Source organism: Phyllostomus discolor, chromosome 12 (assembly GCF_004126475.2).
Source record: "Phyllostomus discolor isolate MPI-MPIP mPhyDis1 chromosome 12, mPhyDis1.pri.v3, whole genome shotgun sequence".
Lineage (NCBI taxonomy): Eukaryota > Metazoa > Chordata > Mammalia > Chiroptera > Phyllostomidae > Phyllostomus > Phyllostomus discolor.
The window spans coordinates 11352565-11496743 of NC_040914.2; the positions used below are offsets into that span (position 1 = coordinate 11352565).

Genomic DNA, 144179 nt, shown 5'->3' on the forward strand with positions numbered 1-144179 from the left:
TCCAAGAGTCTTTTTTCTTCTCAGCCAAGGACAATTTTATCCTTTTATATGTTCAGGTCAGAAATCTGTCCATCATCCTTGATGTCTCTATTGGTCTTGCAGTAATCTCTAAACCATCAGCACACCTGCAGTCAGTCTAAAAAGTGTAGATAGAAAAAAAAAATGCTCCAGGCCAAGCCACCTTCACTCCTTTGTGGTGTTATTGTTACATTTTCCTGACTAGTCTTTCTGCAGCCTTGTTGACCCCACTGATATCAATCTCCCAGAAAGGACCTATTGAATCTTTGGAATGAATACCTTTTAAAATAGGGGAAAAGGGGAAGGGGCAAGTCAAGGAACAGGTATAAAGGACCCATGGACAAAGACAATGGGAGACAGGATAGAATGTGAGAGATGGGAGGTGAGTTGAGCAGGGAAGAGTAATGGAGGGGAAATGTGACAACTTTAACTGAACAACATTAAAAATAAAAAAAAAATAGAAAAACCCTACTCACCTAGCATAATGCTTTCCAGATCCACCCATGCTATGACGAAGAGTAGGAGCTCCTTCTTTTTTTCTGTTGCATAGTATTCCATTGTATAAATATACCAGAGGTTTTTGATCCACTCATTTACTTCTGGGTACTTAGGTTGCTTCCGGCACTTGGCTATTGTAAATTGTGCTGCTATGGACATTGGTGTGCATAGGTTCTTTTCGACAGGTGTTTCAGGATCCTTGGGGTATAATCCCAGCAGTGGAATTGCTGGGTCAAAAGGAAGTTCCATTTTTAGTTTTCTGAGGAAATTCCATACTGTTTTCCAAAAAGCCAGGCTAGGTCATCAAAGACAAATACCATATGATTTCACCTATAAGTGGAACCTACCCAACAAAACAAACAAGCAGAACATAACAAGAGACATTGAAATAAAGAAAACGAAAGTACCCAGAAGTAAATGAGTGGATCAAAAAACTCTGGTATATTTATACAATGGAATACTATGCAACAGAAAAAAAGAAGGAGCTCCTACTCTTCGTCATAGCATGGGTGGATCTGGAAAGCATTATGCTAGGTGAGTAGGGTTTTTCTATTTTTTTTTTTATTTTTAATGTTGTTCAGTTAAAGTTGTCACATTTCCCCTCCATTACTCTTCCCTGCTCAACTCACCTCCCATCTCTCACATTCTATCCTGTCTCCCATTGTCTTTGTCCATGGGTCCTTTATACCTGTTCCTTGACTTGCCCCTTCCCCCTTTTCCCCTATTTTAAAAGTATTCATTTCCAAAGATTCAATAGGTCCTTTCTGGGAGATTGATATCAGTGGGGTCAACAAGGCTGCAGAAAGACTAGTCAGGAAAATGTAACAATAACACCACAAAGGAGTGAAGGTGGCTTGGCCTGGAGCATTTTTTTTTTCTATCTACACTTTTTAGACTGACTGCAGGTGTGCTGATGGTTTAGAGATTACTGCAAGACCAATAGAGACATCAAGGATGATGGACAGATTTCTGACCTGAACATATAAAAGGATAAAATTGTCCTTGGCTGAGAAGAAAAAAGACTCTTGGAAAATTAGGTTGAAAGGTAGGAGAATTAAAATCTTTGGTGGTGCACGTGTTTCATTATGGTGCCCTGATGGCATTTAGGTTAAATGCCCCAGATTAGCTTAACTCATACTCTTTTGAACTTGTTAGAAAACATACAATTTAGGAAGCTGACAAAGAAGTTGTTGGAAGCTTTGAAAACAGATTTAATGTAAGAGTTGTGGAAAAGGAAAGTGGTTTTTGAGATGTGAATTATGCCTCTCCTAACACTTGGGGGTACAGGTACTACAGAGGAGATGTGGCCAGAGGGTAATTCAGTGTGCATATTTCCCATGGAGTAGTGACAAGTTCTTTGTGAGGCAGGTCTGCAGTCCTGTATGGAGACTATTCCAGAAGCCTCATCTTCAGTCTGCTTTCAAATATATAAGTAAAAAATAAAAATTATAAATTTAATATAATTTTAATATAATATAATTTAATATATTATAATTGTGTGTTAATAATTATATAATTTAATATAATTATATAATATAATAATGTGTAAATAAGTGATTTTTCTGCAAATAATTAGAATTGGTTTATAAAACTTATGCTTAATTTGCTTGCATAAATTAAGACAGATTACAAAAGCTGACAATTTCTAGTGTTTTAATTATAATTTTCATTAATAAAATGACGCTGGTTTTGTCAGAAGTATTAATAACACATCTAGCCCTGGCTTGTGTAGCTCAGTGGACTGAGCATGGGCCTGTGAATCAAACAGTCACTGGTTCGATTCCCAGTCAGGGCACATGCCTGGGTTGCAGGCCAGGACCCCAGCAGGGGGTCTGTGAGAAGCAACCACACATTGATGTTTCTCCCTCTCTCCTTTTCTTCCCCTCTCTCTAAAAATAAATAAATAACATATTAAAAAATAACACATCTAAAGGAGTAGTCAATGACATACACAAAATTGATATGTTGATATATGATTGAAATATTTATGTCTTTAATGAGAATAATTGTACTTATAATAATTGTATGATCCTGATATCAACAACAAACAAACAAAAAACAAATAACACATCAGTGTCAATCATGTTCCATCCAGTCCAAGATCTGAGAAGTCTGATTTTTCTCAAACAAATTTTAATCAGTGTGTAAGGCTCATAGAGGTCATATCCTTTTTGATGTGAGCACCTACAATCTTAAGTAGATTTTGACCACCACTTAGTTTGAATCATTAAATCATTGTTTTGTGTTTAATATTCACACCGTGAGCAAAGCCAGTTCCTAACTTATTCAGTTAAATATTTTTTATTGTCTTTGTGACAACGCTGGACATTGCCATGTTAATCCCTGTATGTTGGTGTGTTCTGTTCAAAGTGAACACAGGAAGGTTCTGGGTTTTCTAGGCCATGTAGAAAGCATCTTCCTCAAACCTTGAGAGTTCCCTGGATAGAGCCAAAGTCTTCTCCACATTATGTTCTTTGAAGCTACTTACTAACTTTCTCACTATTATGCATTATGTAATACAAGGTTTTCTTTCTTGAAAGATGAATACTCAGCTGCTTTTTATTCCATCACCAACACACACAGATGAGGACACACTCGCAAATTTCCCATCCTGTCTTTCCAGTATTTTTTTAAAGAACAATATTTAGTGTAGACTTTATTATATCTATTTAATGCTATTCACATTTGAGCCACCTAACAGAGATTTCTTTAAATTTGAATCTTTGAAATACATCAGAGATAAAGAACTTAACTTCTGTGAGCTGTAGAGGTGAGAATGAAATAGTTCTGATCATTAGACAGTTGTAGTGGCAGAAATAGTGCAGATAAAGCCCAAACTCCTCCAATCTCTTCACAGCCTCTCCTGGTTACTTTGCATTAGTGCTGCTCTCTGGTGATCACATTATAAATGGAAGCTCCCAATAGGGTCAAACTATTTTTCCAACCCAGGGTCACTCCTAGGGGCCAAATCAGAAAAATAAATCAGTGTCAAGTGAATGTAAGGTTCTTCATTGAAAAGTCAATAAGCTTTTCAGGATGGTGAAGTCAAAGTATTAAATCTATTAGCAGCTCTTAGTGACTGCACAGATTGAGAACCCAATAAGCCTACCCTCCCCAGAATGGTAAAGGAATGTGTTCATCCTCCAAGACAATTTCTCATCAAACTCAAGTCATAAAAGCTCTACAGACTTGCTACTAGTGTCATCCTTAATGGTTTGAACTACAAGCTTTCCCACTAAAAATGATCAAAGGCACAGGTTTTCAAAATGTCTTAGTAGACACATGGGCTTTGAAGGGTGGAAGGTGATGCCTGCTAATGTTGGTGTTCTAAGACAATATCATTAGTGATAATCGTGACACCAGGGAAAGACCAGCTATAATTTATTGGCAATTTAAGTAAAGCATGAGCTAGCTATAGCAACATCCATGTTTGTGACCATTTGGATCTGCCACACCTATGAGGCTTTTTGGCTCCAATAGTCTGAGGTATGCTGGATGTACCCTCCAGAGTAAAGGACACATTGTTGTGCTTATACCTCTATCTAATCAATGTTAGAAGAATAAAAGGTGCTTTGTGAAGTTCTTGTGAGACCTGTTAAGAGAATTACATGCAGACTTGTAGGCTTTGGGGCAAGGCCAGGCCTTGTGCAACAATACTACAATAGCTCCTGCACCAGATCAGATTTAATCATCATAGGAGTGAAAGTGACTAAATGTGAGCTGTAATATGACAAGGTAGCCAAAACTCCTTCTTGTGATTTGTACTCACCAACATAAAGTCATGTGGGAAGAGCAGCATCCATTACAGATGGAAGTGATAGATCTGGATGAGACAAGGGTAGGTGGCCAAGACCATTGGCACCTACTGTTTTAGCACTGTCCAATGTCACGTAGCTCTCACCATGGAACCACAGAAACTCACTGTCATTAGTCAACAAAGACTACATTGGTATTATTACCAAAGTTTCCAAATATATCTTTTTAACAAAAAGAACAGAAATGTTATGAACTCATGCAAATAACTTTATTGGCATAGAAGCAAGAATACTCCAGAGAATTTAGAAATCTTTTGAAAGACATCAAAGTGGAAGACAAAGAGCAGTGATGCTGCTCACATGGGTGTCCTCATATCCATTCCCTTTGTCTACAACACTGTCCCAGTGCCTCCATGTGTTTGCATGGAGAAGAGACACTGCTCAGATTCTCTATGCACTTCACCTGATCTCATTGATTATCATATGATCACTGCTCATCCTCTGAGGGACAGTGTCAGCTACACTGTGGACATGGTACACATGAGAACAAACCGAGGTGGGGTTTGGTCTGAAATGTGACTTTAAGTCAAGAATAAAGACAATGTTAGCTCAGATTTTTGACGGTTTACTGACTTCATACAAATTTTTAAGGACTATTCATCTTCAGAACAAATCTATTATAGTAATGAAAAAAGCACTTTATTTTGAGTTTCACATGTAAGTAGAAGGAGAGTCACTCAAATTTTACATTCAGTTCAAGGGGCACACTTGCAGCAGAACCAACAGGGTTAGAGACTTCGCACTGGTAATTCCCAGCATCTTCCCTCTTGACGGGGTCTATGGTGAGTATTTGATTTTCCTTGGACAGCTTCATACGCTCTGTGAACTGCAATTGTGTTCCATTGACCAACCACTGGGTGGAATTCGCATTTGTGTAGCAGCTCATGACCACAGCATCCTTATTCTCTGTGACTGTGGTGTTGCTGGCTAGTAGGGTGGGTGCTCTCACATGCCCTGTAAAGAAACAGAGAATGAAAGTCACTGAGAATGGACTTAAGACATGGAGCCATGCTGCCTCTTCAGAGATCTCAGTCACTCACAGTCCTTAGTGACTCATGTGAAGGTCACCATAGGAAGATTTTAACATTTGCAGAAGAATAATTGTATATATTCAGGTGACAATATGTAAGGAGAGAGCTGCACCTCCTTGCTGTCCCCATATAACTTTCAGGTGATTCCTTAAGTGTTCTTGTCATAGCAGCACACAGAACCCCTTCCCAGCCCATGTGTCCTATAAACTCATCATCAGGAACAATTTTTCTCTCATGAGTTTTTCTTGATCTTTTTCTAGAACTTTTTGGACTTCAGAAAGCATCCAACTACTTATTTAAAATTTTATGTGTTTTCAGGAAGACAGGCTTGCCACCATTGCCCATCTCTAGAGCCAAGGGAAGTTTACAGTAAGGGGAAAAGCATTTAGCTTTTGTTAAATAATTCATTAGGCAATATAAAATGACCCAATCCAGTCTTCATGACTGTAGACCTGAAGGATTTCTGTCTAAAACACTTTTAAGTCTTAACAAGTTTTTATTTCCTGGCCTATTGATTCAATGTCATGTTGAAATTAATCTCTAGAAGAAAACAGTTACAGTTTTAACAAAATACATTGAATGTAGGAATAGAAATAAACTATATACTATAATAAAGGCCATAAATAAAAGCCCAGAGTTCACACAATATTCCATGGAGATGCTAAAAATGTTTTACTAATACCATGAACAAGAAATGGAAGCTGTTCTTCTACATATTCTACAGAGTACTGGAAGTTTTGTCCACAACAATGACCTCAACAATAAAAAGACAAACAATCCAAATAAAAAATGGGCAAAAGACCTGAACAGATACTTCTCCAAGGAGGGCATACAGAGGATCCATAGACATATGAAAAGATGCTCAACATCACTATTTATCAGAAAGATGCAAATTAAAATCACAATGAAATACCACTTCACACCTGTGGCAATGACCATCAAAAACAAAGCAACAAACAAGTGTTGGAGAGGATGTGGAGAAAAGGGATCCCTAGTGCACTGTTGCTGGGGTTGCAGACTGGTGCAGCCACGGTGGAAAACAGTATTGAATTTCCTCAGAAAACTAAAAATGGAACTGTCTTTTGGCCCAGTGAGCCAATAAATGATAAAGCTGCATCCAATAAATGATTTAGGAAACAGGAAAAAGGACAGGCAGAAGCTGATTATGGCAGAAGAGTCAAATGCTCTGCCCTTGACCATTAAAATCATTCTCTGTTCTCTAAGGATAGGTGAGGATTTGTGTCAATGCAAAATGAGTAAATTACAGCAAATGAGGAACTCTGACTTGCTTAAATTCTGGTACTAGTGGGCAATTTGTGTTAGGTGGCTATGACAGAAATTTGGTAAAAACTTAAAATTCTTCTGCATATAGAAATTATTATTAATATCCCAGGGCCTAAGAACAATTGCAAAAACAACTTCTTTATTAGAGTAAAGAAATGCATCTGAGATGTGGGTCTTAGTTCTTGGAGGCACAGAAAGCTTGTCCCCTAGGGTGAACATCCCAAGAATTCTGCATTTAAGTTCCAACTCTAAAGAAATTTTGGATCATTCATTCATTCACTCATTGAATCATCATTTATTTCTTCCTAAAATATCAAAAGCAACTGAGTATGTGTTACATGTTGGTCCTAAGCTGGTTTCAGAGGAAGAGTGGGGAATGAGAAGGCAACATACTTTCCTTTATAGCTGGTGGGTGTGATTGCATCACAGCAAGAATCAAATGAGTGATGTCAAGTCCAGTGCAGGGAGGTGTTGATGGGCCACCTGAGGGGGAGGCCTGGGTAATCTCTGCCATGACTCTAACTGTTACTGCGGGTAATGGGATTCTGGAGTAAAATAGATTGTTTCTCCATTTTGCTTACTTCACAAAACAAAGTGTATTTCTATGATCTGAGGAAGCCTAGAGAAAAAGTATCTGAACCAATTCATTGGTTTAGGAACCCAAAGACCCCCTCGTATGGCCCTCGGGGTAGAAAAATCAAGGCTATGACTACAGACAGTACTCAAGTGACTCTGATCAGCTGCTCATGAATTGCGTGACTGATTTACTGACAGTATCTTCCTGTTTCTCTGTTTATTCTCAATGAATATTTGGCTGCCAGGTTGTCAGGGTGGCAACTGTAAAATATTAGAGGATCTGACCTAAATCTTGAAATAGAAGAGCTGCTCAAATAAGAGGCACCTCTTAGTTATCAACTGCACTAAAGAATCCCCCTGGGCTGATTCCTGGTGAATGAGGAGCTGCCAGAAGCATCTAATATTCTGTTTCTTTCTGGGAGTGCTGACCCTTTTCTGAACTTTCCTGAGTCCCCCAGGACAGTTGCCTAATATCCTGAGACATTGTCTAACTGTGCCCTCCACACACAGACTCAGATGATACCAAATTCCATTTCTGCAGAGATGTGACTCTTGGGCCTGAGCCAGGACTGGTGACAGGCTCAGGAGCCTTATGGCTAAAGCCCATTAAACTGTTACATACTCCGCCCTTTTGAGAAGGCCAAACCCAACCTGGTACAGGATCCCCAGGGTCCCTGGAGTCAAGATCCCTGGCACAGGGTTCTGGGAAGGTGTTTTTGAACTGAGCTCAGTAAAAATTTCAAGGGGACTCTCAGACCATGCTCTGACCCAGTACAGCAGGGTCAGCCTCAGGTCAATTTCATAGGAACATGCATAGGGTGCTGAACTGAGACTGTTCTCCCTCTGCTGAGTTACTCCCACCACAACCATACTTCTATTGGAAATTATTGTCTGCAGGGCTAAAAGTTAGGAGGGGAACTGAGATCTTAGGGAGTTTGTCTACACTGGGTGTATCCTGCATTAATTGCCAAAATCCAGCACGAAACAAAGTGCAGAGGGTAATGGAGGCAGAGTCGAGAGTTATTAGTCCTATGTATGAAGTAGAATTCATTCCCCTCCAACACCCAAATGTCAGAGAGCAATCACTCACGGTATACAATAAGCTGTCCAAATCCTATTAATATTCTGGAATCTTGTTGTTGAACTATTACAGTGTATATTCCTGTGTCTTTGATGGTGACCTTCTTTAACAGCAAAGAGCCATCAGAACTTATTGTCACTGGTCCATGTGCAGGGCCTCTTAAATGGTATTTTGAGGTTGCTGTAAGAAATGCAATTATACAATTTTTCTCCATGCCTTTCCTTCTGAACCACATGAGGCGTGTAGCATTGGGAGGCTTATAGGGGATATGTAGATATACATCATCCCCTTCAGCAGCATTTTTCGACCAAATGGCTGGTTGGACTGTGGTGGGCAAGCACCAGAAGTTGAAGAGTGAAACTAGAAAATAAGAAAATAAATTGATCAACATTTTTATCTTTGTATTTGTTTGGAAAAATGAGGTCCTAAACCCTTAGCAGGTCTCTTTATCTCTCAGCACTGTTCTATGTAAGAGTGTGTGTCTCCCATGATCAAGGTCAACAGCATGGCCACAATTACTCCACCAGCTCTGAAACTGTTACTTTTTCTGTTGCAAGTACTCTTCTCCAAGTGTTTGGTTTACTCGCCCCTTCACTATACTCAGGCCCCTTCTGACACTCAGGAGCATTTTGAAAGACAACTTGCTGACCAATTTCTCTAAAAATTCTGTGAGTTCACTTTGTAACCTGCCCATTCTCTGTTTTTTTTTTTTTTTCATGTTACTTGTGGCTACCTAACCTCACATCTAGACCTTTCCTTGTCCCTTTCTCCTCCATAGAACACGAATTGATGAGAACAGGCTTCTGTGAACTAGTACCTCCAGTGACTACAACAGCCTGGAAATACATGGGGTTGAATGAATGAGTTTTCCCAGGGTCCCAGGATAAATCATGGGGTGTGTTTACCCATTTTTGAGGTTTGTGATAAAGACAATGCCTAGAACCCCTGGTTAAATTTTTCTGCAGCTTCCTGACAATAATAATAATTATTATTATCAGTTTTCAGAATTCAATAATCAGTGATGAAAAACTGGAAATAAACATCAATTGAAGGTTGTCTGCTTGTCATGGCTTCTAGATTATGAGATTTTCCTCTTGCTAAGGCCCCTTCCCCATCCTACTCTTCCCTTTTGTCCTTTACACTCAGGTCCAAACAAAAGCCTTCCCTCTTTTCTCAGAGTACTGGTCTCTCCAGCAGACCCCAGCCAGTCTCTGTGTCAGATCCTTAGTCTACCCCAAGGAATTGTCTCCTACTTACCAACCAGCAGGAGCCCTTGCCAGTGGACAAGTCCTCTGTGAGAAGAGACTGAAAGGAATCCCATGGTGTCTGCTGCCTCCTCTGTGGCTGTGTCTTTGAGAAAAGCCTGAGGTTATGTAAGGCTCACAGATGTCTCTGCCCAGAATGGTGCAATCTGCTGTGTGCCCTACCTGTGTGCTGAGCTTTATTCGGGGGCATGTTTACTATTCTTGTCATGTGGACTAGGGGCAGGGTTTGCACACAGGACCCTCCAAGTTCTACCATCATTTTCCCCACCCTTGTCCCTCCTTACCAGTACTGATCTTCTATATTCTGCTTCCCTAGAACTCCTGAGGCATCTCAAGACCACACAGACACCCACAATCACACATGCTTATAAACACACACACACACACACACACACACACTCATGCTTTGTTAGGAAAAACACTAGCTTGGGGTGTCTGGGTTTTGAGGTTTCCCCACAGCTCCCTGTCAGGTGCTCAGTAGTCTTTCCACAGTCTCTCTTACATTTGACTTGTCCCTTCAGAAGAGGAGTTCTTGAGCTAACTCAGAAAAACCTGTCACAAGGATGTCATCTGCACTGTGCATCAAATCATTTGTGAAATATTGTAAACATGGTAATGCCCTGGTGACAACTTAAAAATGCAGCTTCAGCAGCTGTCCAGCTAATTTGGTTGCCCAATGAAAATGAGATCTTTTTATGTGAAGGTAGAACCACTTCTCTAGCTCTCCCGTGCAGAGGGGATGCCTTCGGTTCTTATTAGTCTGCTGATTCTTACTGGCTCTGAGGAGAGGTTGATCCTACTGGCTTCTAGGGTACATTTGTAATAGCAAGGCTCATGGGGGCTCCTGTGTCCTTGAGAGGATGACAGACTAATGCTAGCATTGGCCACCACTGTCTGTTTGTCTTTGTTATGTCAGCACCACAGAAAGTGCCTCAAGTATCCTCAAAAATCTGTAATATTTCTGTTTATGACACAGAAACCCAGCTGGGCACCAGTCCTCCCTATGATGTCAACTGTTCTGATGAATTTTTATTTCCTCCTAGCACGAAGGTCACAGAGATGAATCTGGCAGTGAAAAGGGTCAGCCTTGTGATAGTTTCAGTGGGGACCCTTCTTCTATCTCAGGTTGTCACTAGACTGGCTTTTACTCCCAGGAACAAAGACTTAAACAAGAACTCTCAGTAGGATGTGAAGGTTTTGGGTATGAAGTGAGAAGTGTTTTGAGTGTCCCAGGAAGAAAGGATTTTGGTGAAAGGTCAAGTGCCTATGGGCTTCCTGGTTCTCAGGGGATGACTTAATGTAGACCACCCACTCCACATGCGTTTTTTGGACCTATTCTTGGGCTCTCTAGCTATTGGGACAACGTTTGATTTCTGCCTGGGTGGCTTTCTTTTGGCCACTAGATGCCCATGGATGATGCCAGGCATGGGGTAGAGAGCAGCATAGAAACCCTCGAGAAAGGAGATGCTCTCAGGCCCTGTCAAAAAAAAAAAAAAAAAAAGCCCAAACCTTTAGAGCAATGTAATGAGATTATGTGAGCCATAACAACCACATATGTCTGGGCAGAAGGTCTTAAATCCTGTGAAGAAAGGCAGTTTTGCAACATAATTTGTACATCATAATCAAAGTAGATGTAAAAAAAAATGTTGCGTAAACTCCATCAGTAGGTGAGAGAAAACATAGCAGGGAAATCTCTAGTATTAGAAAAAATGCAAAATGAAGAAATATATTTTTTACTTTGGTGTATACAGGCTAACTGAGATTTAAAGGACACAGAGAAGGTGTGCAGGGGGTCAGATAACATAAAAAGTTCTGTAGTCTCATGTACATGTTCAAGATCCTGTGCTTTTGAATGGTCCAGCAAAGAAAATCACTCTGACCTCTCAAAGTTATGCTATTCAAGATAAAAAGAAAAAGAGGATCAGGGCTCACTGAAGGCAAAGACTGACCTTTGCTAAGGAAAATAGAGACCTGAGATATAACAATCTGCCATCACGTGCCCAGCTAGAAATTCCTGATCAGACTATCCTATGAGGCTTGCCAGGCCTGCCATGTGGCCCCCTGAACTTGTCAGGATTACTGCACAGCCCCTTTTTGTTAACAGTCTCTAGAAGTAGCAGGTGGGACAGAGGAGTCAATAGGGAGGGCCCAAGAAAGGCCTGTTGAAGCAGGGAATGAAAATAGGGCTCAGACTCCATTTTCTTAGCAAAAGCCAGGTTCCTATGTCTAATTCCTGTGTGTCTCTATGTTGTCCCCTAGAGGACAGAAGTAGAACTGCAGACAATGTCAGGTGCTGCAAAGGGACACTGATCAGTACAGGGTGAGCCCATTGAAAAGGCAGCCATTGTCCAGAGTACTATGAGTCCAGTGTCAGGAGAACTGTCCCACCATGGGAATATGCTGTTTCAGACAGAGCTCTCTGCTTTTAAGTGCCTCAGAAAGGACCTGGTAAAGGTTATCCTAAGGTTTTTTGGAGGAGGGTGCTGGCCTGGAAGGTTCATTCCCCAAATTGCCCTGTGTGTCCTCCATCACTACATTAGGGTGTTGTGTGTAACTCATCTGTGTTTCCTGTCTCCCCACAGGGCCCAGGAGCTGGAAGAGCTCCACATGAACACTAAACCAGGGGCCTTGTGTATTCTTTTGTTAGGGGCAGAGAGGTTCTCATAGAAACCTCAGCCCCTTGTGATAGAAGCAACCACAGATTCTGGGTTCTCCTATCCCATTCTGCACAGGAAGTTTCCTTTGTTCCCCAGGACATCATAACCTACACAGATGTCTTCAGAGACAACAGGCAGGTGTCCCACAGACCAGGAATTCTGGAATGAAAAATCTTCCCTGATTCCTATAAGGTCAGTATGTGCTGTTTCTTCCCCTGGTAGTAACTCTACCAGGGATTCAGGATCCAGAGTTTCCATCCGGTCAGGTATCTGTGAGAACAGGAAGAACACAGGCCCTGGGTGACGAGACATAACTCACAAGGTGGGACTATGCAGGACTGTGATTTTGGGGGAAATAAAGTATGGTCCAACCCCTACTGTGAAGAGGTTACTTTCCTTCCTTCTGACTGTATGAAAAGTAAAAGCCTGACACTATGTTACCCCCAAGCAGATGGTGTCCTCCTTTCATGCCGACACCAATGCCTTTATGTCTATAAGAAATGTAATCAACAAAAGAATACAGGCAACCAAAATATAACTAGAGACAATGAAATTAAGAACAATCTGACAGTATCAGAGGGGAGGTGGGAGGGGATATGGGGGGTAGGGTTTTCAGGAACAACTATAAAGGACACATGGACAAATCCAAGGCAGAGTGGAATCAGGGGAGGGAGGTGGGTTCAGTTGGGGTAGTGGGGAGTATTGGGGGGGGGGTGCAGACAAGTGTAATTGACCAATAATAAAATAATTTAAAAATGTGTGTATCAAAAAAGAAAAGAAAGATAAGTTGACTGCAAGTGTCTCACAGAGTGACAGGTTTCCATTGTTTGGTTTCCATTATTAATTTAATGAGCATTTGCAGAACTTCTGTGATGTGTCAGGCTCTTGGCTGGGCCCTGAAAACTCCAGGTAAATGAAGACATGTCTGGGTCTTTTGCTTATCGTTTGTCTCGTAACAGAGATAGGGTCTCAGATAAATCATGTCTCTAGGGAGTTACTTACAATTCTGAGAAGGCCTGTGAAGGAGAACTTCTGGTACATATACAACATGTACTTGAGTCTCAGCTGGTCTGAGGATCACAGAGAGCACTTCTGAGGAACTGACCTTTTGGCTGAGACCTGAAGAGTTGATGGCCAAGTGCCATGTTACAGTTAGTTTTTTTAAAATTTTCTACTTTCTATTCAACTATACTTTAGGCAAAGTTTCATATATGAATATATAGTTTTTAGTATGTTTATTGAATTACAGTTGAATATAATAAGCTTAACATATAAAAATTATACAACTTACTAACTTTTTCCAGATGTGTGCACCACAGAATTTGTTACAATGAAAATAAAGACCATGTCCCTTACTATTAGTCTTTTCATGCCCTCTTGCGATCTCTTTACTCTTCATCTCTCCACCTCCTTTTTTTAGTGTTAAGGAAAATCTCATCAGTGTTTTTTTATTATAAATTCATATACATTTTCAGGCTTTTCCAAATTTTCTATAATAAAAATATAATTTTAGTCTGAGGTTGACTCAACACAGTTATTTTGACATAGTTCTTTTTTGTTTATATTCTATTTGTATCTTACTCTACTAATGCACTTATTTTGATGATCTATTCACCCATTATGGACATTTGTGTTTTTTCCAACTTGAAGCTATTAAAAATAAATGTGCCATGAATATGAATATAAAAATGTCTTTAACACAAAGGATCAGAGCTTGTAAAACCATGAATAGCCAAAGAAATGGAAGTTAGGGAAGTGCCACTGAAACTCTGGTCTCAAGGTTGCATGGCCATAACCCCACCCAGAGGTACAGAAACACCTGATTCTTCACATAAAACTGTGTCTGACACAACCTACCCATCAGTCAACATGGCAGCAGAAATAATGATTCCATCTCCCTTCCAGCTTTGAATTATGAACAGGGAACCTCAGAAACTGTATTTAATTCACATCTAGATTTTCAATCACTAGGAGTAGAAGAAAGGTAGTCTTTAACTTTTAATCCCTCTGATAATACATGAAACCTAAAAAGATGAAGGATATATGCCAAGTGCCCACAGATTATACATGACATTTGTGAGCCCAGATGCAGGCTGTTTGACTCTGGGGAGTGACTCCACCTCAATAAGTGTCAGTGCCCTTATGTGATTCCATAAAAATGTCTTTGTCTTCTTTCTTGGATTTTAGAAAAGGACATCTAAAATTCCTGGAATTTTGTAACTGATGTGGGTGGTAAGTGTACTTTTGTTGTGATGATGCCACTCCTGGCTGGCCTCTGGATAGTTGCAGAGTGAGGGTAGGTCACCAGAAAGACCAAGTTCTGATCAGAAGCTTGGGATATTCAGCCGTCAGTAAACATAAGAAATGCTTCAACCTGAAGAGAATTTTTTTATGAGTTGACTGGAGCCAAACATGCTAATAATTGTAGGAAGAAAATCAAAATGGACTGAGAGAATGTTCTGAAGAATGACAATTCAGCACCTTATTTTATACAGTACAGTCAAAGGCAGAGGCCTAAGTGCTTATATCAAATTCATTAGCAATAGATTAGGGAGGTGAGAGGGAAAAAAGTGCAGGATCTCTGAGAATGGACCAAGAATACTACCAACAGACACAATAATGAGGTTGATTCCTAGAGGAATGTTAGCAGTTAGCAATGACCAAAATAACAGTAGTAATGAGAGGGTATGTGGTCTCTGCTATGGTGCAGGGAGGGGTTTGAGAAAAATAAGTTACCCTGGTATTTTAAAGGTAGGTTATGGTGGAGGAAAAACAACAATAAACATCCTCAGTTGAGGTAAAGATTGACATTTGTCAGGAAACATGACTACCCACCTTGACTCACTTTGGGTTAAGAGTTTTAATTTCAGACCACCTCTGTGGTTACTTAACTTTATGTGTTGCAAGTCCCACCGTGCAGGCCTTCCCTGAGCTTGTCAGGTTTAGTATGTGGCCCCTTTTTTGTCCACACTGCTTTGGTTATGAATCAGCTGAAATAATGCATTGGTGACTGATGTTTTGGTTAGACAATATTGTCTCAAGTGCTAGGAAGGGAATCTTACAAAGCCTTAGTGGTAGCATTTGTCTTGATGAATGATTAGCCATTGGTGATGCAGCAAGACCTTAATCTTGGATGGCAGTCAAAGCTCCTGAAAAGAGTAAAGCAGGTAAATGGGAGATAGTCAACCCACGGGTCTTTATTAGAAAAACACTCTGGATGATTTCAAACCGGGGAGGATGGTCCTCTGCTCTCCCTGGAACAAAGGTTCAGATATCCCCAGATGGTATTCTTCTATCAGTGCCCCAGGGTCAGGCTGATTTCCCAGGAGCCAGGATGGGCCTTATCTGTAGTTTCTGAAACAAGAGCTTTAACATAAACATTATTTGCTAGACTTATAACTTTTTGCCTTAAGCTAAAATTTTCCAAGTCTTGAGTCCCCTATTACCTATATGGAAATAGAATTTTCTGGGCAACTCAGAATCAGTGGAACAGAGTGGGTATCTAGACCCACCCAACAGGTGCCTTCCCAAAGCCCTCTCAAGCACCACACATAGTCAATTAGCATAAAGTGAATTCTCTGTGTCAGGACAGGTGTGGTAGGACAAGTGGGAATCTAGGTACAATTAGCATTTTGGACTACAAATATGGCCACGTTTGGACTATAAGTAATATGGTGACTGAACTCTGACCCAGAAGAGGTGACTGACATCAGATCAGGAACCACCAATGATATGTTGCTTCTTTGTTCACCAAGAACCAATCCTTGGCTCCCACGCTAAGTCAAGCCATATAAAACTCCCACCCTTTCCAATGTGGCCCTGGAGCACAAACTTCAAAAATAAAACTTATCTACCTGTTTCCATGGCTAATTGGCTGTTTATTTCCTTGGCGGGGTCTAAGAAAACCTTACACTCCTGAAGCATATTTTCTGTTCGAATCCCTTGGCAGGAATGTAGGGAGGGTCAATGTTTTGTGTAAGGTTTTCTTAGACCCCACCGAGGAAATAAGCAGCCAATTAGCCATGGAAACAAGCAGATGAGCTTTATTGTGGAAGTTTGTGCTCCCAGGCGACGTTTTCCCCGCCCGGAGAAGGGGCTAAGAAAAGACTGCGTGGGAGAAGGGAAAGGCTGGGAGTTTTATATGGCTGGACTTCGCGGGAGCCAAGGATTGGGTCCTGGTGAACATAGAAGCGACTTAGCATTGGTGGCTCCTGGTCTGATGTCAGTCACCTCCTCTGGGTCAGAGTTCAATTGCCATATTACTTGTAGTCCAAATGGTGGCCATATTTGTAGTCCAAAATGCTAATTGTAACTAGATGCCCACTTGTCCTACCCTGCCCATCCTGACATTTTGTTTGTTTTATTTTGCATTTTATTTCCTAATAAATAGCTTAAGATTAATATCCAAAAATCAAATTGGCAGTGTGACAAAACCTTGGTTTCTTTAATAAACACAGATTACTCAGATCTCTTTTTTGTCTTTCAACTTCCCAGTGGCACCCCCCTCACTCAGAGCAAAGCCAAAATTATGGCTGATTGATTCTTCACTTCTGACTTAATCTATTGTCATATTCTTCTTTTATGGAGAACAGTTATTGTTGTTCAAGTTACCTGCCTCCATTTTCACCCCACCACAGCCCCCTGCCCCACCCATGCCTGCCTCTCACCTTTGAACTTGCCCCCTTTGCTTTTGTCCATGTGTCCTTTATTCATGTTTCTTGAAGGCCCTTCCCCTATTTTTGCCCCAATATCACTCTATCCCCTATGCTCTGGTTACTGTCAGTTTGTTCTTTATTTCCATGACTCTGGTTATATTTTTCTTGCTTGTTTGTTTTGTTGATTAGGTTCCACTTATAGGTGAGATCATATGCTATTTGTCTTTTACTGCCTGGCTTATTTCACTTAGGTTAATGCTCTCCTGTTTTATCCATGCTGTTACAAAGAGCAGGAGCTCCTTTTTTCTTTCTGCTGTGTAGTATTCTGTTGTGTAAATGTTATCTTCTGATCTCTTTGCTCCAATAAGTTCACATACCTGGGCTGAGCTAACATATTTGAATTGAACAAAGAAAATCCCCCCAAGTATGACTGACTTTATTGTAACATACTATCATGTATTATTGTTGTCATTGTTGTTTGGATTATTGTGTGACTCCTGCACTGGCATGTCATGTTTATGAGGACTGAGATTTTGTCTCTTTTATTTCCAGTGATTACAAGAGTTTTGGGAAAATGGTAAACCCAGTGCTGGTGTTCTCGGATAAATTAGTAAAAAAAATTACAAATAACATAATGGTAAAAAGGGTAAAACCTGACATGTTATGATCTCACAAAACTGGAAGTCTGACCTTGATAAAGGATCAGTGAAAACTTTTTAAAGAGAAACATCTGATAGAGAATGAGCCCATGCACAACTAGAGCTCATGAGGGGCAAGGATAGAGGCCCAGACAGAGGACACAGCATGTAGAAAGGGCAGGAGGTAGGAAATTTGAGTGAAGTAAATGAATTTTACTGACTCATGTTTGTGATTGAATGAGATAATATGCCTCAGGTACACAGTATGCAGTCAATACTAAAAAATTGCCACAGTTCTAGTTATTGAACTTTTCTGGGTTCATTTTCAGGGTCTGCCCTCTTGGAAACAGCAGAAATAGAAAAACAAACACTCTCCTCCTGACCACACAAGCAATTCATGATATTAAGTATAGATTATAACTTGACTGATATAGAAGTGACAGGTAATAACCCACATATATGCAAGGCATACAGTCTGATGAGTGTTAGCATGCACACAAAATCCATGTTTCCATTTCACCCAAAGTTTTTCATGTGCCTTTGTAATCCCTTCCTCTCCCCAACCAACCTCCAAAATTTTCAGGCAATTACTCCTTTTCTTTCTTTCTTGGTAGATTCATTTGCTTTTTCTGAAGATTTGCATAAATAAAATAATGTAGTATGTCCTCTTTTTAATGTGACTTATTAATTCAGCATAATTATGATATGAGGTAAAATTTACAAAATAAAAAGTGAAAAAGTCACTTGCATTCCATTTAAACACAATGTTGTGCAGCCAACATGTATACCTGGTATTAAAATTATGTGATATCTCTTATGAAACACTGTACCCATTCATTGAAAGACTGCTCCACATGAGCCCATACCTTAACTTGTGGAAAGTACCAATTTTAATTCTGCCTTCTCCTCCACCTCATTATCTGCCCCATATACCCTGTCTAATGACCCCTGCTGGCTGGTGCTTCCACTTGTCTTAATATCAGAAAACTAATGTGAATCTTCAAAACATTATCCTTCCTCCCCTCCCTGTGTCTTACCCTCATATCCAGCCTAGTGTGGAAGACAGACACTCCCACTTCACCCAGCAAGCTCGAGTGGTCCCTCAAGCAACAGGTAGGTCAGACCCTCACTCATGTTTTTCAGCTTCATTCTGAGTCTCCAAACAAACCCTTCCGCATGGTACCTTAAACATACAATGCCAAACTCCCTCTCACCTCCCAGGCTTCACAATTTCTCATCTGACTCTGAGCAGACCCCGTTCCTCCATGACTTTACTCTGTGTTTTCCTCTGCTCACACACAATCCACCTCTGGACAGCTTCCCAAGGATCTCAGTCCAACACACCAGAGCCACAGGGAGCAGAAAATGAATAGAACCAGAAAAGATATTTACTTCCCATTTCCTAATTCTGGTTGCAGACTCTAAGGACAGGCATGTGGAATTTGTAAAATGAATAACAACAACAACAACAGAAAGAAAGAACAAAAAAAACAACAACAAAGAAGGAGGATAGTGATGTCTGCCCTGAGCTGTACGTCAAAAAGGGCTTGAGAGAGGCTCATTCAGTACAGGCCTGTGAGTAGCTGATGTAACAGAGACCTGCATGTTTACTTGGTAGTTGAGTTTCATGATAGGATGTCTTTTATAATCCCTGTGATCTTGTTGCTTGAAGGTGCATGAAAAAGATGTGGAATGAGTACAGTGTTGATGGTTAGGGCATTGAAATATGTCCTTTCATGCTCACACAGATTCATGGATTCTGAGCCAAGCTTACTTTAAGGTAACCTAGGGACCCAGAGGATCTGAGAAGTCTGGTCATCTCCAGCTTTGAACATCCAGTCAGAAGAGAGTCAAGATGATTGCAAACATTTTTTTTTTTAAATTAAGCAGGTAAGGGAAAAATGGAAAGACTTAAACATATGTTAAATTTTGGCACTATGAGTCAGATGGCATGATTAGTTAGTCACAGAGAGGTTGTGTTAAAGAAAAACATGCATCAAACAATTTAGAAATAAAACTAAGACTTTATTAAAGTTTGTACAATAGGGCAGCGTCTTGTGACCATTCAAGGCCTGACAGGTTCACGGTATTTGGGCAGGTAGAATAATATTCCTGAAGCTGTGGGGATGCTTGATATGCCTTTATTCAAGAGAGGGAAATTCACTCATGCTGCAGGCTCTGTGTCCCCCTGCATGTCTCTGAGTGGCATATTGCTAGTCACCTGTCCCCTTGTGTGGCAAATGTCATGGCCCCCAGCAGGGGGTCCCTACCTGCTTAAGTACTGGAGGCAAACAAAGCTAGCTTCCAGCCAGAAAATTATAAAACATGGCACAATTCTGTAAATGTGAGCCCACTTCATCTTATGGGAACAGTTTATTAGACCCAATCTCAAAGCTATGAGAACATTACTTATCAGTCCCATTCCAGGTTATGGGAACGCTGCTTCCCTTAGATACCCAGACACCTTGGTGAGGAAGCTAGACTGCTTCCACTTACCCAACAGGCAGTGACACAAAAATGAACAACCCAAATTCAAATGCTGCAGAGATTTTAGAACAGAAGGAACCATGGGGATCTGTGTTTTCTAATTGACTTTAGAAAAACAATAAATAGCAAAAATGTTCATTAAACCTGAAAAGGTGATCGTTTTATGTTTTGGTTGTAAAGTTACTCAAGTAACGTAGGTTTCTACTTTCCTCAGGGACAGGCACACCAGGAAGATTAAAATTCAATGTAATTAGCCCAGCATTTGAGACAGATATTCTTTGGTTCTTAACACTGGCTAGAAGCTTTCAAAAACTCTTAGGTATGTTTCAAAAGACTAGATAAAGAATCATCCATCACCAAATTACAATTATATTTTCAACAGGATGGTCTAAAACTAAATGTCAGAGACCTGTAGTCAGGAACAAAGCATCTAGAGGTTCCTGACTGTGAGGGAAATTTAAGTTTTCTGGGTCATAACACAAATGCTTTCTTCACAGTGGAGGGACCCACAGCCAAATTCCTTTCAGCCAAGAACCTGTTTGTAGCTCCCTCATTGCCTGATATTTATAAAGAGTTGCCAGTTCCTAGCAAGGTAGGAAAAGGGGCAAAATACCTGAGAGTCCTTGAACAGAGTCAGGATTTCATCTCCCAGGATTCTGTACATTTTCATATTTCTGCTCACATTTTTATTATTATTATTTTTGTTCAAACATCATTTAAGCAAACTGGAATAGTCTTCATCCTACAAGATGGGTGTGGTAATTCAATTTGTTCTGATTAGTTACTGGAGTGAAGAGAAACTGACATTCACCACATAGTTTGCTCTGATGCAGGTTTTTCTATAGATATAAGAATAGAAAGATGTTTTATTTTTTTATGTAATGCCATTCAGTTATAGCTGCCCTACCTTTTTGCCCATTGCTCACACCTACCCTGTTTTCCAAACTCCCACAGTCAATCCCAGCCATTGTCCATGCCCATGAGTTGTCTATCTGTGTTCCTTTTCTTGCCCCTTCTCCTCTTTCCTTCCACTTCCCCCTCCCCCCTTCACTCTGGTCACTATCAGTTTCTTCTTCATTTATAAATCTCTGGTTCTACATCACTTATTTGTTTCGTTGATTAGTTTTCACTTATAGGTGAGACCATATGGTATTTGTCTTTTACTGCCTGGTGTATTGCACTTAGCATGATGTGCTCCAGCTCCATCCATGTTTCACAAAGGGTAGGAGCTCCTTCTTTCTTTCTGCTGTGTAGTATTCCATCATGTAAATGTACCACAGTTTTTCATCCACTCATTTACTGATGGTCCCTTAGGCTGTTTCCAGCACTTGGCTACTGTAAATAATACTGCTATGAGCATTGGAGTGCAGAGGGTCTTTTGAATTGGTGATTCAGGATTCTTAGGGTCTAGACCCAGTAGTGGGGTTGCTGGTCAAAGGGCAGTTCCATTTTTAGTTTTCTGAGTAAATTCCATGCTATTTTCTATAATGGCTGCACTGGTCTGCATTTCCACTAACAGTCCATTAGGGCAGTCTTTTCTCCACAAACTTGCCAGCACTTGTTTTTAGTTGACTTATTAATGATGGCCATTCTGACAGGTGTGAAGTGGTATCTCATTGTGGGAGATACACCCCTCTTTTGTTTCCCATCTGAAGAGGGACACTTGTAGTTTTTTTTTCCTCTTGAGTATGATGCCGGCAGTGACTTTGTCATATGTGGCCTTTATATGTTTAGTTATGTTCCCTCCGTTCTCACTTTGCTGAGAGTTTTGATCACAAATGTATGTTGGGTTTTATCAAAAGCTTTTTCTGCATGTATTGATATGATCATGTGATTCTGAACCTTCACTTTGTTTATATGGAGAATCACCTTTTTTATTTGTGAATGTTGTACCAACCTTGCACTCCTGAAATCAATCCCACTTGATCATGGTGTATGATGTTTTTGATGCATTGCTATATTTAGTTTGCTAATAGTTTGTTGATGATTTTAGCATTGATGTTCCTCAGAGATATTGGTGTATAATTTTCTTTCCTTGTAGTGTCTTTATCTGGTTTTGGAATTAGAGTAATGTTGGCTTTGTAAAATGAGTTCAAGAACCTGCCCACATCTTGAATTTTATGAAATTATTTGAGAAGGAGAGGCATTCGTTTTCATTATGATTGGAAAAATTCACCTGTGAATCCATAGGATCCAGAACATTTGATGGTTGGGAGTTCATTTTATTACTGCTTCAATTTCAGTAGGTGTAAACTGTCTACTCAGATTATCTGATTCTTCCTGATTTATCTTTGAAAGAAAGACCGTATGCTTCAAGGAATTTATCCATTTATCCAGGTTGTCCAATTTGTTGTCATATAAATGTTCATAATATTTTCTTACCATATTTGTATTTCTTAGGTGTCAATTGTTAGATCTACAATTTCATTTCTGATTTTATTAATTTGTGACCTTTCATGTTTTTTTCTCGATGAGTCTTTTAACCATTCTGTCATTTTTGTTTATCTTTTCTAAGAACCAGCTCTTAGATTTATTGTTCTTTTTTATCATTTATTAGACTCCATTTCATTTATTCATGTTCTGATCTTTATTACTTCCTTCATACTCGCTTTGCACTTTGTCTGTTGTTCTTTTCCAATTTCCTTTAGGTGTGAAGTTAGATTGTTTATTTGAGCTTTTTTCTTGCTTCTGAGATAGGCCTGTATGCTATGACTTTCAGTCTTAGGATTGCTTTCCCAATGTCCCAAAGACTTTGGGTTTTTGGTTCCTGATTTTTATTTGTGTCAAGGTATCTTTTGATGTCTTCCTTGATCTCATGGTTACCCAATTCCTTGTTTAGAACATGTTATTGAGATTCTATGTCTTGCCTGTTTTTCATTGTTCTTCTTGTGATCAAAGCATTTCTAGTTTCAAAGCATTGTGGTCAGAGAAAATTCTTGATATAATTTTAATATTCTCAAATTAATTGAGCCTTGTTTTTTGTCCTTATATGTCATCTATCCTAGAAAACATTTCACGTGCACTTGAACAGTACGTTTATTTTGCAGCTTTGGGGTGAAATACTCTGGAGATATAAATTAAATCCATTTGACCCAGTGTGCCATTTAAGGTCACTCTCTCCTTCTGGATTTTCTTCCTCGAAGTTCAATCTATTGATGTCAATGGGGTGTTAAAATCAGTGACTATGACTCTATTTCTGTTGATTGATATTTGCTTTACATTTTTAGGTGCTCCTATGTCAGGTGCAATGTTTCCTAGAGTTATATCTTCTTGTTGGGTTTTTCCCTTTATCATTATGTAGTGTCTTTCTTTGTCTCTTATTATAGCCTTTGTTTATACTTTAAGATGCCCAAACTTCTGTCACCTCTTTGCTACACTGGAAGAGTTGCCTTGGGCCACACATTAAACACATTATAACACACACTCACAAAATAATCTCATAATCTTTAAAGTAAATTCATGACTTAGTGTTGAGGTCTATTCACAGCTATCCAGGGCAGCATGCAGCCCCTGGGATGTAAGTTGGCCTCCCCTGAAAGTCTAATATATATATGCACTGTTACCATAACTTTGTTTTCCTTTCAATTTACAGGAAATCTTTTTCCAACCCTTCATATTTAGTTGGGTTTATCTTTTCATATTAGATGAGTCACTTGGATGCATTTCATCTATGGGTCTTGTTTTCTTATCCATTCAGCTACCTCATGTCTTTTGGTTGGAGAATTTAAGCCATTTAGATTTAAGATGATTATTGATGGATACATATGAAGTGCCATTTTATTGTTAGACTCTTTTCCTCTAGTGGTCTTCTTCCTACTCTCCTCCTCCTCCTCTTCCTCCTTCTTCTATCTTCTTCTTTCTTCTCCTTCTCCTTCTTCTTCCTTCTTCTTTTTCCTCCTTCTCCTTGTCCTCCTCCTCCTCCTTAAAACAAGGCCCTTAACTTGTGTTGCAGTATTGGTTTGGTATAGGGAACCAGTCCTCCTGGCAATGGCAAATGTATCCCAGCCATATCAGAAAATCAGCAGGCACAAGTTTGCACACAGGAACCAAACCCACAGATCAGCTTCCTTATGGGAAATCAGGCCTGCATTATACCTAGGTTGCTTTGAGGCTTGCTCTTGCTAAAACTCCCTCACCCTGAGTTTAAGCAGCAAATGTTTACTGTATATCTTTAAAGTAACTTCCTAAAGTCTGTTAATTATCTCAAGGATAGAGTGAAACCAGACCAATCACTTTTATCATTATCTTGCATTTGCAGCATTTTTCCTTGTTAATCTGTAAGAAGTAATTAGTAACATACTTTCCTTTCTTATCTGAAAAAAGTAATCACCTAAAGCAAACCTGAGCATAATGAGTGAGAACCTCCTTTGATGTATGCTTTTAGAAAGCAATAAAAACCTGTCCAGGCAAGGGTCAATGCACTCTCTCACTCAGAGGGTGGCCATGCCATCTCTTTTTCTCCATAGGACTTTAGTAGTCCATGTGAATTTGTTCATTGCATCCACAATACCACAGATAACAATGGCTGGCGTCTGCATCAGTTTGGTGTTAACAAACTCCTTTAGCTTTTTCTTGTTTGGGAATCTCCTTATTTCTCCTCAGGTCTCTCTTTGATTTTAAATGATAGCCTTTCTGGGTAAATAGCCTTTCTGGTAGATACTTACTTTTGCTCACCTTAAATACTTCATGGCAACCCCTACTGGTGTGAAATGTTTCTGATGAGTAATCTGATGCCAATATCCTTCCAGATCTTCAGCTGCTACCCATGGGAGCCCAGCCAGCCCTCTCGTGCCTCCTCCACACTCCCTATGATTCTCATTAAGCTAAAGTGGTTTCTTTCATCTCTCCAGGGTTGTAAGGCTTCTCTCCAACCTGTGTTCAGTTAGTTCTGAGCTGTTTTTAAAATATCCGTTCTTGTTCCCAAAGTGCCTCTGTCAGTAAAGTTTTCACACGAGGCAAAAGCTTCAAGATACAATTTTTTAAAAAATATTTTCTGATGCCAAAATACACATAACAAGAATTTACTATATTAACCATTTTAAGGTACAGTTCAATAGTATTAAATACATTCACATTGCTGTGCAGCCATCATTATACTTCATCATTTTGCCATCCCCATCAACAGCGCATAAGCATTGTGACCTGCCTGCAGTATCACCAACACTTGGTGATATTATATTACGGTTCTTTGTAATGAGTATGTTAGTGGGTTTGAGATGGAATCTTATTGTATTTTTAAGTTTTTCTACTTGAAGTATAACTGACTTACAATATTCTATTAGTTTCAGGTGGACAACACAGTGACTTGTATTTATATAAATGACAAGGTGATCACCACAACAGGTCTAGTTACCCTCTAGTCACTCTGTAAAGTTATTACAATGTTATTGATTACATTCCCTGTGCTGTTGGTACATTCCATAAATATATTTATAAGTGGAAGTTTGCACCTTTAATCACTTTCACCTCTATTTACTGTCCTTCCATCACAACTTTCTGTAAACTACCAGTTTTTTTTGTTGCATCTATGAGCCTATTTTTATTTATTTTTGTTCATTTGTCTAGCTTTTTAGGTCCCACATACAGTTATATCATGCAGTAATTGTCTTTGTGAGACTATTTTCTTAACATAATACCCTCCAGGACCATCTATAATATTTTGTCCCAAATGACAAGATTTCACACATTTTTATGGCTGAGTAATACTTTTCATATAAATGTGTATTTACAATATATGGTTAAGATATTATTTTCATTTTATTTATTCATATATTTATGAACACTTAGGTTACTTCAGTATTTTGCCTATCATGAATAAGGCACAAGCCTATAATCAATAGTGGTACATACAACTTTTTGAATTAGTGTTCATATTTTCTTCAGACTAATGACCACAAGTTAAATCACTGAGTTGTATGGTAGTTCTACTTTTAATTTTTGTAGAAACCTTCTTGCCCTTTTTGATTAGCATTTTCATGAAACTTAATTTCTTATCACAGTTTCTGAACTTAATACACAACCCTAGGCTGTGGATTCCATGCTAAACTCAACTGTCTTGGGCATATTGAACTAATCCTCCTTCCTTTAGAAAACCTTTGCAGTCTGTGTCTCACTAAGTTCCGACAGCAACCCCTGTCTGTGGTCTGAGTGCCCAACACTGCAGGAGCTGTTGTGCTAGGTACACATGTTTGGGTGTACAGAGCCATTACAGATTTTTGAAATCACAGGGTAAGAAACCCCTGAATGGGTAAAAAAATACAAATGTTAAAAAAAAAAGACATAAAGGGAACAACTATTTGTGAACATTTTTTCTGGGCTCAGTTGGAAATACCTCTCCTCATGCAAAATAGAGAGTATAAATGTCAATCTCTACAGCAACAATAAATGTGCTGCACCTATAAAAACAAAACAGAGGGATCCTGTCCTGAACTCCTTTCTTTTTCTCCTGGAGTCTCTGCTCCAGTATTTTCAGCACTTTGTTGTGGCTGTTAGAGAAGAGCACTATGTGGGTGAAAATGTAATAGAACTGGATGAATCAGGGCATGATTGTTACAGGGTGCAGCCAAGAGGGTGGCCCTAAATAGGGATTTGGAATGGAGTCTAGAACTCATGTGTCCAGGAAATATTAGGGTGTCCTCACCCCTTTTCACCCCTTTCCCCATAGGTGTGGGTTGGGGAAAAAGACAAATGCAGCAGGGCCATTGAGAGCTGTTTTGCATAGCAACAGCTTTGCAGCTAACCTCTGGTGTGGTCATTTAACATATCTATAACCTTTAACTGGTTGCATAGATATGTTAAATAGCTGTGGTCAAGCTTTGAGCCAGGGGGATGGAAGTAACTTCCCCATCGAGATGTAACTTGAGGCAGGTTCCCTGAGTTACAGTGCCTGCATGGGAGCTTGGAGAAGATTGACTCCCTGACATGGGGCCACGCCTGCCCAGACTCACAATGGCAGCCCAGTAAAGCTGGAAGGATATGAGAGTGATGGCAATTGTAGCCAATTGTGGGAGGAGTCAGAAATGGGGCTGCAGAGGAAAATTGGCATGGGAATTTAAACCCAGTAGCCCCGGCCATTGTGCAGGGAGAACCATGAAGCTGTGGCAATAGAAAGGAGAGCCACGTGGCTTTGCCAGAGTGGGAACCCCTGTAGCTTTAAAAGGGAGAACCACCACCCAGGTTTAGCAGAGATCCTGGTGACACAGCTGATGGTGCCAGGAACTGAGGGAGGCCTACCAGCCAAGATGGACTACTGGGAAGAACTGGGGGCTGTCTGAGCCACAGACTTCTATTTCTTTTCCTGAAATATGGTACCCCAGACTGGGCAAAGGGGGAAGGAAGAACTGTGTGTGTTTGTGGGTGTTTTAAGGGACTTTGGGATTTTGATGAAGACAATTAGGTCACTACTTTAAGTTTGCATAGCATTAAATAAACATTTCCTTTCCTTTTCATGAATCTGTGGCATTGAGAGATGTTTTTCCTATAAGGCGGCTGACATAACAAACCTGGGGGGTTCCTTTCAGTATCGGGGCATATTGCCCTTTGCCCCCACCTTGTTGTTCTGTAACATGATGATATCATACAAAATTTCTGAGTCTTATTGGGTTTAGAGTAAAGCTATTCTGATGGAAAAATATGTCATAAACGGGGCAGTTCTTAGTGTTTAAAACAGCACTTCAGTTAGCCTTTAATTTCTGAGGAAGGAAAACCATGTTAATAGTTCTGAGGCCTACAAAATGTGTTCTCTCTGATTTGGCTCTAGTGTTAGATGGGTATTCTCCTTTTTTTTTTTTTTTTTGGTGCTGCACAAAATCTAAGGTCAACAGGACCTTAAACTCTTTGCACCTGTGTACAACTCTTAGTTTCTAAGCTCTTTGTTAATAGTTTTGGGGCCATAATCAGTTTATAAAATTTAAATTATGGCAAGAGGATGACCTGGTTAAAAAAGTAAAGGAATATAAAATAATATTTCAAACAAATAACAATGACAAGAAGTGAGGGAAGTGAGGGCAGCAAGTCCAAGAAGAAGGAAAAATTCCAAGCTGAATTTATGAGGCAAGCATTATCCTAATTCCAAAACCAGATAATTACACTACAATAAAAGAAAATTATAGGCACTTATCCCTCATGAATGTAGATGCTAAAATCCTCAAAAAATTAACACTCCAGACTCAGCAATAGATTAGAAAGATCATACAACATGATCATGTGGCATTTTCCGGGGATGCAGGGTTGCTACAATATATGCAATTAAATAAATACAATAAAACTCATAAACAAAAAGAAATATAAAACCACAAGATCACAACAATAATCTCAGAAAAAAAAAATTATAAGATCCAGCATCCACATATCAGAACAAAAATCAGCAAAGTAAGAATACAGAAAACAAAGGTCATATATGAAAACCCCACTGCCACCATCACATTCAATGGGCAAAAACTAAAGGTGTTATCTATAAAATCAAGAACTGGACAATGTTATCCACATTCACCAGTCTTATTCAACATAGCACTGGAAATGCTATCAACAACAATCAGAGAAGAAGAAAATATGCACTGCAACCAAATTAGAAAGGAAGAAATAAGACTCATTAATCATATTTTACCTGATGTTCTAGGTAGAAAACCTTACACTTGCACCAACAAGCTTCTGAATCAAAAAATGACCTCAGCAGAGTAGAAGCATACAAAATTAATATTCAGAAATTGGTAGCACATCTATACAGCAATACTGAGCTATCATAAAGAGAAACTAAAATACAGCCCTATTTACTACTGAAAAAAAAAAAAAACAACAACAAAAATCTAAGGTAAATAGAAAACAAAAAATCAATTAACCAAGGAGATAAAGACCTGTACTGTGAAAACTATGGGACACTGAAAAAGAAATCAAGACAGATACAAATCAGCAGAAGTACATATCATGTTCATGTAATTGAAGAATTGACATTATGAAAATGCCCAGGCTGCCCAAAGAAATCTAACCATTTAATGGAATTCTTATCACAACACCAATGGCATGTTTCATAGTTCTAGAACATATATCCTAAAAATGTATATGGAACCAAAAGATAAAAAAATACAAATGGCTTTCAAAAGCACAAGAAAAAAAAAGGTGCAGAGATTACAGTGACTGAAATGAAACTGTACTAAAAGGCCTTTTTAAGCAACACAGCTTTGCACTGTCAAAAGAACAGACAGATACATTAATGGAACTGAAGAGAGAGCCCAGAAATCAACCCTCTCCTCTGTGAAGAATTAATATTTAACAAAGGATGCAAGATCATGCAATGGAGTAAAGACAGTCTTGTTTAATAAGCGATGTTGGGAAAATGGAACAGGTACAGGCAAAATAAATAAATAAATAAATGAAACTAAACTACCAACTTACACCATACAAGAGTAATCTCAGAATGAATAAAAGATTTAAATGAAAGTTGCAAAAACATAAAAATCTAGAAGAAAACATAGGCAGTGAAATCTCAGATATCTCCTATAGCAATACTTTTTCCAACCTGTCTCCTAGAGCAAGGAGAAGTAAAAAATAAACAAATGAAACTGCATCAAATTAAAAAGCTTCTTCACAGCAGAAGAAACCATGAACTAAATGAAAAGAGAAACTACTGTATGGGAGAACATATTTGGCCATGATATATTGGAGAAGGGGTCGATTTTCTAGCTACATGAAGTCCTTACACAACTCAACACCAGGAAGACAAACAATCCAATTAAAAAATAACTGACAGACTTGAATAGACACTTCTCCAAAGAGGACATGAAATGGCCAATAAACATATAAAAAGGCTCAATGTCTCTAATCACCAGAGAGATGCGAATTAAAACTACAAAGAGATACCACCTCACACCTGCCTGAATGACTACGATCAACAAATCAACCTACAAGTGCTGGTTAGGATGGCCAGAAAAGAAAATCCTAGTTCACTGTTGTAGAATATGCAAATGGGTGCAGCCGCTGTCAAAAACAGCGTGGAATTTCTTCAGAGAAAGTGAAAATGAGGGTGATCCAAGATGACAGAAGAGTGGAAATTATACTAATTTCCTTCCAGGACCAATCTGGAATTACAACTAAATTGTGGAGTAATCACCAGGAACAAACAACTAAACAATAGTGAGAGGGAAGCCTTATAACCAGCGATGAACAGAAGAATAAGCTTCAGCACAATTTCATCAGTAGGGAGAGCAGTGGAGACACAATTGGGCAGGCTGGATGCCCACAGGTGGCAGCTGAAGTGCTGGAGGGATATTTAAGCAGCCAGTTGGATCACCCTCAAGAGTGTGAGCTCTAAACTTTAAGGTGGGATCCCCAACCTGTAGGACCAGAGCTCAAAAAGTACACAGAAAACAACCAGTGGTGAAAAGTGGCAGCATTGTTCTCTATCAGAAATGGATGGCTGGAGATGCAAAGAGCCATTTAGAGAGCCAATGCACAAATTTTCATTTGCAGGCACTTATCTTGGGCTCCTGCAAAGGCATGGGCAAAGTGGGCTAGAGACACCTGAGGAGAGACTGACAATGGTAGCTTTTGAGAGAGAACTGAGAGAGTAGCCACCAGGATCCCAGTGCTGAGTCATTTCCTATATGGCAGTAGCCATCATGCTCAGGCAGACCATTCCCCTCCCACCAGCAGCAGCCTGAGCAGAAATGATACCCCCAAACCCAAGAGGGATTCTGCCCTGCCCTATGGTGCTTAAGCCTTACTGCTGAGTGCAGAGCAACTAGATTAACAACAGCTGAAAGAGGCAGCCACAGACAGTAGATCCCTGGAAGTCTTGAACAGGATGCCTAAGTTGAGATAGGGTCAACATCTAACATCACCAGAGGCAGATCCAGAAAGAAAAAAAACAGTGGTAAAAACTAGAGGCTTCTGAGACAAAATCCACTGTGGTCTTCTCCATGATTTGCGATAGTTTCTTTTCTGCATAGCTTTTTAACATTCATTTCTTGTCCATTATGTTTGTGCATATTAAGTTACTAGATTTTGTACTGTAGCTTATTCAATTCACACATTTTCCCCTCCCTTCTCTTAACCCATTTTACCTATTTACGATCATTATTTTCATTTTAAATTTCTGTTTTCCCTCTTGCTACTTGTACCATTTCTCCCCTGGCCAGCCTCACAAAACCAATTTTATTGTCAATAGACATCTCACATCCTATTTCCCTGCACTTAAAACACCTGCAATCTCTCTCCACCTTTAGCAATCTTTACTAAATCATTGTGGGTAGGGTAGTTGTCACATTTCTTCAATTTTATCTCTAGATCTTCACTAAATTTGTATTTCAAATCTCAAGTTTTACTGGTCACATCTCCAACTCTTTTTTTTATATCTCAAATTTGTAATTTTGCTATGTCTTAACCTGTTCTTTTTCTTTCTTAGTTTTCTCTTTCATCCTGCCCTTTTATTTTTTCTTCTTTTTTTTCTTTTTCTTTTCACCTCAAGTTATAATTTTTCCCTCTCTCACCTTGTTTTTTTTTCCTCACTGTCAGTATTCTTTCTCACCTTGTCATCTCAAAATGACTAACTATTCCTCTAGACATCTCTTAGCTTTTCTTTCTTTCTTTTTTCCCCTCTTATTCCTATATCATCTATATTAATTTTAGCTCATTTGTTGTCGATAGTGTTGTAGTTGATCTTTCTCTTTAATTTGGCTCCTATATTTTATTATTTATTTACTTTTTTCCTCCATTTTTCTTTTTCTCTCCGACTTATTATCTTTTTAAAAAAAAATTCTGTTTAAACCTAATACCATATATTTCCCTTCAGTTACTCCATTCTGGCTTCTACCTTCCTTTTTTTTTTTTTCATACATAAATTTTACTTTCTCTCTTCACATTACTCCAACTCCTAACTCTTATTAGTGATCCTCCATCTACCCTCTGAAAATCATATTTCTTTCAGTTAGTCATCTCATATTTGCTCTCCTTTCTTATAATAACCTTAATCCCTCTACACCCTTATTTATACTGGATCATTTGCTGTTGATAGTGGGATTGCAGAGGGGAGTTATTTTTCTACATGTGGGATTGTTTCTTGGGCTTTGTGATTTTGTTCTGGCAGCACCTGCACAACTACACACAAGACGTGGTTGGTGGAGTGATCCTCAGTCAACCAAGTGGAGGGAAGGACTCACCAAAGAATGACGAAACAACAGTCAAAACCCAATTACATCCAGAGAGCCAACATAAACAGCATAAAGGGCATCCCAAGAACATCAGGGTCAGGAGATTGGGGAGATTGCACCACTAAAGGAAAGGAGGAAGCTGCAGAAAGAGTGTGAAATGAAATAGAGGGAAGTAAACTATCAGATATTGAGTTCAAAACAATTGTTATATGGAAGATTAATGAGCTCAGTGAGAATTACTAAAAACTACAGGGAAGCTCGGAGAAACTTACTGCAAAGGATAGGAGCATGAAAAAGAATATTAAAAAAATCAACAAGGTCCAAAAGGAAGTGAAGAATACAATTTCTGAATTGAAGAACACAGTAGAAAGAAATCACAATAAGTCTAGATGAAGCAGAGGTTCAAATCAGTGAGCTGGAAGACAAGGCAGAAAAAAACACAGAAAGTGAGAAAAAAGGGAAAAATAGACTAAAAAAGAACAAAGAGGCATTGAAGGAACTGCAGAACAACATGAAACATAATATACATATTAGGATACTAGAAAGAGAAGAAGAACAGCAAGGGATAGAAAACCTGTTTGATAAAGTAATGATGGGAAACATCTCTAATTTGATGATCCAAAATCTCACACAAATCCATGAAACACAGAGGGTTCCAATCAAGAGGAACCCAAAGAGGCTCACTCCAAGATACATCATAATTAAAATGGCATAATTCAAAGGTAAAGACAGAATCTTAAAGGCAACAAGAGAAACACAGGAAGGAATACATAAAGGAGCACCAAAAGGGCTGGCAGTTGCCTTCTCAACAGAAACACTACAAGCCAGAAGAAAATGGGAAAATAAAATATTCCAAGAAATAATAACAAAGATCTGCAAACAAGACTACTTTATTCAGCAAGACTCTCAATTAAAATGGATGGTGACATAAGGAGTTTCCCAGAAAAAAAGGCTAAATTAATACACCTCCACCAAAGCAGCATTTCAAGATATTCTAAAGTGCTTTCTTAAGAGATATGAAGACAAAGAGAAAGAGAGGAACACAAGTACAGAACAGGTAAATGAAATGAATAAGTACCTATCAATAACAACCTTAAATGGAAATGGTTTAAGTGCTCCAATCAAAAGACAAAGGGTAGCTGAATGAATAAGAAAACATAACCCGTACATATTCTACCCACATGAGACTCACCTAAGAACCAAAGTGCTACACAGACTGAAAGTGAAGGGTTGGAAAAAATATTCTAGGTCAACGGACTGGAAAAAAAAAACAAACTGAAGTAACAATACTTATATCAGAAAAAAATATTTAAAGCAAAGGCCATAAAAAGAGACACAGAAAGACACTTCATAATACTCTAGGGAGGAATTCATGAAGCAGACATAAACATTCTAAACATATATGTACCCAACATAGGAGCACCCAAATATATAAGAAAAATCATGGAGGACTTCAGGAAAGATACAGATAGCAACAGAATTATAGTAGGGGATTTTAACACCGTACTGTCCACAATGGATAGGTCTTCAGGACAAACCATCTACAAGGATATTGTGGAATTGCATGACACATTACATTAAGTGAAATAAATTGATTTATATATAGAACCTTTTTTTCCCCAAAGAAGCATAATACACATTCTTTTCAAATGCACATGGAACATTTTCCAAGATAGACCACATGATTAGACACAAATGAAGCCTCAACAAATTCAAGAATATTGAAATTATGTTAAGCACTGTTTGAGACCACAAGTGCTTGAAACTATAAATCAACTTCAAGGTGAAAAATCTCTAAAATATTCAAAAGCATGGAGACTGAATAGCATTCTATTAATCAATGAATGTTTTAGTAATGAGATCAAGGAAGAAATCAAATAGTTTATGGAAACAAATGAAAATGGACACACAACAGTCACAAACCTATGAGACACAGTGAAGGCAGACCTAACAAGAACTTCACAGCAATATAGGCCTACCTAGTAAAGATAGAAACATTTCAAATAAACAGTCTAACCCTACAACTACAAGAATTGGAGGAAGAACAAAGAAAGCTCAAAAGAACTAGAAGGAAGGAAACAATAAAGATCAAAGCAGAATTAAATAATATACAGAATAAAAGAACAACTAAAAGGGTCAGTAAATCCATGAGCTGGTTCATTGAAAACATCAATAAAATTGAGAAGTCTTTAACCCAGATTCATAAAAAAAGAGAGACAAAAAGAAAAAGACAAAGAAAAAGAAAAAGGGAATGTGCCCAAATAAATAAAATCAGAAATGAAAAAGGAGAAATTACAACTGATACCACAGAAATAAAATGGATTGTAAGACATTATTATGAATAAATAAATGCTAAAAAATTTGAAAAACTGGGTGAAATGGACAAATTCCAGAAAAATATAATCTTCCAAAACTGAATCAAGAAGCAACAGAAAGAATGAATAGGCCGATAACACCTGGTGAAAGTAAAACAGTAATAAAAAAACTCCTGGCACACAAAAGACCTATTCTGGTTGAGTTAACAAGAGAACTTTACAAAACATTTAAGGAAGAGCTAACTGTGATATTTTCAAACTATTCCAAAAAAAAAAAAAAAAAAAAGGGAGGGAAGACTCCCAAACTCTTTTTATGAAGCCAGCATCATTGACATCTCAAAATAGATTAAGACACAACAAAGGAAGAAAACTACAGGCCAGTATTGCTGATGAACATAGATACAAAAATCCTCAACAAAGTATTGGCAAACCACATCTAGCAATACATCAAGAAGATCATGCAGCATGATCAAGTTGGATTCAATCCAGGGATGCAAGGATGGTACAATATTTGCAAATCAATGCACATAATACATCACATAAACAAAGGGAAAGGGAAAAAACACATGATTATACCAATAGATGAGGAAAAACTATTTAAAGTTACAGCACCCATTTATGATGAAAACATTCAGCAAAGTGGGAGTAGAGAGAGCATACTTCAACATGATGTAGGCCATATATGATAAACCTACAACCAACATCATACTCAAAGGCAAAAAATAAAAACTTTCCCAATTAAGATCAGGAACAAGACAAGGATGCCTGCTTTCACTACTTCTATTCAAAACAGTATTGGAAGTCCTAGCTACAGTGATCAGACAAGAGAAAGAAATCAAAGGCATCCAAATAGGGTAGGAGGAAAAAACACTGTTATTGTTTGCAGATGACATGATAATGTACATAGAAAACCCTATAGACTCCACCAAAAAGTTAATCCACCTGATAAGTAGATTTGGCAAAACAGTGGGTTGCAAAGTCAATATTCAGAAATCAAGGCATTTTTGTACCCAACAACAAAATATCAGAAAGAGCAATCAGGAAAAAAATATAATATGTTCTAACAAAAAGAAATAAAGTACCTACAAATAAACCCAATCTGGAGATAAAAGACCTATACTCAGAAAAGAGCGAACACAAAGAAAGAAATTAAGGAAGACACAAGTAAATGGAAGCACCTACCATGTTCATGAATTGCAGGAATTGACATAATCAAAATGTCCATATTACCCAAAGCAATTTATATATTTAACTCACTGGGCATTAAAGACAAACAAACAAACAAACAAACAATGATATATTTCAGAGATATGGAACAAACATTTCAAAAAGTTGTATAGAAATATAAATGACCCTGAATGGCTACAGGAATTTTGAAAATGAGGAACAAAGTAGGAGGAATCACAGTACCTGATATTAAACTATATTACAAGGTCATTGTAATCAAAACAGTCTAATAGTGGCATAAGAATAGACACATAGACCAATGGAACAAATAGAGAGCCCAGAAAAAAGCCCATGTCTCTATGGTCAATTAATATTTGACAAAGTGGGTAGAATCATAAAATGGAGTATAAGTAGTCTCTTCAAAATATGGTGTTGGTTGACCTGTACAGCTACATGCAAAAAAGAAAAAAAAAGAAACTTGACCACCAATTCGCATCATACACAAAAATAATCTCAAGATGGGTAAAATAATTAACTATAAATCATTACACAATAAAAGTCCTAAAAGAGAACATAGGCAAGAAAATCTCAGATATTCCACTCATCAATATTTTCACCAATATATCCCCTAGAACAGGGGACATAACAGAAAGAATAAACAAATGGGACTTCATCAAAAAAAAAAAAAGAAGAAGAAGAAGAAGCTTCTGCATGGCTAAAGCAAACATCAGCGAAAAGGAAAGGGGAGCAACCATATGGGAAAATATATTTGCACATGAAATCTCAGACAAGGTATTAATCTCCAAAATATATAAATAACTTACATGACTCCAGCCCAGGAAGGCAAATAATTCAATTAAAAAATGGAAAAAGGATTTGAACAAATACTTCTCCAAGGAGAATGTACAGAGAGCCCAGACACATATGGTAGGGTGCTCAGCATTACTACCCATCAGAGAGATTCAAGTTACAGCCACAGTAAAATATCACTTCACACCAGTCAGAATCACTGACATTAACAAGTATACAAACAAGTGCTGGAGAGGTTGTGGAGAAAAGGGAACTCTAGTCCACGGCTGATGTGAGTGCAGACTGCTATAGCCACTGTGGAAAATAGTATGGAATTTCCTCAGAAAACTAAAAATAGAACTGCCTTTTGACCCTACAATTCCACTGCTGGGATTACACTGTAAGAATCTAAAAACACCAGTTCAAAAGAACCTATGCAACCCCATGTTCATAGCATAGCATCATTTTTCTTTTTTTTTACAATAAACAAGTGCTGGAAGCAACCTAGTGCCCATCAGTAAATGAATCAATCAAAAACCAATGGTACATTTACACGATGAAATACTATGCAGCATAAAGAGAGAAGGAGCTCCTACCCTTTGTGACAGCTTGGACGGATCTGAAGAGCATTTTGCTAAGTGAAATAAGCCAAGCAGTGAAAGACAAATACTATGTGATCTCACCTCTAAGTGTAACCTAATCAACAAAAGAAACAATCAAGCAAAATATAACCAGAGACATTCAAATAAAGAACAAACTGACAGTAACCATAAGGGTGGGTGGCAGGGATAAAGGTGGAAAGAGGAGAGTTGTCAAGGAACACGTATGAAAGACACGTGGAAAAAGCCAACGGGAGGTAGAATTGAGGGTGGGAGGTGGGGTTTGGTGGGGTGGGGAAAAGTCGTGGCAGGAAAATGGAGACAACTCTACTTGAGCAATAATAAAAAGTAAATGGCTGAGCAAGTAGAGCAACAAAGCATTTGGTTTCCTTCTTACCTGCAAAATGGTAAGCTCTGCTTATTTGACTAGCAGCCCAATTAGCATATTTTATGTTGTACTTTTTGTTTTTGTACTTACTTTTGAATTAGAAGCAATACGGCTTGCCCATATGTAAAGTTCAAATAAGGCTCTCAGATTACTGTTGTTCAGTTTGTGCAAAATACCTTCTTAAAAGTAAAATGTTTCCAAGTCCACCTAGGGTATATTTAACCTCATTACAATGCTAACAGGATAAGTGGCTGTGTCAAAAAGCCATTATAAGCTTCTCCAAACAAAAGGTTGCTTTGACAGAGTAATATTCAGTGACATAAAGCCCTGCAAGTTCATGCCAGGCTTCTTGTTGTCCAACAAAGTGTTCTAGACCCTTATTCAGCTGCTCACTGGTCTCCAAATTTTTCCCCTGAGCATTTCAAATAGCAATTTAAAGTCTTTTTTTTCCAGCTATGTTTGTTGAATTTTCATGTACAATTTGATCATATAGCTGTACAGTATCATCTTCTCTCTCCATGGCCTCAAACTCATGCCACTTGGTTAGTTGACTCTGGGACTGCCAGAGAACTATACTTTCAACTCCTGCAGACAAAACAATGCTAAGTCATCCAGCCGCAGATTGGGCCTATCTATAATCATCACTTATTCATATATGATCCAAACACATCTCCAAGCTTAGCAGCATATTCCTAATTGATTCCTCTATGGCCTTCACAATTTGATCACTATTTCATGAGATTTCTTTTCTTTATATTTTAACTTTTTCTTGAATTTTTTCCTGAGACATCAGAAAGCCCTGAGACCTTTCCAGTATTCTCAGAATATTAAATGTTTTTAAAATGAAACAATCAGGTCATTAGTTGTGTCTCTCTGTATAGATGTCTGTATGTCCACCTCTTCAGGAAATAATTAGAATTACTTTATAAAAATTTCTCAACTTAATTGGCTCACATAATTTAAATATAACAAAAACTAACTCAATTTCTGTTTCATTAATGGGCAATAATTTTCATCAATAAAATGATGCTATTTTTGCTAAATCTATTAATAACATATCTAAAGGATGAGTCAAATACATACATAATGTTGATGTGCACATATACAATTGAAGTACTTTTATGTTTCTAATGAGAATGATTGTGGTTGGAATGGAATAGGCTTTATTGTTCACACTACAAAAAAAATATCCAATGCTTCTTTAAGAAGGTGCTTCATGAACCAAGTGTGCAAATGTAATTTAAAAAAAAACACTAAGTATGTATAATCAGTGAATTGCTAGCCTTTTGCCATACTAATGAATGGAAATATGATTATACATTGAAAATACATATAATTCAAAAATTACTTCAACAGCCATCTATTGATATATAACATCCTATGGAGTGGATAGAATAAATTTAAAAAAATAAAAATTAAAGAAATATCTTTAAAACCCCAGTAGTCTATGTACTGTTTCTGTGGAGAGGTCTGTGTGATTTCATGCCCAGGGTCTTTGCCCTGGGCCCAAGAGGATAGCTAGGGTAGTTGAAGAAAGCCCACCAAAGGTAGCAGAGTTGGGAAGATAATTTCTCTGAAATAGAACAGCTGCCACCTAGGCACTTCAGTCTGGATTGATAATAAGAAGGGGTAAGGGTGGGAGAAAGTGCAGTCCAAATGCTAAAACAGTAAAGTTAAGATCCTGAGAGGCTTTGATGATCACCTGCCTCATAGGACAAACTCCAGGGAGACTGAGTCCACATTGTGAATTGTTTGAGGGGATAATGGTTCACCTGAGGGAGGGACATGGAAAGAGATTAGAGTAGAACTGAGAGCCTAGTGGGTAAAGCAGTTGGATGACTAAATCCAAGAGAGACCTCCCAACACTTTCCTGTTTGTGATAAGCCCTGTAAAGAAGAACAAGGTGGGAGGCAGTAGACAGAGAGTGGATGGGTTAAGTGGTTACTTTCCCATGTAAGATGATCAGGGAAAACATCCATGTCTCTGTGACATTTGAGGGAGACCTAGAAAGGAGCACATGGGGTCAGGGAGGACTTGGCTCATGACACCTGATTTCACCTGATTAGTTACCTAAGTGCAGAGGAATTGACTTTCACCACATAGTTTTCTCTGATAAAGTTTTTTTTTTTTGTATAAAACATAAGATAAGATGAGAGTTTTAATAGTCACCCAAGTTTAAAATGCTTCACCCTGAGAATTCACCTACATTCTCTCTAGCTCTGGGTGGTGTTCTCTACTCAAAGAGATACTAAAAACAAAACAGGTAAAACTTAGTTTCACAAGGCCAGAGGTCGTTCCTAATTCCATGAGCATTGGTCTGAACTAGGAAATGTGAGCTAAAGTGTTGGTATCATTACCAAAGCTTCCAAAGATATTACTAACAAAAAGCAGAAATGTATTGAAGTTATGGCAATAATTTAATTGGCATATTCATAAGAATACTCAAGGCTTTAGAAATCTTTTGAAAGAAAGAGAAAGACAAAGATCAGTGCTGCCATTCACATGAGTCTCCTCTTGTCCATTCCTGTTGTCTACAAAGTGTCCAGGTGCCTTCCACATGTTTACATGAAGAACAGGGCTCAGATTCTATGAGCTCATCACCTGCTCCCACTGGTTATCACAGGACCACTGCTCATCCTCTGAAGGACAGAATGTCACCTTCACTGTGAACATGGTACAAATGAGACCAACCTGAGATAGGAGTTGTCTAAAATATGACCTTAACTCAACAATAATGACAATGTCTGCTCATATTTTTGAGTGTTTATTGATTCAATGCAAATCATTTAAGGACTATTTATCTTCAAAAATCTATTATAATATTGCAAAAATTTTTATTTAGAATTTAATAAAATATAGGAGGAAAGAAGGGTCACTCAAATTTCACATGCAGCTCAACAATCCAACTTGCAGTAGACTTGATGGGGTTGGAGACATCACACCAGTAAATCCCAGCATCTTCCCTCTTCACAGGGTCTATGGTGAGGATTCGGTGGTCTGTGGATAACTTCATGTGCTCATTCAGCTGCAGCTTCATGCCATAGAACAACCAGTGGATGTAGAGTGCATTTGTGTTGCATGTCAAGATCATGGTATCCACATTCTCTGTGACTGTGGTGTTTCTGGCTATGAGGGAGACCACTAAATCAGGCTCTGTAGAGAAATAGGGAGTGTGACTGATTAAGAATGGGTTTGAGACCTAAAGCCATGCAACTCACTCAGATCTCAGCCACTAACAGCCCACAGTGAGATAGGTAATGGCCACCAGAGTATGTTCCCAACATTTACAGAAGGACAATTATCTAAGTTCAGGTGAAATTATGTAAGGAGAGAGCTGGAGCTCTACTGTGATCCCACATAACCCCAGGCTGATTCCACACATACTCCTTCAGTCATCTCTGTTAGCAGCTCACAAAACTGCTTCCCACCCCATGTGCCCTATAACCTCATCATGAGATAGAATTTTTCTTTCATGAGGTTTTATTGATCTTTTCTTGGAACTTCCTTTTTTCAAAAAACATCAGGTCCCACTCCTTATTAAACTTTTATCCATGTTGTGGAATACAGGCTTACCACCATGTTCATTTCTGAAGCCAAGGGAGTTTACAGTAAGTGAAAAAGCATTTAGCTTTTGTTAAATAATGTATTAGGCAATAAAGACTGTTCAGTAAAGACAGTCCTTTTAATAAATGGGTTGTACAATGATATACACATGCAGACAAGTGACATTGGTCATTGTCTGATCCCACACACAAAAATTCATCAAACATATCAAATTCTAAAGGTTAGACCCAAAACTATAAAATGCTTAGAAAAAGTATAGGGAGAAGAATGATGACATTGAGTTGGAAATGATTTTATGAATATAACACTAAGAACACAGGTAAAAAATAGTCAATTTAGGTTTTGTCAAAATCAAAATGTTTTCTTCATCCAAAAATACAAGTGGAAAGGTGAAACTGGAGAAAATATTTTGCAAGTTATATGAAAAATAAAAGGTCAATGTCTAGAATATAAAAAAGGACTTCTAGAACTCAAAAGTAACCACAAAACCACATATAAACTGACTTAAAAATGAATAAAACTTGAATAGACATTTCTCCAGAAAATATATGCAACAGGCCAAAAGTCACAGAAAAAGTGCTCAACCCCAGTACTATTCACAAAAATGAAAGTCAAAATTCTCCAGGTTGCATTTGTTGCTGGTGATGTTGGGTGTGTTTAACTTTGCTCTGCAGGTAAGAGAATAAAAATTGCCGTGGGTAGTACTTTCCCTTTCTCCAAAAGCTTCTTCAATGAGAGTTGACACCTCTCACATCTCTGTCAACTTGAGTCTTTGAAAGAACCCAGGAGAAGGGGGAAAACTCTACTTGAACAATTATTAAAATAAAAAAAAATAAAAAAAGAACCCAGGAGGTCTGTGCATCACTAGAAAATACATGGGAATCTGTGTGCTCAGGGAATATATAGCCTCCAGCTATATGTATGGGGGAAAGTACAGACTTTCTCAGGTGTAATTTAAGTGTTTGGTTAAGGAAAGACATAAGACTGGGAGTCAGGTACACCCCTGTAATTCTTATTCTTCACAGACAACCTGACTGCCTGGTTAACAAGGAGTTTTTCCTTCCAGCTGCACAGACTTCTATCACCCAACTGATGTGTGTTTCTATGAGACACCATTTCCCAGGGGATGCTAGAGACTGGGGTTTGTGCAATATTAACAAATAGACACCAGGGGAAGTGAGAGGTAAGATGGCTACTCAGGTCTCTGGGCCAAGAGGTGGATCAGGTATTTTAAGGTGAGTGTGAACCAAATTAGTCAGCAAGTCAAATGAGTCAGTGAGCCAAAAGAAAGATACAGCAAAGTCCAAGAACTGATTTAAGAAAGAGGAAAAAGGACAGGCAGAAGCTGTTTAAGGCAGCAGAATCAAGGGCTCTGCCCTTGACCATTAAAGTCATTCTCTCTCCCCTGATGGCAGGTAAGGACTGGTGCAGATGCAAAACAAGAGTCTCATAGCAAGTGGTGTCATGGACTTGCTGAAATTCTGGCCTGTGTGGGCAATATGTGTCAGGTGGCTATGAGAAAGAAATTTGGAAAAAAAACAAAATTTTTCTGTAAATGAAAATTTTTATTTACAGCCCAGGGCCTAAGAGCAATTGCAAGAAAGACTATTTTATTAGAGAAAAGAAACTGATCTGTGATGATGGTCTTGGTTCTTGGAGGCACAGAAAGACTGTCCCTCATGTCAAGAATTTAAAGGACTCTGTATCCAGGTTCCAGGCTCCAAAGTGATTTTGGATCATTCATTCCTTCATTCAATCACAATTTATTCCTTCCTATTTCATCTAAAGCCACTGAATGTTTGTTACATGTTAGTCCCTAAATTTGTATCAGGGATAGAGTGGGGAGTGAGAAGGCAAACTCCTTTCTTTGTAACTGCTGGGTGTGACTCCACCAAAATAAGAAGCAAATGAGTAAGTGATGCAAAGTCCAATGTAGGGAGGTATGGATAAGCCACCTGAGGGGGTGGGGTGTGCCGTGATTCTGATTGTTACTGCATGTAATTTGGTTCCAGAGTAAAAATACATTATTTCTTCTTCTTCTTCTTCTTTTTTTTTTCTATACAGGTCAAAATGTATTCCTATGAGGTGGCCATGGCTAAGACAAAAAAGTCTGCACAAGTTCATTGGTATAAAAATAAACACCACCTTCATAGAGTCTCTAAGGTAGAGGAATTAAATCTGAGGCTAAATTAGATCTGAGGCTACAAACAGACATTGAAAGACTCTGATCAGCTGCTCATGGTCTATGTGACTCTACTCTGGTAATTGTATCTCTGGGTGCCTCAGTTCATTCTCAAGAAATATTTGAGTGTACAAACTACAATATTTCCAGCATCTGACTTTAACCAGGGGCAGAAGAGCTGTTCAAATGAGGCATTTCTTATTGATTGACTCCAAGAGAGAATCCCCTGGGCTGATCTCTGATGAGTAAGGAGCTATCAGGAGCATCTCTTTTTCTCAGTTTCTTTCTGGGGATGCTGACTTTCCTCTGAATCTTTCTAACACCCCCAGGATAGGAGATTATACACAAAGACATTGTCTAACTGTGCCCTCCACACAGACACAGGTGAGACCAAACTCTTTTTTGCCAAGAAGTGGCTCTTGGGTCTGAGCCCTGATGGGTGACCAGCTCAGGATTGTTGTGTCTTGGGAACCCATTAAACCATTTTTCACTCAGCCTTTCCCAGGAGCCCAAACACAACTCAACACAGGTTCACCACAGTCCCTAGGTTCAAGATCTCTGGGACAAAGTACTGGAGAGGAGATTCTGAGCTGAGCTCTCCAAGTATATCAGGGGGCTTCTCAGACCATACTTTGACCTAGCACATCAAAGTCATTCTCAAGGTCAAGTTCATAAGAAGGTGTTGAGGAGGCTGAAGTGAGATGGGACTCCCTCTACTGAGTAACTTCCATCACAGTGATCTTCCATCTACAATGACTCTCCACAGGGGTGCAAGTTGGTAAGGGAACCGACAGCTTAGGAAATTTGTCTACACAAAATGCAACCTGAAACAAAATGTGGAGAGTAATAGAAGTAGAATTCAGGGATGTCTGTCCTGTGTGTGAAGTAGAATCTACCCCACCCAAAACCTAGTGTTCAGAGAGCAATCACTCACCATATACGTTAAGCCTCCCAAATACAATTTATTTTATTTCATCTGTAATGTAAACTACCATAGTGTACATTCCTGCATCATTCATGGTGATGTTATCCATCAGCAAGGATCCATCAGCAGTTATTCTCTCTCTACCACTGTACACAGGACCTTTTATATCATATGTTAAAAATGTGAAAAGAGCCCTGGCTGCTGTAGCTTAGTGGATTGAGTGCAGGCTGCAAACCAAAGCATCACAGGTTCGAATCCCAGTCAGGTTACATGTCTGGGTTGCAGGCCACAGCCCACAGCAACTGCACATTGCTGTTTCTCTCTCTCTTTCTCCCTCCCTTCCCTCTCTAAAAAAAAGTTAAAAATGAATAAAACCTTAAAAAATGTGAAAAGAAATGCAATAATACCATTTTTGCTTGTTCCTTCTCCCTTGTACCATATGAAGGCTAGAACTTCAGGAGGCGTATTGCGGAGAGGTAGGAGTGCAGCCTCCCCTTCAGCAATATTGGTTGACACAATAGTGAGTTGACCTGTGGTGGGCTGGCACCAGAAGTTGAAGAATGAGACTAGGAAATAAGAAAAAAAAATCTATGTTTGCATGTATACATTGGGATGGAAAGATGAGGTCTTGAATCCTGAGCGGGTCTTTTTATTTCTCAGCCCTGATCTACAGGTGAGTGCATGTCTCCCATGGTCAAGGTCCACAGCATGGACCCCATTATTTTGGCACCTCCAAAACTGTTACTTTTTCGGTCTAAGCAGTCTACTCTAGGTGTTTTCTTGCTCATTCCCTCATTATGCTCAGACTCCTTCTTAGAGTCAGGGGCAGTTTTGGAAGACACTTTGATGACCACCTTCTCTAAAAATCCTCTCTCTTCACTTCTTTTTTTCCCATGGGTCTCGTGCATACCTCACATAACATTTAAATTTTTCCTTTTCCCTCTATCCTCTTGAATATGGGCTAAATTGAATCAGGGCTTTGTTGGGTGTTGCACCTCCAGGGCATCAACCAACTGCAAGTACATGGCATTGAATGAATGGAGAAACCCAGAGTTTTACCTTATAGGGTATATTTGACCATTTCTGAAGTCAATGGTAAAGACAATGCCTAGCACACCTCATTATATTTTGTTTTTTCCTGCTGTTTTCTGACATAAATCATTATTATTATAATTATTATCAGTTTTTTGTCCATACTTAATGATGAGTAACAGGAAAAGAAGAGCAATTGAGGTTTTCCTGTCTCTCACCACTTCCAGATTATGAGACTTTCCTTTCTCTGACCTTCTTCTCGCTCCTACTCGGCTCCTTGTCTGTCCTTTCCCCTCAGGTCCAAATGGAAGCCTTCCCTCTTTTCTAAGAGCACTGGTCTCTTTAGCAGATCCCAGCCAGTCTCTGTGTCAGATCCTTTGTCTACCCCAAGAAATTTTCTTCTACTTACTGGCCACTAGGAACCCTTGCCAGTGGACGAGTCCTCTGTGGGTAGAGACACTGACAGGGATCCCATGGTGTATGTTGTCTACTCTGTGGCTCTCTCTCTGAGAGAAGCTTGGGGTTCTGTAAGGCTCACAGGTACCACTGTCCAGAATGGTGCAATCTGCTATGTGTCCCACCTGCGTGCTGAGCTGTATTCTGGGGAATCTTTACTATTCTTGTCATGTGGGCTGGGGCTGGGTCTCTGCACAGGATCCTCCCACTCCTTGCCCTTATTCTACCAGTGCAGTGCCTACTTACCAGTACTTTTCTCCTATATTGTGGTTTCCTTGGAACTCCCAAGGTTTCTCGACACCACACTCATGCACACATGCATATAAACACACACAGAAACACGCACTCTCATGCTGTGTTGGAAAGCACTAGAGTGAATTGTCTGGATTTCGGACATTCCCAAGAATTTCCTGTCAGCTGCACATAGGCCTTTCCCACATCCCTCTGCCTATCACAGTTGACTTTTACTTTCAGAGCAGGTGTTCTGAAGTTAAGTCAGAAAAACCTGCCAGGAGGATATCAACCCTGCTGTACATCAGATCACCCATGAAACTTATTAAACATCACAATGCCCAGGTGACACCTTAAAAATGCAGATTCAGCAGCTGTCCAGCTAATGTGGGTGTCCATCGAAAATGAGATGTCTTGATGTGAATGTTGAACCCTTTCTCCTGCTCTCCTGTCCACAGGGAAAGTCTCCAAATATTGTTAAATTGCAGATTCTGAAGGGGAGGCAGTGCATCAGAGCCTCTGCATTTGACAAGCTCTCAGGAGAAAGTGATCTTACTGGCCTGAAGGGTACACTTCCAATACCAAGACTGATGAGGGCTCATTTACCCCTGAGAGGAGGACTCACTCATGACAGCATTGATCACAGCAGTGTTGTGTCTTGGTCTGTGGTTTGTCAGCACAGCACACAGAGCCTCAGGTGTCCTCAAAATATGGGGATTATTTTGTTTGTGACACAGAAACCCAGATGGGAATCCAGTCTTCTTCATGTACTCCAATGCTCTGAGAAGGTTTTATTCCCTCCCAGCAGAAAGGTCACAGAGATGAATTTTGCAATGAAAAGGGCCAAGCATGGTGAGAATGGCATAGAGGACCCTCTTCCTATCTCACATTGTCACCAGACTACATTTTACTTCTGGGGACAAAGATTCAAAACCAGAAGTCACAGTAGGACATTTAGTTTTTGGCTATGAAGTGGGAGGTGACCTGTGTGTCCTCGGAAGAAAGTAATGTGTGGAAAGATCATGTACCTGTGGGTTTCCTGGTCCTCCAAAGAGAGTTTCACGTCTGTTTATTGGATCTGACCTTCTGTTTTTGGCTGGGGAACAACCTCTGATTTCTGCCTGAGAGACTTTCTTGTGGTCACCAAACTTGCCCATAGATGATGCCAGGCATAAGGTAGAGAGCAGCACAGAAACCCCTGAGGTTGGAGGTGCTCTGAGGCCCTGTCAAAATAAGAAACTCTCAAAGCTGGAAACAATGCAGTGAGTTTATATGAGTGTAACTGACCTCATATGCTTGGGAGAAAGAACTCAAATCCTTTGAAGAAAGGCATTTTTGCAGCTTGTTTTATACATGATAATCAAAGTACAAAGTGAAAATACTACACAGAATACATCAGGAGGTGAGAAATAATCTAGCAGGGAAATCTCCAGATTTGATACAAAGGCAAAAGGGAGAAACATATTTTTTTACATTGATGAGTATAAGATAACTAACTTTTACATGACATAGAGAATGTGTGCAGGGGACCAGAAACATAAGCAGTCTGTGGTCTCATACACTTATTCCAGATTCTGGGCCTTCAAATTGTCCAGCAAAGGAAGTCATTCTAATGTGTCAAAGTTATTCCATTCAAGGTGGAAAACAAAAGGATCAGGGTTCACTCAAGTTAAAGACTGACTTTTCCTAGGGAAAATATAGCCCTGGGATGTGACAACCTGCCATCATCTGCCCAGCTAGAAATTTCTAGTCAGACTATCTTGTGAGGATTATCAGGCCTGCCCAATGGTCCCCTGAGATTGTCAGGGTTGCTGCACAGCCCCTTTTTGTTAACAGTCTCTAGAAATAGCAGGTGGGGCAGAGCAGTCAAGAGGGAGGGCCCAAGAAAAGTCTGCTGAAGAAGTGGATGAAAATCAGCCTCTTTCATCTTCTTAGCCAAAGCCTAGTTCCTGAGTCTATTTCTTGTGTGTCTCAATGTTTCCCCTGGAGGACAGAAGTAGAACTGCAGCCAATGTCAGGGGCTTTCCAGGGACCCTGATCAGTGCAGAATGAGCCCAGTGAAAAGGCAGGCATTATATTATTGAGACTACTGTGAGTCCAGCGTTAGGAGAACAGTCCCACCAGGGAAATGTGCTATTTCACACAGAGATTTCTGTTTACAAATGTTCAAAGGAAGGGACTCGTAAAGGTTCTCCTAAGGCTTTTGGAGAGGGTGATGGCCTGGAGGGTTGATCACAAATATGTCCTATGTGTCCTCCATCACTACATTGAGATGTTGCATATGAGTCATTTCTGTGCTCCTGTCTTCCCAAAGGGCCTAGGAGATGAAGCATCTCCATGTAAATACTCAACCAGGGTCCTGTGTATAGTTTTGTTAGGGGAAGAGAGGTTCTTGTGGAAACCTCAGCACCTCTGAGATAGAAACAACCACAGATGCTGGGTTCTCCTGTCCTATTCTGCACAGAAAGTTCCCCTTGTTTTTCAGGACATCATGACCTAGACAGATGTCTTCACAAACAACAGGCAGGTGCCCCACACACAGGGATTCTGGGAATGAAAAAACTTCCCTGGTTCTTATACCGTCAGGGTATCCTCTTTCCTTACCTGACAGTAACTCTTCCAGGGGTTGAGGATGCAGAGTTTCTTTCAGATCGGGTTTCTGTGAGAACAGGAAGAATGCAGGCCTGTGGTGATGAGATGTACCTCACAAGGTGGGCCTGTGGAGGGCTGTGACTTCTGAGGAATAATATGCACCGCAACCTGTCACTGTTAGAGAAGGATCCTTCCGTTCCTCCTGAATGTATGAGAAGTAAAAGCCTGACCTGAGGATGTCCTCAAGGGGGTGGTGGCCTCCTCTCATGCTGACACCAAGTATTTCAATTTTTGAGAAACAATGTCACTACAAGTGTCACACAGAGTGACAAGCTTCCATCATGCAGTTTCCCTTATTGATTTAACAAATGTTTACAGAGCATATGTCATGTGTCAGGCTCTTGGCTGGGCCCTGGAATCTCCAAAGAGAATAAGACTTGTCCGGGCCCTGTGCTCATTGAGTTTACCTTGTAACAGCAACCGGCTCTCAGATAAATCATGGCTCTAAGGAATTAACCATAAACAAGTGAAGGGTCATAAAGGAAAACCTCTGGAGCATTTACAACACAGACTTTAGTCTCAGCTGGTCTGAGGATCACGGAGAACACTCCCGAGAAAGGACTCTTGGATAAGACCTGAAGAGTTAGTGACCATTTTCTCCTTCATAAAAAAAGTGTGTTTTAAAAAAGTCTTGCCTGCAGAGGACTGGCTTTTGGAGGGCTGACCCTTGGCTAGATGCAGGAGTGGACACAGTCCATGTGGGGAGCTGGAAGAGTTAGGGAGATGGTGGAATGATTGATATTGGTGAGGTTGGTCCCTACTGGGCTTGTGGGTGCTGCTGATTCAGGGAGATCATCAGCAATGTCCAGAAAGGCTCCCGCATGTAAGGTAGTTCTTCTGCCCCCAGCTGGACACACAGAAAATTGGGCAAGAAAATGTCATGTTACTGTTAGGTATTGCTCTGTTTGGTTTTGTACTTCCCACTCAACTTATACTTTAGGCGATATTTAATTCATGCATGTAACATTTTAAGGTATTTATTGAGTTGTAGTGGAATATCATCAGCTTAACTTATTGAAAGTATGCAATTTTTGAAGGGTTTTCAGAAACATCCACCAGAGTGCAATGAAAATGAAGACCATGTTTGTTACTATTAAATTCTCTCATGCCCTCTTGTAAGCTCCTATTCCTTCACCTCTCCAGCTCCTATTTTAGTGTTAAGAGAACACTTTTCAGTTTTTTTCATTATAAATTCATAGGAGCTTTCTGGAATTTTCAAAATTTTTATCATGAAGTATTTAATTTGTGGCCAAATTTGGCTATTTTCACATAGTTCTCTCTTTTTATTCTCTATTTACATCTCATTCCAGGGTTTTTTTAATCTTGTTTATCTATTCACCCTTTATGGGCATTTGTGTTGTTTCCAATTTTGGGCTCTTACAACTAAAGCTGCCATGAACATTTGTGCAGAAAAGTCTTTAACACAAAGAATCACAGAAAGAATTGGTTGTAAAACCATGGAGTAGCTATAGAAATAGAAGTTAGAGAGTTACCCCTGAAAGTCTGGTTTCAAGGCCCCACTGACACAGCCCCACCCAGAGTTACAGAAACACCTGCTTCTTCACATGAACCTGTGTCTGCTGCTACCCACCATCAGTCAACACAACAACAGAAATAATGATTCCATCTGAGTTACAACTTCTAAATTATGAACCAGTACACCTCAGAAAATGGATTTAATTCACATCTGGATTCTCAATCACTAAGACTAGGGAAAAGGTAGTGTTTAAGTTTTCAATCCCTCTGATATAAGTGGGAACCCCGACAAAAAAAAAAAAAAAAAAAAAAAAAAAAAGGAGAACATATGCCAAGTACCCACTGATAATACAGAGCATTTCTGAGCCCACCTGCAGGGTGTGTGACTCTGGGTGAGTGACCCTACCAGCAGAAGTCTCAGGGTTCTCATGTGATTTCATGAAAATATGTTTGGTCTTTCTTGGATTTTAGAAAATGGTAGCTAACTCTTTTGGAATTTTCAAAAGAAGTGATGAGGGTAATAAGAGTGCCTTTTGTTATGATGACACAACTCTTGGCAGGCCTCTGGATAGTTGCAGAGTGAGAGAAGGTCACCAGAAAGACCAAGGTCTGATGAGAAGCTTGGAATTTTCAGCTGTCAATGTAAAAGATGTTTCAACCTGACAGAAATTTTTATGAGTCTACTTGGGACAAACATGATGAAAATTGTAGGAAACAAAGCCACAATGCACTGAGAGAATGTTCTGAAACATGGCAGTATCACCCCTTATTTTATACAGTACAGTGAAAGCTGGAGACCTAAGGGGTTACACGGAATTCATGGGCTATCCATGAAGGAGTTGGAGGATGCAAAGTGCAGAAATCTCTGAGACTGGGTAAAAAGTAAAACAAATGGGCACAACTGTGAGGTTGGTTGGTACAGGAAAGATAGCAGTTAAGAATAAACACAATACTAATAGTAATGAGAGGGTATGTAGGTTCTCCTATGGTGCAGTGAGGGATCTGGAATAAGGAAAACTACCCTGACATTTTAAACTTACCTTATGTTAAAAGAAAAAAAAAATAACATAAACACCTTATTTAAGGAAAAGATTGACGTTCATCAGGAAACATATTGGCCGTGGACATGACTACACCCCAATACTCACTTTTGGTTAAAAATTTAATTTCAGACCATCCTCTGTGGTTACTTCACATCTCTGAGTTTGTGAGTCCAAGAGTACACACAGTTTTATTTGTGTTGAGGAGTTTTGTTGCTTTCAAAAGGTGAAAATTTTAGGTGAGGTTTCAGGGAAGATCTCAAGATAATATTCATCAGCATTTTCAGGGGTGCCCATTCAGGGTGTGGTCTCCACTACTTGGTCAGTACCAGGCCAGAAGGTCTAAATTGCATGAGCAAGTATATTCCAGAAGAGGGAAGGGCACCCTGTAAACAAGGTTCAGCACACTTCATTTATTGCAAGGAACCTGGGTCTTTTTACCTGGGTAAACTTTTGTATCCAGCTGTAAATTGCTCTACCACTTTGTTAGGCCACCTTTCTCAGTTTCCCCATTTCACTTGCAAAGGAGTATTTCCAGCTTCTTACTAACCTGCCTCAAAAGAAAAAAAAAATAAAAAGAACATTTTTGGTAAAATAAAAGTTATCACATACACCTTTAGAAATTATTAACAGTTGTGCTATATACACACTGTTTGAGAAAAGCCCAAAGAACATCTCTAATTATTATTATGACAAATATTAGCAGATACGTAAATACATTCAAATTTACATGTTCAACATCAATTTGTAGTTACAAAGCATTTGTCAATGTCTTGGCATAGCTGTCTCTGATTTCAGCAATTTCTCATCCTTGAAATATGTTCAACTGTGATGAGTAGAGGCAAGCATCAGTCAGGGGCAAGTGTACTTTTGCTGTTGGGTCCCTGATAAGGTTTTTTTCCAACAATGTCTGTGTGTGTTTTTAACTGATGTCTCTCCTCCATTAGACAAAATGTGTCATTTTTGTAATTGGTCATCAAAGCCTAGCAGTGCACCTGTGAAATGGATATCACTAATTTATCATGTGTTATAAGTTGTTTAACAAGGTTTTGATAATAGAATGAGACAATCTACTAATGCAGAATCTCTCATTTCAGTAAGGTTGATCTTTGGGTCCCTATGTTTAGATGTATAGGGTGACCAGTGACTATTAAATGAGGAGAAAAACTATGTGTTTACCAAGAGGAGTAAATTTTGGGTTAAAAGGCTTTTAGGTTAATGAGGGTTAAAAGAGTCTAAAAATTTATTTAGATAAATTTTAATTGCACATTTTGTATGTTTCAACCATCCAGAAAATTATGGTGATGAGTGCAATGAGAATATTATAAATAGGCCATATATTAGAAGTGCATTACATGATTTTCCCAGTGAAATTGAAACCAGAAAAGACACTGGCATTCCAGATGCCTGTCACTACCAAACCCAATAAGCAATGACAGTGATTGAAACAAAAGCTTTAACATATACATTACTTGCCTGGTTTATAATTTTTTACCTTAAACTAAAAATTTTCAACTCTTGAGTCCCCTATCATCCCCCGCTGTTAGTATTAAACTATCTAATTTCTATGAGATCAGCTTCATATGTAAGTATTCATTTTGTTGTTGGGCATGTAACTTGGCATTGGACTATCCTCTGGGGGGTCTAGAGAAACACCTGATTGAAGACCTACAGAAGGAGGAACATTGTATCAACAAAAGGCTATGATACTGAAGAAAATGACAGGATAAAAAACAATAAATGCTTCTTGAAGACTAGGTATACTAGGCAGCCAAGAGGTTAGTTTAGACAAATCAATACAAAAGAATCCCTCTCTCTGTTTTATATTGGACACCAGATCATTTAATTGCTTTACTTTATGCTCTATGAGCTGTGAACTATCAGTTAGTTCAAACAGCAGAGTCCTTTAAATTCCTCGCACCCATGATTATGTCTTAAAAGAAGGTAGACTATAGCTCCATGGTTTTCCAGTACTGTCTCTCTGACTTGTCTTAGTTTTTAATTAATGGCTCTGATGGCTTGGGAGGTGGCATTCAAAGCCTTTGCCAGAGTGCAGGCTAATCTGCTTATTTCTACATTCAAATAGGTTATCATGGCTAGCATTACAAATATAGTTAAAGACACACATACTGCAGGGCTAAAGGTGCATAAGTCACTGAAACAATAGGGTGTAAGGGAGAGATCCCACCGAACCTGGGTCAAGTGGGACTTATGAGGCATAAATACTGTCAGTCTTCCCAGATAGCATGGTCCCCCAGAACTATTTGCCTGAACATAGGAATAGATGGTCATTCCACATAACAGAGACCATCCCTTTGGCAGTTTAACATGAGCATAAGGATAAGATACCTTGGTGAAGGTGGTGCATTTCATCTTCACGCCTGCTGAGAGCACAAGACACTTTTAGTACAGTTGACAAAATTTGCATTCTCCAGTGGGGGTACATTAGTGACCTTTAAGGAAAACATTTCCCTGTCTTTTATAGTTACCACTGATCCCCAATTACAAATATCAAATTAAGTCATTTTCTTTTCGATATGCTCAAACACAGTATAATTTTGAAGGCTTTCCAAGGGAGTACAAGCACATACAAAACATGAAGTGAAAGTTTGCTCACCCTAAGCTCCTCCTGTAAAGCAAAAGTCAGAAATATTCAGAATAATTTTTGTTAAATATACCCAAATATTTCCAACTTGTTTGAAACGAATTAGCTGTCCATAACAAGAGGTTAAACAGGAGGTAATGAAGAGAACTTAAGTCATTCTTTTCCAAAGATGACTTTCAGATCTTCTTCTAGGACTTTCTTTATTCTGATGTGATGAGTCCAACCAAATTTTTATTTCTGCAAGCTTCAACATGGTGGGGGTGGTGAGGAGTATGTCCAAAGGTCCAGCTCACTTTCCTCTTAGTTTGCTTTCTAGAGATGCTCTCATGCAAATCTTGAGTAGCACCTTGTCTGCAGGCTCAAAGGAATGCAGCAAACCTGTGGGAGAGAAGAGTCTAATACAAGCAACGTCATTCATCACAGCTAAGGTCTGAATTAAATGTTGTACATTTTCTTTACCTTCATTTTTTTAATCGACATACATATCTCCCACCCCAATTGTGGCCTGAAATTGCCACCTGTACACAATTTCATAGGGACTCAACTGAATCCCACTTCCAGGAACCACCCTTATACTGGGCAGGGCAATAGGCTAGGATTTCTCCCAATGGCGATGAGTTTCTTGACACTGCTTAGCTGTATTTTTCTTCAAGGTGTGATTCATCTTCTCTGCCTTCTCAGAAGGCCCAGATCTCCATGCTTTGTGGAGTCTCCACTTGATTCCTAAAACTTACTAACCTCCTTTGCAATTTCTGAAACAAAAGCAGGTCCATTATCACTCTGGATGCTGCCAGGGAGACTAAAGTGAGGGATTAGTTCCTTCAGTATGACTTTCACTGCGTCCAAGGATTTCTCCATTCTACTAGGATAAGCTTCTACCCATCCTGAAAAAGGTGTCAACAAAGGCTAACAAGTATTTCCACTCTCAGACTCTTAACAGCTGAGTAGTCTATTTGCCAGTTTTCAGGTAGACACTGTCCTTGGTATATTGCTTTCTTTTTTCCTTTGATGAGGATGTGTCTTGAGGTTGGTCTTCTGGCACACAACACAACTAGCAATAACTTTTCTTATGGCTCTTGAAATTCCAAGACCTGTGAGCTAGTTTGATGTAGGTGTTAGTGAATCTCTTCCATAGTGTGACCTCATGCAAATGTTTCATGACTGGCTCTACTAAATGTTCAGGAAAAGAGTATAGCTCCTGTCATATTCTTTTTCTATCTGCTATCAGGACCTTCTTCATCAAAACCTAAGCCCTTAGCATTCTCTAAGTGTGTAGTCGAATATTCAGGGTCAAACTGTGACAAGTCCAGAACAGGTACCAAGGGCATTATAAACATTCCTTTAGCAGCCTCTTTTGCTACCCATTCAGCCAGATTGCTTCCTCTAGGCACTTTAGTGTCCTCTTTCTGATGCCCTGGGCAGTACATAACTGACACCTGTAAAGGTACCTGAATAGCCTCTCATAATTTTAAAATTTCTGCTGCATGCCTACTCTCCTTTTTATTGGAGGTTAATAGTCCTCTCTCCTTCCAGATTGAGCCGTGTGCATGCACACCCAAGGCAGGGTATCTTGACTCGGTATACACATCCACTCTCTTTTCCTGTGACAATTACAGGGCTCTCATCAGTGCCATCAGTTCGGTTTTCTGAGCAGAGGTTCCTGGTGTCAAGCCCCTGGCCTCCACTACTCCTTCAAGAGTCACAACTGCACACCCAGCCTTTCTGCTTCCTTTGTCCATATAACTGCTTCCATCCATATAGAGAGTCCAGTCTACTTCTTCTAAAGGATGGTCCTATAAATCAATTCTGTTAGACTATACTTCATCAGTTACCTCAGCATAGTCATGGTTTAGGACAGCTGAGTCAGACTCTGGGAGAAGAGAGGCAGGGTTTAACTTACAGTTTTGAGAGAGACATTGGGAATGTCAGGGAGAATGGCTTGGTACCTACCCCTTCTTCCAGCAGTGAGCCACATATTTCCCTTTTGCTCCAGCAGACTTAACACTGGCTGGAACACATAACTGGTATAGGCTGTCCCAAAGGAAACTTTCAAGGTTCCTGCAAAAGCTTGCAGGTGGCTGCCACTCTCAACTAGGCTGGCCACCCCTGGACAGTGTAGTCTAATTTCCTTGACAATTATATGATGGGCTGCAAATGTCACTAAGTATTTGGGTGAAGAATCCTAGGGCAATGCCTTGTCTCTCACCCAAATATTATTGAAAGGGCTTCAGTAGGTTTGGAAGCCCCAAGGTCAGTGCAGAAGGCAAGTGAGCTTTCAAGACTCATAAACCTTAGTGCACTCCTTTGTCCACAACTTTAAAGGGCTATCATGTGGTCTTTTCAGAGCCTCATACAGTGTTTTAGCAATGAGCCCAAAGTTTGGAATGCAAGTGCAGCAGTCCCTTGCCATCCCCAGGAGTTTCCTTAACTGTTTCCTGGCGGTGGAAGTGGTCTTTTGTGGACTTTTGCTGTACCACCTTCTCCATACTCAGACTTTTCTGCTCAGGGACACCTTTCCCATTCCTTCAAGGGGGCATCTCTTATAATGCTCTAAGACAGGAAGGCCATACCCATTCGGGTCCAGGTTTGGGTCATTTACAAGTATTGCCTTGGAAAGGATGAGAGCCCCATCTGCATTTTCTTGGTGCAACCTCTGAGCTTCTTTACTTCCTTTACCAAACATCGGCCTATGCTCCTCACCTGTAAGCACATAATTCCATAAGGCTTGTATGTCTGTCCAGTTGGAATAATGAGTGACAAAGACTAATGCAATCAAATCAGTTGTTTTAGCAGGATTATCTCTATAAGAAAGGTTTGATCTTATTCAGCTTTGCATATCTGATGTAGAAAACAGAGTATGTGCCCAATAGTATCCAGCAGGCTGGTCCTCTGGCTCTACTCCCACTGGAGGTCTCTGAAAAGGATATTGTCCCATCCCAGTAGGGGCTTTTCCTCCACCAAATTTATTTTCTTGACCAATTTGAGACAGCAATGCCAGTTCAGGCACACCTTCTCCATTTCCCTCATCCGAGTAGATCCCCTGGGGCTGTGGGAACTCTGAGCATCTTGTAGAAGTCAGAATATCTACATCTTCCTGGTCCCTCTCCCAGATACGAGCTTCTATGTTTCACATGAGAATTCCTTTTTCTGCGAACCATTAACTTATTTCCTTTTAATTCTGCCTCTTTATTATGTAAACTAAAAAAAAAAACTGTCTAGGTAATGCATTTTGTCTCACTTCCCTGATTTTTGAAAAAAACAACTCTAGTTAAACTATAATAAGGTAATTTAAAGGTCCATTCAGTGAACAGCACTCTCCTGAGTCTAAATTATACAGGACACAAGCAGAACAGTACTACAATAAAACCACATATGCTCCAGATAAATGCTCATAAGTTGACGATTTAGCCAGAACTGACACCAAAGTGCTGTTTCCTGGAACAAAGGCTTTTGCACCCATTACACCAGATGGACCTCCAAACAGAGAGCACCAAAACCAAATCAAAAGACGTCCTTTTCCAGACAGAGCTCCTTTAAACAGAGGGTACCCAAACCAAATTGGACACCATTTTTTTCAGACCAATCTCTGTAACCCAGAAATGTACCTCTACTGGACAACCTAAGTCATGACTTGGGATTTTATCCTGAACCAGAAAGTGCAAAGATTCAATCAAACATGATCAACAATGAGAAGTGACGGCAGTGAGGGGGAGAATCCCCAAGTGAAATCACTTGGCAGCTGCTTCGGATTCTCTGAATCCAAACTCCTGGGGCCTCTCAGCCCAGGCAGCCAATGGGACTCCCTTCCAAATACCCAGACTTACCAGAGAGTCCCAAAATCTGTCCCAGAACAGAGTCGCCAAAATATGAAACCAGAAAATACACTGGTGTTCGGGCTTCCTGTCACTCCCAAACCCAATAAGCAATGACAGCAATTGAACCTTTATGGGAACTTTATTCAGATGGCTGGGGATCTGAGAAGATGGTGGGTTCATACCCTAACAGACCATCCTGTCTTTTCTTTCTATGCCAGACATTTTATAACAGGGAATAGGGGAATAAACAGGGTGCAGTGAGTGCCCTGAGATTCTGGGAGGATCAGGTGAAAGAAGTTGCAACCTTCCTGTCCTGGGCAGTTCGCAGTTCCCAGGGGCAGGTGGTCATCTGTCTGTCACTGGAACACGAAGGCAGGGATTCATCCACTTGTCCCTAGCTGGTAATTTTCAGCAATGCCCCAGGTGGATGGCTATTTTCCCAGGAGCCAGGATGGGCCTTATCTATCTGTAGTTTCTGAAACAAAAGCTTTAATGTATACATTACTTGCTAGGCTTACAACTTTTTTACCTTAAACTAAAATTTGCAACTCTTGAGTCCCCTATCGCTATATTATCCACAGATGTTCAGGAAGAACTAGTCCTGTGACCCCGACTCATGTCCTAGTTTAGTCTTAATGCTATCAGTACTTATTACTGAATAAGATCTTTTGTTGTGTTTCAGGATCATTCAAATATTTTTATATTAACTCTGATGAAGGTTTTTCTATGAAACATATGATGGGAGTTTTGTTCACTGAAGTCAAGGAGCTTCACCCTCACACTTTTCCTGCAGTCTCTAGCTTTGAGTGATTTCCTCTTCTCCAGGAGGTACCAAAAGACCAAAAGATCAAACTTATCTTCATAAATAATGGGTTCATTTCTAATGCCATGGACATTTGTCTGAACTAGGGCATTTGAGCTAAAGTCCTGGCTTTATTACCAAAGGTTCCGATTACATCTTATTAACAAAGAGAACAGAAATGTACTAAACTTATTCAAATAGTTTTTTCATGTTGTTATTGTTTTTATTATTGTTGCTCAAGTACAGTTGTCTGCCTTTTCCACCCACCATTCCCCCCACATCACAGCCATCCCCACTTCCCTCTCCTGATCCCATGCACTCTTGGTTTTGTCAATGTGTCATTTATAATTCTTTCTGAAAACCCTTTTCCCCATTATCCTCTCTCACCTCCCCTCTGGTTACTGTCAATTCGTTTTTAATTTCAATGCCTCTGGTTATATTTTGCTTGCTTGTTTGTTTTGTTAATTAGGTTTCACTTAAAGGTGAGATTAAGTGGAATTTGTCTTTCACTGCTTGGCTTATTTCATTTAGGCTTATGCTCTCTAGTTCCATTCATGCCATTGCAAAAGTAGGAGCTCCTTTCTTTCTGCTGCATAGTATTCCATTGTGTAAATGTACTATGATTTTTAGATCCATTCACAAATAGTTTTATTGACATATAAATAACAATACTGGAGACTTTAGAAATCTTTTGAAAACCATCTAAGAGAAACACTAAGACCAGTGTTGCTACCTACAGCGGGGTTCTCTCATCCATTCACATTTTCTACATCTGTGACCAGGTGCCTCCACATGTGTGCATGGAGAAGTGACAGAGCTCAGGTTCTGTGAGCTCATCTCCTGCTCCCATTCACTATGATGCAACCACTGCTCATTTTCTGAGGGACACAATGTTAACTCCATTGTGGACATGGTACAAATGAGACCAAACCAAAGCAGGGGTTGGTTTGAACTGTGACCTTAAGTTAACAGTAATGACAATGTCAGCTTATATTTTTGAGTGTTTATCGACTTAGTATAAATCTTTTAAGAACTATTTGCCTGCAGACAAATATATTATAATAATGCAAATAATTTTAATTTATAGTTCAATAACACAGAGAAAGAAAGGAGGATCAATCATAATACACATTCAGCTCTATACCCAGGCTTTCAGCAGACATGATGGGGTTGGACACTTTACACTTGTAATCCCCAGCATCTTCCCTCATGACAGGGTTTATGGTGATTCTTCTGCCATCCAAGGTTAGCTTCATTCTGTCTGTGAACTTCAGATCTGTGCCATTTAGAAACCACTGGGGGGATTGTCCACCTGTATAGCAGGTCAGGACCACATCATCTTCATTTTCTCTGACTCCATAGCTGCTAGCTAGGAGGATGGGTGCTCTCAGATACTCTGTGGAGAAACAGATAACCTGAATCTTTGAGAATGTGCTTGAGACATGGAGCCATGCTGCTTCCTCAGAGATCTCTACCACTCACAGTCCACAGTGAGCTTTGTAAAGGTCACCAGTGTGTGGTCCTGATATTTGCAGAAAGAAAATTGTCTAAATTCAGGTGACAGTATGTAAAGTGAAAGCTGCACCTCCTCTCTGAGTCCATATAACCTCAGGGACATTCTATACCTGTTCTCTCACTCTTCTCTGTAGTAGCAGCACACAAAACCCCTTCCCAATGCATATGGCTCATAACCTCATCATCAGGTACAATTTTTCTCTCATGAGATTTATTGATCTGGTCCTAGAACTTTTTTTTTTTTTTTTTGATTTTACAAAGCATCAAGTTCCACTCCTTATGAAAACATTTATATACTTTGGGGAAAGCAAGCTTACCACCTTTGTCCATCTCCAGGGCCAAGAGAAGTTTACAGAAAGTGGAAAAAGCATTAAGGTTTTGTTAAAAAAAAATCATTAGGCATTAAGGATGGCCCAATCCAGTGTTCAGGGCTATACACCTTGAGGATTTCTATCTGAAAGGCTTCTCACTCTGAATAAGACTTTATTTCCTTGGCAACTGAGTCAATATCATGGTATAATTAATCTCTAGAGGGAAGTAGTTAAGGTTTTAACAAAAGATATTGACTGTAGGAATAGAAGAAAACTATTCATATACTAACGGCCATACATAACAGCCCAGAGCTCACACAATATTCCCCAGACCACCTGACTTCCTGGTTGACCAGAAGACTTTCCTTGTAGCTGCATAGACTCCTGTCACCCAGCTGAGGTGTGTATCTATGGGGCACCATTTTCCAGGACATCCTATAGACTGGGATTTGAGTGAAATGACACATGAAGTACAGAAACAAGCAAGCTGATAATGGCAGCAGAATTATGTGCTCTGCCCTGGACCATTCAATGTCCTGGGTCATTCGTTCTCCCCTGAGGGCAGGAGGGGACTTTGCAAATGCAAAATGACTGTCTTATAGCAAGTGTGGAGCATGGACTTGTAGAAATTCTGGTCCTTGTGGCCATTTGTGTTAGGTGGCTAAGAGATAGAAATGTAAAAAAACTTAAAAATATTTTCCATGTGAAAATGATGATGAATACTCTAGGGCCTAAGACTAATTGCAAGGAAAACTATTTTCTTACAAAAAAAAAAAGAAAGAAAAGGGTCTGAGATGATGGTCTTAGTTCCTGGAGGTGCAGAAAACCTGTTATCTATGGACAAAATTTAAACAACTTTATATCCAGGTTGCAGGTCACAAGTAATTTTGGACATTCATTCAGTCATTCACTCATTCCCCATATATTTATTCCTAGTTCATCAACAATAACTGAGTGTTTGTTATTTATTGGTCCATGAGCTGGTTTCAGGGGTAGAGTGGAGAGTGAGAAGACAAAGTCCTTTCATTTATATCTGCTGGGAGACACTTCACTCAAACAGGAAACAAATAAGTGATGTCAAATCCAATGCAGGGAGGTGTGAATAGTCCACCTAAGGGGGATGCCTGGGAAATCAATACAGTGATTCTGATTGTTACTGCAGGTTGTTTGGTTCTAGAGTAAAAATACATTATGTCTCCATTTTTTCACCTCATAGACCAAATTGTATTCCTGTGAGCTGAGGACACTTGATAAAAAAGTCTCTGAACCAGTTTTTTTGTTGTTTGTTTGTTTTTGTTTTAGAATTCAAAGACCCTCTTCTATGGTCCCCAAGGTAGAGCAATTAAGTCTATGGCTACAGACAGCCCAAGAGTGACTCTGATGAGCTGCTCATATTCTATTGACTCTGCTGTAGTGACTGTATCTCCCTGTTCCTCAGTTTATTCTCAGTGAAGAAGGTTGTAAGTGTGTTAACTGTAAAGTATGGTCAGTATCTGACTTAAATCCTGAAATAGAAGAGCTGCTCAAATGAAACAGCCCTTATTGATGAACTCCCAGATCTCTTATTGTTCTGGGCTGATACCTGGTGAATGGGGACCTTCCAAAAGCATCTTTTTTTCTCAGTTTCTTTCTGGAGATGCTGACCTTTTTCTGAACCTTCCTAAGTCCCCCAGGACAGTCAACTAATATCCAGAGACATTGTCTGACTGTGCTCTCCACACACAGACTCAGGCTGTACCAAATTCCGTTTATATCAAGAAGTGACTCTTGGGCCTGAGCCAGGACTGGTGACAGGCTCAGGAGTCTTGTGACTCAGGCCCATTAAATCGTTATACACTCAGCCCTTTCAAGGTGCCAAAACAAAACTGGAACAGGCTGCCTTGTGTCCATGGAGTCAAGAAACCTGGCACAGAGCTCTGGGGAAGGGTTCCTGAGCTGAGCTCTGTATGAATATCAGGAGGCCTTTCAGACCATGCTCTGACCTATTATAGCAGGGTCAGCCTCAGGTCAGGTTCATAGAGTCATGCTCAGGGGGATGAACTGAGATTGCTTTCCCTCTGCTTAGTTACTCTCATCAGACTGACCTTTCTGTCTCCAGTGACTATCTGCAGAGCTGAAAGTTGGGAGGGGAACTGAGATCTTAAGAAGCTTGTCTCCACTCTGTGTATTCTGCTTTAAATGTCAAAACCGACCCTGAAACAAAATGCAGAGGGGAATGGAGGTAGTGTCCAGGGCTGTCAGTCCTGTGTGTGAAGTAGGAGTCACCCCTCCCAACCCCCAGTCATCAGAGTGATCACTTACCATATACATCAAGTTGCCCAAATGCTATTTCTTTTTTTGAATCTGGAAGGTGGGCCACTACAGTGTATGTTCCTGCGTCCTTCATGGTGACCTTCTTCAACAACAAGGATCCATCATAGGTTATAATCTCTTGTCCATTGTTTTCAGGACCAGTTAAATGGAAACTTAATGTCATAACAGAAAATGCAATTACATTATTTTTGTTCACGCCATTCCCCCTGTACCACACGAGGACTAAAACCTCAGGAGGCTTATTGCGGATATGCAGAACAACATCTTCCCCTTTGGCACAATGGGTTGACACAATACTGAGTTGGGCCATGGTGGGCAGGCTCCAAAAAGTTAAGAGTGAGACTAGGAAAAAAGAAAATAATGGATCAATATTTGTATCTATATATTGGTACTTGAATTCTGAGCGGGTCTCTTTATCTCTTAGACTTTGTCTGCAGGTGAGTGTGTGACTCCCATGGTCAAGGTCAACAGCATGGCTCCCATTACTTCAGCACCTCTGAAGCTGTTATTTTTTCTGTTTCACATACTATTCTCCAAGTGTTTGTCTTGGTCACCTCCATACTGTGCTTACACCAATGCTGACACTCCGGGGCAGTTTTAAAAGGCACATTTACTGACCATCTTCTCTAAAGATCCTTCACTTTCTGACTTGTCCTGCTCTGTTTTTTCTTCATGGTTCTTGTGGGTACCTGACCTCACATCTACATGACTTTCCTAGTCCCTCTCTCCTCCATAGAGCATGGGCTTTTTGAGAGCAGGGCTTGTCTGAGTTAGTACCTGCAGTGACTACAGCAGCTTGAAAACACATGGGGATAAATGAATGAGTCCTGTACCTCCTGGGGTTCGTTTGGTCATTTCTGAGGTTAGCAGTAAAGACAATGTTTAGCACCCCTGATTAAATTTTTCTGGTGTTTCCTGACCCCAGAAATGATGTCAATAATAAATCATTATTATTATTACCAGTTTTCATAATTTAATACTCAGTGATGGATAATAGGAAATGAACAGCAATCCAGGTTTTCCTGTCTCCCACCACTTCCAGATTATGAGATTTTCCTCTTGCTGATCCCCTTCCCCATCCTAATCTTTCCTTCTGTCCTTTACACTCAGGTCGAGACAGAAGTCTTCCCTGTTTTCTCAGAGCGCTGGTGTCTTCAGCAGACTCCAACCAGTCTCTGTGCCAGATCCTAGACTATCCCAAGGAATTGTCTCCTACTCACCAACAAGCAGGAGCCTTTGCCATTGCAAAAGTCTTCTGTGGGTAGAGACTGACAGGGATCCCATGTCATATGTTATCAGCTCTGTGGCTGCCTCTTTGAGTGAAGCTTGAGGTTCTGTAAGGCTCACAGGCACCTCTGTCCAAAGTAGTGCAATCTGCTGTGTGTCCTACCTGTGCATTGAGCTTTATTCTGGTTCAAGTTTACCATTCTTGTAATGTGAGCTGGGGGCAGGGAGTATGCACATTACCATCCCACTTCCTGCTCTAGTTTTTGCCAACTTTTCCCCTTCTACCCAGTACTCCCCTCAGGTAATTTGGTTCCCTGGAAACTCCTGAGGCCTCTCAACACCCCACAAAAACACATGTAGGCACATGTGCACATATATAAACACACACACAAACATCCTTTCTCGTGCTGAATTTGGAAAACCACAAGCCTGGGGTTTCTGGGTTTAGGGGTTTCCCCACAGTTTCCTATCAGGTGCCCAGTAGTCTTTCCCAAAGCCTCTCTCTCACACATTTGACTATTCCCTTCAAAGCAGGAGTTCTTGAGCTAAGTCACAGAAATCTGTCACAAGGAATTCACTCCTGCTTTACATCAGATCACCTGCAAAACATTGCAATTCCCAGATGACACCTTAAAAATGCAGCTCAAACAGCTGTCCAGCTAATGTGGGTGTCTATTCAGAATGAGATCCCTTCTTATGAAAGTAGAACTACCTATATTGCTCTCCTGTGCACAGGGGAAGTCTCCAAATTCTGTTAAACTGCAGATTCTGACAGGATGCAGTGGACAGAATGCAGTGGACAGAGCTTGTCGGTATCTGACAAGCTCTGTTGACAAGTTGATCTTAATGGCCTGTGGAGCTCACTTGGAACTACAAGGCTGACGGGGACACAGGTGTCTTGAGAGGGTGACTCACTAAAGCCTGCATTGACCTCTTCTGTGTCTTTATCTTGGGTCTGTCAGCACCAGACAGAGAGGCCCAGATGTTATAAAAAATGGGGATTATTTGTTTGTGACACAGAAACCCAGCTAAGCACCAGGTCTTCCCCATGTTCTCAAAAGGTCTCTGGTTTTATTTTTTCCCATATGAAGGTAACAGAAATAACTCTGGTGATTAGAAGTGGCCAAGCTTGGTGATAATTGAAGAGGGAACCCTTCTTCTATCTCAGGTGGTCACCAGACTGACTTTTGCTTCCAGGGACAAAAACTCAAAATCAGAATTCTCAGTAGGACATGCAGTTTTGGGCGTGAAGTGGGAGATGTGCTCTCTGTGTCCAGGAAGAAGGAACTGTGGTGAGAGGTCAGGTGCCTGTGGGCTGCCTGGTTCTCAAGAGACAGTTTCAGGTGGACCATTCCTCTCCAAGTCTGTTTGTAGGACCTGTCCTTGTGCTGCTGGCTATTGAGACAACCTCTGAGTTATCCTTGGACAGATTTCTTGTTGTCACCAGACTTGCCCATGGATGATGCCAGGCATGGAGTGGAGACCAACACAGAAACCCCTGAGAGAGGGGGTGCTCCTAGGCTATGTCAAGGTAAATAAATAGCCCAAGCTTCTATAGCAATGCAATGAGTTTATCTGAACCAAACTGACCTCATATGTCTTGGAGAAAGGACTCAAATCCTTTGAAGAAAGGCAGGTTTTCAGCTTATTTTATACATTACCATCAAAGTAGAAGATAATAAAATTTTGATAAAACTCAAAAGAAGGTGAAAGGGAAATTAGCAGAGAAATCTCCAGAATTGGGAAAAAAGGCAAAATGGAGACACATATATTTTTCCCTTGGTGGGTAGAGGATAATTAGCATTTAAAGAACACAGATAAGGTGTGCAGGGTGCCAGAAAACATAAAGGATGCTGTGGTTTTATACACTTGTCCCAGACTCTGTGGCATGAATGGTCCAGAGAAGAAAATCACTCTGATGTGTCAAACTTATGCTGTCCTAGTTACACATAAATGGATCAGGGCTCACTTAAGATAAAGATTGACCTTTCTTAAGGGAAATATAGGCCTGGAATGTGACAACCTGCCATCACCTGCCCAGCTAGACATTTCTGATGAGACTATCTTGTGAGGCTTTTCAGGCCTTCCATGTGGCCTCCTGAGCTTGTCATGGTTGCTGCACAGCCCATTTGTGTTAAGAGTCTCTAGAAGTAGCAGGTGAGGCAGAGCAGTCAAAAGGGAGGACCCAAGAAAGCCTGTTGAAGCAGGAGATGAAAATCAGGCTACTTCTCCATTTTAGCCAAAGTGAGGTTTCTATATCTATTTCCTGTGTGTCTCACTGTTGCTGCCTAGAGGACAGAAGTAGACCTACAGCCAATGTCAGGCGCTCCATAGGGTTTCTGACCAGTACATGGTGAGCCTAGTGAAAAGGCAGGCATTGTCCAGAATATTATGTGTCCAGTGTCAGGAGAAGTGTCCCACCAGGGGTATGTGCTGAGTCGTACAAACCTCTCTGCTTTCAAGTATCCAAAAGAAGAGCCTGGAGAAGGCTCTCCTGAGGCTTTTGGAAAAGGGTGCTGGATTGTAGGGTCCATCCAAAGTATGCCCTGTGTGTCTGCCATCACCACATTGTGGTGTTGTATATAAGTCATTTCTGTGTTTCTGTCTGCCCACAGGGCCCAGGGGTAGGAGCATCTCCATGTGAATGAATACTCAATCAGAGGCCCTGTATGTTCTTTGTTAGGAGAAGAGAGGTTCTTGTAGAATCCTCTGCCCCTCTGAGATGGAAGCAACCACAGGTTCTGGGTTCTCCTTCCCCATTCTACACAGTAAGTTTCCCTTGTTCCCAAGGACATCATGATCTACACAGATGTCTTCAGAAACAATAGGCAGGTATCCCACACACAGGGAATTTTAGGAATGAAAAGTAATCCCTGATTTCTATAAGATCAGAGAATGCTTTTTCCTTCCCTGGTAGTAAGTGTACCAGGGATTGAGGATTCAAAGTTTCCATCTGGTCAGCTATCTGTGAGAATAGGAAAAACACAGGCCCTTGTTGATGAGACATAACTCACAAAGTGGGACTGTTGTGACTTTGGGGAAATGAAATACAGTCCACTCCCACTGTTAGGAGGTTCTTTTTATTCCTCCTGAATGTATGAGAAATAAAAGCCTGACCCTAGCATGTCCTTACAGGGGTGGCGGCCTCCTCTCATGCTGACGCCAGTGTCTTTGTGTGTATAAGTAATTTAATTTGACTGCAAATATCACACAGAGTGACAGGCATCCACTGGACAGTTTCTCTTATTGATTTAATGTGTGTTTACAGAGCATCTGTCCTGTGTCAGACTCCTGGCAGGACTCTGGAAACTCCAAACAGAATAAGGCAAGTGAGGGCCCTGTGCTCACTGACTTTACCTTGTAACAGAGACAGGCTGTCAGGTAAATCATGTCTCTAGGAACTTAATTATAATCCAGTGAAGGGCCCCCAACTTCTGGTACCTCCCAAGTATGTAATTGAGTCTTAGCTGGTCTGGGGAGCATGAAGAACACTTCTGACAAAGTAACCTCTTGGTTGAAACATGAAAAGTTTGTGGACATTTCATCCATAAAGAACAGAGGGTGTTAAAAAAAAGCTTCCTGGGGGGACTTCTGGCAAGATGGAGGAATAGGTGGATACACCGTACCTCCTCGCACAACCAAGATTAGAACAACAATAATTTACAACAATAATTTACAGATAGAATAATGCCCAGAACCAGCAGAGGATTTATCTGAATGGAAGCTGGGCAGCCAAGAAGTTGAAGTAGACGTGTTCATCCGGACTGGTAGGAGAAGAGGAGCCAGGCGGGAGCAGGGCTGGCATGGGTCGGCAGCGCGAGGAGGTCGGGGAAAGTTTGGCGTGAAATTGGCAGCCATCCAGGGCACAAGAATGCAGCAGTGATGCCTGAGTACGCAAGCTGTGGCTGGCAGACCCAGAGGGGTAGCTATTGTGGACCAGGGCAGAACTCGCAGCCCGGGAGCCCAGAGAAGGGTCTGAGCCCAGGAGAACAGAACTACCGCCATTGTTCCCTCCCGTCCCCACTCCCGCCCCCGCCCCCACATATAATGTCACAATCTAGCAACTGGGGTGCCCAGCCCCGGTGAACACCTAAGGCTCCACCCCCCACTGTAACAAGAACAACCAGACCAGAAAAAAAAAAAAAAAAAGAAAAAAAAAAGGAGAGACAGGGAAAAATATGTTTTCAACAGAGCAGATCAGTCCCCCAGGACTCATCCTTTTGAGCGACCAAGAAATAGCCAATCTATCAGATGCGCAGTTCAAAACACTGATGATCAGAAAGCTCACGGAATTGATTGATTTTGGGCGCAATTTAGATGAAAGGATTCAGGTTACCATAAAAGAGATTCAGGAAGATATGCGGAGGAGAGCCAATAGTGAAAGGAAGGAATCTGAGTCTCAAAACAATACAGTGGACCAGAAGGAAGATAGAATCAACCAAGCAGGAAAGCATGATGAAATAAGAATTCAAAAAATCGAGGAAAAGCTTAAGAGCATCCAAGGCACCTTTAAATGTTCCAATATTTGAATTATAGGGGTACCAGAATCGGAAGGGGAAAAGCAACAAATTGAGCACGTATTTGAACAAATAATAAAGGGGAACTTCCCCAATCTGGCAAAGGGAACAATCTTCCAAGAAATCCAAGAAGCTCAGAGAGCCCCAAAGAAGTTGGACCCAAGAAGAAACACACCAAGGCACGTCATAATTACATTAGCCAAGGTAAAAACAAAGGAGAATCCTAGAAGCAGCAAGAGATAAGGGGACAGTAACCTACAAAGGAGTTCCCATCAGACTGTCAGCTGATTTCTCCAAAGAGACCTTACAAGCAAGAAGGGGCTGGAAAGAAATATTCCAAGTCATGAAAGACAAGGACCTACACCCCAGATTTCTCTATCCAGCAAAGCTCTCATTTAGAATGGAAGGGAAGATAAAGTGCTTCTCAGATAAGGTCAAGTTAAAGGAGTTCATCATCACCAAGCCCTTATTTTATGAAATGCTAAAGGGACTTACCTAAGAAAAGAAGATAAAGAAAAGACATGTATAGTAAAAGGGCAGCAAACTGACAAATATTAACAACCACACCTAAAGCAAAACCAAAAGAAACTAAGTAAACAATTAGAACAGGAACAGAACCACAGAAATGGAGGGCACGTGGAGGGCTAGCAGTGGGGGGGTGGGAGGAGGAGAGAGGGGGAAAAGGTATAGAGAATAAGTAGCATAGAATGTAGGTTGAAAATAGATAAGGGGAGGGCAAGAATAGTATGGGAAATGTAGAGGCTAAAGAACTCATAAGTATGACACATGGACATAAACTAAAGGGGGGAAACATAGGTAGGAGAGGGAGTACAGGGTGGAGGGGAGAGAAGGGGGGAAATGGGACAACTGTAATAGCATAATCAATAAAATATATTCAAAAAAAAGAAAAATGGGATAATGGCATCATGGAAACACTTTTTTATTAAAACATTTTTTATCTTTTATAGTTCAAAAAAAAAAAAAAGTTTCCTCAAAGATTGACCTTTGTAGGGATGATGCTTGGCTGGATGGAAGAGTAGACAGAGTCCATTGCGGGAGCTTAAAGAGTTAGGACTGTGGAATAAATGATGCTGTTGATGTTGGACCCCTGCTGCACTATGTATGGTGCTGAAGTGGATTCAATGGTGTCCAAGAAACGCTCCTTCTGCTGAGTAATTCTCCTGCCCCTTGTGGACAAGCAGCAACATGGGCAAGAAAATGTCATGTTACAGTTGGGCATCTTTTTTTTTTTTCAGTTTTGGATTTTGTATTCAACTTATACTTTAGGCAATATTTCATATACTTATACATAATTTTAATATAGTTATTGAATTATGATTGAATATAATGAGCTTAACATATTGAAAGTATGCAATTTCTGAAGTGTTTTCAGATGCATGCATAAGAGAAGTTGTACAATGAAAATAAAGACCATGTCCTTACTATTAAAGTCTTCTCATTCCCTCTAGTAATCTCCTTGTTCTTCACCTCTCTACCTCCTTTTTAAGTGTTAAGGGAACTCTCTTAAGTTTTTTTTTTTTCATTGTAAATTCCTTGGCACTTTCTGGAATTTTCAAAATTTTTATCATAAAGTATTTAATTTGAGGCCAAATTTGGCTATTTTCACATAATTCTCTCTTTTTATTCTGTATTTATATCTCATTCCAGGATGCATTGATTTTGTTTACCTATTCGCCTTTTATGGACTCTTGTATAGTTTCGAATTTTAGGCTCTTACAATGAAAGCTGCCATGAACATTTGTGCAGAAAAGTCTTTAACACAAAGAATCATTGCTTGTAAAATCATGGAGAAGCTATAGAAATAGAAGTTAGGAAGTTAGCCTTGGAAGTCTAGCCTCAAGATCGCATGGCTACAGCCCCACCCAGAGGTACAGAAACACCTGCTTCTTCACATGAACCTGTGTCTGCTGCTACCCACCATCAGTCAACACAACAACAGAAACAATGGTTCCATCTGAGTTACAACTTCTAAATTATGAACCAGTACACCTCAGAAAATGCATTTAATTCACATCTGGATTCTCAATCACTAAGAGTAGGGGAAAGGTAGTGTTTAAGTTTTCAATCCCTCTGATATAAGTGGGAACCCCCACAAAAAAAGAAGAACATATGCCAAGTGCCCACTGATAATACAGAGCATGTCTGAGCCCACCTGCAGGGTGTGTGACTCTGGGTGAGTGACCCTACCAGCAGAAGTCTCAGGGTTCTCATGTGATTTCATGAAAATATGTTTGGTCTTCTTTCTTGGATTTTAGAAAATAGTAGCTAACTCTTTTGGAATTTTCAAAAGAAGTGATGAGGGTAATAAGAGTGCCTTTTGTTATGATGACACAACTCTTGGCAGGCCTCTGGATAGTTGCAGAATGAGAGAAGGTCACCAGAAAGACCAAGGTCTGATGAGAAGCTTGGAATTTTCAGCTGTCAATGTAAGAGATGTTTCAACCTGACAGAAATTTTTATGAGTCTATTTAGGACAAACATGACAATAACTGTGGGAAGCAAAACCACAATGCACTGAGAGAATGTTCTGAAACATGGCAGTATCACCTTATTTTATACAGTACAGTGAAAGCTGGAGACCTAAGGGGTTACACGGAATTCATGGGCTATCCATGAAGGAGTTGGAGGATGCAAAGTGCAGAAATCTCTGAGACTGGGTAAAAAGTAAAACAAATGGGCACAACTGTGAGGTTGGTTGGTACAGGAAAGATAGCAGTTAAGAATAAACACAATACCAATAGTAATGAGAGGGTATGTAGGTTCTCCTATGGTGCAGTGAGGGATCTGGAATAAGGAAAACTACCCTGACATTTTAAACTTACCTTATGTTAAAAGAAAAAAAAAATAACATAAACACCTTATTTAAGGAAAAGATTGACGTTCATCAGGAAACATATTGGCCGTGGACATGACTACACCCCAATACTCACTTTTGGTTAAAAATTTAATTTCAGACCATCCTCTGTGGTTACTTCACATCTCTGAGTTTGTGAGTCCAAGAGTACACACAGTTTTATTTGTGTTGAGGAGTTTTGTTGCTTTCAAAAGGTGAAAATTTTAGGTGAGGTTTCAGGGAAGATCTCAAGATAATATTCATCAGCATTTTCAGGGGTGCCCATTCAGGGTGTGGTCTCCACTACTTGGTCAGTACCAGGCCAGAAGGTCTAAATTGCATGAGCAAGTATATTCCAGAAGAGGGAAGGGCACCCTGTAAACAAGGTTCAGCACACTTCATTTATTGCAAGGAACCTGGGTCTTTTTACCTGGGTAAACTTTTGTATCCAGCTGTAAATTGCTCTACCACTTTGTTAGGCCACCTTTCTCAGTTTCCCCATTTCACTTGCAAAGGAGTATTTCCAGCTTCTTACTAACCTGCCTCAAAAGAAAAAAAAAATAAAAAGAACATTTTTGGTAAAATAAAAGTTATCACATACACCTTTAGAAATTATAAACAATTGTGCTATATGCACACTGTTTGAGAAAAGCCCAGGGAACATCTCTAATTATTATTATGACTAATATTAGCAGATAGGTAAATACATTCAAACTTACAATGTTTAACATCAATTTGTAGTTACAATGCATTTATCAATGTCTTGGCGTAGCTGTCTGTCTCTGATTTCAGCAACTTCTCATCCTTGAAACATGTTTGATTGTGATGAGTAGAGGCAAGCATCAGAGTCAGGGGCAAGTGTACTTTTGTTGTTGCGTCCCTGATAAGGTTTTTTCCAACAATGTCTGTGTGTGTTTTTAACTGATGTCTCTCCTCCATTAGACAAAATGTGTCATTTTTTGAATTTGTCATCAAAGCTTAGCAGTGCACCTGTGAAATGGATATCACTAATTTATCATGTGTTATAAGTTGATTAACAAGGTTTTGATACTAATACAGAATGTCTCATTTCAGTAAGGTTGATCTTTGGGTCCCTATGTTTAGATGTATAGGGTGACCAGTGACTATTAAATGAGGAGAAAAACTGTGTGTTTACCAAGAGGAGTAAATTTTGGGTTAAAAGGCTTTTAGGTTAATGAGGGTTAAAAGAGTCTAAAAATTTATTTAGATAAATTTTAATTGCACATTTTGTATGTTTCAACCATCCAGAAAATTATGGTGATGAGTGCAATGAGAATATTATAAATAGGCCATATATTAGAAGTGCATTACATGATTTTCCCAGTGAAATTGAAACCAGAAAAGACACTGGCATTCCAGATGCCTGTCACTACCAAACCCTATAAGCAATGACAGTGATTGAAACAAAAACTTTAACATATATATTACTTGCTTCGTTTATAATTTTTTACCTTAAACTAAAAATTTTCAACTCTTGAGTCCCCTATCATTCCCTACTGTTAGTATTAATCTATCTAATTTCTATGAGATCAGCTTCATATGGCAGTATTCATTTTGTTGTTGGGCAGGCAACTTGGCATTGGACTGTCCTGTGGGGGGTCTAGAGAAACACCTGATTGCAGACCTCAGAAGGAGGCACATTGTATGTAACAACAAGCTATGATACTGAAGAAAATGACAAGGATAAAAAACAATAAATGCCTCTTGAAGACTAGGTATACTAGGCAGCCAAGAGGTTAGTTTAGACAAATCAATACAAAAGAATCCCTCTCTCTGTTTTATATTGGACACCAGATCATTTAATTGCTTTACTTTATGCTCTATGAGCTGTGAACTATCAGTTAAGTTCAAACAGCAGAGTCCTTTAAATTCTTCACACCCATGATTATGTCTTAAAAGAAGGTAGACTATAGCTCCATGGTTTTCCAGTACTATCTCTCTGACTTGTCTTAGTTTTTAATTAATGGCTCTGATGGCTTGGGAGGTGGCATTCAAAGCCTTTGCCAGAGTGCAGGCTAAACTGCTTATTTCTACATTCAAATAGATTACCATAGCTAGCATTACAAATATAGTTAAAGACACACATGCTGCAGGGCTAAAGGCATGTAAGTCACTGAAACAATAGGGTGTAAGGGAGATATCCCAACCCACCTGGGTCAAGTGAGGCTTCTGAGGCATAAATACTGTCAGTTTTCCCAGATAGCATGGTCTCCCAGATCTATTTGCCTGAACATAAGAATAGATGGCCATTCCACATAACAGAGACCATCCCTTTGGCAGTTTAACATGAGCAAAAGGATAAGATACCTTGGTGAAGGTGGTGCATTTCATCTTCACACCTGCTGAGAGCACAAGACAGTTTTAGTACAGTTGACAAAATTTGCACTCTCCAGTGGGGGTACATTAGTGACCTTTAAGGAAAACATTTCCCTGTTTTTTATAGTTACCACTGGTCCCCAAACACAAATATCAAAATAAGTCATTTTCTTTTTGATACACTCAAACACAGTATAATTTTGAAGGCTTTCCAAGGGAGTACAAGCACATACAAAACGAAGTGAAAGTTTGCTCAACATAAGTTCCTCCTGTAAAACAAAAGTCAGAAATAATCAGAATATTTTTGTTAAATGTACCCAAATATTTTCAATTTGTCTGAAATGAATAAGGTGTCCCTAAAAAGGGGATAAACAGGAGGTAATGAAGAGAACTTAAGTCATTCTTTTCCAAAGATGACTTTCAGATCTTCTTCTAGGACTTTCTTTATTGTGATGTGATGAGTCCAACCAAAATTTTATTTCTGCCAGCTTCAACATGGTGGGGGTGGTGAGGAGTATGTCCAAAGGTCCAGCTCACTTTCCTCTTAGTTGGCTTTCTAGAGATGCTCTCACACAAATCTTGAGTAGCACCTTGTCTGCAGGCTCAAAGGAATGCAGCAAACCTGTGGGAGAGAAGAGTCTAATACAAGCAACGTCATTCATCACAGCTAAGGTCTGAATTAAATGTTGTACATTTTCTTTACCTTCATTTTTTTAATTGACATACATATCTCCCACCCAGTTGTGACCTGAAATTGCCACCTGTACACAATTTCATAGGGACTCAACTGAATCCCACTTCCAGGAACCACCCTTATACTGGGCAGGGCAATAGGCTAGGATTTCTCCCAATGGAGATGAGTTTCTTGACACTGCTTAGCTGTATTTTTCTTCAAGGTGTGATTCATCTTCTCTGCCTTCCCAGAAGGCTCAGGTCTATATGCTCTGTGGAGTCTCCACTTGATTCCTAAAACTTACTAACCTCCTTTGCAATTTCTGAAACAAAAGCAGGTCCGTTATCACTCTGGATGCTGCCAGGGAGACTAAAGTGAGAGATTAGTTCCTTCAGTATGGCTTTCACTGCGTCCAAGGATTTCTCCATTCTACTAGGATAAGCTTCTACCCATCCTGAAAAAGGTGTCAACAAAGGCTAACAAGTATTTCCACTCTCAGACTCTTGGCAGCTGAGTAGTCTATTTGCCAGTTTTCAGGTAGACACTGTCCTTGGTATATTGCTTTCTTTTTTCCTTTGATGAGGATGTGTCTTGAGGTTGGTCTTCTGGCACACAACACAACTAGCAATAACTTTTCTTATGGCTCTTGAAATTCCAAGACCTGTGAGCTAGTTTGATGTAGGTGTTAGTGAATCTCTTCCATAGTGTGACCTCATGCAAATGTTTCATGACTGGCTCTACTAAATGTTCAGGAAAAGAGTATAGCTCCTGTCATATTCTTTTTCTATCTGCTATCAGGACCTTCTTCATCAAAACCTAAGCCCTTAGCATTCTCTAAGTGTGTAGTCGAATATTCAGGGTCAAACTGTGACAAGTCCAGAACAGGTACCAAGGGCATTATAAACATTCCTTTAGCAGCCTCTTTTGCTACCCATTCAGCCAGATTGCTTCCTCTAGGCACTTTAGTGTCCTCTTTCTGATGCCCTGGGCAGTACATAACTGACACCTGTAAAGGTACCTGAATAGCCTCTCATAATTTTAAAATTTCTGCTGCATGCCTACTCTCCTTTTTATTGGAGGTTAATAGTCCTCTCTCCTTCCAGATTGAGCCGTGTGCATGCACACTCAAGGCAGGGTACCTTGACTCGGTATACACACCCACTCTCTTTTCCTGTGACAATTACAGGGCTCTCATCAGTGCCATCAGTTCGGTTTTCTGAGCAGAGGTTCCTGGTGTCAAGCCCCTGGCCTCCACTACTCCTTCAAGAGTCACAACTGCACACCCAGCCTTTCTGCTTCCTTTGTCCATATAACTGCTTCCATCCATATAGAGAGTCCAGTCTACTTCTTCTAAAGGATGGTCCTGTAAATCAATTCTGTTAGACTATACTTCATCAGTTACCTCAGCATAGTCATGGTTTAGGACAGCTGAGTCAGACTCTGGGAGAAGAGCGGCAGGGTTTAAGCATTTGGGTGAGTTTTGAGAGAGACATTGGGAATGTCAGGGAGAATGGCTTGGTACCTACCCCTTCTTCCAGCAGTGAGGCACATATTTCTGTTTTGTTCCAGCAGGCTCAACACTGGCTAGAACACATAACTGGTATAGACTGTCACAAGGAAAACTTTTTCAGCTTCCTGCAAAAGCTTGCAGGTGGCTGCCACTCTCAACTAGGCTGGCCACCCCTGGACAGTGTGGTCTAATTTCCTTGATTTTTATATGATGGGTTGCAAAAGTCACTAAGCATTTGGGTGAAGAATTCTAGGGCAACACCCTATCTCCAACCCACATATTATTGAAAGGGCTTCAGTAGGTTTGGAAGCCCCAAGGTCAGTGCAGAAGCCAGGTGAGCTTTCAGGGACTCAAAACCGTGAGTGTACTCCTTTGTCCACTACTCTAAATGGCTATCCTCAGGTCTTTTCAGAGTTTCACACAGTGTTTTAGCAATGAGCCCAAAGTTTGTAATGCAAGTGCAGCAGTCCCTTGCCATCACCAGGAATTTCCTTAACTGCTTTCTGGTGTTGGGAGTGGTACTCTGTGGACTTTTGTTGGACCACCTGAACCATATTCAAACTTTTCTGCTCAGGGATGCCTTTACCCTTCCTTCAAGAAGACATCCTTTGTAATGCTCTAGGAGAAGAAGGCCATCCCATTTTGGGTCCCAACTGGGCTCAGTCAGAGGTATTGTCTTAGGAGGTCCTAGAGCCCCATCTGTATTTTCTTGGTGCAACCTCTAAGCTTCTTTACTTCCTTTACCAAACATCAGCCTATGCTCCTCACCTGTAAGTACATAATTCCATAAGGCTTGTATGTCTGTCCAGTTGGAATAATGAGTGACAAAGACTGATGCAATCAGTTGTTTTAGCAGGATTATCTCTATAAGAAAGGTTTGATCTTATTCAGCTTTGCATATCTGATGTAGAAAACAGAGTATGTGCCCAATAGTATCCAGCAGGCTGGTCCTCTGGCTCTACTCCCACTGGAGGTCTCTGAAAAGGATATTATCCTGCTCCGGTAGGGGCTTTTCCTCCACCAAATTTATTTTCTTGACCAATTTGAGACAGCAATGCCAGTTCAGGCACACCTTCTCCATTTCCCTCATCCGAGTAGATCCCCTGGGGCTGTGGGAACTCTGAGCATCTTGTAGAAGTCAGAATATCTACATCTTCCTGGTCCCTCTCCCAGATACGAGCTTCTATGTTTCACATGAGAATTCCTTTTTCTGCGAACCATTAACTTATTTCCTTTTAATTCTGCCTCTTTATTATGTAAACTAAAAAAAAAAAACTGTCTAGGTAATGCATTTTGTCTCACTTCCCTGATTTTTGAAAAAAACAACTCTAGTTAAACTATAATAAGGTAATTTAAAGGTCCATTCAGTGAACAGCACTCTCCTGAGTCTAAATTATACAGGACACAAGCAGAACAGTACTACAATAAAACCACATATGCTCCAGATAAATGCTCATAAGTTGACGATTTAGCCAGAACTGACACCAAAGTGCTGTTTCCTGGAACAAAGGCTTTTGCACCCATTACACCAGATGGACCTCCAAACAGAGAGCACCAAAACCAAATCAAAAGACGTCCTTTTCCAGACAGAGCTCCTTTAAACAGAGGGTACCCAAACCAAATTGGACACCATTTTTTTCAGACCAATCTCTGTAACCCAGAAATGTACCTCTACTGGACAACCTAAGTCATGACTTGGGATTTTATCCTGAACCAGAAAGTGCAAAGATTCAATCAAACATGATCAACAATGAGAAGTGACGGCAGTGAGGGGGAGAATCCCCAAGTGAAATCACTTGGCAGCTGCTTCGGATTCTCTGAATCCAAACTCCTGGGGCCTCTCAGCCCAGGCAGCCAATGGGACTCCCTTCCAAATACCCAGACTTACCAGAGAGTCCCAAAATCTGTCCCAGAACAGAGTCGCCAAAATATGAAACCAGAAAATACACTGGTGTTCGGGCTTCCTGTCACTCCCAAACCCAATAAGCAATGACAGCAATTGAACCTTTATGGGAACTTTATTCAGATGGCTGGGGATCTGAGAAGATGGTGGGTTCATACCCTAACAGACCATCCTGTCTTTTCTTTCTATGCCAGACATTTTATAACAGGGAATAGGGGAATAAACAGGGTGCAGTGAGTGCCCTGAGATTCTGGGAGGATCAGGTGAAAGAAGTTGCAACCTTCCTGTCCTGGGCAGTTCGCAGTTCCCAGGGGCAGGTGGTCATCTGTCTGTCACTGGAACACGAAGGCAGGGATTCATCCACTTGTCCCTAGCTGGTAATTTTCAGCAATGCCCCAGGTGGATGGCTATTTTCCCAGGAGCCAGGATGGGCCTTATCTATCTGTAGTTTCTGAAACAAAAGCTTTAATGTATACATTACTTGCTAGGCTTACAACTTTTTTACCTTAAACTAAAATTTGCAACTCTTGAGTCCCCTATCGCTATATTATCCACAGATGTTCAGGAAGAACTAGTCCTGTGACCCCGACTCATGTCTCAGTTTAGTCTTAACGGTATCAGTACTCATGACTGAATATGATCTTTTGTTCTGTTTCAGTATCATTCAAGTACTTTTATGTTTAACTTTATTTAGGTACAGTATTGCCTACAGCAGTAATGCTACTGAGAGGTCCCGATGTGACTACAACAACAATGGGTTTATAAGGGGCCCTGCAGTCATGGTAACCTTGTGGAATTGCTGGATTTTCTTTGTCAGTGAATAAGAAATATTATGTATGAGCCTTCAGGAGACATTTTGATCATTCATTACTTGTTAATTTGTAGATTTTTAAAATGTATAATGAATTCATAACATAAACTGACTGAATGTGGTGTTGAGCCAGAGGTGCTCCAAAATGGAGAAATCCCGTAAAAACCTGGATTGGTGAACAGAGAGCTAACCAATCCTGAGTAAGAAGCAGGAAGAACCAGGAGAGGTAGGAGGCTCTGGGAGAAATAGTGAAGCCTGAAAAACTGGTTTTCGTGTGGCCCGTCACATACTGAACCCAATCAGCAGAGACAGGGATTGAATCTTTATGGACCTTTTATTCAGATGGCCTGTGATCTGAGAAGACAGTGGGTTGATAACCTAACAGATCCTCTTATATTTCCTTCCAAGTGAGCCTCTTTATATCAGACGACAAAGTGCAATTATGAGTTTTGAAATTCAGGGAAAATTAGATTAAACAACTGCAGTATTCTTGCCCAGGGCAGTTAGCACTTCCCAGGGGCTGGTATTCCTCTGTCTCTCCCTGGAACACAATGGCAGGTGTGCCTCCACTTATTTCCCAGGGAGTAATCTTTAACAGTGCCCCAAGAGGTCAGCTGTCTCTCCCAGGAGTTAGGATGGGCCTTATCTGTACTTTCTGAAACAAAACAATAGCTTTAACATAAGGATTACTTACTAGGCTTATTACTATTTACATTTAACTAAAATATTTCACCTCTTGAGTCCCCTATCAATACCATACATTAATATTGTTGCTGTTGTTTGCATTATACACACCCACCAGCAAGTCAGGTCTATGAGGACTGAGATTATGTCTGTTTTCTTTCTAGTGATTAGAAGAGAGTCAAATAGATGGTGAACACAGGGCTAGTGTTTCATGATAAATGAGTTAACTAGAAATGTGATCATGGTTAAAAGGGTAAATTATGGAGCATTATGACCTCACATAACTAGAATTCTGACTGAGATGAAGGGCCAGTTAGTGTTTTATAAAATGAAACATCTGATAGAGAATGAGCCCAGGCAAACATAGAGCTCATGAATGGGCAGGAATGAGAGTTCCAGGCAAAGGACCTAGTATGTGCAAAGGACAGAAAAAAGGGCCCTTTAGTGAAGTAATAAATTTTACTGACTCATTTTGTGGATGAAGTGAGCTAATATGCCTGAGGTACCCAATACACAGTCAGTACTAAACAGTGGCCAGTATTGTCATGATTGCATTCCTCTGGGTACCCATTTCAGATCTACTTGGAAATAGCAGTAATAGGAAAACAATATCTTCTCATCCTGACCATACAAGCAATTCATGTCATTAAGCACTGACTACAGCTTGACTGATGTATTAGTGACAAGCAATAAAATGCATATATGAAGTGTACAATCTGATGAGAGTTGGCATGTGCACACACACCATGTGAATCCATTCATCCAAAAGTTTCTCATATGCTTTTGTAATCTCTTTCTCTTACCCCCACTCAATCCCCAGAGTTTGCAGGAAATTGCATATTTTCTTTGTTTCTCCATAGATATGTTTCCATTTTCTGAAGTTTTATATAAATAAAACCACGTAGGATGTTCTCTTTTTAATATGGCTTCTTTAATTCACCATAATTATTTTATGAGGTAAATTTTGTACAATAAATTTAATCAGTTTAAGGTGAACAATTCAGTGTGATTTACTGTAGTCACAGTGTTGGGTAGCCATCATATCTACCCAGTACTGAAATGTTTCAATCACATAAAACACTATACCCATGGAGAGATTGCTCCTTCATTATCCCACACACAAACTTGTGGACAGTACAAACATTAATTCTGTCTTTGTCCCCTCTTTGTTTTTTTGTCCCATACAGTCTGTGTCAGGACTCTGTCAGCTTGGACATTAGGTGCTCCCACTCATCCCAATGTCAGGAAACTATTCTGAGTTTTCAAAACATTATCCTTTTTCCCAGCTTTGTGTCTTATACTCATGCTCATCCTAGTCTAGGAGAATGACACCCTCGCTTCACTGCAGGAGCTCCAATGGCTCCTCTCTCAACAGGTAGACCAGACACTCACTCATATTATTCAGCTTCATTCTGGGCCTCCAAAGCAAACCCTCTGTATGGTAGCATTAGGGCCCTTGTAAACTTAAAATGCCTAACACCCTAACCCATCCCAGGCTTCACAATTTCTCATCTGTCTCTGGGCAGACTCCATTCCTCCATGACTTTGGTCTGTCTTCACTGCTGCTTACACACAATTCACTTCTGGCCAGGTCCCCAAGGATCTCTCAAATATACCTGAGGCCACCAGGAGCAAGAAAGGAAATAGAAACAGAAAAGAGATTTATTAACCATTTCCTATTTCTGGTTGCAGGCTCTTCAAGGATAGGCATGTGGAATTTGTAAAAACAACAAACAAAGAATAAGGACAATGATGTCTGCCCTGAGCTGCATGTCAAAGAGGGCTTGAGAGAGGCTCATTCAGTACTTGCCTGTGGGTGGCTGATGTAACAGAGACCTGCATGTTCACTAGCGTAGTTGAAGTTAATGGCGGAATGTCTTTTAAAATCTGTGATCTTGTTTCTTGAAGGTGCAGGGAAAATGTATGTGGAATGAGAACCCTGTTGATGGTAATGGTGCTGTGGAATTGTGTCCTTTCATGCTGGCATGTCTTCATGGATTGTGAGGCAAGGCTGCACTGAAGCAACCTGGGGCCCCAGGAGTATGTGTGAAGTCAGGTCATCTCCTTTTGGGAATATCAAGTCAGAAGAGGGAGATGATGTAAACCTTTTTTTCTTTTAATTACAAGAAAATGAAAAATTGTAAGATTTAAACTATATTAAGGATCAACCGTTTAAGTAAGAGAACATGATTAGCTACTTACTGGGAACTTATATTAAAATAAAACATGCATGAAACAAGTTTAAAACTAAAAGTAAGACTATATTAAAGACCATGAATTAGGGAAACAAGTCAGAACTCAACTACCCTGATTGAAAGGCTGGGGAGATTTTAGAACAGAAGGATCCATGGGCATCTTTGTTTGTTATTTGACTTTATACAAAAGAAAAACAAAACTGAATACAGTCCTGACAGGAAATCCTTACATTATGTATGAAAAGGTCCCCAACCAAGGTTGGTTTCCACTCTTCCTCAGAAACAGGGCAGAGGTACACCAAGGATAAAATTCAAAGTAATGTGTCCAGATATTTGAGAAATATTCTTTGGTGCTTAACACTGTCCAAAATTTCTCAGAAAGGTTAGCATGTGTTTCACAACATCAGACAAAGAATCAGGAATTACAAATTGCAATCATATTTCTAAAGGAATTATCTGAAAAATAGATGTCAGAAGCCTATAGTCAGAAAGAAACTGTCTAAAGGTTTCTGACTCTTGGAAGTTTGAGGCCTTTAACTCATAACCAAATTGCTTTCTTCACAGTGGAGGGAAACACAACAAAATCCCTTTCAGGGAAGACTCGGTTTGCATCTCCATCAGTTCCTACAATAATGGAAGAGAAAGAGGGAAGGGTTTTCAGGAAGAAGTATGAAGGACACATGGACAAAACCAAAGGGGATAGGATCAGGGTGGGATGTGGGGATGTCTGGAATTGGGAGGCAGTCATGGGGGAAAACAGAGAAATTGTATTAAAAAATATTTTAAAATGTGGAAAGAAGACTTGTCAGTTCCTAGCAGTGTAGGCACAAATTCAAACTTGCTGAGTCTGCTTGAATTGAGCCAGGATTGCATCTCCCAGGAGGCTACACTTTTATATCTCTCTGCACTCACCTTTTATTGTTTTTTTTTTTTTTTAATAAAAAAACATATGAGACTAACAAGGATATTCTATGTCCTACAACATGTCTGGTGTAATTTACTTTGCCCCAATTAGTAACTGAAGTAAAAAGAAACTGACATTAACTATATAGTTTGCTCTGATGAACTTAAAAACAACAACAACAACAAAAAAACTAAGATGGGAGTTTTAACACCCTCTTGAAGTTAGTAGGCTTCACCCTCACATTTTACCAACAGTCTTCCCAGATTTAGGTGAATCCCTCTTCACCAAGAAATATCCAAATAACCATCAAGTCAAACTCAGCTTCGTAAAGAGTGGTGTTATTTTTAATTTTGTGGGCATTAGTCTGAACAAGGACATTTGATGCAAAACTGTGTTTGTGTTAGGGATAACAGGGACAGAGTCATGCTAAGCTTATGCAAATAAACCTACTTCCATGAAACTAAGACACTCAAGAAGACATTTGAATTTATGGAAAGAAGTCACACTGAGAGAAAGAGATCAGAGTTACTATGCACACAGGTGTCTTTTAGCTGCTTCTTGTCCACAACAGTGTCCAGGTGCCCTTCACATGACCCCTTGAAAAAGGACAGAAACTGAATTTTTACAAATCTATCACTTCTTCCACTGGTAACCACATGACAAGTACATGTAGTTGAGGGACACTTCGTCAACCTCACTGTAGAGATGGTGCATCTGAGACCAACCAATGGTGGGATCTGGTGTAAAATGCAACCTTAAGTCAACAACAATGGCAATGTCAGCTTTTATTATTGATCATTGATGACTCAGAGTAAGTCCTCTAATGATTTCCCACTTTCACAACATATCTACTTGAAAAATGCAAAAGATTTATTCAGGGTTTAATAACAGGTGAGGAAAAAAGGGTTAGTTGTATTTTACACCCATATTGAGGGTCTCACACTTTCAAAGACACTATGGTTTTCATGAAATCACACTGAGAATTCCCACACCCTTTGTCCTGACAAAAGTCCATGGTGAAAGTTGTGTAGCCACAGGAGAGCTTCATCTTCTAAAAGAGCTTCAGGCTCTCCCTATTGTACAACCATTGAGTGGAGGAGGTCACAATTGTATAGCAGCCAGTACCACAGTGTCCTTATGCTGTGTGGCTGGTGCTGTTGACTGGAAAGTTAACATGTTCACAAGTTCTGTGGGAAACAGAGGATGTGACAGCGAGAGAGTGGTCTTGGGACCTGGGGCCACTGTGTACCTTCAGAAATGTCAGCCACTCACTGTCCATATTTAAGTTGGCAAAGGTCACCTGAAGATGATACTGATATCTGCAGAAAAATGATTGCATTTGTTGAGGTGACAATGTGTAAAGGGAGGGCTGGACATCTTCTCTGACCCCAGATTACCCCAGAATGAGCCCTGAAATGTTCTCATGGACATCTCAGTACTATCAGCACAGAGAACCTGTTTCAGCTCCTGTGTTCTATAACCTAATCATTAGGTGAACCTTTACTCTCTCATGAACCTGGCAGGCTTATATCCCCTGTGCAACTCTGGGGCCAAGGGAATTTTATAGTTAGTTGGAAGGCATTTACCTGGTGTTAAATATTTAATTATTCCATAAAGATAGTCCAACCTGGTTGTTTTGACCTTGTATTTGAAGGAGTTTTTTGTAAATATTTTGAAAGATGAGCAGGACATACTTTCTTGCCTGAAAGCTGAATAACATGCTGAAATAACTCTCTAGGGAGACATTTTTATGGTTTTAACAAAAGACAGGGACTGCAGGAATAGAAAGCACCTACTCAAGACAGTAAAAGCCACACAGAAAAACCCATACTTAACACAATATTCTGTGGAGAAAAAACAAAATGTTAATAAAATATAGAACAACGTGAGAGTAACTTTTCCTCCACCTATTCAAAATAGTACTGGAATCCCTGGATGGAACAATTAGTGAAAAAGATAACATATTTGGTATTTAAATTGGAAAAACAAAGAGAAGATAGTTGATCTCTTCAACAGATAACTTAACCTCAAAAGTAAAAAGGACTAGAGATTCTGCCCTCCAAACACACACACACACACACACACACACACAAACTGTGAAAACTGGTAAATTCAGTGAGTTGGAAAGGGCAAAATCAACACTCAGCATCATTCCCACTTCTTTGCAACACTAATGAACAAACCCCAAATGGATTTAAGAAAACAGTTTCATTTCCAACAGCACCAGAAAGAATGAAATACTCAGAAAGAAATGATCCAAGTATGTGGAAGAATTATACACTGAAACTACCAAAGTATCTGGCAAACAATTAAAAATTAAAAACAAATAAGTAGAAAAACATCTACATTTATGGATTGAAAGACTTCCAATCATAAACATATTTGATGCAATTTGTATCAAAAACATCACAATGCAGGAAGCTCCAGACACCCGGCCTCTATCCTTCATTCAGGGACCCCAAAAGCAACAGCCAGGCTGTTCCTCAGCCCCACTCAATGGGATTTTGTGGGCCCAGATTACCTGTCTGGTAATAAATCAGCATAAGAAGACTTGGGGTACTGAAGAAACAACATTTTGCATTTATATGGAGCTTCTGGGCAAAGCTCAATCTGCCTGACCCAGACTCGTCTTGGGAGAAGAGCACCAACAACCTTGCCCTGGTCTAATACAGACACTGAGAACTTTAGCTTACACTCTGAAAACTGACATCCCTGGACTGGAGCCTGTGTGCACACCCACACACCATCCTGTCAACCTTTCTTACCATATTGTCCTCCTTTGATCTGCCTCTGTGCCCCTAACTTCTTCAGCTTTTGATACCATTTTCCACCTTCTCCCCAGCAATCAGCCAGACTGCAGAGACACATGCCCTCTTCTTCCTGCCTTTCTAGAAATTTCATCCCTCAGTGGCTGCTAGTCTTTTTCCAACCCTGGGATCACTTCTTATCCCTTTCCCCGCATCCCATGTCTCATTTCCTTGGGGCCATCAAGCCCTACAACTTGGGCTACTGTGCCCTTAAGAATACATGGGAGCATATCTCTATGGTTACCTCTGTTTAGGAATGCATTCTCTCTTCTCAGGATCCCTACACAGCCACCTGCTCTACAAAATTCTGTTCTGACACTTTTCAATGCCTTTTTTTTTCACCTCATGTATAGAAGAGCATACCTTCTGTCATTAATTCCCCAAATCAAATATTTGGTTTCAGTATCAAAAACACTTGTGAGATTTCAAGGACCTTATTCTTTTTTCCCACAAAGCCATCTTACTACTCAAGACCATATCCACATTTGGAAGAATTGCTCCCTCTTTTTCCCCACCCAAACTTTCCAGCTCCAATGGCTCTCTCCTTGATGGGAGGGCTCTCCAATCTGACTTTAGCCAAGGTTGTGTTCTGTATTGGGGATGTATCCCAAAAGTTTCTGATTGGTCACAGGACAGTGAAGGCTTTGGGTGCACATGACCAGGAACTGGGGACTGCACCCCATTTCCTTTTTAAAAATCCATTATATTTCAAAGAACATAATCTGTGGTGAGAGTCAAGGTTCTACTACAGAATATCTTGGAAAGATCTATGCATCAGCTCCTTTACATATGAGGTGAAAATGCATGTAGAATAGGAACAATTTTGGTGGTTAGGGTTTGTCATTTTCACACATGAAATGTGCTCAGTGTTCCTGCCAATGTTAGTGAGAAGACCTTAATGATTCCCTTTGTCCTGATGTGTCATCTTGTGAGGGCTGTGGGGGAAATTGCAGACAAGGGATGAAAGAATGAGCAGATGGTCACCTGTGTGTCTCCAAAGTTCATTTGGGTGGATAAGGCATTCAGCCTGTCTACACACTCCCTAAGGGTGCTGGAGACCAGTTTCCCGAATGCATATCACTGTGCTGAAATCCTGCTGTGTATCTGCAGGGCCCTCCTACTTTGTCAGACTCTCTGGAGAAATCTGTTTTTGCCTTTCTATCCTTTGGAAGCTGTTTTCTCTTTTGTCTCAGGTTCCCCTCTCATGGGCACCTTTCCTTCTTTGCTCTCATGGTCACATTTCCCTTTTCATTTTATTATCCAATCTTCTACTAACTGTTTCTCTAAGTCATCAAAGTACAAATAATTACCTGAAGGGACCCCCCCAAAAAATCCAAAGTAGTCTTTCCATCTTACCACCTGTAACATCACCACACATGGAAAGTATCTTCCACAGAATACAACTCTCATAGGATCCAGTATATGACTCAGAACATTTCAGGGGCCAATGACTGTCTTCACCACCATATTCAAAGAACTTCAAAATGTACATATATTTTCTTCATATTTCAAAACCTTTCTAAATTTACCCTGTTGCTGCCCTGTGTACTTTAACAAAGTAAATATTATTTCTCACAGTTGCAGCTCCTCATTACCCCCACCCTGAATAAGTGTCCCGTTGCTTACCTTTCTTTTAAACATTTATGCTGTCAAGCATGTCCCCAGACACTCTGATTCCACGGTGGTGACACTGGAATGAAAGTGTGGCTGGGCACTGGTGCCCAGGCTCCTCAGCTCGGAGCAATTTCTAAGAGTATAAAATTACTTCATCATATCTGTGACTTTGCAATTAGCCCGGCCTTCACATCTGATGTCATTCCTGGAACAGTGATGCCATCCTACGTCTTGAACAGATTCTGTTATTTCAGTTATGAAAGACAAAGCTTTAAATTTTCTAATGGACAATTTGACTATATTTCTCTTGGATGACTTTCATATAGTTATGACAAATTAGTGATGTGTCCAATGAACCAGTCACAATTTTTTAAAACAGTGTATTATATTGAAGACGAGTCTTGTCTGTTACCTAATCAAATGGTTTCATTGAGCTGGAGTCGGCAGATAAAAGAGGATGGACAACACAATACAGTCAACTACGGCTTTATCAGACAGTTGAACCAGACAAAACAAATGCTGTCAAAGAGTCTAGCTCCCTTAATCTTCTCTCATAGATCCTGCATATAAAGTCCAAAAAGCCCCATCTTGTTCTTACCTCAGGGAGTCTGAAGTGAGGTGTGAAAGCAGTATCAACCCCCTCAGAGTGCTGAGCATGAATATATCATAGGAGAAAAATACCACAACAACTGCTCTTTGAAAAGCCATAGTCTTTAGTACAGAAACCATAATTTACATGTTTAGTATTGTCAAACAGTCCATCCATACTACTAAATACCATCTACAGATTCAATGTACACATTGTAATCCCAATGCCATTTTCTAAGGAAATAAAAAATATTATTCTCAATGTATATACTATTTCAAGAGACCCTGAGGAGCCCAGTCTTTTAAATAAATCAAACTTAGAAGCTTGTGTTTTCAGATTCCAAAATATTATAAACCTATAGTATGTATAAAGTCCCTCACATATTCAGATTTGAAGAAACAAGGATTGTTCATTAGGGTACTTGGGGAAGGCAAAATGGGGTGTTGTTTTTTAATGAGTATGTATTTTCAGTCTTACTGATGAAACATTGCTAGAGAACTCTTTTGCTTTGAGAAGAATATATATATATATGTATGTATATATATATATATATATATATTCTCTATATATACATATATATATATATATATATATATATATATATATCACTACTGATCTGTGCACAGATTCTTGGTTCATGATAATAAATTTAATGTTATGTGTTTTTAGTATAATTAGATAAAATATTTGAAGGGAAAATATTGGGATAAAGAATGCCAAGACTTTTGAGAAGGGACATAACTGCCTCAACAGAAGAAGTTCTAGGCATAATAAATATAACATATATGTGGTTTGTAGCTTAATTTACTGTTTCAAACATTTTATTTAAATTCAGTTTTTGATGGAGTCTCTAAGCCCCTCAAGAGCCCATGATGGCAAAGGAGGCTTAGAGATTTATTGATTCACAGTAGCTGAAGGGCCCAAATGGGAGGGGAAAGGTCTGAGAGATGTGGAAAGACTGGTCAAACAGTTTGAGTGTGAACGGTCATACACATTAAAAATTCAGGGAACTTAAGAGTCTACAATATAAAATAATGGACCACTAATGTCAGGGATGATGAGGATGAAGATAATTTAGATGGGCTGTGTTGGGAAATTCCAAAGTCATTTTACCTTTGTGGCGATTAAAGTGCCTTTTGTGTTTAAAAAACTCATGCCTCTTTTGGAGATATCAATAGTTAGAACCTAATGATGAAGCATGTAGTCTACAGCAGAAGTGGAGGAAGGAGGAGAGTTTCCCATGGCATTCACTGGTTTTTAAGGCAAAGGGAACATTTTTAAGGGGCACGAACAATGTCTCTCATGATTAACTCCCTCCCATGAGCGCGCCTCACCTCAGGGCAGAAATCAACCTTCTCAGAACACCTGAAAGACATGAAGTCACAAAAATAAAGCCAGGCAACAAGTTTTCTTTTCTTTCCATTTATATTTTTGAAAATCAATCAAAGCCAAAGGTGCACTTAGGACCCTCTTTATTCTGTATTCAAATGTACCATTCACACTCACATTAAAATTAAATTTTAAAAATGTTATAATCTTAAAATACACATGATATAAATTCACTCTTTTAAACATTTTAGGATACATTTCAATGATATTAACTACATCCACATTGCTGCGCGGCCATCATTGTACTTTCACATTTTGCCATTCCCATCCACAGTGCTCAAGCATTCAATCTGCCCACAATTTTATGGACACTTGTTATTTTCTGTTGTTTTGATAATGGCTATTTTAGTGGGTATGAGATGAAATTATATTGTATTTTTAATTGTTTTTTCTAGTTTAAAAATAACTGACTTACAATATTCTATTAGTTTCAAGTGGACAACATAGAGCCTTTTATTTAAGTAGATAGCAAGGTGGTCACCACAGCAGGTCTAGTTTCCCTGTGTCACTCTATGAAGTTATTACATTATTACTACATTCCCTATGCTGTTTGGTACATCCCACTGACATATTTATTTTATAAGTGCACATTTGTACCTTTTATTCCATTTAACCTATTTTTTACCTGACCTTCCACATACAAATTTCTGGTTCTATCAGTTTTTTCTTTGTATGCTTGAGCCTGTTATTATTTACTTTGGTTTGTTCATTTCTCTAGCTTTGTAGATTCTACATATAGGAACATCTTACTGTATTTGCCTTTGCCTGTGAGACTGATTTTACTTAATATAATACCCTCCAGGGCTATCTGTAATATTTTCCCACAAATGAAAATACTTCATACATTTTTATGGCTGAGCAATATTTTCTTGTCTTTTTAGGATTTTATTTATTTATTTTTAGAGAGGGAAGAAAGGGAGAAAGAGAGAGAGAGAGAAACATCGATGTGTGGTTGTTGGGGGCCATGGCCTGCAACCCAGGCATGTCCCCTGAGTGGAAATCAAACCTGCGATGCTTTGGTTTGCAGCCCACACTCAATCCACTGAGGTAGGCCAGCCAGGGCTAATATTTTCAATATAACTGTGTATATACATAGATATCTGGTATATATATATTTCTTTTATTTATCCATCTTTTGATGAACACCTAGGTTACTTCCATATTTTGTCTATTATTAATAAGGTACAAGGCTGTGATGAATAGAGGTGATTATAACATTTTGAATTAGTATTTACATTTTCTTCAGACTAATGACCAAAAGTTAAATTGTTAAGTTGTATAGTAGTTCTAGTTTTAATTTTTAAATGAATCTCACTGTCTTTTTGATTAAAATTTTTAATGAGACATATATTCTTATTGCAGTTTCTGAACCTAATCAAAGGACTGGACCATCACCCCCAAGCTACACTCAACTGCCTGGGTCATATTGAACTCATTTTCCCTTTTTGAGAAATCTTTGCAGCCTGTGTCTCATTAAACTCCAGCATTACCACCTGTAGGTGGTCTGAGTGCCCAGTACTGAAGGAGTAGCCACTAGGATCCCTGTGCTGAGTCCTTCCCCAGACTGCAGGAGCCATCTTGCTCAGGAAGAGCACTCCTCTCTGAATGGCATCCACCTGAAGGGAAGCAATATCCCTACTCATAGGAATAAGCCTGCCCAACCCTGTGGTGTTTAAACCTGACTGCAGATTACGGATTGACCCAATTAACAATTGAAGGAGACTGCCATGGACTGTGGATTGCTGATAGCCTCAAATAGGCTACCTAGGGCCAAACTGTGACACCAATCAATGTCATCAGGGGAGGATCCAGAAAGAAAATATAATGGTAAACACTAGTTTCTGAGATGAATTCCCTTCAGCCTTCTTCATGATTTCTGTTATTTTGTCTCCTGCAGAGCTTTTTAACATTCACTTCTGGTCTTTCAAGTTTGTGCATTTGAAGTCACTAGTTTTTACGTTATAGTTTATTTAAAATCTCATATTTTGCTCCTCCCTTCTCTTATTCCATTTTTCCTTCTTCTTTCCTTCTTCTTTTTAGTTTAAATATTATTTTCTCTCTTGATATGACTTGTTTCCATTCCATGCTTTCACTAATTGTCCCCCTTCAGCTTCTCAAACAATCTTGCTTGTAATTAGTAACCTCACATTTTTTTCTGGTTTTAACATACACTTATTCTCTCCACATCTGTGTTAATCTTTGCTTGTTGGTGGTTATTGGTGCATTTATTCAATTTTATTAGTGGTTATTGGTGCATTTCTTCCATTTTATTTCTAGACCCTCACTATTTTTGTATTGCAAACCTCAAATTTTACCTTTCTCCTATTCTACTCCCATTTAATGTTTGATAGAAAAATCAGCATCAGAGAAAACTATGTGGTGAATGTCATTCCCTCTTCACTTCTGTATCAAATTAGGACAAAGCAAATTAAAGCAGTTGCCTTAGCTGGTGTTGCTCAGTGCATTGAGTGCCAGCCTGCCAACCAAAAGGTTGCCAGTTCAATTCCCAATCAGGGCACATGCCTGGGTTGTGGGCCAGGTCCCCAGTTGAGGATGCACAAGAAGCAACCAAACACTGGTGTTTATCTCTTTCTCATTCTCCCTCCTTTCCCCTCCCTCTAAAAATAAATAAATAAAATCTAAAAAAAAATAATAAAGCACTTGTGTTGGGGCATCAATAAAATTCTTGCTCATTTGATATGATGTTTGAGAAAAAAAAAAGGTGACTTCATAGAGATATATAATTAGTCTTCTGGGAGATGAAATGTTGGCTCTTTCCAAGGGCTTTCAACTATTTTGCCCCTGTGCCTACATTGCTCAGATCTGACACCTCTTTATAAAATTCAGGAGCTGATGGAGATGCAAACTAGGTCTTGGCTGAAAGAGATTTAATTGTGGGTCCCTCCACTGTGATGAAGGCATTTTTGTTATGACCTGGAAGGCTAATGCTTCCTCAGAGTCAGAAACCCTTACACAGATTTTTGTGAATATAGGCCACTGACATCTGTTTTTTATACCCCTGCATTAAAAATGAAATTTCAGTTTTGTAATTGCTGATCCTTTATCTGGTCCGTTGAAACATACATAAGTCTTTTTGAAAGTTTCTCGCCAATGTTTATAATAAAAAAAAATATATCTGTCTCAAATACCTGAATTTGAGGTACCTGAATACCATTACTTAGAATTTTAACCTTCCTGGTGTTCTCATGTCCTAGTAGAAGCACACCTTTGTTGATGACCTTTAGAGCCAAAACATAAATTACCTTATCAGAATTTTATGAGAAGTTTTGCTCTTATTTTGTGTAAACACAATTAGCAAACGCAGATCCCCATAGATTCTTCTAAAATCTCTCCAGTCTTTTAATCAGGGGTATTGTGTTCTGTTTCACTGCCCTATGGCATGGTCTTTAATAAAGTCTTACATTTATTTTTAAAAGAATGTAATTCATGTTTTACCTTAACATAACATATCTGTAAGTATCTAATCATGTTTTCCTATCCAAAAGTGTCTATTCTTAGTATTCTTTCAATCTTCAAAATTTTTCCTTACCTCCTTAATTGTTCTTAAAAATGTTTCCAATACGCATGCCTCTCTTCTACTTGGATCTCACAGCGGGAGATGACCTGACTTTCTGGGTCCTCTTATGGACCCAAATTGCTCAAAGCAACCTTTGCTGAAAATCCATGAAGACATGCCAGCATGAAAGGGCACATTTCCACAGAGCCCTTACAATCAACAGGTACTCATTCTACACCGATTTCCAGTGCACATTCAAAACAAGATCACAGAGATTATAAAAGATATCCTATCCCAAAACTCAACAACTGAAGTGAACATGCAGGTCTCTGTTAGGTCAGCCACCCACAGGCCTGTATTGAATGATCCTCTCCCAAGCCCTCTTTGATGTGCAGCTCGGGGCAGACAGCACTGTCCTCATTCTTTGTTTTCTTTGTTCATTTTACAAATCCCACATGCCTGTCTTTAAAAGGCCTGAATCCAGAACCTGGGAAATGGGAAATAAATCTCTTCTCTTGTTCCATTTCCTGCCTGGTTCCCTTTGACCTCTGGTGTGTTTGACTGAGATTTTGGGGGGACCTTTCCAGAGGTGGATTGTGTGTGAGCAGAGGTGAGTCCAGAGTGAAGCCATGGAAGAATGGGGTCTGTTCAGAGTCACATAAGAAACTTTAAAGCCTGGGAATTGGCAGGTTATTAGGCACTGTATGGTATGAAGGGGCCCTAAAGGTGCCATGAAGGAGGGTTTATTTTGGAGGCTCAGAATGAAGCTGAATAATATGAGTGAGGATCTTACTTACCTAATGAGAGAGGAGCCACTTGAGCTTGTGCAGTGGAGTGGGAGGGCCATTTTCCCATATTATGATGGGCATGATGATAAGACAGAGTGTTAGAAGAAAAAATAATGTTTTGAAGACCCAGATTAGTTTCCTGAAATTGAGGCAAGGGGCAAATTTCACATATGACAAAGACATATTTCACAGATATAGATCAAACATTTCAGAAATTTATGTGGAACCATAAACTACCCCCAAAAGCTGCAGCAATTTTGAGAAAGAAGAACAAAGCAGCAGGGATCACAATACCTGACATCAAACTGTATTACAAGGAAAATCTAATCAAAACAGCCTGGTACTGGTATAAACACAGGCACATACATCAGTGGAACAGAACAGAGAGCCCAGAAATAAACCCAAATCTCTACGGTCAATTAATATTTGACAAAGGGGGGAGAAGCATAAATTGGAGTAAAAACAGCCTCTTCAACAATGGTGTTGGGAGATCTGGAAAGCTACATGCAAAAAAATGAAACTCAATCACAAACTTACACCATACACAAAAATAAATTCAAAGTAGATAAAAACTGAAATATAAGTTGTGACACCATGAAAGTCTTAGAGGAAAACAGAGGCAGGCAAATCTCAGACATTCCACACAGCAACATCTTCACAAATATGTCCCCTAGAGCAAGGGACATGAAGGAAAGAATAAACAAATGGGACCTCATCAAATTAGAAAGCTTCTGCAGGGCTAAAGAAAACAAAATTAAAATGAAAAGATAACCAACTATATGAGAAAACATATTTGCAATGATACCTCAGACAAGGGTTTGATCTCCAAAATACATAAAGAACTCACATCACACCACTCCAGGAAGACACAAACCTAATTAAAAAATGGGCAAAAGGCTTGAACAGACACTTCTTCAAGGAGGACGTACATGGGGCCCAGAGACCTAAGAAAAGATGCTCAGCATCACTACGCATCAGAGAGATGAAAATTGAAACCGGTGAGATACCACTTCGCACTGGTCAGAATGGCCATGATTAACAAATCAACAAACAAGTGTTAGAGAGGATGTGGAGAAAAGGGAAGCCCAGTGCACTGTTGGTGGGAATGAAAAATGGTGCAGCCACTGTGAAAAACCATATAGAATTTCCTCAGAAAACTCAAAATGGAACTGCCTTTTGACCCAGCAATTCCACTGCTAGAATTGTATCTTAAGAACTCTGAAACACCAATACAAGAGACTCTATGAACCCCAATGTTCATAGTAACACAATTTACAATAGGCAAATGTTGGAAGCAATCAAAGCACCCATCAGTAAATGAATGGATCAAAAGACTATGGTACATTTACACAATGGGATACCATGCATAGAAAAAAAAGGAGCTCCTACCCTTCGTGACAGCATGAATGGTACTAGAGAGGATTATGCTAAGTAAAATAAACCAGGCAGTGAAAGACAAATACCATATGATCTCACCTTTAAGTGGAACCTAATGAACAACAACAACAACAACAAAAAAAAAAAGTAAGCAAAATATAACCAGAGACATTGGAAGCAAGAACAATCTAACAGTAACCAGAGGGGAGGTGGAGGGAATGATGGGGGGCGGAAATGGGGGAAGGGTTTTCAAGAACAACTATAAAAGACATATGGTCAAAACAAAGAGGGTGGAAGCAAGGGAAGGAGGTGGGTTTGGATGGGGTTGGGGGAGTGGTGGGGAGAAAATTCAGACAACTGTAATTGAACAATATTAAAGTAATTTAAAAATAGAACTAAAAAAAAATCACCTGATCTTCACAGGTCAGAATCACAATTCTGTGAGGTCATAATGCTCCATATTTTACCCTTTTAACCAATATCATATTTGTAATTCTTAATTCATTTATCAAAGAACATCTACCCTCTGCTCATCATCTCCCTCACAGTCTTCTAATCATGAGTAAGAAAACAGACAAAATCTCAGACCTCATAGACCTGACTTGGCAGTGAAGGAGTGACACAATAATCCACACAACAGTGACAAGAATATTGTATGACAGTGTGTTAGAATAAAATCAGGTATACTTGGCCTAATTTTCTTTGTTCAATTCAAATGTGTTGGCTCAGAACAGAGGATGTAAACTTATTGGAACAGAGAGACCAGAAGATGAAAGTAGATGAAGGCAGAAATAGTGAAGCCATCAGCTAGAACTTTGGCTTTGCTCTGAGTGAACTGGGGAGATACTGGAAGTTTGACAGAAAAAAATAGTAGATGTGAGTAATCTGTGTTAATTGAAGGAAACCATTGTTTTGCCACCCTAAAATTTTAGTTTAAGGATATTGCTTTTAGGCCATTTATTAGGAAACAAAACTCAGGAACAATTGTTGACCCTCTCCACATTTCTGCCAAGAGATTCAGATAGAAAGTGTGCTTCAGGAGAAAAATTGGGATGTTCACATTAAGCTAATTTCATTTTAATGTATGAAAAATAGAAGTGCTTGGGGAAGGCACCTGTGGGCTAGGTAATCCCTGTGCCCTTCTGATACTGACTTGCCAAGAAAACAATTGTGTTGCCATGTAGCATCTGGTCTTCTCAACTACCTGCAAAGCACTCATTCTGCCTTCTGAAACAAACAAACAAAAAAACACATTTTCCCTTTTTCTCTCCTTTGTCTAGAATATTTATAACTCAATGTTTCCTTACAGTCATTAGATTTTTATGCTTCTCTGAATTCTCTATGATTATGTATTAAAAACTTTATTTCCTTCTGCTGGTTGGTCTCTGTTAATCTGATGATTAGCCCAGCCAGAAAATTGTAAAGGGTGGGAGAGACAGTATTCCTATATTTAGTCTCCTCATTAGCCACGATTTGTGAATCTGCTGGGTTGCAAGTAGGGAGTTTGGTGAGAAAACAAATATAGTTATCCAGGTAATTGGTGAGGATAATTGGAGCAGTGTGAAGAAAAAGTGTCAGTTTCTGGATTTGCTCTGAGCACTGAGTCAAAGAATTTTCTGAAGAAGTTAATGTGGGGTGTAAGAAAAAGTAAGGAGTTGCAAAAGTACAAATAGATTAAGAAAAATCCTACAGGAAAACATCCAGGTCAATGATTTGACTGGGATTACAAGCCTTAATGCATCCTGAAGTGCCTTTGAAATATTAGTTGTCAGGTAATAGTCGGTCACCAACAATTGTGTCCAATGCAATGCATCTCTTTCATCCACTACCATTCCCCAAGTGCCTCAGCCAGTGCCTGGTAGATTTAAAATATGAGTTCGTTACATGTTTACAGAATCTACAAAGGAATGAGTAATGAGAAATCACAATGTCTCCTGAACAACCACACACAATATTTCTTATTTACAAAAAAACAAAACAAAACTGTAATACCACAGATTTACCATTAGAACAGGGGGCCCTTGTAAATACATTTGTTGTTGTAAATCATATGAAGACCTCTCTTGAGCATTTGTGCTGTACTTTTAGAAATAAATTAAGTTGAACATAAAAGTACTTGAATGATACTGAAACTGAGCAGGGTTCCTTATGGGAGACTTCCTGGTCCCAGTTTCTCAACAATGAATATGGGACTGGAGTGATTCAGGCAAAAAGAAGCTCAGCAAAATTCAATTGAAATTAGGGACACGTAAAAATAAACAATATCAATTATTAAGTAGTAGTTAATTATAGGCAGCTTTACTTCCTTCTTTTTTTTAAAGATTTTATTTATTTTTAGAGAGGGAAGGGAGGGAGGGAGGGAGAGGGTCAGAGAGAGAGAGAGAGCGAGAGAGAGAGAGAGAGAGAGAGAGAGAAACATCAATGTGCGGTTGCTGGGGGTTATGGCCTGCAACCCAGGAATGTACCCTGGCTGGGAATTGAACCTGGGACACTTTGGTTCCCAGCCCGCGCTCAATCCACTGAGCTACGCCAGCCAGGTACTTCCTTTTATTTAATGTGAATATGTTTTATTTCTTCTCTTTGTCTAATTGTTGTGGCTAGGACTTCCTATACTATGTTGAATAAAAGTGTTGAAAGCCCACACACCCTTGTCTTATTCCTGATCTTAGGGGGAAAGCTTTCAGGTTTTACCCATTGAGTATGATGTTGGCTGCAAGTTTCTCGTGTATGGTCTTTATTTTTTTGTGGTGCTCCCTCTAATACAACTTTGCTGAGTGTTTTTTTTTGTTTCTCAAAAATGGGTGATATACTCTAACAAGTGCTTTTTCAGCCTCTATTGATATGATCATGTGATCTTTGTCTTTCCCTTTGTTTATGTGACATATTACACTTATTGATTTCAAAATATTGTAGCATCCTTGCATTCCTGGGATGAATCCCAAATCATCATATTGTGTGATCTTTTTATTGTATTTCTGGTTGTGGCTTGCCAATATTTTGTTTAGGATTTTAGCATCTTTGTTCATAAGCAATATTGACCAGTAGTTTTCTTCTTCATTGTGTCTATATTTGGTTTGGGGTCTAGTCTGATGTTGAACTCATAAAAAGACCTTGGGTGTCCTCCCTCCATTAGAACTTTAGTATGAGAAGAATAAGGGTTAACTTTTTCTTATTTTTTTTTGTAAAATTATCCTATGAAACTACTATCTAGGGCTTTTTTGTTCCAGCAATTTTTTGCTTACTGCTTCAATTGGCCTGTTCAGGCCTTCTGCTTCTTTTTGATTCAGTTGTGGAAGATTTTGTTTCTAGAAATGTGTCCATTTTGCCCAGGTTTTCAAATTCTTGGCATATAGTTTTCAAAGAAATTTCTTCCAGTCCATTGTATTTCTGTAGTATCAGGTGTAATCTCTCCTCTGTCATTTCTGATTATGTTTATTTGGGTCCTCTCTCTTTTGGTCTTGATGAGTCTGCTTAAAGGCTTGTCAGTTTTTTCATCTTTGGAAGGAACCAGCTCCTGCATTTATGATCATTTGAATTGTTCTCTGAGATGCTATGTCATTTAATTCTGATCTGATCTTTATTCCCTCTCTTATGGGCTCTGGGCTTTGCTTGTTGTTGTCCCTCCAGTTCTTGTACATGAAGGGCAAGTTTTTATGTGAAATGTTTCTGTCTTTTTTATGTAGCCTGGATTGCTATGAAGTTCCCCCTCAAGACTGGCTGCGTTTGATATGTCCCCTAGGCATTTAGGCTCTTATGTCCTGATTTCCTTTGCTTCCAGAAACTTTTGGTTTCTTAATTGATCTCTTTGCTAACCCACTAATTGTTTAATAATATGTTATTCAGTCTCCATGAATTTGACTCTTTTTGTTTTTCCTTTGTAGTTGTCTTCTAGTGTTGAGTCATTGTGGTCCAATTTTTTTTTAATGTGATTTCAAATTTCTTAAATTTGTTGAGGCTTGTTTAGTGAGTTATTGTGTGGTCTATCTTTGAAAATCTTCCATATGTATTTGAAAAGGATGTGCATTTTTCTTCTTTGGGGTTAAAGGTTCTGGATATATATTTTAAGTCCATTTAATCTAGTGCATATTCAGTGCCAAAATATCCTTGTTGATCCTTTATTTTGAAGATCTAGTCATTGTTGACAATAGGGTATTAAAAACCCCCAGTAATAAATGTGTGGCTTTCTATAACTTTCCTGGAGCCCTCCAAGACTTTTGTAATAAATTTGGATGCTCCAAAATTTGGTACATATATGTTTACAATGTTTATTGTCTTCTTGATGGATTCTGCCTTTGAGTAGTTTGAAAAACCTTTCAGTGACTCTTATTATTGCCTTTGCATTGATATCTATTTTTTTCTGATTCAAGTATTGCTACCCTGCCTTATTTTTCCTGTCCATTTGCTTAGAATGTCTTCTTCTAACCCTTTACTATCAGACTGGGTAAGTCTTTTCTTCTCAGGTGGGTCTCTTGTAGGCAGCCATAAGTGGGGGTCCTGTTCTCTTATCCATTCAGCTACTCTGTGTCTTTTGATTGGTGCAGTTAATCCATTTACATTTAAGATTATTATTGATAGGCACTTACTCATTTCACTTATGCCCTCTGTACCTTTGTTCCTTTCTCACTCTTTTTTTTATGTTCTTTTTTTGCAAGTTTCTTTATTGATATTTAGAGAGCGGGTGAGAAGAGAGAAAGAGAGGGAGAGAAACGTCAATCTGTGGTCGCCTTTTGCACACATCCTACTGGAGATCTTGTAGGCAATGCAGGTGTGTGTCCTAGGCTGGGAATTGAACTGGTGACTGTTTGATTTCAGGCCAGCACTCAACCACTGAGCCATATCAGCCATGGTTTTCTTCATCTTTTTAAAGCAATCCCTATGCATGTCTTGCCATGATGGTTTGGTGGAGATGTATCCTTTTAGCCTTCTTTCTTTCCTGGGAAAGGCCTCGTTTCACCTTCCTCTTTAAATGAGAGTCTTGCTGGATAGAGTAGTCTTGTTTCCAGACTTTTATTTTATTACTTGCAATATTTCTTGCCATTCCCTTTTGGCTTTTAGTTTTTCTATTAAGAAGTCAGCTGCTAAGCTTATCAGAGCTCCCTTGTATGTTACTTCCTATTTCTCCCTTGCTGCCTTTAAGATTCTTTCTTTGTCTCTCAAGTTTACCAGTTTCATTATGATGTGTCTTGGAGTGGGTCTTTTTGGGTTCCTCTTGATTGGGACCTTCTGTGCTTCCTGGACTTTTTTACCATTTTCTTTCATCAAATTAAGTAAGTTTCCATGATTTCTTTTTTAAACAGGTTTTCTATTCCTTGCTCCTCTTTTTCTCCCTCTAGTATCCTTATTATTTGGATATTATCATGTTTCATGTTGCCTAGTAATTCTCTTAGCCCCTCTTAATTCTTCTGATGTCTTTTTTTTTCCTTTTCTTGCTCTTTCTGGGTTTTTTTTTTTTTTTGTACTTTCTTCTTCAGCTTAGTGACTTGATCCTGTGCTTCATTTAGACTGCTTTTGGCACCTTCTACTGTATTCTTCAATTCATATATTGTATTCTTCATTTCTTCTTGGCCCCTGTTGATTGTGCCCTTTTTCATGCTAATACAGTTTGCAGTAAGTTCCTTGTAGTTTCCCTGTAGTTGTTGGTAATTCTCTGTGAGCTCATTGAGCTTCCTTATAACCAGTGTTTTGAACTCAATATCTGATTGTTGAATTACTTATATTTCACTTAGCACTCCTTCTGAGTATTCCCCCTTTCCTTTCAACTGGGGGTTGTTTCTTTGCCTTCCTCTTATTTGTTTGACTCTTCTTGTTTACTTCTGCTTCTTAAATTGATCTGTTTTGACTTCCTGGTTTTGTGATGAGAAGTTCTATGATAGAAGGCCTGTGCCATTCAATCGTACAGTTTCCTTGGATCACCTGAACTAGATGCTCTCAGGATGCTCTTTATGACTCTTATGTTGGTTCTCTGGATGTAATTGGGTTTTGATTGTTTTGAGGTGTTTCTGGTGGTTCCTTCCCTCCAGCTGCTTGACTGAGGGTCACTCATCCTACCAGGTGTAATATGCTGTTGTGAAGGTACTGCCAAAACAAAACCACAAAGACCAGGAAACAAACACCCAGAAAAATAACTATCCCCCACCATCCCACTATCAACAGCAAATAAACTACTATATAATAAGGGTGTAAATAGATGAAGACTATTATAAGAAATGAGAGTTTATATGGGATGACTTACTGAAAGATAAATGACTTTGAGAGGGTAGAGCGAGGAGTCATTCTCTCTCCTCTGAGGGCAGGTGAGGACTTGGGCAAATTCAAATGGTGTAAGTTCCATCAGATAGGGAGCACTGACTTCCTGAAATTCTGATGCTAGTGGGCAATCTGTGTTAGGTGGCCATGAGATAGAAATTTGGAAAAAAACTTAAAATCCTTCCGTATGTAAATTGGGGCTCAAGACCAATTGCAAAAAGAACTATTTTATTAGAGCAATGAAGAGGATGTGAGATGATGGTCTTAGCTCCTGGAGGCACAGAAAGAATGTACTTTATGGTGAGAATTCCAAGGACTCTGAATCCAGGTTCCAGCCCTGAAGAAATTTTGGATCATTCATTCATTCAATCAATCAATCAATCAATCACCACTTATTTCCTCCTAATATATCAAAGGCAACTGAGTATTTATTACACATTGGTCCTAAACTGGTATCAGGGGTACAGTGGGGAATGAAAAGGCAAAGTCCTTTTTTTTTTTTTTAATTGGGTGGGAATGGCAACACCACAATGGGAATCAAATAATTGATATCAAGTCCAGTGTAGGGTGGTATGACTGGGCCTCCTGAAGGGGAGGCCTGGGTAATCCAGGCAGTGACTCTGACTGTTACTGCAGGAATTGGATTCTGGAGCAAAGTAGATCGTTTCTCCATTTTGCTCACTCCACAAAACAAAGGGTATTCCTATGATCTGAGGAGGCTTAGAGAAAAAGTATCTGAACAAATTCATTGGCGTAGGAATCCAAAGAGCCCCTTATATGCCTCCCGAGATAGAGAAATCAAGTCTATGCCTACAAGCAGCCCTCAAGTGACTCTGATCAGATGCTCATGGATTGTGTGTCTGTTTTACTGACAGTAACTTGCTGTTTATCAGTTTATTCTCTATGAATATTTGGCTGCCAGGTTGTCAGTGCAGCAACTTTAAACTATTTAGAGGATCTGACCTAAATCTTGAAATAGAAATGTACTCAAATAAGAGGCACCTCTTATTGATCGACTCCAAGAGAGAATCACCTGGGCTGATCCCTGGGTAATGAGGACCTTCCAGGATCATCTTTTTTTCTCAGTTTCTTTCTGGGGATGCTGACCATTTTCTGAACCTTCCTAAGTCCCCCAGGAAATTTGGCTACTGTCCAGAGACATTGTCTGACTGTACTTTTCACACACAGACTCAGGTGATATCAAACTCCATTTCTGCCAAGATGTGACTCTTGGGCCTGAGCTAGGACTCGTTGCTGCCTCAAGATCCTTCTGACTCAGGGGCCCATAAAACTAATACACACTCAGCCATTTTGAGGACGCCAAAACCAAACTGGCACTATCTGCCTTGTGTCCCTGGAGTGAAGAACCCTGGCACAGGGTTCTGGGGAGGGGTTTCTGAGCTGAGCTGTGTATGAATATCAGACCATGCTCTGACCTAGTATAGCAGGGTCAGCCTCAGGTCAAATTCATAAGAACATTTTCAGAGGGCTGAACTGAGAATGGTATCTTTCTGCTGAGTTACTCTCATCAAACTGATCCTTCTGTCTGTAGTGACTGTCTGCAGGGCTACAAGTTGGGAAGGGAAATGAGATGTTAGGATGTTTGTCTACACTCTGTGTATCCTGCAAGAGATACCAAAATCCAGCCTGAAACAAAATGCAGAGGGCAATGGAGGCAGAGTAAAGAATTATCAGTTCTGTGTTTGAAGTAGAATTCACCTCACCTGACATCTAGAGGTCAGAGAGCAATCATTCACGGTATACACTGAGCTGTTGATATCCTATTAATATTTTGAAATTTTGTTATTCCACTGCTATGGTGTAGATTCTTATGTATTTCATGGTGAACTTCTTTAACAGCAAAGATCTATCATAGTTTATTGTCAGTCATCCATTTGGAGGATCTCTTATCTGGTAGTTTGTAGTTTGTGCAAGAAATGCAATTATAAGATTGTTGTCTGGGAGTTCCCCTCTGTACCATATGAGGACTGTAGCATCGGGGGGCTTGTTGAGGATATGTAAATGCACATCTTCTCCTTTGGCAGCATTTTTCAATGACATCCTGTTGGGCTGTGGTGGGCAGGCACCAGAAGTTTAAGAGTGAGACTATGAAATAAGAAACAGAATTGATCAATATTTGTATTTATGTATTGGATTGGAAAGATGGGACCCTGAATCCTGAGCAGATCTCTTTACCTCTCAACCTTGGTCTGCCTAAGAGTGTTTGTCTCCTATGATCAAGGTCAACAGCATGGCCCCCCATTATTTCTGAAAGTAACTTCAAGCACCTCTGAAACTGTTACTTCTTCTGTTTCAAGTACTCTTCTCTAGGTGTTTGTTTTACTCACCCTTTCACTATAATCAGACCCCCTCTGACACTCAGGAACATTTATGAAAGACACCTTTGCTGACCACCTTCTCTAAAGATTCTCTACATTCACTTCCTGTGCTCCTGTTTTTGTTTTTGTTTTTGTTTTTTTCATGGCTGTTTTGGGTACCTGACCTCAAATTTGGACTTTTCCTTGTCTCTCCTCCACAGAACATGGACTTGATGAGAGCTGTTCTTCTCTGATCTAGTACCTCCAGTGACTCCAACCACCTAGAAACACATGGGGTTGAATGAATGTGTTTTCCTAGGGTCTTCTAAATCATGGGATACATTTAATGATTTCTGAGGTTTGTGGTAAAAACAATGCCTAGCACACCTGGATGTTTTTTTTTTCCCCTGCTGTTTCCTGACATAAATCATTATTATCATTATCAGTCTTCATAATTCAATACTCATTGATAAATTGAACAGGAAATGAACAGCAATCCAGGGTTTCCTGACTCCCATTACTCCCAAATTATGAGATTTTCCTCTTGCTGAGCCCCCTTCCCCATGCTACTCCTTCCTTTTGTCCTTTACACTCAGGACCAGACAGAAGCCTTCTCTCTTTTCTCAGACCACTGGTTTCTCCAGCAGATCCCAGCCAGTTTCTGTGTCAGATCCTCAGTCTACCCAAAGGAATTGTCTCCTACTTACCAACCAGCGGGAGCCCTTACCAGTGGACAAGTCTTCTGAGGGTAAAGACGGAAAGGGATCCCATGGTGTCTGCTGCCTCCTCTGTGGCTGTGTCCTTCAGAAAAGCCTGAGGTTCTGTAAGGCTCACAGGTACCTCTGTCCACAATGGTGCAATGTGCTGTGTGTCCTACCTGTGCGCTGAGCTTTATTCTGGGGCATGTTTAATATTCCTGTCATGTGGGCTGGGGTCAGTGTTTGCACACAGGATCCTCCAACACCCTGCCTTCAGTTTTTCCCACCCTTGTCCCTTCTGACCAGTGCTGATCACCTATATTCTGCCTCCTTGAGAACTCCTGAAGTTTTTCAAAACCACACAGAAACCCACAAGCACACATGCATATAAACACACACACACCCCCACACACCGTCATGCTGTGTTAGGAAAAGTAGAAACATGAGTTGTCTGGCTTTCAGCGGCCTTCACCCAGCTTCCTCTTGGGTGCCCAGTAGTCTTTCCCACAGCCTGTCTCTTTCACACTTGACTTTTCCTTTCAGAGCAGGTATTCTTGAGCTAAGTTAGAAAAATCTAAAACAGGGATATTACCCCTAATGGGCATTGGATCACCTGTGAGACATTGTAAACATTGCCGTACACAAGTGACACCTCAGAAATGCAGCTTCAGCAGCTGTCCAGCTAATTTGGTTGCCCAATCAAAATGAGGTCCCTTCATGGAAAGGTAGAATCAATTCTATTGCTCTCCTGTGCAGAGGGGATGTCTTCAGATCCCATTAAACTGCCAATTCTGACTGGGCTGCAGTGGGTCAGAGACTCTGCATCTGACAAGCTCTCAGGAGAGGTTGATCCTACTGACTTGTAGTACACACTTCCATTAGAAAGGCTGATGGGGAACATATATACCTGAAAGGGTGATCCACTTGTGCCAGCATTGGATGTTGCAGTGTCTTGGTCTTTGCTCTGTAAGCGCCACAAAGAGAGTCTCTGGTGTCCTGAAAATATCTGTAATATTTCTGTTTGTGACACAGAAACCCATCTGGGCACCTGGTCCTCCCCATGTTTCAAATGCTCTGAGAAACTTTTATTTCCTCCCAGCAGGAATGTCACAGATGAATCTGGCAGTGAAAAGGGTCAGCCTTGTGAAAATTTCAGTGGGAAAGCTTCCTCTATCTCAGGCTATCACTACACTGGATTTTGCTTCTAGGGACAAAGATTTAACACAAGAACTCTCGGCCAGATGTGAAAATTTTGGGTGTGAAGTAGGAGATGTCCTGAGTGTCCCAGGAAGAATGGCCTTTGGTGGAAGGTCATGTGCCTAAGGGCTTCCTGGTTCTCAGGGATCAGCTTAACGCAGACCACTCTTTGCATATGTGTTTGTTGGACCTGACCTTGTGCTCTCTGTCTGTTGGAACAATATCTGGGTTCTGCCTGGGTGGCTTTTTTGTGGTCACTAGATTTCCATGGATAGTGCCAGACAAGAGGGGCAGCACAGAACCCCCGGAGGCAGGAGGTGCTCACAGGCCCTGTCAAAATATAAAAAAATTCCAAACCTTTAGAGCAATTTAATGAGATTACTTGAGCCATAATGATCACATATGTTGGGTAGGTAGGTCTGAAATCCCATGAAAAAAAATTTGCAGCATTTTTATACATTATAATCAAAGTAGAAGTTGAAAACAGTTGCATAAACTCTCTTGGTAGGTGAGAGAAAACAGCAGGAGAATCTCTAGAATTGGGGAGAAAAGCAGAATAGAGAAACATGTATTTGTTTACATTGATGGGTACAGAAAAATTCACATTTACAGGACACAGAGAAGGTATGCAGGGGACCAGATAACATAAAAGATGTTATGTAAAAGAATGAAAAGTCATCCCTGATTCCTATAAGGTCAGGGCATGCTCTTTCCTCCCCTCATAGTAACTCCACCAAAGATGAGGATCCAGAGTTTCTGTCAGATTGGGTATCTGTGAGAACAGGAAGAACACAGGCCCTGGGTGATGAGACATAACTCACAATGTGGGTGTGTGGAGGGCTGTGATTTTAAGGGGAATAAAATGAGTCCAACGCCCACTGTTAGGAGGATTATGTCCTTTCTTCTGACTGCACGAGAAGTAAAAGCCTGAACCTAGGATGCCCCCAAGCAGGCAATGGCCTCCTGTCATACTGACATCAATGCCTTTTTGTCTATGAAAACATAATTTGACAGCAAGAGTCACTCAGAGTGACAGCCTTCCATTGTGTGCTTTCCCTTATCAATTTCATGAGCATTCACAGAGCTTCTGTGACGTGTCAGTCTCTTGGCTTGGCCCTGGAAACTCCAAGGAGAATAAAACATGTGTGGGCCTTGTGCTTATCAAGTTTGCCTTGTAACAGAGACAGGGTCTCAGATAAATCATGGCTGTAGGGGATTAGTTGTATTTCAGTGAAGGGACATGAAAGAAAACTTTGAGTGAGCACACAGCATGTGCATGAATCTTAGCTGGTTTGTGGATCATAGAGAGACTTTTTGACAAAGTGGTTTCTTTGATGACACCTGAAGAATTTGTGGGCATTTTACCCTTGAGGAACAGAGGCTCTTTAGGAAAAAAAAAAAAAAAAAAAACAGCTGCCTGGAGAGGGCTGGTATTTGGCCAGATGGAGGAGTGGACAGGGTCTTCTCCCCTGGATGAGGAGCTTGAAGAGTTAGGAAGAATGTGTAATGATTGATATTTTTGAGGTTGGGCTCTGCTGGTCTGTGGGTGCTGCCCTGTTGGATTCAGCCATGCCCCAGAAAGTATCCAGCCTGCAGAGTAATTCTGCCACACCCTGGTGGACAAGCAGAAAAATGGGCAAGAGGATGTCATATTACAGTTAATTTTCTTTTAATTTTGTCCTTCTGATTCAACTATATTTTAGACAATATTTCATGGGTGTATATAATTTTAATATATTTTTGAATTACAGTTGAATATAATTAGCTTAACATACTGAAAGCATACAATTTATAATGTTTTTCCTGATGCATGCACCAGATAATATGTTACAATTAAAGACCATGTCCCTTAGTATTAAAGTCCTTTCATGCTCTCTGGTGATCTCTTTATTCTTCATCTATCTTCCTCCTTTTGTAGTATTAATAAAACTCTCATCAGCTTCTTTTATTATGAATTCATATACATTTTGAGGATTTTCCAAATTTTTTATCATGAATTATGTAATTTTAAGCCAAGGTTGGCTTCTTGACTCAACAAGATTATTTTCACATAGTTCTTTCTTTTTAGACTGTAGTTAGGTGTTATTCTAAGGTTGCATTAGTTTGTTTTTTCCATTCAACCTTTATGGACATTTGCATTGTTTCCCATTTTGGGCTCTTACAAGTAAACCTGCCATGAACATGAATACAGAAAATTCTATAAAGAAAAAAGTAGTATTTATATAAAAATGAATAGCTAAAGAAATAGAAGTTAGGGGGTTACCTCTGGAAGTCTGGTTTCAAGGTCCCACTGCGACAGCCCCACCCAGAGGGAAAGAAACACCTGCTTCTTCACATAAAACTGTGTCTGCCACAGTCCACCCACCAGTCAATCCAGTAACAGAAATAATGGTTCCATTTCAGTTCTAGCTTTTAAATTATGAACCAGTGCACCTCAGAAACTGCATTTAATTCACATCTGGATTGCCAATCGCTAGGAGTAGGGGGAAGGTAGTGTTTAACTTTTAGTCCCTCTGATATAAAAGGAAATCTAATAAAATGAAGGACATATGCCAAGTGCCACATGACATTTCAGAGCCCACCTGCAGGCTGTGTGACTCTGGGTGAGTGACCCCACCTTGATAAGAGTGACTTCTCTCATGTGATGTCATAAAAATATGTTTGGACTTCTTTCTTGGATTTTAGGAAAGGACATCTAAAACTCCTGAATTTTTGTAAGTGATATAGGTGGTAAGTGGACTTTTGCTGTGATGATGCAACTCTTAGCTGACCTCTGGGTAGTTGCAGAATGAGGGCAGGTCACCAAAAAGACCAAGTTCTGATAAGAAGTTTGGAAATTTCAGCTATCAAAGTAAGAAATGTTTCAACCTGAAAAGAATTTTTAAGAGTCTTTTTTGAGCCAAACATGATGACACTTGCAGGAAGCAAAATCACAGTAGACTGAGAAAATGTTCTGAAGAATGGCAATTTGCCCCTTAGTTCATATAGTACCTTCAAAGGCTGGGGCCTATGGGGTTACATGAAATCCATTGGTAGTAGATTAGAGATGCTGGAGAAAGAAAAGTGGAGAAATCTGAGATTGTTAAAGACTAAAACAAACAAACACAATTTTGAGGTTGGTTCATCCAGGAAAGTCAGCAGTTAACAATGAACACAATAGCGAGAGTAATGAGAAGGTATGTTGTCTGTGCTATGGTGCAGTGAGGTGTCCAGAAAACAGAAAATTACCCTGACATTTTAAACGTATGCTATGTTTGAGGCAAAAAGACAATGAACACTCTCAGTTGGGGTAAAGATTGACCTTTGCCAGAAAAGATACCAGGCTAGGATATGACTACCCACCACGACTCACTTTGGTTAAGAGTTTTAATTTCAGACCACCCTCTGTGGTTGCTTAAGTTTATGTGTGTTTTTTTCCCACCATGCAGGCCTTCCCTGAGCTTGTCAGGTTTAGGGTGTGGTCCCTTTTTTTGTCCACACTGCTTTGGTGATAAATCAACCTAAACAATGCATTGGTGACTAAACTTTTGGTTACTCAATATTGTCTTCAGTGCTAGGAAGGGATTCTTAGGAATCTATCAGTGTTTGTCTTGCTGAACGATAAACCATCCATGATGCAGCAAGCCCTCAACCTTGGGTGGAATTCAAAGCTGAATGATCTCAAATGAGAAAAGCTGGTAAATGGGAGCAGTCAGTCCCACAGATCTTTATTTGACAAACACTCTGTATCACTTGTAACCTGTAAGCTACCATGATCTAAGTTTTTGTGTCTCATTTCTCTGTATTTTAAGCCTTGTATAACATTTACTTACAGTGTGAGGGTACACAATAGACCAAAGCACTTTTCACAACCTGACCATGTGATCGGTTCTTATTTACTATCGCCCACCTGTTATTAATTATTAATTAGTCAATATAAATTTGATTTCTGCTAGTTTTGCACTTGGAAGCTGTAACCTTAAGGTTTTGGGGGGGACCAGGTTGTGAGACATATTTGTATTTTTGAGAGGGTGGCATTTAACTATAATTCAATTACCATATTTTAAGCGGATCTGAAGAAAGTGGGAAATGCATATGGGCCTAGTTGAATGATTTTCTTTTTTTTATTTTTTATTTTTAGAGAGAGAAGGGAGGGAGGTATAGAGAGGGGGGGGGGGAGAGAGAGAGAGAGAGAGAGAGAGAGAGAGAGAGAGAGATATCAATGTGCGGTTGCTGGGGGTTCTGGCCTGCAACCCAGGAATGTACCCTGGCTGGGAATTGAACCTGGGACACTTTGGTTCCCAGCCTGCACTCAACCCACTGAGCTACGCCAGCCAGGGCTTGAATGATTTTCTAGTGTCATATTTGGACAGATAGAACATCTGCTACAGACTTTATAAGCTATAGGAAGAGGCTTCCAGTAATATTGTTTATTTCCTGGAATCATATTTTTTTAAAACCCAATATCTTAGCTCATGTACTTGTTAAAATATCAATGATTGAGTTCTCTCAGGTAAGACTGGTTTCTGTTTGACACCATGTATGTTTCTCAGGTTCCAAGTTGCACCATTAGCTGTCAGACCCCCTTTTCCTTTTCTGCAGTGGTCCACGAGAACTGTAAAAGAGAGTCTTTCATTGGCTTAATAGGAAGCAACTAGCATTCTCAGGTCAAAATAATTTAGCTGTTTAATGCTCCCCGCCTAGCTGCAGCATCAGATGAATTAATTCCATTTGCTTTCATAATAGAAGCTTTAGAAGTCTTCAAATTCTGATGATTGCCAATTGTTTCAATATCCATATAACATCTAATAATTGTGCAACCTATTTTCTATCTTTAATCCACTTCCCAGAATAAATTCAGAACACTTTTTGCCTCCACAGCATTGAGAGATTTGAGCTACACCAAGGGCATAGTTAGTATTAGTGAAAATATGGAGGATTTGATTTTTTGAAAATTGACAAGTGCAAGTTAAAACAATTATTTCAGATTGTTGGGAGTTTCTTATTTCGGTATATAAAAACCTTTAGCTGTGTCCATCATAGAAGTTATTGCCTATCCAGCTTGTTAATATTATTGTTGAATGTTCACAGATTCATATACAAAGCACATTAAGTCAGCATCATCAAGGAGTTTTCTGTGAACTGTCCCTGGAAACAAAGAGATGGTTAATGGGCAAAATGCAGCCATGGATGTCTTTTTTTCTACAGAAAGGCAGCAAACTTTCTGTGATAATCTGTTACATCAAGTTTTAAAACAGCAGGTGCTGAAAGTGAGACACTTACAGAAGTGTTGAGTATGATGGGAATTCAATGGAGATTCAAAAGAATGAAAACATAAAAATAAGAGAGAGCCCATAGCTATCTATTCTGTTTGTTTGCATAATGTGTCTAAAGCAGAAATGACGGTCATGCAGGGAGGGAGCTCTTTGGCTTTTGAGTCTAATTGCTGATGATAAGATCGCATGTGGCAAAGGTAAAGTCTCTTTTTGAGTTAAATCTTCCTAAGCACTTTTCTATGAAGAGTTAGAAAAATTTTACTTAATATGTGTCAGAATGTGGGCTTTATATAATATTTTAGAGATTTTCATCTTTTTTGGGGGGGTGTAGGAGACAGGTTCCATGAATTTGACTTTAATAAAACGTAAAAACTGGAAGAATTTTAATGCAGTTGCGACAAAGCCAGTAAAAACCAGCATCATCTAAGTTTCTTTCTCTATTTTGAAAAAGGAAAAAATAAGATTCTATTGAGTCTTTTGAGGCTAATTAATATCCATCTTTAGATATGAGATATCAATGTATTTTATTTGAGGTAAACAAAATGGAAGCTTATCCTTTGAGGCCTGATCTCCTTTTCTTGCTAGCTGTTCTGAAAAGTAAACTGTGTCTCGATCTGGCTAGCATAGCTCAGTGGATTGAGCATGGGCTGTGAACCAAAGTGTTGCAGGTTCAATTACCAGTCAGGGCACATGCCTGGGTTGAAGGCCATGGGCCCCAGCAACAGCACATTGATGTTTCTCTCTCTCTCTCTCTCTCTCTCTCCCTTCCCTCTCTAAAAATACATAAATAAAATTTTTAAAAAAGATTTACTACTCTGGAATAGCTCTGTAGTGGAGGAAAATCCTTTTAGAAAAAAAGAAAAAAAAACAAGTAAACTGTATCCTTTTTAAATCTAGTAATATCCTAGAGCATACAAGTAAATAAAATCTTAATCCCTGGGAGAAATAGATGAGGCTCTCTGTATCTCCCTGGGAAATTTTAGTCCAGGTAAATTGGCAATCTTCCCAAGTGAAGACAAAGAGGTTTTGACTGTGCATTATTTTATACTGAAGTGCTGAACAAGGTACTATGTAAATTTATTACTGAAAACTGTTCACAGAACAGATGTGGGTGATCATAAAGTATGTAGATTTGGAATCACAGGATATCTAGAAATAACTATTTTATTTATAGCTCAGATTATGTACAAGTCGTCAGTTTTTTGTTTTTTTTTTTTTTTACTTGGTTTCTTTACCAGCAAGTTGGGAGAATTACAGAAGTTTCTATATAGATTATGTCTCCTTTTCAAGTAATTTGATATAATGGTCTTTATTCCAGCTAGTGCATCAGTTCTTCAAGAAAAATGGTAAATATTAGGCAGACGCTAAGTATCATCAATAGTTATTGTAATAGGAGTGACTGACTGATCTCAACAACATTGTTCTGGAAAGAGCTCAAAGCTCCTTTGGAGCATCCTGTAAGAAATGTTTAGTCTCAAGATGTGCTTTTTCTTCTTGTGGAAGTTCCTTTATAATTATTATTGTCCCCATTGTTTCAGTATTTAAATATATTTCACCCTTCCAGAAAAAAGGATATGTGGGTGCCATGAGTTTAAACAAAATCTCTCCCTGTTAGGTAAACTGAAGCTGATCAGACCAGTAAAAGTGTATGTTACCTCATGACATTTTACAGTTGAAGGAGACAGTTTCTGGCTTAAGAACATCCATTAGTTGGTTAGATGTCCCTACAATCTGTACAAAAGCTTTACTCTTAATTGGGTGTTGTTAAGAAGGGATAAAGTGGCCCCAGTACCTACAAGGGCCTTTGGGATTTTCCCTGTTATAGTAATTTTAATTTATTTTTATCTATAAGTAAGGAGGAAAGGAAAAACCTTTGTATTCCACTGAGTGACCATACGCTTCTTTTTCCCCCTTGTTCTCAATCTATTTTAAGTTTTCTATATCTTCTTTTAAAGGGAACAGACTTCTCTTTAGGAGTTTCCCAGTGGACCTTTTTTGGTGAATCTGTGGCTTTACTCCCAGGAACCCGTAGGTGCATTCACTGGAGGAGGTCAGAATAGCCAATACCTTGTGTCCCAACAGTTCAATTAGAATTTTTTGCAAGCCTGTCAGAGTCTTGGAGACACAGTCTTTGAAATTTTTAGGTAGATTTTATATTCCTTTTTTTGTTTTAGAAATATATGTAACCGCTCATTGCCTTCTTCATAAAACAAAGGTTTTTTTGTTTGTTTGTTTGTTTGTTTTGCTTTTTGGTTTTTGTTTTTCTGGAGGGGGGTGCTAAAATTCCTGGATTATTTTGTCTAAATTTCTATTGTCATTGTCTCTAAGACTATTAGGGAGTGGTAGTGGAACTGATATAAAGTGGATAAAAAAGGATAAAATAAGAAAGAAAGAAGGCAATTCCAACTAAATACAAAAGTAAATGAGAGGCAAATAAAACAGTGAAGGGATTATGGAAAGAGGAGGTATGTGGTGCTGGCATTTATTACCTATAGAAGTCTTCTTTAGTTCAGAGACAGTCCCTAAAAGTCTATATTATTTTTGAAAGGATTTATTTGTGCGTCTCCTAGAAGCTTCTAATTTCCAATAAAAATATACTTGCCATTTATTCAGTTAAAATTTAGAGCCATAATGTTTTAAAATTTTGAATGTCTAGATCAATGAGATGTCATAAGATTTCTACTTTGGTCCTACTAAATTGACACCTCTTCTAATAAAATCTTTACATTTCTCTAAGCACTTGCAAATAAAGTCCTTTTACTTATTGTCTATTTGCTGGAGTAGTAATGAGGAAACTGGGGCTCAAAGTTGGTAGCCTTAGAGGCTTGGTTTCCCACATCCATTTTACTATTTGTATTATCTTTGAAATATAAATTATTTCTCCCTTGGCATGATTATTTGGGGGTTATGGATTACTAGAGTCCAAAGGTCTTCCTGCTTTCAGATAACACCAAGTCCTGTACCCAGTTATGGGATTGTATTGGTGATGTTAACTTAAGAGCAGAAAACAGATCTATCTACCTTGTGTTTAGCAGGCTACATTTTTCTTTTACTTGTCAGTGTATCTCTTGCAACCTGTTTTCCTGACAAGTTTCCACATTTGTACTTACAGCTGCCAGGTGTTTTCTTTTTATCTTTTATTCTTTTACCTCTCTCTCTCTCTCTCTCTCTCTCTCTCTCTCTCTCTCCCCCCCCCCCCCCCCCCCCCCCCCCCCCCCGCTCTCTCTCTCTCTCTCTAGAAGGGGAAGGGATAGACAAAGAAAGGGAGAGAAACATTGATGTAAAAGAGAAACATCAACCAGTTCTGTCTCCTGTGGACACTGACAAGGGACCAAGCCTGAAAAACAGGCATGTGCCCTGACCTCTAAACAAACCAGAGACAGTTTTTGCTCTGTAGGACAACACACTGAGCCACAGCAGTCAGGTTTCCACTTATTATTCAGCTAGAGATCATGACAGCCAGCTGTGGGAGCAAAAGATGTTTCTCTCACCTTTCAATTCCTCTTGCTCTTAATGTAACAATCAAATCATCAGAGGCATATTAACAGGAGACAATGCATAGAGTCTATTTTACTAATGAATATTCTGAAGTAAAAAAGATATCCAAAGAAATATTGGCTAGTTAAAACATATGCTGTTACGAAGATAAAGAGCAAAAGGCATTGCGGTTTGAACTTCAGGACACACACACACACACACACACACACACACACGCCATAGCACGGAGATCCCAAAACAAATGAGTAGTAAATAGATATTGGTTTGGCATTCCCATGTGAATGTTCCTCCTTCAACTGGTCTTCCTTCTAAACACTTCCTAGGCAGTTAAGAGGGAAGTTCTCACTGTTTTTTTTTTTTTTTTTGAGGTTTCTGGTTCCCGATAAGAAGAGCAGAATCCATATTCTAAAAGGCACATCTGGTGTGGCAACTATGCTTCCCTTAACAGCCCAGCCACTACCCTCCAGCTGCCTTAACAAATCTAACTGAAAGCTCAATCCCACTACACCTAGGCATTAATTAAAGTCACTATGCACCTAAATTATTACCAAACAAGGTAAAATACTGACATTCTTTTGTCATACAAATATATCAACATTTCACTTCTTATTACAGTCAATTTAAAAGTTACATTTGAACTTACTAATAAAAATGTTCCTAGCTTTGGTGTTTACTACTTCCCTATCATGGGGACCTTCATTCCTGGAAAGTAACTCAATACACGTGTTGTGATGTTATCCACAGCTGCTCAGAAGGAATGGGGAATCCTGTGACCCTGGCTCATGTCTTAGTTTAGTGTTTATGCTTTCATTATTTATCGCTTAATCAGACCAGTTGTATTTTCACGTGTTCCTAATTTCAATTAGTGTATCTGAGCATGTTGCTCCCTGAAAGACTCCAGTCCCATTTCTACTGTTGAGACATTGGGACCAGGAAGTGTCTCAGAGGGGCTCCTGCTCAGTTTCATTATCATTCAAATGCTCCTACATTTAACTTAATTTAGTTCCTAATGCTCCAGAGAGGTCCAGATGTGACTACAACAACAGATTAATTTATGAGGGTCTCTGTAGCCATGGTAATTTTGTGGGATTGTGGTATTGTCTTACTCAATAAGAAGTGTTGTGAGTGGGTATCCAGGAGACGTTTTAATTGTTAATGACTTGTTCATTTGTAGATTCTGTGAATGTGTAATGAACTCATACTGTAAAAGTACCAGTCACTGTATGAGGGACTGGGGACATAGTAGTGGATAAAAGATACAAACTGGAGATGATTGCTGATGTCTAAGTATATACTTGGCCATTAATATTTTAAAAAGTACTTCAGGATACCTTAAGATTTTTAATCCCAGCCAAATGACCTCAGTGGGCTTCACCAGCACTCTTCTGAAACCCTTTGTATTTTCACAACACCTCTCTTCTTCTTACAACACACATTAAATTCTTCACAAAACTCTTTGACTCTAGGTGCTGAGAACAAATCCTGAAATGGTAATTTCTTTTCACACTGGTTCAACCATTCTTCCCTGTCACCTGGATGATGCACTTGTCTTGTTACTGAACTCCCTGCTTGCAACCTAGCAGTCTTACTAATGCTGGCTAATTTGGAGGCTAAAATATAATCAAACTGTCCATTCCCCCTTCAAAATATTTTAGGCTTGCCTAAAAATCAAAATAACAAAACACACATTAGCAGAAAGAAATACAGTGTTTAACATATGATCATGGATAATTCACATAAGCATAAACATTACTATGACTATAAGGCAACATTGAGTACATAAAAATTTTTTGAAAAAAAAAGGAAGAAGGGAAAGTGGGCTCTTATATTTCAGAAGTCTGAGACTGCTCTACAGCTAATTTAGAAGTGCAGATTTAAATGGCAAAAAACAATTGGTGACTACTCAGAATCAGTGGGACAGAGTGGGGATCTAGACAATAAATGCCTTCCCAAAGCCCTCTCATGCACCACACATAGTCAATTAGCCTAAAGTAAATTCTCCCAAAGCACATTTCCTGTCTAAATCCTTGGAAGAAATGTAGAGAGGGTCAACAGTATTTTTCTGTGTTTCATTTCCTAATAAATAGCTTAAAATCAATATACTAAAACCAAATTGGCAGGGTGGCAAAATGTTGGTTACTTTCAATAAACTCAGATTACTCATCTTTTTTTTTTCCTTTCACCTACTAGGAGCTCCCCAAGTCACTCAGAGTAAAGCCAAGTTTCTGTTTAGTGAATTCTTTATTTCTACTTTCATCTTCTCTCGTCTTCTGATTTCTCTGCTCTAGTAAGTTCACATCCTCTGTGGTGAGCCAACATATTGAAATTCAACAAAGAAAATCAACTCAACTATGCCTCACTTCATTCTAACATACTGTCATACAATGTTGTTTTCACTGTTGTTTGGATTATTGTATGACTCCCTCACTGCCAAGTCTGGTCTATGAGGTCTGAGATTGTATCTATTTTCTTTGTACTGATTAGAAGAGAGTCCGGGAGATGGTCAACAGAGGGTCAGTGTCCTTTCATAATGAGTGAAAAAAAAATACAAATGTGATAATGTTTAAGAGCGTAAAATATAGACAACTACGATCTCAGATAACAGGAATTCTGACCTAGGTAAAAGACCAGGTAAAACATTTTTAAAAGAGAAGCATCTAATAGAGAATGAGCCCAGACAAACCTTGAGCTCATGAGGTGGCAGGAATGAAAGATCCAGGCACAGGACACAGTGAGTGCAAAGGACAAAAGGTAGGAAAGTTCATTGAACTAAATGAATTTTACTGCCTCAGTTTGGCATTGTGTGAGCTAATATGCCTCAGATAGAGTACATAGTTGGTACTAAGATAGCCAAAGTTCTTATTATTGTACTCTGGGTACAATTTCCAGGTCTACCTACTTAGAAACCACACTAATACAAAAACAATGCTCTTTCCTCCTGACCACACAAGCAATTCATGATATCAAGTATGGATGACATCTTGACTGATGTATAAGTAACAGGACATAACCCACATATCTGCAAGGTATACCACCTGCCCACTGTTAACACTCCTACAAATTACATGTGTTTCAATTTCTCCCAAAGCTTTTCACTTGCCTTTGTAAACCCTTCCTCTGCTCCTGCCAACCACCAAAATTTTCAGGCTATTACTCATGTTCTTTTTTTCTGGGTAGATTCATTTGCATTTTCTGAAATTTTGCATAAATTAAATTATGCAGTATGTTTTCTTTTTAATCTGCCCTTTTAATTAAGCACAGTTAGTATATGAGGTAAAATTTACATAATGAAAAGTGAAAAATTCACTTGCATTTAGTTTAATCGTTGTGATGTGTAGGTGACATGTCTACCTTGTGCTAAAATATTTTAATTACCCTTATCCAGCATTATAGCCATCGAATGATTGCTCCCCATTTCTCTGTGCCCTATCTTGTGGAAAGTACTACTCTTTAATCTGTCTGGTCCTCCTCCTTGTTTTCTGTCCTGTATATAATGTTGCATGACCCCGCTGGCCTTGTACATCAGGTGCTCCCACTAGTTCCAGTGTCAGGAAACAAATATGAGTTTTCAAAACATTATTTTTCCTCCCCTCCCTGTGTCTTACCCTCATGCCCATACTAATGTGGATGAATGACACCCCCACTTCACCCAACAAGCTCCAGTCACCCCTCCCTCAACAGGAAGGTCAACCCCTCATTCATATTATTCAGTCTCACTCTGAGTCTCCAAACAAACCCTCCTACATGGCACTTTAGGTCCCTTTGAAGAATACAATACTTAATACCTTTACAATTCCCGGCCACCACAATTTTCCATCTGACACTGGGAGACCCCATTCCTCCATCAATTCACTCTCCGTTCACCTCTACTTACACACAATCTACCTCTGGACAGGCTCCAAAATTCTTAGTTCAACATAACAGAGCCACAGGGAGCAGAAATTGAATAGAACCAGATAAGATATTTATTTACAATTTCCTAGTTCTGGATTCAGGTTTTTTAAGGACAGCCATGTGGAATTTGTAAAAAAACAACAAAGACAACAAAGAATGAGGACAGTGATGTCTACTTTCAACTGCAGGTAACATGGGGCCTCAAAGAGACTCAGTGCAGGCCAGTGTATGGATGACATAACAGAGACCTGAATGTTTACTAGGTATTTGAGTTTTATGATAGGATGTCTTCTTTATAATTTTTCTGATCTTGTTTCTTGAAGGTACAGTAACAATGTATGTGACATGAGTATACTGTTGACAGTTAGGGTGTTGCAATATGTCCTTTTTTGCTGGAACACATTGGTGGATTCTGAGCGAAGCTTCTTTTCATGACACATGTGGGACCAGGAGGAACTGTGAAGTCAGGTAATCTTTAGCATCAACAATCCAGGAAGAAGAGAGGCAAGAAAATTACAAATAAAAAATTTCTAATTAAATAGGTAAGGAAAAATTTTGGAGGATTTAAAAATATGTTAGAAATTGAACCTTTCAGTAAGATGACATGGTTAACTAGTTATGGGGAGGTTATGTTAAAGAAACACATGCATTAAACAAGCTTAGAAATAAAAGTAAGACTTGACTAAAGTTCATGCAATAGGGTAGTGAAATAGAACTGAACGACGTGAATTCAAAGGCTGGAGAGATTTTAGAAAAAAAGGAAACATGGGAATCTGTGCTTCCTAAAGCACTTTAAATAAAGAAAAGCAAAACTTTTCATAAAACCTCAAGAGGGTGTCATTTTATGTTTTGGTTGTAAAGTTGTTCAAATATGGTAGGTTTCTACTCTTCCTCAGAGACTGGCTCACCAAGAAGATTAAAATTTAGTGTAATGAACCTGGTATTTGAGAAGATATTCTTTGGTTCTTAACACTGGCTGGAAGCTTTCAAAAACACTTAGATATGTTTCAAAAGTCTAGATCAAGAATCAGCCATATACCAAATTACAATTGCATTTTCAACAGATTGGTCTAAAGAAATCGATGTCAGAGACCTGTAGTCAGGAAGAAACTGTCTAAGGGTTGCTGACTGTGAGGGAACATTAAGTCCTCTAGGTCATAACACAAATGCCTTCTTCACAGTGGAGGGAACCACAACTAAATCCCTTTCAGCCAAGAGCCAGTTTGCATCTCCTTCAGTTCCTGCAAGTTATAACAAGGTCAGTTCCTAACAATGTAGGTAAAGCGGCAAAATAGCAGAGAGTCCTTGAACAGAGCCAGGATTTCATCTCCCAGGATGCTGTATTTTATATATGTCTGCACTCACCTTTTATTTGTTTTTTGCTCAAACATCATATAAAGCAAACAAGAATAGTCTTGATTCTACAAGATAATTGCTGCAACTCACTTTGTCCTGAGGGGTTACTGAAGGGAAGAGAAACTGACATTCAGCCCATAGTTTGCTCTGATGCAGGTTTTTGTATAGAATATAAGATAGCAATTTTTAATTTTAAATTGTTTATGTAATGTTGCTCAGTTATAGTTGCCCTGCCTTTTCCCCATTGCTCACCCTAAACCCAGCCTCCCAACTCCCACAGTCATTCTCCCCCATGCTTCATGCCTACTAATTCTCTATTTGTGTTCCTTTACTTGCCCTTCCCCTTTCTTCCCCAGTCTCCCCCTTATCATCCTCTTGAGGTCACTATCAGTTTCTCCTTTAGTTATAAATCTTTGGTTCTATTTCCCTTATTCATTCGTTTTGGTGATTAGGTTCCTGTTAAAGATGAGATCATATGGTATTTGTCTTCTACCACATGGCTTATCTCGCTTAGCATAATGCTCTCCAGCTCCATCCATACTGTCACAAACAGTAGTAGTATCTCCTTTTTTTTCTGCCATGTAGTATTTTATTGTATAAATGCACCATGTTTTTTTGATCCACTCATTTACTGATGGGCACTTAGGCTATTTCCAACACTTGGCTATTGTCATTAACACTGCCATGAACATTGGGGTGTATAGGTCCTTTGGAATTGGTGATTCGGCATTCTTAGGGCATAGTCCCAGCAGTGGGAATGATAGATTGAAATGCAGTTCAATTTTTACATTTTGGAGGGAATTACATTCTGTTTTCTACAGTGACCACACTAGTCTGCATCCCACCAACATTCTTTCAAGGTACTCCTTTCTCCACAACCTCACCAGCATTTGTTGTTTATTGGTTTCTTAATGATGGGCATTCTGACCAGTGTGAAGTGGTACTTCAATGCTTGTTTTTTGTTTTTTGTTTTTTTTTTTTTTACTTTTTTAATTGTTGTTCAGTATGGTTGTCTCCATTTCTCTCCCACCACTCCCTCTACCCTAGCCATCCACACTTCCCACCCTTGATTTTACCCCTTTTTGATTTTGTGCATGTATACTTTATAGACATTCCTGAAAACCCTTTCCCTCTTTTCCCCTGAGTATGCCCTCCCTTCTCTCCTCTGGTTACTGTCAGTTCTTAATTTTAATAACCCTCTAATGTCTAGTCATGCCGTGCCTTCTCCTATATGTCAGTGGTCCCTTTACTTGTCTTTCTTGGAGAAGTGTCTGTTCAGATCCTTTGCCCATTTTCTATTTGGATTGCTTGTCTTCTTGGTGTGGAGTTGTGTGAATTCTTTATATATTTTGGAGATTAAGTTTTTTTCTGAGGTTTCACTGGCAAATATGTTTTTCCTTACAGTTTGTTCTCTTTCCAATTTATTGTTGTTTTCTTTAGTCATGCAGAAGCTTTATAGTTTGATGTAGTCCCACTTGTTTATTCTTTTCTTTCAATTTTTTTTTTTTTTGCCATAGGGAATGTATTAGTGGTACTACTGCTGGCTAGGATATCTGAAATTTTCATTCTTAGGTTTTCCTCTAGGACTTTTATGATGTCATGACTTACATTTACAACTTTTATCCATCTTAATTTTATTTTGCCATATGGTGTAATTCGGTGGTCTAATTCCATTTACTTTTTGAATGTACTAATTCAGATCTCCCAACACCATTTACTGAAGAGGTTATTTTTATTCAGTTTTATGTCCTGCTCCCTGTGTCAAATATTAATTGACCATGTAGATATGGATTTATTTCTGGCCTTTCTATTATCTTCCATTGGTCTATGTTTCTGTTCTTATGCCAGTACCAGACTGCTTTGATTACAATGACTTTGTAATATAGTTTGATATCAGATATTATGACCCCTCCTACTTTGTTCTTTTGTCTCAAAATCACTGAGGCCATTAAGGGTATTTATGGTTCCATACAAATTTTTGAAACATTTGTTCTATATCTGCAAAACACATCATGGTATTTTCATACAGATTACATTGAATCTATAGATTGCCTTGGGTAATATGGACATTTTAATGATGGTAATTCTTCCAGTCCATGAACATGGTATATGCTTCCAGTTATTTGTGTCTTCCTTAATTTCTTTTGTCAGTGTTATATAGAACTCTGAGTACAGGTTTTTACTACTGTGGTTAAATTCATTCTTGAGTACTTTATTTTTCTTGTTCTTGTAGTAAATGGAATATTTTTCCTAATTTCTATCTCTGATATGTCATAGTTGGTGTACAAAAATGCCTTTGTTTTCTGAATGTTGACTTTGCACCCTGATATTTTGATGAATTCATTTATTAGGTCCAGTAGTTTATTAGTGGAGTTAATAGGGTTTTCTGTGAACACTATCATGTCATCTGCAAACAGTGACAGGTTTATTTCCTCCTTTCCAATTTGGATGCTTTTTATTTCTTCTTCTTGTATGAACACTGTGGCTAGAATTCCAACACTCTGTTGGATAGAAAATGCTAAAACATATGCACTTGTTCCCGATCTTAGTGGGAAAGCTTTTGTCCATAGTATTTTCATATGATCCTCTGCATTTCTGTATTGGTTGTAATTTCACCAGTTTCATTTCTGGTTTTATTTATTTGACTCATGTGTTTTTTCTTTCTTTTTTTTTTTTGATGTGTCTAGTTAAAGGCTTGTTAATTTTGTTTGTCTTTTGAAAGAACCAGCTCCTGAATTTATTGATCCTTTGGATTCACCTTTTAGTTTCCATGCCCTTTATGTCTGCTCTGATCTTGATTATTTTCTTTCTTCTGCTTGCTTTGGGATAAGATAGGAGTTTTAATAGCCACTTGATGTTAGGAAACTTCACCATCATACCACATCTACAGTCTCCCTACTTTGGGGTGGTTCTCTGTTCTCCTTGGTTGTTGGACTTCCATAGATTGTGATTTTCTAGTATTTCTGGATGTTTTTTGTTTTAAGATTGCTTATTACCTTTCTTATGTTTTTTTTTTGCGGAAACAACATGAGGATATTTACACATCCTTCTTGGACAGAGTGCAAATGGAAGCTTTTAAATGACAGTCACTAAAAGGCTCACTGATGGGAGGAGCACCTGCCCTTCCATCACTTTAAAAAAAAAATATTTTTCCTTTCAAATACAAACTTTAAAATTAATCTCTAAAAATTAGTGAAAATGTAATATTATGAATGAATAAATTCAAATTATTAAATCAGTTGTATTAATGTTTTTTTTGCATTTTTATACCTGTGTCCTGGCTAAAATTTTATTTATTTATTTATTAAAATATATTCTTATGATTCATTTAATGAAGTATCCTCTGCATCAGGCTATAGTTTAAAAGCATTCATATGACTGTGATTTGAGAAGAATGATTTACAATCAATAAGACCCTCCCCCCTGAAAGCTTTCTTCCATGGACTTCCCCTGTATTTCACCTTAGGAGTACAAGGCAGTTCTCAATTTACATGAACAACATCTTTACAACTGCCTAAATAGAAAATTAGTATATAAATAGTACTAGGCATTTACTAAATAACTCACAGGCCAAGGAGTTTAATTGAGCAGTTGTGAAATGTAATGTGGAAGAGGTTTTGATACCTTAAGACTGGGTAATCTGCTGTGTTTCCATGTCTTTGACTGCATTAAGAGAGTGTTTGGTTCCCTTCTTACCTGCAAAATGGTAAACTCTGCTTATTTGACTAGCTGTCCAATCAGCATATTTTATGTTATACTTTTTGCTTTTGCACTTGCTTTTGAATTAGGAGCAATATGGCTTGCCCATATGTGAAGTCCAAACAAAGTTCTCAGATTGCTGTTGTTCAGTTTCAATGTTAGTGTAAAATACTTACTTAAAAGTTCAGTGTTTCCAAGTTCACCTATGGTATATTTAACTTCATTGCACTGCTAACAGTGTGTCTGTGTTAAAAAGCCATCGTAAGCTTAGTCAAACAAAAGGTTGCCTTAACAGCATCACATTCAGTGATGTCAAGCCCTGCAACTTCATGCCAGGTTTCTTGTTCTCGAATAAATTGTTCCAGACCTTTATTCAGTTCCTGACTGGTCTCTAATTTTCTCCCCATAACATTTAAAATAACAGTTTCAAGTCTTTTTTTTTTTTTTCACTTGTGTTACTTTGACTTTCATGAACAATTTGATCATGCAGCTGTACAGTTTCATCTTATCTTTCCATGGCCTCAAACTCATGCCACTTTGTTACTTGACTCTGGGACTGCCAAAGAACTCTATTCTCAACTCCTGCAGACAAAACAAGGCCAAGTCATCCAGCCACAGATTGGATCTATAATCATCACTCGTTCATATATGATCTAAACACATCTCCAAGCTTACCAGCATATTCCTAATTGATTCCTCTATGGAGTTCACAATTTGATCACTATTTCATGAGATTTCTATTCTCTATATTTTAACTTTTTCTTGAATTTTTCCTGAGAAATTGGAAATCCCTGGGACCTTCCCAATATTCTCAGAATGTTAATTAGTTTTAAAATTAAACAATCAGGTCATAGTTGGTATCCCTCTGTATAGATGTCTATATGTCCACATAATCTGGAAATAATTGGAACTGGTTTATAATAATTCCTTCACTTAATTGGCTCACATAAATTAAAATATAACAAAACTAACCCAATTTCTAGTTCATTAATGGGCAATACTTTTTATGACTAAAGTGATGTTATTTTTGCTAAATCTATGAATAACTGGTAGGTCAGAGTCACTCAAGAACCCAGACAGACACAGTGAGCTAAGGGGAGCAGGGTGTGTTAGCAGGGAATAAGAGGGAAAGTGGAGCCAACTGAGGGATGTTAAGAGGAAAGTTGGGTCAACCAAGGGAGGCTGTGGAGCCAACCAAGGGAGGTTGTGGAGTCAACCAAGAGAGAAGGGGACTTGTGGAAGAAAGTAGAGCCAACCAAGGGAGGTTGGGGAGGGAACTAAAGGAGGTAGGAACTTGTAGGGCAAAGTAGAGCCAACTGAGGGAATCTGGGGCTTGTAGGGCAAAGTGGAGCCTACTGAGGGACATTGGGACTCCCTCTGTTGTTCTTAGATCAGGGTTTTTAAACGCAGAAAAGTATCATTGGGGTATTAGAGTCTGAATGGCTAGAACTGGTTGCTAAATGAAAGCTACATCCTGTTATGCCTGAAAGCCAACCACAGACACTAATTTTCCTAAGTAGTGTCTGCAGTTTCCAATGGTTCCATTTTCTCACCTGCTGATTTTCATTCCTCCTAGGAATGCCTACATCTAACAATAACATATCCAAATAATGAGTCAATGACATACATAATATTAATGTGCACATATATGATTGGAGTACTTATATGACTCTAATGAGATTGACTGTGGCTACCATGGAACAGGATTCATTGTTCACATGGTTAAAAGATCAAATATTTCTATAAGAAGGAGAAGCTTCATGAACCAGTGTGCACACGTGGTTTAAAAACACTAGATATGTACAATCGATGACTTGCTTGCCTTTCTCCATACTAATTAATGGAAATATTATTATATATTGAACATATTTGTTATTCAAAAATAACTTCTCTAACAGTCTATTTACATAGCATCCCATGCAGTAGATAGAAAAATAAATAAGAATATAACAATTAAGGAGATATCTTTAAACCCAAAGCAGACTATTGCTTGTTTTTGTGGAGAGTCTCTGTGAATTCCTGCCCAGGGTCTGTGCTCTGGGCCCTGGAGGATAGCTAGGGTAATTAAAGAAAGCCCATCAAATGTAGTGGAATTGGGAAGAGGATCTCTAAGCAATAGAATAGTTACCTGCCCAAGAACTTGAGTCTGAATTGATACTAGAGGTAAGGCTGGATGAAAATACATTTGAAAGGCTAAAATTGTAAAGTTAACAGCTTGAGTGGCTTTGCTGACCACATGCCATGATAAGACAAACTCCAGAGAGGTTGAATCCACCCTGTGAATTGTTTGAGGCCACAAAACCTGGCCTGAGGGAGGGACTATAAAAAAAAAAATCAGAGTAGAAATGAGAGCCCACTGGGTGAAGAAGTTGAATGATGAAGTTCAACAGAGACCTCTGAAAGCTTTCCTGATGGTGATAACCTCTATAAAGAAGAACAAGGTGGGAAGCAGTAGATAAAGAGTGGATGGGTTGGGCAGTTACTTTCTTATGTAAGATGGTCAAGGGAAACATCCATGTCTCTGTGACATTTGAGCGAGACCTAGAAAGGAGCAGATAGAGTCAGGGAGGACTTGGCTGGTGACACTTGATTTGTCCTCATTAGTTACTTAAGTGCAGAAGAACTGACTTTCACCACATATTTTTCTCTGATGAAGTTTTTTCCATAAAACATAAGATGAAAGTTTTTAACAGTCACTTGAGGTTATAAAGCTTCACCCTGAGAATTCACCTGCATTCTCTGTAGGTCTGGGTGGTGCCCTCTTCTCCAAGAGATACCAAAGAAAAAACAGGTAAAACTTAGTTTCATAAGGTGTGAGGTCATTTCTAATTCCATGAGCATTGGTCTAAACTAGGAAATATAAGCTAAAGTGTTGGTTTTATTACCAAAGCTTCCAATTATTTATTACTAACAAAAAGAGCAGAACTGTATTGAACTTATGAGAGTAATTTTATTGACACATAAATAAGAATAATGAAGGTTTAGAAATATTTTGAAGGAAAGGGAAAGACAAAGATCAGTGTTTCTACTCAAAGTGGTGTCCTCTTGTCCATTCCCATTGTCTACAACAGTGTCCAGGTGCCCTCCACATGTTTACATGAAGAAGAACAGAGCTCAGATTCTATGAGCTCATCACCTGCTCCCACTGGTTATCACAGGACCAGTGCTCATCCTCTGAAGGACACAATGTCACCTCCACTGGGGACATGGTACAAATGAGACCAACCTGAGATGAGAGTTATCTGAAATATGGCCTTAATTCAACAATAATGACAATGTCTGCTTACATTTTTGAGTGTTTATTGATTCAATGCAAATCTTTTAAGAACTATTCACCTTCAAAAAATCTACTATAATGCTGAAAAATATTTTATTTAAAATTTAATAACTTATGTCAGCAAATGACTGTCACCAAGTTTGCACATGCAGCATAACAGGCAAACTTGTAGTAGATGTGACTGGGTTGGAAACTTCACATTTGTAAGTCCCAGCATCTTCCCTCTTCACAGGGTTTATGGTGAGGCTTTGATGGGCCGTTGACAACTTCATGCGCTCATTGAACTGCAGATCCATGTTGTTGAACAACCAGTGAATGGAGAGTGCATTTGTTTTGCAGGTCAAGACGACAGAATCCTTATTCTCTGTTACTGTGGTGCTACTAGCATTGAGGGAAACCACTAATTCAGGCTCTGTGGAGGAACAGGGAATGTAACTGATTAAGATGGACTTCACACATAGAACCGTGCTACTTACTCAGATCTTAACCACTCACAGCCCACAGTGACTTAAGTAAGAGTTACCAGAGTATGTTCCTGACATTTGCAGAAGGATAATTATCTAAGTTCAAGTGAACTTATGTAAGGAGAGAGCTGCAGCTCCACTCTGACCATATATAATCCCAGGGTGATTCCATTCATATTCCCTCAGTCATCTATGTTAGCAGCTCACAAAACCTCTTCCCAGCCCATATGTCTTATCACCTCATCATCAGATAGAATTTTTCTCTCTTGAGCTTTTACTAACCTTTTACTAATTTTTTTTCACAAAGTATTATATCCTACTCCTTATGTGAACTTTATCCATGTTGTGGAAGGCAGGCCCACCACTTTGTCCATCTCTGGAGCCAAGCAAGTTTACAGTAAGGGGAAACCCATTTAGCTTTTGTCAAATAATTTATTAGGCAGTAAAGACTGTTCAATAAAGAAAAGACAATCTTTCCAACAAATATGTTGCACAGTTATATTGACATGCAGAAGAGTAACATGGGTTATTGTCTGATCCCACACACAAAAATTCAATCAAATAGATCAAATTTCAAAGGTTGGATCCAAAACCATAAAATGCTTAGAAAAGTATAAGGAAAAGCCTTATAACATCGGTTTTGGAATGATTTTATGAATATGGCACTAAGAACAAAGGTAAAAAACAGGTCATTTGTATTTTGTCAAAATGGAAATATTTTCTTCACCAAAAAACACAACAGGTTGAAAGGTGATGTATGGAATTTGAGAAAATATTTTGCAAGTCATATGGAAAATGAAAGGTTAATGTCTAGAATATACAAAAAGCCTTCTACAACTCAACAGCCACAGCAAAACCACATATAAACTGACTTAGAAAATTAACAAAACACTTGAATAGACATTTCTCCAGAAAAAATGCTCAACACCACTATTACTTACAAAAATGAAAGTCAAAATTCTCTAGGTTGACTTAGTTGCATGTCATATTGGGTGTGGTTGACTTTGCTCCACAGGGAAGAGAATAAAGCTTGCCCTGTGTAGTACCTTTCCTTTCTCCAAAAGCTTCTTCAACCAGAGTTGGCTCCTCTCACATCTCAGTCAACTTGAGTCTTTGAAAGAACCCAGGAGGTCTGTGCATCACTAGAAAATGCATGGGAATCTGGTTGCTCAGAGAATGTATGGCCACTAGCTATATGTCTGGTGGAAAGTACAGACTTTCTCAGGTGTCATTTAAGTATCAGTGTTTGGTTATGGAGAGACTTAAGATTGGGAGTCAGATATACCCCTGTAATTCTTGTTCTTCACTGACAATCTAACTGCCTGGTTGACAAGAAGTGTTTTCTTGCAGCTGTAGAGACTCCTGTCACCCTGCTGAAGTCTGTTTCTATGAGGCACCACTTCCCAAGACATCCCAGAGGCTGGATTTTTTACAGATTAACACATAGAGTCCAGGGGGAAGCCAGTGGTATATTGACTACTCAGGCCTCTGGGCCAAAAATTGGTCAGGTCTTTCAAGTTGAGTGAGACCCAAATTAGTCAGTGAGCAAAATGGGTCAGTGAGCCAAAAATGATAGAGCAAAATCCAAGAAGTGATTTAGGGAAGAGGAAAAAGGACAGGCAGACGTGCATTAAGGCAGCAGAATAAAGTGCTGTACCCTTAACCATTCAAGTCATCCTCTCTCCCCTGAGGGCAGGTAAGGGCAGGTGCAAATGCAAAACAAGTGTCTTATAGCAAGTGGTGTCATGGACTTGCTGAAATTCTGGACCATGTGAGCAATAAGTGTTAGGTGGCTATAAGATATTAATTTGGGAGAAACTTAAAATTCTTTTGTATGTGAAAATTATTATTAACATACCTGGGCCTAAGAGAAACTACAGAAAGATTATTTTATTACAGAAAAGAAACTGATTTGAGATGATGGTCTCTGTTCCTGGAGGCACAGAAAACCTTTCTGTCATGGCAAGAATTTAACGGACTGAATCCAGGTTCCAGGCTCTGAAGTGATTTTGGATCATTCATTCATTCATTCATTGAATCATCATCTACTTCCTCCTATTTCATCAAAACCAACTGAATGTTTGTTACATGTTGGTCCATGAGTTTGTTTCAGGCATAGAGTGAGGAGTGAGTATGCAAAGTGCTTTCTTTATATTTGCTTGGGTTTACTCTACCAAAAACAAGAGGCAAATAAATAATTGATTTGAAGTCCAGTGCAGGAAGGTGTGGATAGGCCATATGAGGGGGAGACCTGTGCAGTGATTCTGATTGTCACTGCAGGTAGTTTGTTCTAGAGTAAAAATACATGATTTCTCCTTTTTGTTACTACACAGGCCAAAAGGTATTTCTGTGAGATAAGCATGCCTAAGGCAAAAGAATCTGCACCAACTTGTTGGTTTAAAAATCCAAAGACACCCTCATTGGGTCTCTAAGGTAGAGGAATTAAATCTAAGACCACAGACACACCTTGAGGCACTCTCATCACTTGCTCATGCTCTGTGTAACTCTGATGTTGTGACTGTATTTACGGGTACCTCCATTTATTGTCAAGGAAAGTTGGCTGCTAAGTTGTGAGTGTACAAACTGTACAATATTTACAGCATCTGACCTTAACCAGGGACAGAAGAGCTGTTCATATAAGAGGCATCACTCATTTATTGGTTCCAAGAGAGAATTGCTGGACTGATCCCTGGTAAATAAGGAGCTTCCAGGAGCATCTTTTTTTCTAAGTTTCTTTCTGGGGATGCTGACTTTCTTCTGAACCTTTCTAAGACTCTCAGGATAGTCGGTTATACACAAGGACATTGCCTAACTGTGCTCTACACACAGATTCAGGAGATACAAAACTCCATTTTTGCCAACATGTGGCTCTTAGGCCTGAGCCCTGACTAGTGACTAGCTCAGGATCTTTTTGTCTTGGGATTCCATTAAACTGTTTCTCACTCAGATTGTCCCAGGAGTTCAAACACAACTTGGGACACACCCACAACTGTCCCTGGGTTCAAGATCCCTGGGGCAAGGTTCTGGAGAGGAATTTCTGAGCTGAGCTCCGCATGAATTTCAGGGGTTATCTCAGACCATGCTTTGACCTAGTATGTCAAAGTCATTCTTAAGGTCAAGTTCATAGGCAGGTGCTCAGGGGGCTGAAGTGAGATGGGACTCCCTCTGCAGAGTAACTTCTACCACAATGATCCTTCTGTCTGTAGTGACTGTCCACAGGGGTGCAAGTTGGAAAGGCAACTGATAACTTAGAAAATTCATCTACACAAACTCCAAGGAGAGATACACACAGGTATCTCTCCTGTGTGTGAAGTAGAATCCACCCCATTCAGCACCCAGTGGTAGGATAGCAATCACTCACCGTATACATGAAGCCATGCAAATCCAATGGCTTCTATTTTACCTTCAAGGTAGACTTCTACGGTGTACATTATTGCATCATTCATGTTGGCATTGTCTATCACCAAGGATCCATCAGGGGTTATTCTCTCTCGACCACTGTATGCAGGACCTTTTATATCACCTGTTACATTTCTTATAAAAAATGCAATCATACGATTTTTTTCCCTGCTTTGCCCCCTGTACCATACGAAGGCTCTAGCATCAGGAGGCATATTGCAGAGAGGTAGATGTGCAGCCTCCCCTTTAGCAGTAAATGTTGACACAATACTGAGTTCAGCTATGCTGGGCTGGCACCAGAAGTTGAAGAGTGAGGCTAGGAAATAAGAAAAAAAATATGCTTGTATATATATATATATATTTTGATGGAAAGATGAGGCTCTGATTTCTGAGTAGGTCTCTTTATTTCTCAGCTTTGGTATAAAAGTGAGCAGGTGTCTCCCATGGTCAAGTTCCACAGCATGGACCCCATTATTTCAGCACCTCTAAAACTGTTACTTTTTTTGGTTTCAAATAGTCTTCTCTAGGTGTTTTCTTGCTCGCCCCCTCATTATGCTCAGACTCCTTTTTACACTCAGGGGCATTTTTTGGAAGACATTTTGCTGACCACCTTCTCTAAAGACCCTCTCTCTTCACTTCCTTTTTTCCCATGGATCTTATGCACACCTCACATAACATCTAGATCTTTCCCTTTCCCTCTCTCCTCCTGAATATGGGCTCAAATAAAGCAGGGCCTTGTTGGATCTTTTACCTCCAGGGACTAGACAGGCTGCAAGTAGATGGAGCTGAATGAATGAGCAATCCCAGGGTTGTACCATTTAGGATATATTTGAGCATTTCTCAGGTTGGTGGTAAAGGCAATGTCTTGCACCCCTGGTTAAGTTTTTATTTTATCTAGTGTTTCCTGACATAAATCATTGCTATCATTATCAGTTTTATTATTCAATATTCAATGATGAATAACAGGAAATAAACAGCAATTGAGGTTTTCCTGCCTCTCATCATTCCAGATTTTGAGATTTTCCTCTTACTTACCCCCTTCCTGATCCTACTATGCTCCCCATCCTTCACTCTCAGGTCCACATGGAAGCCTTCCCTATTTTCTCAGAGGACTGGTCTCTTCAGAAGATCCCAGCCATTGTTTCCTACTTACCAGCCAGCAGGAGCTCTTGCCAGTAGACAAGTCTTGTATGGCTAGAGACAGATAGGGATCCCATGGTGTATGTTGTCTGCTCTGTGGCTGCCTCTTTGAGAAAAGCTGGAGGTTCTGTAAGGCTCACAGGTACCTCTGTCCAGAATAGTGCAATCTGCTTTGTGTCCAACCTGTGTGATGAGCTTTATTCTGGGGCATGTTTACTATTCTTGTCATGTGGTCTGGGGGCTGGGTCTCTACATAAGACCCTCCCACTTCCTGCCCTCCTTCTGCCACTCCAGTCTCTCCTTACCAATAGTGCTCTCCTACATTTCAGTTCCCTGGGAACTCCTGAGGTTTCTCAACACCACACACATGCACACATGAATATAAACACACCCACCTACACATACACTCTCATGCTGTGTTTGGAAAGCAATAGACTTGGATTTGGGGGCCTGGACATCCCCAAGAACTTCCTGTCAGCTGCACATAGGCCTTTCCCACAGCCTTCTCTTGATCACATTTGACTTTTCCCTTCAGAGCAGATGGTCTGAAGCTAAGTCAGGAAAACCTGTCACAAGGATATCAACCCTGCTGTGCATCACATCAACTGTGAAACTTATTAAACATCACAATGCCCAGGTGAAACCTTAAAAATACAGCCTCCACAGCTGTCCCGCTAATGTGGGTGTCCATTCAAAATGAGATATCTTGATGTGAAGGTTGATCCACTTCTGTTCTCCGGTCTACAGGGAAAGTCTCCAGATTCTGTTACATTACAGATTCTGAAGGGGCTGCAGTGGGTCAGAGACCTTGCATCTCACAAATTCTCAGGTGAAGTAGATCTTCCTGCTCTGTAGGGAGCACTTGTAATAGCGAGGGTAATGGGGGCCCATCTACCCCTGAGAGGAGGACCCACTTGTGCCAGTACTGACTTGTGCTGTGTCTTGGTCTGTGGTCTCTCAGCAGAGAACAGGGAGTCCTGGCTGTCCTCAAAATATGGGGATCATTTCTAGTTGTGACCCAGAAACTCAGGTGGGAATGCAGTCTCCTTCATGTTCTTAAATTCTCTGAGAAGCTTTTATTTCCTCCCAGCAGGAAGGTCACAAAAATGAGTCTGGCAGTGATAAGGGTCAAGCATGGTGATACTTGCATAGAGAACTCTTCTTCTATCTCACATTTTCACCAGACTGGATTTTGCTTCCAGGGACAAAGATTCAAAGCCAGAATCTCAGTAGGACCTGAAGTTTTTGGGTGTGAAGGGGGAGGTATCCTGTTTCCCCAGGAAGAAGGAACTGTGGGGAAAGATCAGGTGCCTGTGGGCTTCCTGGTCCTCCAAGGAGTTTGATGTCTCTCCATGTCTGTTTATTGGACCTGACCTTGTGTTTCTGACTGTGGGACAACCTCTGATTTCTTCCTAAGAGGCTTTCTTGTGGTCACTAGACTTGCCCATGGATGATGCCAGACATAGGGTAGAGAGCAGCACACAAACCTCTGAGGGAGGAGGTGCTCCCAGGCCCTGTTAAAGTAAGAAACATTCAAACCTGAAAGCAATATAATAAATTTATCTGAGGAAAACTGACCTCTTATGCCTGTGTGAAAGGACTCAAATCCTTTGAAGAAAGGCAGTTTTACATCTTATTTTGTACATTATATTCAAAGTACAAAGAGAAAACTTTGCATAGAATCCTTTAGGAGGTGAGAGATAACGTAGCAGGGAAATCTCCAGAATTAGGAAAAAAGGAAAAATGGAGAAACACACTTTTCACATTGATGGGTACAGGATTATTAATATTTATAAGACAGAGAAGGTGTGCAGAGGACCAGATAATATAATGGGTTCTGTGTTATCATACACATACTCCAGATTCTGGGCATTCGAATGGTCCAGCAAAGGAAATAATTTTGATTTCTCAAAGTTATCTTATCCAAGATGGGGAAAAAAATGGATTGTGGCTGACTCAAGGAAAAGAATGAACTTTCCTAAAGAATCTATAGGCCTGGGATGTGGCCACCTGCCATCTCCTGCCCACCTAGAAATTTCTGATCAGAATATCCTGTGAGATTATATGGTGTTTGTCCCTCCCCATCTGGCTTATTTCATGTAGCATAATGCTCTCCAGTTCCATCCATGCTGTTACAAAGGGAAGAAGATCCTTCCTTATCTCTTCTGCATAAAATTCCATTGTGTAAAGGTACTAGAGTTTTTGATCCACTCATTCACTGGTGGGAACATAATCAACAAAAGAAAAAAGCAAACAAAATATAACCAGAGGCACTGAAATTAAGAACAATCTAACAATAGGCGGATGGGAGTGGGGAAGGGACAGTGGGGAGAAGGGTTTTCAGGAACTACTCTAAAGGACACATGGACAAAACCAAAGGGGAGGGTGGAAGCAAGGGAGGGAGGTGGAATTGGCTTGGGTGGAAGGGGGAAGTGGTGGGGGATAATGCAGAAAACTGTAATTGAACAACAATAAAGTAATTAAAAAAAAAAAATATCCAGTGAGGCTTGTCAGGCCTGCCATGTGGCTCCCAGAGCTTGTCAGGATTACTGAAGAGCCCCTTTTTGTTAACAGTCTCTAGAAGTAGCAGGTGGGACAGAGCAGTCAAGAGGGAGCACCCAAGAAAAGCTTATTGAAGCAGGGGATGAAAATCAAGCTCCTACTACATCTTCTTAACCAAAGCCAGGTTCCTGTGTCTAATTCCTGTGTGTCTCAATATTGTCCCCTAAAGGGCAGAAGTAGAATTTCAGCCAATGTCAGGGGATTCCCAGGGACCCTGGTCAGTGCATGGTGAGCCCAGTGAAAAGGCAGGCATTATTGAGAGTACTGTGAGTCCAGTGTCAGAGAACTGTCCCACCAGGGGAATGTGCTGTTTCAGACAGAGCTCTGTTTTCAAATGTTCAACGGAAGGTCCTGGTGAAGGTTCTCCTAAGGCTTTTGGAGAGAGTGATGGCCTGGAAGGTTGAGCACAAAAATGTTCTGTGTGTCCTCCATGGCTACATCGAGATACTGCACATGAGTCATTTCTGTGCCTCTCTGCCTTCCCACAGGGCCTAGGAGATGAAGCATCTCCATGTGAATACTCAGCTCAGGTGCTATTTTTGTTTTGATAGAAGAGAGGTTCTTGTAGAACCCTCAGCCCCTCTGACATGGAAGCAACCACAGATTCTGGGTTGCCTGTCCCATTCTGCACAGAAAGTTTCTCTTGTTCCCCAGGACATCATGACCTGGACAGATGTCTTCAGCAACAACAGGCAGGCACCCCATAGATGGGAGTTTTGGGAATGAAAAGTCTTCTCTGATTCTTATAAGGTCAGGATGTGCTCTTTCCTCCCCTGACAGTAACTCTTCAAAGGTTGAGGATCCTGAGTTTCTGTTCAGGTCAGGTATATGCAAGAACAGGAAAAACACAGGCCCTGGGTGATGAGACATAACTCACAAGGTGGGCCTGTGGATGGCTATGATTTTGGAGGAATGATATATGTTCCAACCTGTCAGTATTAGGAGGATCCTTTCATTCCTTCTGAATGTATGAGAAGTAAAAGCTTGAGCCTAGCATGTCCCTAAGGAGGCACTGACCTCCTCTCATGCTGACACCAGTGCCTTGGTATTTAAAAGAAATGTAATTTCACTGCAAGTGTCACACAAAGTGACAGGCTTCCACTGTACAGTTTCTCTTATTGATTTAATGAGTGTTTACAGAGCACCTGTCATGTGTCAGGCTCTTGGCTGAGCCCTGGAAACTCCAAAGAGAAGGCATGTGTGGGTTCTGTGCTCATTGACTTTACCTTGTAACAGTGACAGGCTCTCAGATAAATAGTATCTCTAAGGGATTAACTATAAACAAGCAAAGGGTCATAAAGGAAAACTTCTGAGCATTTATAACTCCTACTTGAGTTTCAGCTGGTTTGGAAATCACAGAGAGCACTTCTGAGAAAGGACTCTTGGCTGGTATCTAAAGAGTTAGTTGCCATTTTCTACTTGAAATACACAGGGTGTTAAAAAAGTTGCCTGCATAGGACTCACATTTGATGGGCTGACCCTAGGCTGGTTGGAGGAGTGGACACAGTCCACATGGGGAGCCAGAGGAGTTAGAAAGACTGTGTAATGATTGATTCAAATGAGGTTGGTCCCTGCTCTTCTGTGGGTGCTGGTGATCTGGGGAGATCAGCAATTCCCAGAAAGGCTCCAGCCTGCAGAGTAATCCTGCTGCCCCCTGCTGCACACCCAGAACAAATACCATGTTTCTTTGGCTTTGTACTTTCCATTCAACTTATACTTTAGACAATATTTAATTTATGCATAGATAATTTAATATATTTATTGAATTGTAGTTGAAAATCATAAGCTTAACTTATTGAAAGTATGCAATTTATGAAGTGTTTTCAGATGTATGCACCAGAGAAGTTGTGCAATGAAAATAAAGACCATGTGCTTTACTATTAGAGTCTTCTCATGTCCTCTTGTAATATCCTTTTTCTTCACTTCTGCATCATCTTTTTTAGTGTTATGGAACCTCTCAAAGGCTGTTTTCTTATTATAAGTTCTTTTGCATTTTCTAGTATTTTCAAATTTTTATCATAATGTATACAAATTTAGGCTGAGGTTTTATTCTTGGTGCAGCACAGCTATTTTGATATAGTTCATTATTTTTATTCTCTAATTATCTCTCATTCCTGGGATGCATTAGTTTTATCTATTCACCCCTTTATGGACATTTATGTTGTCTCCAATTTGGGGCTATTAAATTAAACCTGCCATGAACACGAATGTAGAACAATCTGTAACACACAGAGCAGTGATTTTAAAACCACAATGAGCTAGAGGAATGGAAAGTAGGGATTTGCCACAGGGAGTCTGGTCTCAAGGTCACATGGCCACAGCCCCACCCAGAGCTACAGAAACACTTGCTTCTTGACGTAAAACTGTGTCTGCCATAGCCCACCATCAGTCAACACAGGAGCAGAAATAATGACTCCATCTCCCTTCCAGCTTCCAAATGACACACTAGTGCACCTCAGACACTGAATTTAATTCACATCTGGATTGTCAATCCCTAAGAGTAGGGGAAAGGTTCTGTTTAAACTTTCAATCCTTCTAATATAAAATAAAACCTAAAAATATTGAGCATATTCTAAATTGTGCTGCTATGAAAGACAAATACTGTATGATCTCACCTATAAGTGGATCCTAATCAACAACAACAGAAAAAAAAGCAAGAAAAATATAATCGGAGATATTGAAATTAAGAACAAATTGACAGTAGCCAGAGGGAAGGTGGGAGGGGATAATATTAGAAGGGAAAGTGGGGAAAGGTTTTCAAGAACATATTTAAAAGCCACATGATAAAAATCAAAGCAGGTTAGGATCAAGGGTGGGAATTGTGGATGGCTGGGGTGGTGAGGGAACAAAGACAATTATACTTGAAAAAATTTTAAAAACTAAAAAAATAGTTAAGTAATCATGCCTAGTACCAATAGAAAATACACAGAATGTCTGAGTCTACTTGCAGGCTGTGCAATTCTGGGATCGACCCCATCCAAGAAGCCTGGAGTCTCTCATGTGATATCATAGAAAAATCCTTGATCTTCCTTTTTGGATTTTAGAAAGAGCATCTAAAACGTTTGAAATTTTCTAAGAGATGAGGGTGATAAGAGTGTCTTTTGTTGTGATGAGGCAACTCTTGACAGGCCCCTGGATAGTTGCAGAGTGAGGGCAGGTCACCAGAAAGACCAAGTTCCAAGAAAAATACTTGGAATTTTCCTCTGTCAATGTAAGAGATGTTTCAACCTGAAGAGTGTTTTTGTGAGTCTACTTGAAGCCAACATTATGATGATTGTGGGGAAGAAAATCTCAATGGATTGACAAAATGTTCTGAAGAATGGCAATTCTGCACCACATGCTGTACAGTGCTGTTACACCCAGGGGACCTATGGGGTTACATGATATTTATTGACAGTAGATCAGGGAGGTGGATGAAAGAAAGTAAGTGCAGAAATTTCTGTGACTGGGTAAAAAGTATAACAAAGACACATACATTTGTTAACTTGGTTGGTACAGGAAAGTCAGCATTAAGAATGAACACAATGGCATCCCTGTCTGGTGTTGCTCAATGGATTGAGCTCCAGCCTAGGAACCAAAGGTTGCCATTTGGATTCCCAGATAGGTCACATGCCTGGGTGCTGGGCCAGATCCCCAGTGAGAGACAACCACACATTGATGTTTCTCTCCCTCTCTTTCTCCTTCCTTTCCCCTCTCTCTAAAGATAAATAGATAAAATCTTAAGAAAAGAATTAACTCAATAAAAATAGTAATGAGACGATATGTGGTCCCTGGTCTCTGCTTTGGTGCGGTGAAGGGTCTGAGAAAAATAAAATTACCCTCACATTTTAAAGGTAAGTTATGGTAGAGGAAAAAGAAAATAAACACCCTCAGTTAAGGTAAAGATTGATCTTTGTCAGGAGAGATACCGGCCTAGGACATGACTACCCACCATGACTCACTTTGGTTAAGTGTTTTAATTTCAGACCATTCTCTGTGGTTACTTAAGTTAATGTGTTGTAAGTACCACCATGCAGGCCTTCCCGGAGCTTGTCAGGTTTAGGATGTCACTCTTTTTTTGTCCACACTGCTTTGGTGATAAATCAACCTAAACAATGCATTGGTGACTCAGGTTTCAGTTAGTCAATATTGTCTCAAGGGCTAGAAAGGGAATCTTAGGAAGCCTTAGTGGCAATGTTTGCCTTGCTGAATGATAAGCCATTGGTGATGCAGCAAGACCTTAATCTTGGATGGAAGTCAAAGCTTCTTAAAAGAGAAAAGCAGGTAAATGGGAGGCAGTCAGCTCACAGGCCTTTATTAGAAAAACACTTTGGATCAATTCGAACCTCTAAGCTATCATGGACTAAGTGTTGCTGTCTCATTTTTCTGTGTTTTGCATCCTTAATTACATTTACTTACAGTTTGAGGGCATACCATGCACCAAACCACTTCTAACAGTCAGACCATAAGATGGAATCTTATTTACTGTGACCCACCTATTATTAACTATTACATGTTCATTTTTAATCTGTCTGCTAGTTGTACACTTGGAAGCTGTTATGGTAATGTTTACTGGGGGCCAGGCTGTGAGAACACAATGTAAACTACAATTACAGTCTGAAAGTTCCAAGGTGAAAAGGACAGTAAGAGTTTCACAAGTACCTTCCCTCTCTTTAGGATCAGATATGGAGGGCTGTGTTTTATAGCCACTTCAGGTCTCATTTGTATTAATATAGTTAGAGATACTTGCTACATTAGGGTGTAAGGACATTCACATAATTTTTTCTAGCATTTATTTACAAAACTCTTCTCTCAGTATTTTTGTTCCAGTAACCTTTTACCAACTTCCTTGATTTTAGTTTTTCTCTTTTTCCTCACTCAGAAATAAACTATTTATTAGAAGAAACTACATAATTTGTTCCTATTAAAACACCCACGTCACTTCTGTTTGCAGTCACATCTCCTTTCAATTTCAAAATGTTGCCAGAAAGGGGATCTGGCCCAGGGCGGGTTTGCTGAAAGGTAGCCAGTGGTGCACGGATTCTTGACCTTGTGAAGGAGAATTCCCCCAAAGAAGCCCAGGTAATTTTGAGGATATGTTTGTTAAGCTGGCAGACAGTGAAACAAGGTTAAGCCTAGATTAAAAATATTAGCAGAAGACTGGGTGGGGCTACTACAGCTCTCTTACATTATGGGAAAGATGTGAGACCAGGAGGGGTTGCTCTCGCCTTACTGCAGAATCACAGAAAAGGGAATTTGTGGAAAGTTTTGGGGTATTTGCCTAAGGTGAGCTGCCTCTGTCCATTGCTGCCCTGGTTGCAAGTCTTGTTTGGGACCCCTCAGAGATTTGAAAAGTGAAATTTACTTAAAGATAATCAGTTGATGTGGTTCTGAAAAAGTGTACACTCAATTCTTTTTCTTGAAGAGTTTTATTCCTTTACAAAGGTAAAAATTTTAGATGAGGTCTCTTGGAGGATCTCAATACAATATTCATCAGCTTTTTCAGATGTGCCCTTGCAGAGCTGTGATCTCCACTAATTGGACAGTACCAAGGCAGAAGGTCTAAATTAAATGACCAGCTATATGCCAGGTGTGGAAAGGCCACCCTGAAACCAAGATCTAGTGATGCAGACCCTGGCTCATGGGGTTTGCCACACTGTGGATGGGGCACAAGAAATTAACACGGACTACAGAGTCCTGTGGAAGAAAAGGGACAGCATGTCTTCTGTCTCAAGAGGAGAAAAAGCCTCCTCTCCCTACTGCATCTTTCTGAGTTGCTCCCCCGTGTATGTTTCCTGTTCAGTCACCACCTGCTATAAGTTGGCCCTGCTCCCTGCTCTGCCCCTCACTTGCCAGCATGGGCTGCATGTCCCAGGCCACAGCAGCACATGTGTTGTGAGTCCACACAGACCCACTGTGCACAATGCATGCTCCGGAAACCGGGTTTCGCAACTAGATGGCCCAGCACACCCCCAGAGCCAGCACAGCACAGTGGTACGTTAGGGGAGGGGAAACCTCGGTAGGTGGGGCTGCTCTCGCACATGGCTGATGGTTGGGGGCTGGCAGGCAGTGAGTTTGAGAGAAGGAGCAGGATGGGACAGGCCAGTGGCAAGGCCCTGTGAGCAGACACTGAATGTTAGCTTAGGGTTGCCATCTGCAGTTGGAGCCACAGCTGCCATTTCTTTTGAGGACCAGCAGCCACTGGGTCGAGTCTTCTCTGCTCACTGCATGAGCCCCATGGGACCTCAACACACACAGACCCCCCCTTCCCATTGAGAGTCCCACCTGCTACCCCCTCTGCTAGACAGTGATGCCACATTCAGCCACAGGGCTCGCAAGGGTGACAGGCTGAGAAAATGAAAGCATTGTGTCTTGAGAATGACCAGTGTTCTCAGTCCCAGAGGTTGACTATGCAGCCAGGCAAGTTGGATTCCTGCCGGGTGGTGGGGGGCAACCCCTGTGCTTCCAGAAAAGAAAGAAAGACTGAAACGTTAAAACAAACAAACAAACAAACAAACAAACAAACGCCCTGCCTAGACTGGCCTTTATTTCTTTTCTGGGCACATTACATGATGGTCCTCATTTACTATGCACAGGTTTGCTTTAGGTGGTTACCTTTTTATAGAAAACAAAGGAGATGATGCCGATGTTGCAAACCACATCACAGAAGAAGGAGATTTGAAAATGCAAAGGGGAAAGTGGTTGAACTGGTTACACTCTCCTTGGAAAGTTTAGCATGGATTTTAAGAAGTTACTGTAAGCACTTGCTGTCTCAATTCAGGGTGAGGAAGTTTTAGCCAAAGCAAGACTCATAGCAGTCTAGGTACAATGCAGGCCTGATTCCCCATGGGAGAACCTATCCATGGGTATGAGTCCTGTGTATCTCTGAGTGGTAGCTTGGCCCACACCACACAGAATGGTCTCCTATATTTCCCCCCTTGTTTTTAGTTAGGACCACTATAGATCCCACAAAGCTTGCTACTTGCTGGTCTCTCACAGGACCCTGGAAAATAGTTCCCAAATGCATCAAAATGCATGGAGCATTATTATAATCAGTAAGCAAGCAGTGTATCCAAAGACCTACTTTCTCAGATTAAGTCCAGCATTCATTGCCAGGCAGTAATGATCAGATAGATAACATTCAAAGAACTCTGAGGGCCTATTTTGAGTCAGGGTTAGATAGCTAAAGGGCCATAAAATTTTGGGGAAACAAAACTTGTTTCAGGATTGGACCCTTATCATTAAAATTGAGGGTATTAGCAAAGCAGGTTTCATAGGATTTTATGCATTTTTCCTTATGCCTGAGAAACCTGCTCTTTCCAGCATAGGGCTGCACCCACTGCCAGCATTGTTTCAGGCTTAAGTGGAACAGGGGAAGTAAGGCAGCCAAGAGATTAGGAGATTTCTCACAACCAAAATGAGGACTCAGGCTATGTCAAAGCCGAGAGCTGAGGGTCCATCACCCCCTTTTTCTATAGTACCCCAAGTCCTTCCCTGAGGCCTTCCTCATGATCATGCATGTCTTAGGTCATCCCTCCCTTGAGGAATCTTACCCATCATTGGCTAACCAATCAAGGATTGGGGGAAAGGCAGGGTGAAGAAAAGGAGCAGAGGTGGTACCCCTGCCAGAGAGATAAGCTTGTCTCCTTAGTGTCTCCTGGTCCGGAGGTCTCTCACTCGGCCTTAGCCATGGGGGGTTACAGCTTCTGAAACCAGGCAGGGTGCTTCCCAACATTTAATCTCCCCCTTTTTTGTTTGTGAATGCAATTATGGCTGTTAAGCCTGTGAAACCTACTATTTGCTGTTCCTGAATGTGATCTCAAGAAAACAACCTCCATATACATCATAAAGCACAAATAAGGATTAAAACAAGTGGGCACCCAAGGGCTGCTAGGACCCAAACTTGTGAATTAAATCCATTGAACCAGGTTTTAGGGTTCAGCCATTGTAGATTATTGTCAAGGGTCTGGAACACTTTTTGTTTGGTAAGGCCTTAGCTTGAGCATTAAGAGCCTTGATGTCCCCCCATGTATTGGAGACACCCTAAAGGGAACATTATGGGGTACTGGGGAGTTGTTGCCTTCTGTGGGAGATGCGTGAGCCTCAGCCCCTATCATTGGGACAGGCCCCATCCTCCTCCATTGGCAGCCCCAGTCCTGTGAGTGATGGTGTGGGTACCTGTTTTCCTTCTGGTTGTTCAGGGTCAGTGGGCCAACTTGTCTGTCACTTGGTGAGTTTTTGGCTCCAGGTAGCAGAGCTTGGTGTCTATCCCACTCATGATAAGGCTTCACTCTTTTGGCTGTTAGCCAGACAGGACCTATAGGGATGGAAATACATGCATACCCTCTTCCCCAAGTTAAGAGATCTGCAGGGCCCTGCCAAGAGCCATCTCAGAGTGAATATCTATATAAAACCTGAGGATAATATGACTTTGTCTCTTTCTTCTGAAAATGTTTTTCAATTGGAGTATAGAGTGATTCATCACAATTTAGAAAATTATATGTAAACATGGCTAACATAATCAAATTTTAGGGGGAAGGACTCATGACTTCCCCTTTTTCTGTTTTTTAAGAAGATTTTTTAAAGTATGATAAGCCTGTCATACAATTGTCTGGCCTGTTGGATTGTAAAATATTCCTGTTTTATGTTGGATATTCCAACACTGAAGAAAAATCTCAGTAGAATGGACAAGGTATCCAGGGCCATTATCAGTTTTAATTTGCTGAGGCTATCCTAAATGAAGGCACCAGAGTAAGTATCAGTAGAAATATGAATGTATTTAAATTTTCCAAAGGGAGCATAATGAGTGACACCTGTTTGCCAAATTATTTGAGAACCTAGTCCTCAAGGATTAACTCCTGTAGTTGGGGGTGCCTTGCTAAGGGCTTGGCAATCAGGACATTCTTTAATAATTCGCTTAGCTTGGAAAGACAGCCCCCACCCCTGCTGTTTCTGCAAGCTGCAATGAGTTTAAGCAGCTAGTAAATTGCCCTGTTGTTCTCAGGGCCTGGTAGTTCCTAGGTTCAGAGTTTTCAAGGAAAGTGGGAAAGGGTGGGGGTGCTCTGCTTAAATATGTTTTAGACAAAAATGGTCACGTGCAAAGGGCCTTTTGTGACTCGATTGACTAACCTTTCCCTCTGGGAGAATAGCCAGTTATTCCCCAAGGAAACAATCAGTGTTTACAGGTAGTGAGTTAAAAAAATGGCACTTAGTCTTCCGTGAAGAAGGGTTAGTTCTCCCCAGGAGACAGTACATCTAGATTTCATTGTTACAATAAAGGGTCACGGCTCTAGCATAAACAAGGAGGATTCTTAATACTTATTTAACATATCTCACCCCCCATCCCACTTATAGCATGCTTTAGATTGACAAATTTATAAACACATCCATAACTTTCAGAAAGTTTTTTTTTCTCTACTGGCAAATAGATTCACTTTTTTGTTGTTAATTCTTATTGATTAGTGTATTCCTTGAGTGTGCTCAAAAGTGAGCTGTCGCATTATCTAGTGCCCTTTAACAACTTTAGGGAGGCTGGAGAATAGGGAGGAAGGATGCTAAGCCCCACACAGCTTGTTCCTAGCAATAAAGCAGTCCTTGGGACTCCATAAGGAAGATTCAGAGTGGTTAAAAGACACATTTTCTCATTATTTTTCTTCCTGTGCTTTTTACTGTCTGAGGGAAGTGAAATCTTTTTCCCTTCTTTAAACAATCAATTTAAATTCTTTCTGAGTAGAATCCTTATGGTGTAACAACATTAGAGATCTTATTCTATTTACCAGAAGTTTAGCAAAATATTTTGAGACTGAGTCATTCCTTTGAAAACAAAAACAAAAACAAAATTCAAGCAAACCATTATTCTCAAATTAAATCCTCTAAAGGAGCGAGTGAGACACTAACCTAGGATCTTATCTCACACCACCTTGGGGTCGTTGGCCCTAGTGTTATTTCAACTTCTGCCTGACTTTTTCCTAATTAACTAAGTCTAAAGATCCCTTATCAGGGAGACATTCAGCAGCCCCGTAACTGCTGAACTAGCTTAAAACATTGCTCCTGTTCCCCAGAGAACCTGTTCACCATGGTTGAGGATTCTCAGAAATATTTAAAGAAATTTTTTAACAAATCAAAGAACTTTTTTCTAAAATTCCTCCCACTGCAAGTTCAGCGATTACAAAACCAGTCTCCATTTTGCTTTTTCTCCACCTGCATCTTTAAATCCATATGCAGGTGGACAGAGGGAAAAGGCAAAATGGAAGGGACCACAAGAGGTATCTAGTTGCTAGTTGATGTTTTTAAAGCTGATTAAAGGGAAAATCGTTGCTCTTTCTCCCAAGCCTAGACCTAGTTGGGGGTTGAGCCATGGGGATTGACTTGTGGGTGTTTTTACAGTGATGTGGCAAGTGCCTTTGTGGCTCTTAACTGCCCAACCTGTGCTCGTGAGGTTGTGGTGAATACTTGGGAGAGAAAGCAAGACTCCTGCTTACTAAAGAAGGCACAGTTGCAAAACAGTCGCAAGGGAGGGTGACCTAGGAAGAAAACCCTTTTCCTCTGAAATCCAACATACCCGACGAACTTCCCAAAAAGCACTTGGGGTCATTGGCCCTTACCTGAGCTTGGTGTACTCCAACCAAGTTGGTGTGTTGTCCACAATGACCGGCTTGTAACCCTGGATCCCTGTTCCTGGGTGCCACCTGATGCGGACTCCATCTCCTGGGGTCCATCACATTGTGGATGAGACATTAGAAATTCACATGGACTACGGAGTCCTGTGTAGAAAAAGAGACAGCATGTCTTCACTATCAAAAGGGGAAAATGCCTCCACCCTTGCCTAAACTGACCTTTATTTCTTTTCTGGGCACATTACATGATGGTCCTCATTTACTATGCACAGGTTTGCTTTAGGTGGTTTACCTTTTACAGAAAACAAAGGAGATGATGCCAATGTTGCTAACCACATACAGAAGAAGGACATTTTTTAAATTTGTTTTCCGTATTTTAATCTTTGTTGAAGTACAGTTTTCTCCCTTTTACTCCCATTCCAGCCCACCCACCCAACCCTCCCCACTTCCCTCCCATTACCACCCTCCCCCTAGTTTTTGTCCATGTGTCCTTTAAATTTGTTCCTGTAAACCCTACCCATTCTCCCCTGAAATTCCCTCTTCTCTCCCCTCTGGTCACT

The 144179-nt window shown here is 39.8% G+C and overlaps 1 protein-coding gene and 2 pseudogenes across 1 annotated transcript; all 3 read right to left on the reverse strand.

The window, feature by feature from the left end:
* Window positions 1–5003: 5003 nt before the first annotated feature.
* LOC114511397 (carcinoembryonic antigen-related cell adhesion molecule 21-like) lies at window positions 5004–62657 on the reverse strand. The gene is made up of 2 exons (XM_036012172.1): window positions 62314–62657; window positions 5004–5285 (listed from the first exon to the last, which is right to left on the reverse strand). The coding sequence occupies exons 1-2, from the start codon at window positions 62633–62635 to the stop codon at window positions 5005–5007; spliced, it is 603 nt and encodes a 200-aa protein (XP_035868065.1). The 5' UTR covers window positions 62636–62657; the 3' UTR covers window position 5004.
* On the reverse strand, window positions 36050–60031 carry LOC114511398 (annotated as a pseudogene).
* A 59451-nt stretch (window positions 62658–122108) lies between the features above and the next one.
* On the reverse strand, window positions 122109–129369 carry LOC114511399 (annotated as a pseudogene).
* Between the last annotated feature and the right edge of the window lie 14810 nt (window positions 129370–144179).

What these genes read in the sequence shown, in the direction of transcription:
- LOC114511397 (XM_036012172.1), bottom strand. Translation starts at nt 62,635, where the DNA reads ATGGCCCAACTCAGTATTGTGTCAACCCATTGTGCCAAAGGGGAAGAT. An exon ending in TGGGCAACTTGATGTATATG is followed by an intron (nt 5,286 to 62,313) that starts GTAAGTGATCAC and finishes GTTTCTTTACAG; the next exon opens with GGCATGTGAGAGCACCCACC.